A 144,179-nucleotide genomic window follows, 5' to 3' on the forward strand; every position below is an offset into this window, starting at 1 on the left:
TTCCAGGGGTTTACTAACCATATCCTAAGATTATGTGATTTGAATAAAGTTAAACACCAATTTGTTAGCAAAAAAACTACAGCTCCCAGTAAAATTTTCCTGTGTGGCATTGCACATATAATATGTGATTGTTTTTATATCCTTCCTTATCCTTATCTTCACTTCTCTCCATTATTTTGGGATCATCTTTAAAAAAAAAAAGTGCTATTGTTACATACATGTCTGGACGACGTAGGAAGTTTGACTGGCCTCAGTCTGTCAAGTTAGTGACATTAAACTTGTAACTTGCCATCAGGGCCTCGAGGCTCTGGAACGACCTGCCCGAAGAAATTAGGTTGTCTGAGTCAGTGTCTTCTTTTAAGTCTCTTCTCAAAACACATTTTTATTGGAAAGCATATCCTGATCTTATCTGAGCTGTCTCTTTATTTTATTGGTTTTTAATTTATTGTCATTATCTCTTATTTTGTTTTTGTCTTTCATGAATTTCATCATTCAATGTGGTATTTTATTTCTCTCTCTGTGAGTCTTTGTCTGTACTTTGTTTTGATAAGTGGTCTATAAATAAAGTTTATTATTATTATTATTATTATTATTATTATTATTATTATTATTATTAACTGTTCTTGGGCTTGAATCAGGGCTCAATTTGTTATTTACAAATGTAAATTTTCCATACTTCTGGAATAGAACCTGGACGTTCTGGTTTCACTTTGACTCTCACTCGCACTAGATGGAAGGCCAGGGGTCAACAAATACATTAAATTCATCATCTGGAAACCATGACTATTTATAGCAAAACTGATGGAAATCCAGCCATTAGTTTTTAAGTTAGTGTGTGTGGTCAAAGTGCATGTGATTGTAAAGGTAAGTTTTTGACCTGTTGGGAAGGTAGACCAGTTTGTGGCACTATACAAAAGGCCAAATTTGTCATAGGTTTGGGGTTTCCTGTTTTATTTTGTAGTGTTATCCTCTCCTCGTGTGTCTTGTTTTTTTACTTCCTTTTTTACTTCCCTACCTAAGTGTATTTAGTCCGGGTTTTGTCCTTTGTTCAGTGTCAGTTTGTCGTTGTCATTTGCATGTGCATTTTCAGTTGTACATTGTACCCATGTCAAGCATCCCGGCCTTGGATTGGACTTTTCTGCCTGCCTTTAGATTTGTTTGCCCATGCTGGAATGCTTTTCCGGTTTAAACCTTGCCTACCACATTATACCCATAAGCCCGCTGTACAATTTCTCTTCCCATTAAATCATTGAAATTCACCAGCTCTGCCTCTCGTCTGCGTTTGGGTCCTACTCCCTTGTGTTCCCTGTTTCAACAAAAGGGACATCCAAATCATTAGGACATTAGGATCTTCTTAATTCTCAATCTTAATATTTGGACTCTAATGGAATTATGCTGTATTTTGCTTGCTTGGCTGTGATGGAAACATTACATTTTCCATCTACAGTGCCCACCTCCTTTGTTTAAAGTGCATGAAATTAGGTCATGATATGATAGAACAGTGCTGTGGAGTATTATTGATCGCCTTAATGTTGTGTGTTTGCTCATCGCTGAAGAGACCAGAGGAGGGAACGCGAGAGAACACTTGTCATGATGGCAGAGGATACTGGAGAGTTTCTAATAACAGACAGCAGAGGTGGAGCATCGTGTGAAGAATGCAACATATAAATCAAATAATGATGAAGTCATCTGAGCAGGTGTGGCTTTTGACTGCCTGATTAAAAGCTATTAATCACTATGACACTCGACAGTTATGATCATCACTGCTGTGCATGATGGGACTGTGCTTATTGTTGCTGCACAGCATAAAGACAGTCATCACAGTGCAGCAATGTTAAACTTCTCACCATGCAGCTTATATTAAGACTGCTGTCCACACTTAATAATTTGATGTGAAACCTCACGATTCAAAACAACTTTCTTAATTACTTGCAAAAATTTTAGCATCATGAATCACAAAAACGACTCATTATCCAACATATTGTCTTCGCTGAATAATGTGCCAGGAAAAGCTTTCGTTTGTTATGGTGTCATTAGTATGCCAGCTTTATTTCACTAGTCATTGCCACTGAGCATTTAAAGACATGTAGGATTGATTATCTATTAACCGCACTGAAGAGCCCATCAGATGGCTTCAGACAACAGGGCTGCATGTCATTCACGAGTACTTGAGCACTCAGAATTGTGTGCATGATCTAAGCAAGCATCGTGGCCAAGTGTGTAAAGGCCATTGATTTGTCCAAGTGGTAACCATGGAGTAGATTGGTTTTAAAATGGGAAAACATTACAGTAATTGCATTGAAGGTCAGTGAAAATCAACACAATGTCATAGCCCAAGGCTAATGACAGACAAAAGATTAGGTTTCAAGGCCTCAGTTTGCTTCAAATAAAGTGCTTGTTGGATCGTCTATCACAGTCTGGAACCACCTTTCCAACAGCAGAATCGGAGGTGGGGCTGCATCCAACGCATTCTGAAACAGACAATCTGACAATAACGCCCATTTCATGTAGTGGTTGGCCAGGTGTGATAGAAGGTTTTGAACATAACTCTCAAGCTCTCTTTTTTTCATTCATCACACAACTACTTCCATCAGCTTTTGTGTGTACAACCGTATATAACAGCATGAATGCTTTCAAGGAGAACATTTCTGAAAGTATGTGCCATTAAATCTATTTGTACATTTTATGCCATTGCAACTACAATGACATGAAAATATATAATCCGGAATAGTGTAAAAAAGAAAGAGATCAGGGAAAAAGTGGGATGCAGCCTTGAGGAGGCTATGACGGCAGGCTTTTTTAAAAATCTGATATCTTAACTGATAATTGCAATTTAAATAAATAAAAAGAGGACAATAAAACCAAACCTTTTAGATTAAACAATAATTACTTTACTTTCTCATAAATCGGCAAATAATAACAGCAACCTATATATTATGCATCCCTTATCTTAACTCAAACATTTTAGTCGCTTTCATAACATTACATAGTATCCTGTAACATTACATTGTTACAGGATATTTGTTAGTGAACGAATGTTGAAGTAGTAGGCAATCCTCTTAGCAACTTTTAAGGTTGCAACAAAAAAACATGATTAATTCAGAGAAATAAATTGTAAGTCTCTTCCATTAAAGTCAATTCAAATGATGTAAAATCAAAGATGGATTTCTTCTTCACTCACCAACTGGAGTGCTTCTCAGCAACAGTGAGCTCAATGCTGCCACTGGGTGCAGGAAATTAGACCACCTTTTTAATCACTAGCATTTCTGCAGGGAACATTGACCCATCCCCCTTTGTCCAAGACCCAAAAGGTTCTCTCTGTTTGTCAAAAATTTTGTTAACACTATGGGTCACTAGTGGGAAGTTATTTGAAGGCTCAGGAAGTGATAAATTGAAACTCTGAAGCAAAATTCAAAACTGACACAAGACTCACATTGTCACTTAATTCTAATCAAAATAGGTAAGATTTGCAGCCAGCAATTTAATTTGCAATCTTTTTTAAATTAAATGACATTTTCAGGCTTCTCAGCTAATCAACTTTACAGTGATAGTCTAACTTCTACGATCTGATTTATTTTTTTTCAATCTGTGCAGCATCTGCTGCACACACTGCATAACAAGGCTAACGTTAGCTACATAGGTTAGCGTATTTAGCTTTTTCATCCTGGGCAATAGCCTACGAGAAAATTACTATATATGGCTCTCAAGCTGTATGCTGTTTATTTACATAAACACAGAGTCTTCCTCACGATTTGGCACCTCTGCCAAATGTATATTTAGAAGGAAAAAACGATGAGACTCATCGACAACTGTGCACGGCCATGACCGGATGTAATCCTTGAATGTAGGTATGACAATAGGTGAGACAAGAGGCTCCTGCCAGCCAATCAGACATAAGTTGAATTGGGTGCTTAGACCCCACCCTCTCAGGCAGCCTAAGACACCAATAGAAATAAAACCTCTCCGATATTCTATTTTTCAGTTTCCCATTTTTCTATCCAACATTCCACAAATTAGAAAAACAACTCCAAAATCGTAATTATACATTGTTCTGACGGATGAAAAATTCAATTTTAAAAAAATTGAATTCAATTTTTCCCATTTTCTGTTTTTTAATTATTTATATGGAAAATTTAACTGATTAAGCATTACATGGACTGAGATAGAACATTTTCCTTTATCGCTCAGTTAACCACTGGTCACTAAGAGCAGCTTGTAAAGGAAACATTATTTTCATCTCAGCGGTATTGGCTATGGTGCAGAATATCTACCTTCCAATCCTTTCCATTCATCTGACAAGGGACTCAATGGCATGTCAGAGTGTTTAACACGTGGCTTACCTAAAATGGGAAGACGTTAACCACCTTGGTAAGCAGGAAAAATCTCCCTTCTCGCTTGTCTTTGGCTTTATTGATTCCCTTTACTGGGCTGATTTTCTATGTTAAGTGGGAACTCATTGACCTGCCAAACAGATGGGGGTTACCGCCAACAAAAGGTTGATCACAGGCAATCATTAACATGGCTCCTCCATTTATTTCACGTTTCCATTGAGAAAAGTTCTGGATGGTACTAAAAGAACCATTCCATACCATACATTTTTCAGCAGTCTTTTGACTTGATGCCTGCAGCCTTTTCTCAAACAAAGCTTGTCTACCTGTTGTAATAAATAAACACATAGTGTGTGTGTGCAGCAAGTGTGCGGTGGAGCGAAATGCAAAACAGATCTGGGGTTTACGTACATGTAGCTATGGACTAGGTACGGGTTTCAAGTGTACTATACCGAAAGTTTTTGGTGGAAACATGGCTTTAGAGGATGTCCCTAGGCCCACAATTCTGATCTTCAAGCAGCATTATGTCAGCCTTACTACAAGGACAGGGAATAAAGCTTTCGATCAGTCTTTCTTCAAATGATTACATGCACCATACTCACTCTCTTTTGAGCGCTGTTTTAGATTTCGCTAACTCCTGAGAAAAATATCTGGCTCTTTAACTGCTAAATGTGCCACTATGTTCACCAGCTAGCTGCTAATTTTGTCTGTCTAGCATACACTGAGTTCTTCACAGCTGCTTTCTGCGACTGGAAACAAGGTTGATGGGAGTGTAATGTGGGCCGCAAAAGCAAAGGACTGCGCTAAAAAGCCCTGTGGAGCTGTGTAGAGCTACAGAGTTGGTTAATAATGCTCTATGAGTGATGCCTCATTTGAGCTAGTGTTAATATGTAAAACTTTAATTAGTGCGGCTTTAAGGATAGTTTTAATCTTAAAGAGGATAATATCCTCTTCACCATCTACACCACGTACTTCAGCTACCACACAGAATCCTGCCACCTTCAGAAGTTTTCTGATGACTCTGCTGTGGTGGGATGTATCAGCCGTCATGATGAGACGGAGTTCAGGGCTGTGGTGGGTAACTTTGTTTCATGGTGTTAGCAGAACCATCCGCAGCTCAATGCGACAATGTCTAAGGAGCTGATTGTGGATCTACGGAGGACCAAGGCACCGGCGACATTGTGTGGACATTGTGGAGGACTACAAGTACCTGGGAGTACACTTGGATAACAAACTGGACTGGACCAAGAACACTCAGGCTGTTTACAGGAAGGGCCAGAGCCGCCTCTATTTTCTGAGGAGGCTGCCGGACAATGCTGAAGATGTTTTATGAGTCGGTGGTGGCCAGTGCTATCCTGTATGCTGTTGAATGCTGGGGCAGCAGATTGAAGGTAGCGGACGCCAACAGACTCAATAAACTGATCCATAAGGCCAGTGACATTGTGGGGGTGGAGCTGGACTCTCTGGTGGTGGTGTCAGAGAGGAGGATGCTCGCCAAACTTCACGCCATCTTGGACAGTGCCTCCCACCCGCTCCATGACGTGCTGGTCAAGCAAAGGAGCACCTTCAGCGGAAGACTCATCCCTCCAAAAAGCACCCACAACCATTGTTATGAAGTGCTTTAAGCAGCTGGTCCTGGCACACCTAAAAGACGTCCTCCCATCCACACTGGACCCATACCAGTTTGCATACCGCAGCAATAGGAGCACAGAAGATGCAGTATCTATGGCACTGCACTCTGTACTCACACACTTGGACAATAAGAACACTTATGCACGAATGCTGTTTGTTGACTTCAGCTCTGCATTCAACACTGTCATCCCTTCCAAGTTAATCACCAAACTTCGAAACCTGGGAATTAACACCTCCATTTGCAATTGGCAGACCTCAGCTAGGTAGGTCAGGCCACAAGTGCTCCACCACCATCACAATCAACAATAGCATACCACAGGGCTGTGTGCTGAGCCCCTTCCTCTACTCCCTCTTCACACTCAACTGCAGGCCTGCGCATGGATCTAATGCCATCATCAAGTTTGCAGACAATACTACAGTGATTGGTCTCATCAGCAACAATGATGAGACTGCCTACAGGGAGGAGGTCCAGCACCTGGCCACATGGTGCACAGACAGTAACTTACTCCTTAACACCTCCAAGACAAAGGAGCTCATCGTGGACTTCAGGAAGGAGAGAGGAGGCACACATGACCTCATCCACATTAACGGGATGGCTGTTGAGCATGTCTCCAGTTTCAAGTTCCCAGGGACCCATATTTCGGAGAACCTGTCCTGGACCACCAACTCCTCCTGCCTGGTCAAGAAGGCTCACCAGCACCTCTTCTTCCTGAGGACACTGAAGAAGAACTAACTGTCCTCAGCTATCCTGGTGAACTTCTATCGCTGCATAGTAGAGAGCATCCTAACCAACTGTGTCACAGTCTGGTATGGGAACTGCTCTGTTACAGAGTGCAAGGCACTGGAGCGGGTGGTGAAAACTGCCCAGCGCATCACAGGGACTCCACTTCCAGCCATTGAGGACATCCAGAGGAAACGCTGTCTCCAATAACTCATCTACTGCAATGTTAACTATTTCCATAAATTGTTCTGCCCAGTCCAATTCATTATTGTACATATCCATCAGTATACTTCTGTTTATAGTAATGCCATCTGTATATAATGTCCAAAGTACCACTTGTAAAATATTTTCATGATACTACTCTATCCAGCAATTATGCACACACTTTATATCCTGCACTTGCTTATTGCACTTCTGGTTAGACCTAAACTGCATTCTGTTACCTTGTACTTGTGCATGTGTAATGACAAAGTTGAATCCAATCTAATAAACTTACTATCAAGATAAAGGAAGCCAAGATAATCCATGGAAATCCTACATAGTTCTAGGATATTCATGTGCATGTAAAATCAGTAAGTGATTCCCTACTTAACCTTTCTAAATTATTAACCAATTTTAACCAAGACACATTTTGCATTTTCCTCGTTGACATCAGTGATGCCTTTATGCCAATAGTATCAGCCAAGCATTTCCCAAGGTACTTGTTGTAGACCTTGGGAAATCAAAGCACATCTGTGATTAAAAACTCACCCATGTAGTGTATTATAAACAGACTGCTGTTTATAAAACAAATCATCACTGAGACATTTTTACAGACAAATCAAAATTGGTTCCTGTGGCAACGATAAGAGAAAAGAGAGACCTGATGATAAAAATCTGATATATGAACCGGCAATCATCCCATAGGAGCAGCCCATCATCCCACAGGGTACAGCCAGACTTGAACAGCCTTCAGTCCCACTTATCTCCTCATTTATTCCCGAAAGACAGACACCCATTAACTGATGATGACAGAACTATGACAAAGGTAAATTGATCACTTAATCTTAATTTATGAATTGATGGGTCCTGATTAAAAAGCAACACACCCACGGGTATACTTGACAAATCAATTGACACAACATGTAGGAGAGAATAGGGAGTCTATTAGCCAGTGCATTCAACTGTGCACCCCCAGGGCTTTGTGTATATATTTTCTGTAAATGAGCAAACTCTCCTTGTCTCTTTGCCACACTGATACAAAAGTTTTAGTTTTAAAGGTTCAGTATTAATCCGACAATGTAGGTTATACAATGTGTTGTCCAACCACGTCTGAACGCTGAAGTGCTCCTTCTAACTGCATCCCACTGAATCAGAATCAGAAATACTTAATTGATCCCCGAGGGGATCTTTTGCTACAGCAGCTCACTATCACATCAGTGCACACAGGAATAGAAGTACTAAGCAAAAAATATAATACACTATAATACAGGTCAGAAAATAAATTAAGTACCAAGTGGGTATAAGTATAAAATAAAATAAGTGTGAAGTATAAAGTGGGTTTACCGGTTGATGATAATAATACGGTATAACTGCCTCCTGCTTTCTGCATATTTTGCATGAGTGGTTATGAGTTGTACAAATTGAGATAACTTTCAGACACACTTGCACACAATTCATGTGTTCATTCATGTGCACTGAATTTTACACAGTGACAGAAATCGTTTTGAAAAAAGGCCCCATTTACCCTCAAGTGTCTTGGATCCTGATACAGTTCAGATGCCTTTTTAATATACTTTCATTTGCATATAGCCACATATATGGGTCCCCATTAGCTTGATCACAAATCCCATTGCTTCTGTCTTGGTTTTCTCAGCTATATTCAAACTAGGGTCTGCTGTACTCCAGTCCAGGGGATGGTGGTAATGCACTTGAAGCTGTCAAATGCCAATAACTCAAGAGGAGTTTAATTACAACAATTAACAGTTAGCAATGATAGCTAGCTAGCAAACAACTAAACACAAACTAACACGAACACATGGATGAATTGCATTAAGGAACTATGAGCAAGACAAACAGTTTTCTTGTTTTCAGGGGCTCTCACTCACACCGCTCCCTTACCTATACATACCAGTGCTCTCTCTCGCACACATTTCAATCCATGTGTCGAACTGATCAGGAATCAGATAAATGTTACAACAGCTCAGCGTGCCTTCTGTATGACTGTTTGTGTTGCACTTGCTTCTTTCCCTGTCTCAAGCAACAGGGTGAACGATGGCTATAGCTGGCATCATCACAGAGGACAGACCCACTTCCACAGAGCGCTTACTGACATAGTTACACTTTGAAGTAGTAAAACTCACATATGCATCTTGGAGAAATGGAGGCTCACCCCATTTACCCCCATTTCACCAGAGAGCTATTATATCTTCATACATTTAAATTAATGCATTGGAGTTATGAGTTGTGGCTTTTTTTGCACACCTCACTAGGATTGGTGTGCGTTTTCCCTCCATTTTTTATAATATACGTCTCCAACCACCTTCCGAGGTGGTTCAAACAACTGGATTTAAATCTGTCTTGAATGTTTTTTAGATGCATTTATATTTCGCTTTTTTGAGATTGGATAGCTATTTGATCCACCCATGTCACATGAAGTAATTACATGGGGTCATAGAGATCTTCAGTGTGAACAATGAAAACAGAGATCTTGATAGAACTGTCTGTTTTGGAAAGTTACAAAAATTGTCGGATGCAGCTCCCCCCAATGCTGCCATCCAAAAGGGGTTTTATACGCTGTCAGATGATCTGACAAGCACTTTGTTGGAAGCATACTGAGGCATTTATTTTAAAAATTGTCACACTGAGTCCATGGTCATTTGGCCAAAAACTAACTTGAAAATGTACTTTTTAAGCTATGAAGGAAGCTCAAAACAAGGTATCTGATTTAGGATACAAGAATAAAATGTACAAAAATCATCAGAATGCAAGACTAGTCTGTGGGAAGTGGTCCAGCCAAAAAAAAACACAAAAGGATAGTGTCAGGGCTCTGGAGAGTTACTTGAATTTTCTCGAGTTATTGTGAAGCCCAATCTTTGATTCAGGCCCAACCAGCAACAAGATAAGACTGGCTGTCCATGCACCTGTAGACACTTCCAGAGACTATGCACTTCCACAGCTGTCCCAGCAGGCTCAGCCACCCAACTCTCAGACATATAGCAACTTGTAAGTTGTTATTGATTTTGACCCTCTGTGCCCTGCTCATTGAGTCAGGGGCAACAAATTTGGTGCTTTACAGTTCAGAAAGATTGCATTTTAGATAAACACTGTCAGCCACTGTATTGTGAGGTTCCACACCAATAAAAAGGAGGTCTGAGTAAATACCTGGAGACACTGCCGATTGCTATCTTCACAGTGAATTACAGTGGAAACTGTCTTCGCGGCTGAAAATTGTCCCCCAGCTCATCCCCATCCACCCCCCACCCACCCCAATGCCTGGGGGTTAGATAAACATGGGCCTCTTCAGAGCAGAGAAACTGGACTCTCAAGCAGTAATGGAGGCAAGGTCGCTGGAGAGTCTACAGTGATATATAGCTCCACTCTGCCATTTGTCAACACTGCACTAACTAGTCACAGTGGTCAAGAGATGAACAGCAAAATTAATCAAGAGGTAATTTCTTTGATGAAGGGAGGGATTAATCAACCTGTGTGCTATTTCATTAACCATCCATAGATGTCTATTCTGGTCTATGTGCTACACAGTGCAAATGAGTGAATAATGTGGAGGCAGTAATAATGTGAAGTCAGTCAAGGAAAAAGGCTAAGGTGCTTTGAGCCTTTGCTGTTTGCTAGTCTTAGTTAGGTCCTTTTTAGCAGAGGAGTAATGTTACCTGAACATATTCAGTGACATATAATATTAGATATTGTCTGTGACTTTACTTCTGTGCAAAATTGCCTTCCACATTTTGGTGAAGATACTGGTAACAATAACCCCATGCAAATCATATTTCAAGATTCAGAGATTTATTTGTCACATACTCATATTTTCAACATGTGCAGTGAAATAAAGGGGTGGCATACATGGTAATTTATCATTTTACAACACAAGGTTATACAATGAAATGTGTTTGTAGTCCCTTCCTGCTACACGCATACAACATAACAGATAATACATTTTGTATTAGAATTGGGTAACATATAAAATTAATACAACAAAATATACTGTTATTTATATAGATACATACATACACATACCACACCCAGGAAATAATTCTGCAGTGCATTTTTTGAATTTACGTCTGGTGGAATGTAAACAGCCGATAGATAGCGATGATTATATGGTTTTCATCTTCACATAAAAAGCTCGACGTTTGGGAAACACCAAGCATCATCCATGTAAACACAGAGTTGTTCTCATTTTATCTTGCTGGAGTCTTGTACTCTGTCAGCTCAGAACACGGTCCGCCCATCAAGTGCTTGATCCAGGACGTTGATGGAGCAGATCTCTATAAAGATGTGGGCACAACAGTATCTGATTTCCCATTGCTTGGCCAGACTGAGTCCCATTTCATCCAGACCAGACTTTAGCCAGGAGCAACCTTAAGTCCAAGCTGGGCCAGCATGGCACCTATCCCGGCTCTGTGTCCTCTCCTCCTGGGATGATGTATTTCTGTCATAGGTAATACGATGAATAAACTAAAATGTAGCAAAGTTTGACGGAGCTACCAGCCGCTGCATCTACATGTGCAGCTGTTGCCATAGCACCATACTCAAGAGGATATGTAAAAAAGCTAATGTGCAATAATAATGAGAATAAAAGAATAAAAAAGGAATTGAAAAGCAACAAATATACGATAGTATTTCAAAGATTAAAAATTGAATATATGTAATATTAGTAATAAAAAGTTAAAGTGCACATTTTCATATTTGTATAGGCAGACTATCAGAGAGATTGTTGTTGATACTGTGTTTATGGATGTCACTGTATGGAAAAAGTCATGTGGACTGGGAAACAGAAGTGAAATCCACAAACTATTGGACTTTTGCAGACTTTTTCTTCTACTTACCTGAATAAATACGCATATTTGAGAATATGCACCAATTTTGCATGTGGTTCTCTTCTTCTTGACTAGTAATGTCTGTCTACAGCCATGCTAGAGGTTCTGTGAGGCTGTACTTAGGCAAGGCAGGGCTTTGAGCTAAATACTAATGTCAGCATGCTAATATGCTGATGTTTAGCAGGTATAATGTTTACCATGTTCACCATTTTAGTTTAATGTGTTTGCATGCAACATTTTCTAATTAATGTAGGGAGACATTCACCCCCCTGTTCTCACTACACTAACAAACACATAGCAACACCGTTTACGACCTGGTGGAATTCCATGGAAGGAGGTTTGAAAAAACTCTTCTCAGACCTTTGGCTCTGCAAATTGACCCCTCTCAAACTGTAAAGGTATCAATTTGGATACTTGCCAGACAAGACCAGAACTTTCCACTCAGAGGAAAGACATGTCTTGTCATGCTAATGGAGCAACAGAAAAATGTAAAGACAATAATATTGACTCTCTAGATTAGTTTAACTAAAGGAGGAGAAACTAAAAAACATCTTCTCCTCCCTTATCTGTCTCTCTCTCTCTCACACACACACGTCACACACAAACGCAAACCAACACTTTCTTCTCTCACCCCCTCATGTGGACTGAGATAAGGTTTGCCAGACACCTATCATAAAAGTTAAAAGTACATTCCTAAGGGAAGTAACACTGTGATATCCTTGCTTTGTAACCCAAGTTTGAATTAATGTGAATTAGCTAACTGACTCACAGACAGACACGCCAGCACCTTCCACTGCACAGCAGATTCAACCCAGCACAACACGCCAGAAAGCCGGCAAAAACGCCTCATCTTTGCCAGCCCTTCAAAACAGTAGGCTAAACCACGTTTTTTCTGTGATAAAGAATTTATGTCGAATAAGATAAATTAATTCTCCTTTAGATAAGTTAATTTCCCTAGCGTTACCTTAGCTCTTGGTGCAAAGCCTAAGAGTAAATTATTTCCCTGGGGATTAGGAGGATGAGTAACAGGCAGAGCCCAGCGCCCTGAGATTTGTGATGCAACTGGCTGGCCTGCATTTCAATCCAGGCAGTGCGCCTCTTCAACCCCTGTTCTTAGTAGTCTCTTCCTTCCTCTTCCTCTTCCTTTCGCAGCTGTCCACAGCTACATAGCAACAATCCTCCCCAACAACTAAATGTGCAACTGCAGTACACATTTGCTCCACTGTTGCAGGACCCTGGATCTCTGACATGGATAACCTCTCATCTTCACACAGCAGGGTAAGGACTGAGAGTAAATCAGAAAGTAAAAGGCTACAGGGAACGCTAACGACCGGGCCTTAAACTCTGATTGTGGGTGATTTCGCTGTAAATGATGCAAGAAGTGTGTTCAGTAAGAATACCAAAATACTCTGCTTTCCCAAGGATATGGTCTCTGACTTGCCCTAAAGAATCCTGCATATCGTGGCTGCACACCCAAATGTGGAAAATATCATACTGCACATAGGGACCAATGATGTTGTGAAACAACAGTCTGAAGTACTTAAACGGGACTTTATTGATCTGTTGAACACAGTCAGCTCTCTGAATGCTGAGGTGTTTATCAGTGGCCCTCTACCACCAGTCAGAAGAGGAGTTGAGAAATTGTTGGCACTGAACACATGGCTCTCAACTGCATGCACCGTCTATTCAGTGCACTTTAATGACAATTTAAACTTTTTCTGGGACCGCAGACATCTTTTTAAGGCAGATGGACTCTGCCTTAACAAGTCAGGAGTCAAGTTGTTCATCTCTAACCTATTTTACTTGCTGTGTCACCCATCTGTTCCCTCTGCCAAGGACAAGATACAAGAAGAATCAAAGCAGGAGGAAGACATAACACAGCGCGGCAGAAACCTTGAAGGAGAGCTACCCAGCCCCCACCTGAAGAGAGCTTTAATCATCCGAGACATCGGAGCCGAGAGGAAGAGTCTCCACCCCCCTTATCAACAACCACCGGTCAGGATTCACCTTCTTCACCGCCCCAAACCCCATCCAGGTCACCCTCATCTCCAGTGACCCTTTCTCCCTCCTCCCCCCTCTTGAAGTTCACTGACCAGATGAAAGAGCTGGTCACTGCTAGAACCAAACATACCCCCCCGCCCCTTCCATCACCCTACTCCCATTTTCTCTCCCCTAAACCCCCCTCGGCAGCCACTTCCACCATTGACACATTTGTCACAGTTACGGCACCCAGCCCCCTCCATGACGGCCTCAGAATCATCCTCTGTCTCCCCATCCTGATAAAAGTACAGCACGTCCAGTTGCTTGTATACAAAATGCAGCATGCTCAAAGATATCGGCCGGGTCCAGGCTACAAGGCTAATGGCACTCATGACTCTTTCCATCACAAGCCGCAGCCCTCTGTGCCGGCTATCCCTGTCTTGATAAGTAATAGAAAAAGAATGTAGAATATCATAAAAAACAGGAAGCACTCAACTAATTATGCAAATGTATCAAATTTAGCATTCATTCCATGTCAGCCACAGCCTGTTGCAAAAAATTGGCAGATAATGTTTTTTACACACTAAATTTAACGTTATTAAACATCAGGAAAAATGTTTTTAATCAATGATTTTATTGAGCGCAATCTTAATTTAATGTTTTTACCTGAAACTTGGTTAGACCAAGATAACAGTGAAGCTGTTCTTATTGAGTCTACTCCTCCCAACTTCAGTTTTATGAGCTAGAGTGCATAAGAAAAAGGAGGTGGAGTTGACATTTTGTTTAATGATTCCCTCCAATGCAACATGTCTTATGGAAATTTAGCTTCTTTTGAATATGTGGCTCTTCAGTTGAATTCCTCTTCTCAAGCTATATTTGTAAATATCTACAGGCCACCTAAATACTGTGCAAACTTCGTTGATAACTTTACTGAACTGCTGTCTATGATCTGTATTGACTTTGACTGTGTAGTCATTGTTGGTGATTTTAACATCCATGTTGACAACCTCCAGGACAGAGGGACTAAATAATTGTGTTGTGTTTTTGATAACTATGGACTGACTCAGCATGTGACGGAGCCCACACACAACAAGGGGCACACACTGGACTTAATCATCTCCAAGAGTCTGAACATTTCTAAGGTTGTGGTGACTGATGTTGCTCTCTCTGATCATTCATGTGTTTTCTTTGAGAGTGCTATCTCCATGCACAAATATTCAAACAGAGGTAATCACAAAACGGTATATCAGTGAAAACACCAGTGAAATATTTATTCAGGCTTTCTCTTCCACACCCACCCTCTATTGGATCTCAGTCAGTGAGCTTGTAGATAACTTAAATTCTAAAATTACAAATGTTATTGATGCCATTGCACCCACTAAGGTGAAGGCTGTCTTGATGTAGGGAAAACCTCCCTCAGGGCCAGATGGAGTTAGGTCCCCTACCTCAATGTTGAATTACTTCTTAATCAATACAAACAAACTGTAGAGTTTAATATGATATAGGTTTAATGTAACTTCAGACACATGTTTAAACCGAGTTGGGTCCCGGGAACAACTGGGCTCCAATGTGCACCTTCCTTATATTATCTCTTTACTCCGTCCTTGCTCCTCCCGTTGTGGGCCTTCAATTATGCCCACCTCTCTTATGCTTCACCTGTCCACTTTAGACACCATTATTTCTTGTCTCCATGGCAGTTGTTTTTTTAAAAACAGCTGCAGATAGCTGCAACTTCCTTATATACATATATATATATATATATATATATATACATATATATATATATATATATATATATATACATATATATATATATATACATATATATATATATATATATATATATATATATACATATATATATATATATATACACATATATATATATATATATATATATATATATATATATATATATATATATATATATATATATATATATATATATATATATATATATATATATATATATATATATATATATATATATATATATATATACAGAACCCTCAAGCTCCCAGGCCTCGGAGGGTGAAGGACAAAGTTTTTATATATATATATAAATAAAGGAAGGACTCCATATATATATATATATATATATATATATATATATATATATATATAAAAGGAAGTTGCAGCTATCTGCAGCTGTTTTTAAAAAAACAACTGCCATGGAGACAAGAAATAATGGTGTCTAAAGTGTATATATATATAGACCAAACTCAGTTTTACTGTGAACACATTGTTATACATTTGGCAAAACAATACATGGCGACTGTCCTTAGTTGTGCTCCACTGGGTGTTAAGAAACCCCTTCAGATGTTAAGAAATCTGGCATCAGAAGTCCTGGTTTGATAAAAATTCTAAATCTTGGTGTGTAAATGTGGTGCTTCTTCTCGGCTCAGGTACTTTGCGCACCATTGAGAGCCTATCACTGCTGAGAGGTTCCAGAACTTTTGACACGCAGTGATTTCGGTGGCCTTTGGGCTGTGTTGTGTCATGGGATTAGGGAGCCTCATTCTGTCAGGGGTTTGACCGAAGGAGACCAATAGAAGGCTGATGGCAACAATCTGTGCTAATATATGACGTAGGAAGCTGCTCCACCATTGCCTCCAACTGTTGGGATGTGTCTGACCAAATGAGATAATTTCTTACCAGCATCTTGACAATCACTACCTCTGTCCAAATTGTCCTGTCTAATTTATACACGCCGTGGTACCTGTCAGAATGGTAACTATCATTCCATTACATGTAGTCATAGGTCAAACATCGATAGAGTGGGTAGGTTGTCTTTACTATAGTGGTCTCGGGTTGTGTGGGTTATTATGTGGATATTATGTGGCCACGTCTGACTCCATACGAAAAAGGGTCCATTAGCGTCTAGTATGGGTAATGGTCTAAATCTACCTCTGTCCCATTTCCCAAATTCATCATTTAACATAATGTCTTCTATGATTACCGTCATGCTATGTGGGTCGTTGTACCATACATCAATCCAGTGAGGATACAAATATATCATGTCTTTCATGGTTGGTCTGAGTTAGGTAAGAATTTGCCAAGGTACTACAGTGTCCGCATCCTTGCACATTTTCTCATCCATGTGTGTAATGAAGATTTCATCATTCCCTGTGGGCCCATTCTGGGGTCTTTGTGCTCTGGGTCTTTGGCTGACAATATGACATTCTGTCCTGCTATTTGCCTGATCATTGACTGGATCATGAGGATCACACAGCACATAGATAGCATCAGTACCACCAATACAACTCCCACAATAGTTCCTACTTGGTCAACATTGTTCTCCATGACTGCGACATCAACCAATCCCACCAAGACGTTGCTTTTTTAGCTCCTTGAGTGATTTTCACATGTTCGTCTCTTAAGTTTCTTAAGCTTTCTATGGCTTTGGTTATATTGCCATCCTCATCTGTGTGCATTGGAATGACACTGTACAACAATGCACATGCAAACTCCCTGTTCTTCAGCTAATAGTTGGACCAAAACAAATTTATTCTGCATGGTCATGGTGGAGGTGGCACGTAACTACACCTTGATGCCATCTAAGGCTGATAGTGTACTATTCATACATTTTGTGTGTTTGGGTCGATGGAAAAATGGAGCCATAATATGTCAGTTATAGACATGATCTGGTGTTCCTCTGGCCAGCCAGTGACCGTAACCCAAATGTCAGGATTGTTTATCACTGCTCTTTTAGACCTGGTTGATTATTGATTGAGTCTGATTACTGCCAAATTCCCTGTCATCATGACTGTGTACAAATTCCTGTCCACCCGGCTTTAATGTGGCTTGAAGTAACAGATCCTTTTCACAGTACCAAAACACATCTGCTATTGGGAGTGATCTATTGGTGTAATTTGGTAAAGCAGACCCTATGCGAATAACAGTCATGACACTATTTGTTAGCTTTGTGGTCATGGTGCCATTAGTCAGAATTGCAGTTTTGTTCACTTTTGTACGTGTGGGTACAGACGCCCCATTACCAATTACTTCTGCACACCTTTTCCTCATATCATTCTTCGTATCACATCTGAGCCTAGTTACTCCCATATTGCTACATTGTAAGGCTGACTGGTTCTCGTGTCTCCTGATGCACAGTGGTCAGTTGTGGTCTCACTTCTAACCCCCTGGCCACATACCAATTATATTCTGTGCCCTCTGCAATCCCATGATTCTTTCTGACTCCACATTCACACAGTGGTCTTTCAGGCATTTAATCACTAATACAGCATGTCCTCTTTTCTCGCAAAGCTTGTGAAGTGGCAACCCTTGGGTTATTTGTCCAAGTATTCTGATAGTCATGTGGCCATGGCTAGTCAGATTGTCATATGTCAGGGTCAGGGTCTGTCCAAGGGGTAGCTGCCCTCGTGAGGCCATCACTGTTCCTGCAGCTAAAGCACAGTTTTCCATCTGTCTGTCAGTTCTGTTCAGCCCTTGGATAGTCATGGCAGTGCATTCCTGTTTGACTGCCTGTTAGAACGCACTACTCTTGGTCTTGTTACAGTGTGCACAGTCGAGTTTCTGGTGCTGTTTCTACAGTGGTCTATGTCTGTATGGTCAGTTGTTGTTCTTGACCTTGTTAACTGTAGCCCTGTATTTACTTGACTTGAGTATTGGGATGACTATGATAAGGCTTATCAGGAGCAGGACAGTCATAGTTGGCTTTCTGTGCAGATTTTTGCTATCTTAGCCTTCAGGCTGCCATTGGCTCTCAACCATTCCCTGATTCTGTGGATGATTAACACAACCTAGCCTGCACTTAATCCCTTGTGCCCTTGAAATTGTTGCCAATAAGCGGTGTTGAAAAGCTGGACCATTATCAGAACTGATCTTATCTGGAATTCCGAATCTAGTAAACAAAGCAAACTCTGTGCACAAGAACGTGGCTGTTGAGGCAGCATCTGGACCTGCCACTGGTACTGCCTCCACCCATCTGCTATATCTGTCAATCACAGCCAGCATATAGCACTTACCTCTTACTCTTTCTAACATGTCTACATGGTCCAATAGCAGATGTCGAAACGGACCATCCGGTGATGGAATGTGTCCAATTGGCACTGAAAATGCCTTCCTGGTGTTGTAGGCTGCACATACTGTACAATCGTGTAACGCACGATCTACCATTGTTGCCAAATACGGTGACCACCATGCCTTTTGAATCTTCTTAATCACCTATCCCTGGCGCAACGGTCATGACAATGTACATCTTTAATTAAGATGTGTATCAAAGAGGTTTGGGCAACAAAATGACCATGTGGTCCATGCCACAGGTCTTTGTGTGGTCCTTGTTGTGTTTTAACTGCCCCTCTTTTTAGACAGATGCCCTTTTCATAGATACTGGCTGCCTGTTGTGACTGAATGAGAGATGACAAGTCACCCACTGTACCTGGGTCCTCATCTAATACAGGTATCATTACTGCTGGAGCCATTGCTGCCTTTCTGGCCAACTCAAGTGTCAGATTTTTGATGTGCTGGGCATTTAATGATTGCCAGTGCTTCAGGTAAATGCATGGCTGCCAACATTTGTGAAATAGCTGCCCCATGCGTGATGTGAGTTCCATCTGCTCTCTGGAAACTGCGTTGTTTCCATAAATATGGCAGACACCATAAGCGTAAGCTGAATCAGTGTAGATGTTGACACACTTCCCTACAGCCAATTTGCATGCTGCTGTGAGTGCTTTGATCTCTGCCAACTGAGCTGAACATGGCTGATCTACTACCTGGAATTGAACTTGGGAGAATGTCTGATTGTCAGTGTTGAGTTGTGCAATGCCGTATCCTGCATGTTTTCCTTTTTCATCGCTAAAGCATGAACCATCAACAAACAATGTCAAATGTGTGTCAATGGGCTCATTATGCATGTCTAGTCTTGCTTTAAAGAACATGTCTGTTTGTGTTGCACAGTCATGTGGTGTGCTGTCTGAAGGCAGAACCATTTTGGTGGCTGGAATGATGGTGTTGTATCATTCATACTTCAAATACTAAGGTCTGGTGCTGCCAGAATAACCTCATACCCTGTTTTCCTTGCCTAATTGAGTACAAATCTGGGACTTGTTAGTAATGCGTGCAGCTGATGTGATGTGTATAATGTCACTGGGTGGCCCATTGTTACTGTCGAGGCTATTTGGTAGGCAAAGGCTGGCACTGCCAATCCCTAATAGTATGGTGGTAAGCCTTGCTCTACTGCATCCATTTTGGTGCTGTCGTAAGCTTATGGTTGTTTACCTGTAAGTGTATCTTGCATCAGTACCGCACAAGCATATCCTGCATGCTCTGCTACATACAAATGAAATACTTTGTTGTAGTCTGGGGTGCCTGACGCAGGAGCTGACTACAGCGGCCTTTTTGTGGCTTGAAAGACTCCTTCAGCATCTTCTGTCCACTGTAACTGCGCTGATTTACGTGTCTTACCTACCACTTTAATTAGTGCTCTTAGTGGGGCTGTTTTGAGAGCCCGCCATGCCAAGGAATGAAAGCATTTTGTGACACTGTCTGTGGTTTGGGAGCTTTAGTTACCGCCTTCACCTGTGATGGTGCAATAATTCTTGTCACCAGTCAACTGTCTTCCTAGGTATTCTACCTCTTGCTGGCATAGTTGTAGCTTATCTTTACTGACCTTGTGACCTCCCTGTGCCAGTGCCTGTAGCACTGCTACTGAGTCTTTTTCACACTGTTCTTTTGAGGAGCTACAAATTAGCAAATCATCGACATATTGAATCAGAGTGCTGTCTATGTCAAGTTGCTGCAAATCTTGTGACAATACTCAAACAATGAAGGACTGTGGCAGAACCCTTGTGGAATCCCTGTGTACATTGGTCTTGATAGGTAAATGCAAAAAGGTATTGCGATTCAGGGTGCAAGGGAACACAAAATGCAGAGCATAGATCAATTACTGTGTACAACTGGGTACCTGGTGGAATGTTTGACAGTGTGTGGATTGGGCACTACTGGAGTTTCTTCCTTCATCACATCATTTACTATACGTAAGTCATGTACCAATCTGTAATCACTGGAGTGTGGTTTCTTTATTGGAAAGATTGGGGAATTGCATGGACTTTGGGTTTTTATCAACACTCCAGCCTGCAGTAAACCTTCAACTGTGGGCTTTATTCCTGCCACTGCCTGTGGTGAGAGTGGATATTGTCTTGTAGAGTAATCTAGCACCTGGTCTCACTGCAGTGTGTACTGGCTGTGCTGACTTTACCAGTCCTACATCTGTCTTGAGCTTTGACCATACAGTCTGGTATTTGTTCTAAGAGCTTTCCTTGTGCTACAGTGAGGCTCATCTGTGGAAGTGGTCCGTCATCTAGTAGGTCTCTTTCTGTTAATGACTGGTCGATTATCCTCAGAGATATTCTTACAGTCTATCTTGTGACATAACATGTGTATGTTATGGTTATCTGTTGCTGTCTATTGTAGGACTTGTAGTGCTGCCTTGACCATTGGCCCTAAATCATGTTATTCATGGCCTTCAGCAATAGCATGTGATGTGAGGTGAGGAGTCTTTCACTTGAAACCAGGGTTTTAACTGGTATGGGAGTCGGATAGCTGCTGCTGCTCATTGAAGTCCAATGTAGATGTCTTCAGCTATTATTTGGTGCACGTGCTGGTTGATCTGCTCATCCCTACACATTTCATAGTCTGTGTCCATTTGGTCCGCATTAAATTTGAGGGTTCAGTGCAAGGGCAGTTGGCAACTGCTTTTTTCCCCCTAATTGACTTTCAACCCATGGTTTTCATTGTTCCCATTGGTATTTCAACATAGAGTCTGCTGGCGTGAGCCTCGCCCAGTACAGCATTTTTTTTTAGCAGTATTTTTGCTGCAAGATAGTTGACATCATCATGTCAATGTTATCTTCTTCTTGTGAGTCAGGGAAACTCACATGGAGTCCATCGGGGGTGCTGGTTATTTTAGCTTTAAGTGAGCAGAGTATGTCTCTTCAGACTGATTGCAGTATGCACTGAGTATAGTAGTGGTTATACTATGTTTTTTCTGCTGATTGACATGGGTACAGGTTCTGTAAGAGGTATCACTTGGCAATTCCCAGATAAGCTGAGAGTCTTGATCAATTACTTTAAGAGGGGGTGATAAGAGCCTTTCTTTCCAATACAGGAATAGGTTGCACCCGTGTCCACCATGAATGTATGTTTTTGTTGGTGAAGGATTACTGGTATCGTGGGTTCTTGTTTAGGATGTATAGAGATGACAGGTAACATCACTTCCCCCTCTGGCTTCTCCAGGCATCCTTATGGCTGCCAATCGGCTGCTGGACCAGTCCAGGGGTTGGTTTGGCAGTTTCTTTTTGAGTGGCCAGCTTGGTTGTACCCCCAGCACTTATCGCCAGGCTGTTCGGGTTGTCCCTGCTGTGGTTGCCCATTCCATGATCGATCTCTCCATCTTCCCCTCTGAGTTTGGCCTCCTCTCGTTGTTGGTTGTCCACGTCCCTGCTGAGGTCTGTAATTACCTCCTGGTTGATTGACGTGCACGTGGAGGGTGGAATTTGTGGGGCTTGTGGCTGCTGCAGTAACTGGTGGTTGTGGTGGCTGAGTAGCTGGTGGACCTTGTTGTGGTGCCCCTGCTGTTGGCACTGGTTCAGGCACCTGTATTTGAGGCTGGGATGTGACCACTGGTGCTTGAACTTTGTATTTCTGGTCTTTATTCTTATTTATTAGCTCTCCTAGCAGTAACTGGTTGAGCTTGTTTAATGTCTGTTTTTTTCTTCTTCCTCCATTTTGTCTTTGCGGTGCTGCTCGACATGGTGGACGATGTGCTCTGAGAATACAGGGCAAGCCTCATTCCTCCAGTGCTTTCTTCCAGTGCAGCAATCGATTTATTAGCTCCTTCCGTGATCTCAGGGAGTCTGCTTGCCAGCCCAATCATATCCATAAACGACCATGGGACATATGTGGGATTTCCATCTTTTACACAATTGTGGATTTAGCAGTAGTCTATTTTCTCCTTTTATAGCATGGGAGTTAAGAGGGATTGTTGCTATCCCTTCTGGGTCATGGCAGAGTTGCTCTAATACTGGCTGCAACGTTCAACGTTCATTTTAAGAATGGCACCCACAGAACATTAGGAAAATCATTCTGTACCTGTCTTAGATTTACCCACTTAGTTATTTGCCAAAGTTTTAAACTAATTAGTTGTGTGTCTTGATATTGCTCTTCTCCTTCAGAAGTTTAGTATGTTCTTTCTTACAAAAAAATGTGTGCGTATCCATTGTGTCTCTATATCCTTCATCTAAATTGAACCATCCATGTAAGTACGGCAGTCCACAGCACAACAAATTACACTGCAAAAATGCACAAGAATATTTTTACACCACACTACGTTTGTTGTTTTATTCTTTGCCCTTGTTCTCCTTTAGCATCTTTTAAATTCTTAAAATCTTCTTTTATAGGAAGGCTTTTATGAATTTTTAAATATAAGTTACTGGGTTTTGTAATTCTACTCCTGCCATTTAAAATCTTTTTACTTTATTTTATACCCTGATGCTTAATGATTTCTGTGTTGTTTTTATTTGGTTCTTCTTTATCTGTGTTGTGTTTATCTGTGCTGTTTTATCTGCTGATTTTTTTCTTTTTCTGTGAAGCACCTTGTAGCCTTGTTAAGAAAAGTGCTATATGAATTTAGTTTATTTTTATTATAAATATAGAGCCATTCATTCAGAATCTCAACCTTCCAGTATCCCTAGGAATTATGTTCATATTGGACGATTCTGTAGGGCAGACACAGTAAAGCAGTAAACAGCAAAGTTGGGACCGTAACACCAAAAGAATGAGCTGAAAGATGTTAAAAAGCTCCGTAGCACTGAGGTGTACTGCAGAGTTGGTGATAATTCTCTGTAGGTTTATCACTATGACCAACACCTTCCACATTACACATAGTCATTACTGATTAACTGTTCATGTAAAAATATTGGTGCAGCTTTAACCAAACCTTATAAGGTTTAGTTATAACCATACAGTATGGTTATAACCACACTGTAGTGTATTTGTAGAAATAAATGAAAAATATTGGCATTGGGCCTGTTGTAATTTGATTATTATCTGGGGTTTTGCAGAATCAAAACAATATCAATGGTCTGTATAGCAATTGTGTTGGATCCAGCCAATATCTTCCTCTTAAATATCTTCCACAAGGGTTTTTGAGTCTGACGTCAGTTTAAGTCATGCAAATTGAGTTCTTGCCATGTAGCTATTGTATAAATACTGACTGATTTAATTATTTGACATAATGCTTATACATACTGTACATATACATGTAAGAAATCAAAGTGCTGAAACTGTCAGCCACATACTTTTCTGTAACCCACTTCTACTTCAGTGATGTATTGGTTTATTCATTTTCACACCGTTTTACTGATTAGTTGTACTCTATTTTGGGCACATATATTGTCTTGTCCTATTTCTTTTACCACTGCACTGGCCTAATTTACCAGCTTACAAAAAGTTTAGTTTTATTTTCTTAACTGCCAATTACTGCACAATTAAGTGTGTAACTGTTTTAATGATGACAGTAGCAGATGTTACTGCACTATACTGCAATTAATTACATTACCATATTTTACTGCATTTTGGAAGTGCATTTCATTACATTCTGACTCCTAAGTTAAGTTATTTTACAAATAGTGCATTATCAATTGCTATAGGCCTCTCTGTCGCTCTCTGCCTAGATGTACACCATATTGTTGCAAGTTAAAACTAATTCAGGGGATAGTGTTAGACTGTCTTTCCCCTGGTTACAGATTGAAGAAGGGAGATAGGAGAGGTGAAAAAGAGAAGATGGAAATGTTGGATCCTGTTTTTTGTCAAAAACCTACTACAACATGAATATACTCTTTGAAAGTAAAAGTATCACATAAGTGAAAGTACATAACTTTTAATAGCAAAATGTAATTAGAGTATTAAAAGGTCAACATAATGCCCCTGAGAGTGTAACACTATTATATGACATTATTGGATTATTACTGATACATTAATGTAAGCACATTTTACTGTGTTAGTTGGTTGAGGTGGAGCTAATTTTAATTATTTTTAGTTGTATTCTGTATTTTAATCAATAACAGTGTGTCATATTTTATAACCTCATATTTTGTATGTAAAAACTTGATGCAAAGTTACTGCAAAGTAACTAGTAACTAAAGCTGTCAAAAAAATAGTAAAAAGTACAAGATTTCCATCTGAGTTGTAGAGAAGTAGAAGTATTAAGAAGCATGAATAGGGAATACTTATGTAAAGTACAAGTACCTTAAATCTGTACTTAAGTAAATTTACTTGTACTAGTTATTCCACCACTATAATTGTGAGTTGTTTGTGTCCATCTGATGAATTTAAGAAGATATTCACTTTCCTTTTAGCTCTGTTTTGGTCTCCACCAACTCCTGAATGACTCAGGCAGAGAACCATCAGTCCGAAGGTCAGGCAATAGGTAGGCAGGCAGAATCAGGCAGGAAAAAAAAAAAAAAGCTGGAAAGCTAGGTGGATGCAAGCTAGACAATCTGGCAAAGACAGAGAGGAAGTGGACCGATATATATGCTGCCAGTCTGATTAGGGAAATGGGAAGCAGGTGAGTAAGTGGGCAGGTCAGGTGAGGGGAGTTAGTAGATGACAGTGGAAAACAGAGCAGACAACTGAATGAATACTAAGATCTGGATGAGGTTGTGACAGTGGGAAATAGAATCTTATGATAAAACATTATTTGTTTAAATTCGTAGCTAATTTCACTGATTGCATGTATTTTTTTCAGTCTGTACAAGGATATCTCATATACCAATCTAATTTGTATTTATAAACATAATTTTACCTCACCATCCATTTCCGCTGTTTATCTAGGTCCAGGTCACAGTCGTAGCATGCTGAACAAGCTAGCCCAGATGTCCTTCCCCCTAGCCATGTCTCTAGTTCTTCCTGGCAAGATCCCAAGGTGGTCCCAGGCCAGATGAGTTACAGTATGTAATCCCGCCAATGTGTTCTGGGTCTGCCCTGGGGTCTTCTCCAAGCAGGTTGCAAGGCAAGGCAACTTTATTTATATAGTACATATTATATTACAGGTTGATGTGCTTTGCATTAAAGTGCATACAGCAACAAGTGACATGATAATATATTAAATAAAATACAAGAACAAACTACTCTGACAACCACCCACCCTCCAAAAGACATTGACAAACCATACAACCATCCCACAGACCCAAACCACACACACACACACACACACACACTAACTAACTAACAAAAAGAAAACAAATGTTTTCAGTTTACTTTTGAATGTGGACACAGTAATGATAGTTTGTTTTAGAGAACATGACCAAAGTAGCTAAAAACACCTTTACCAGATCTGGATCTTATTCAGTTAAAAAACCACCACCTGAGCGCTCAGACTGGATTGTGGTCAGTGACCAGGTCAGAACTTGGGAGCCAAACCATGAAGTGTTTTAAAGACTTTGTTGGTTTTGTGTGTACGTGCGACGTTCTGAATGAGCTGGAGCCTTCCTAATGTTGGTTTAGTTATTTCAGCAAAGATAGTGCTACAGTACTCTAACCTGGTTGATATTAATACATGAACCAGTTTCTGAGTCAGCTTGACATATTAATCATCTAACTTTGGATATGTTTTTCAAGTTTTCAATTTGGTAAGAAATATTCATAGTATTAGGATAAATTGTAAATCCTAGATGGGAGGTGTTTATTATAAGCTCCTTAGGGTTTCTTACCTCTCCTGCACAATCCCTGCTGCTATTTGTTTTTTACATACTGTTTTTATCACTTCCTTTGTGCTAAAAAAATTGCTAAAAAGCTGTCTTGAATAAGTTACTGATGTGACTTTCAAAATGCCGATAACTCTGAACTCAAATTGTGCTCACTGTACTCCAGATATAGTGATTCTAGGTGTAAATAAATTTCCTGTCTGTTTTTTTTAACTTACAACAAGCATAGCAGTCTTGTCTTTCCCTGCTTCCTTTAATGGACTCTGGTGCGGATAACAATTTCCTGGACATCAACTTGGCATCCCATACGAACTCCTGGAGACTCCACTGGAGGCTAAGGCTGTCAAAGGCAGTCGGTTAGTCCAGGTCACCCACCGCAGCCCATTCAACTCCTTCTCTCTGGCTTCTCATCGTGAGTACATCCAGTTCCACCTTTTCTTCTCACCTCACCTCACTGTGTGTCATCCGCATGTGAATGATAGGATACACTGTTTCTTTATAATGTTGCAAAGTGTGAGCATGTACAAATTAAAAAGCAAATGTCCAAGAATTAATCCTTGTGGAACCCCTGAGAAAATCTTACTTTCAGCAGATTTAAAACCACTGAGCAAAACATAGAATGTCATTGAAGTAGAAGGAAAATCTGTTAAGAAAAGGACCTGTGGGACCACCTGAATGTTGAAGATTGATTAAAATAGCATGATCGACAGTATCAAACAGCAGCAGTGAGATCAAGCAAAACTAAAATAAAAATTGTTTTTTAATCACTGTTAATCTTAAATTCATTGATTACTCTGATAAGTGCTGTTTTGGTGCTGTGGTTGGATCCAAAACCTGACTAGAACACATGATAAACACTGTGGGTGGAAAGGTAATTATGGAATTGTTTATTTGCAACTTTTTCTAGTATTTTTCAGAGGAAATTGATGTTTGAGATTGGTCTGTAATTACTATCAATACTTCTGTATTGATAGTTGATTAAGGGCATGCCTAATTCCATTTATAGCTAACTGTGGGAGTGGATGTGCAGGGGCGCTGAGTTTCACAGTGACGGAGATTCATAGAACAGAACACTTTATAAATCTGACAAACAGAGTCCGTATTTGTTTCTGCCTTTGTGTGCACACAGAGTCTTTATTCTTGAATTTACACAGAGTTTTATGCATCTAGCCCCAGGAGTAGCACAGCAGGGTTTCTGGAGATGATTCTTAAGCTAAGAAAGGAGATAAAGTGGGATTCAATTGAGAAAGAGGGAGGGGCACACACAGAAATTTAGCAGATGAGAAGTAGAGACATAGGGACCCTAGATAAGAAAAAAAGAGTTTGGGAGGTGAAAAGGTGAGAGAGAAACAGGTGTTGTATTTGAGTCAGATCCAGACGCCTCCCCCCATCATGCTACAGGAGGAATAGCTTTTAGAAGATGGAGGTATGTGGGGATACAAGTTCAACTATGAAGTCAACAAGCTTGTTTTTACCTGCTGGAGAAAGGAGAAGTTTGGCCCCCTCACTTCAATAGCAACACTTACATCAATTGACTGATCTGTGCTGAATCTGCTGGTTTCAAACAACTTCAGAGCAACCCTCAAAGCAAATGAAGGAAAGGAACCTGCGACAAAAGACAAACAGACACAAATGCTTGTGCAGGTTAAACAGCAGCATTTGGGAGACGAAAAGCTTGGGTTCCAGCAGGTGGTTCTACCATTCGAGCCGTCAGGTGGTCGAAGGAGATGAACACTCAAATGAATTTGTCTTGGAATATGTTAATACCGAATGCAGAGTGTTCCAGACGTCAATACGGCTGCCCATCAAGGTGTTGATGAAAATGATGATTGAAAAAGCAGAAAAACTGCAACAACAACAACAACAACTACATCAAACAGAAGGATCTCTTCCTAAGGAGTCAGCCATCGAGAGACATTCTGATGATAAAAAAGACTCTGTTTACAGAACCACCCCCAACTCTTCCTCCTCCTCTGACTCCACCCTGTAAATCATTACACTTAAAACAGGTACCCCGGCAACGTCACACTCTGAGGAAAAGCATGTCTCTTCCTCTTCTACCACAACCAGAAAGCACAGAATCGTCTCAGACTCTGAGAAAAGTCATGTCTCTCCCTTATATCCCGCAACCCCAGCCTACCTCCTCTGCGGGCTCCTGAAGCAGCGCTACCCTCAATACGACACCCCCACCTTCACCGCTGGGGACCCCTGACTGGATTCTACATCCTCCTACACTATCTCCCCCCCTCGAATGGCCCTCTTCTTCTTTGGTATCTTCAGCTCCAAGCGCCTCACCACCCCCCTCTCCCAAGAAAGAGGACAAACCTGACGGGGTGCTCTCTGACCTATTTCTGAACATGGTGAGAGCTGAGATGGTGGTTCGCCTGTTGAGCAAGGTTCTGACTGCATACAGATCTGACATCTGTAACGGCTGTCAAATTGATCACCCGAGTCAGCTACAACACGAATGTCTGTTTGAGATGCTGGATTATTTCTTCCAACGGCACTACAATGAGTTGACGAAACGGTTTTGGATGGATCGTTTTATCAGAGCCATTCAACGGGCGCTTCAGGCACACCATATCCACGTGTCTGTATACAGAGTCCACGGCGCTTCTGACGCCTTTCTTCATAACCTCAAAATGACAAGACGCATCAGAGAGAAAATGGAGAAGATGTACGACACACTGAGCGGTCAAGACGAGAAAAAGATTTAGCTGATGAAATATGTTGCAGACTTTTGGGAGGAAATTGAGTGATTAAAAAAATTGGTAATTATTGCAGAAAACTTGTGACTTACATAGAGGAACGTGTAATTGTTAATCAGTTAATCAATGTTTTCACCCATGTTGTGGATAACAATGTTTTTTTCTTTAGAGACAATGTTGCTAGACTAGAAAAGATTTTGGACGTTATTCGAACTGTTGAAAATGGGGATCAGATAGTAAGCGATACATTGCTAGCAGTAAACAAATGCTGTGTCTGATACCTTTTGTAAAATCATAAGAGATGAGTAAAGATTCTTGCATGAAAATGTCTTATTCACGTTGTGAGATATTGTGTACAAAACAACATGTATCCAAATACCTGGAATGAATTGAGAACATTGCAGGATGATATTTTCCATATGGGTGGAATCAACGTGTTGAAGTTAACCTCCAGTACTTTGAGAAATGCTGTGTGTTTATAGTCAATAAAACAATTTAAAAAAGTTGTTGTTTTTCAAAAAACCCTAGAGAGGGCAGCCGGAAACATGGCTGAAAAAAGTGTATTATAATTCATTACATCCCTGTAGTTTTGGGGGAGTGGAATGACTACGCAGAGCAATGCAGGATGAAACGGGGAAAAAAGTCAACGTAGAACGGTCAAAGATTATTTATCGGAACAGGACTCGTATCCTCTGCATAAACCAGCCAGGATACATTTTGTCAGAAATAGAGTGTTTGTACCAGGACCTCTAAATCAGCTCCAGGCAGACCTTGACCGAACACAATAATGGGTACAATTATTTACTAACGGTATCGATAGATTTTCAAAATGGGCTTATGCCAGAGCCTTGAAGACAAAATCAGGGGTTGAGGTCTCCAAGGCCTTCGAATCTATTTTAAAAGAAAGCCAGACCCCTGAAAAGTTACAAATGGATGCGGGCAAAGAGTTCTTTAACAAGAGCTTTGAGGGGTTGATGAAGAAACTAGGAATTAATCATTTTGCATCTGCCAGTGAACTGAAATTGTCTGTTATTGAAAGATTTAACCATACACTGAAAACACGAATGTGGAGGTATTTTACAGCTACAAACAGCCGTAGGTACGTGGACGTCTTATAGGAATTGCTTGACAGCTACAATAACAGTTATCATAAAAGTATAATAATGACGCCTATGCACGTGACGTCAGAAAAAGTCTCTCGAGTGTTTGAAAACCTGTACGGTACATTTCCCATACGCAACAAAATCAAATTAAAGATGAATTTTAAGGAGGGAGATTTGGTGAGAATATCAACAGAGTTATACTGATGAAATGTTTACAGTAACTGAACGCATACCTCACCAACACCCTGTGTACAAACTGAAAGATTATGACGGAGAACCTATCCAAGGCACATTTTTCTGGAGCAGAGTTGCAAAAAGTCAAGGTTGGTAAATACAAAGTGTTTCAAGTGGAAGAAATTTTGGATGAGTGTGTTGTCAGGGGTAAAAAAACAAATGCTGGTACATTGGAAAAACTGGCCTGAGAAATTCAACAGCTGGGTCAAGGCAAGCAACCTGAAAAATGTATAAAAACAATAGGTACGTTGAATCTGAATCATTACAACATGGACCAAATCTCAGGAGAAGGGTTCTACATTATCCTACCCTCCAACGCCAGTCTTGACATATTTACAAATAACAAGAGCTTATTTTTAAATATGTCAAGCTTCAGCTACCACGTTGATTTAGTGCAGCATATTGATTTAGAAGGCCCGTGGGAGGTAGCTTTGACAGAGATTTCATACTCCCACACCTGGTATAACATTTCTAATGAGGAAGCTTATTTTGAATGGAGGAAGAAACCCAAAGTTGAAGCATCAGAGAGCAAGTTGTTCACCAGTCAGAGGTTTAGGGGAGGTTATGGACCAGCTCAAGACAGAGCTGAACGCCTTTCTTAGAAAAATTGATATATTTAGGCACAGGTCCTGTTTGACAAGTAATTTCAAACGGAGCTCGTTCTTCAGAGGTAGAACTTCTCATCGTCCCTGGGTGGGTTTGAACCACCAACCTCTCGGTTAACAGCCGAGTGCGCTGGCCAATTGCGCCACAGAGACGTGCCTATTCGAAATCATTCAAAACATGCTGTGTACTTGTCTTTCAATCTCGGTTCCACGATGCACGAAAACCATGTCCTTTTGATGTCATTAATGTGTCCCCTCCATTGGGACTAATCCTACAGTCCAGTATATTTCTATCAAGACTACATGGAAAAACAAAACACTTTTCAGTGTGCTGCAGAAATGCTTAACAACCCATCGACACATTCTTGCTCGGTTGAGTTTTTCTTGAATCTGCATATACTGCACGTGAGGTTATGCTCGTTTTTAATCCTCAGGAAGTGGCGTAATGCTATTAAAAAGTCTAAGTATACTGAGTGACTATTCAACTCTACGATAACATGTGGTAGGGGAAAAGCCAACACCTTTGAGGCCTCTGGAGCCCCAAGAGGTAAGCTCTGGGACTCTAACGAGGTGAAGGGACAAAGTGGCACTAGTCCTGTTTGACAAGTGAAAGGAGTAAAGGGGTAAGGAAGTGGCGTAATGCTATTAATTATATTAGTTTTTCCCCCCCAAAGGAATTTTAAGGGTTTTAAAAAAGGGGGGCCCCCCTTTTTTTTTTGAAATTTTTGGGATTTTTTTTTTTAAAAAAAAAATTTCCCAAAAAAAAACCCCAAGGGGAAATTTTTTTCCCCTTTTTGGGGGTTTTTTTTTGGGTTCCTTTTTTAAAGGTTTTTTTTTTTGGAAAATGGGGGGAAAAAAAAAAACCCCCCCCCGGGGAAAAAAATTTTTTAAACAAAGGGAAAAATTTTTTGGGAAAAAAAAGGGGGGGCCCCCCCTTTTAAAAAGGAAAAAAGGGAAATTTTTTTTTTGGGAAAAAAAGTTTTTTTTTTAAAGGGGGAAAAAAGGAAAAAAAAAAAAACCCCCCCCTTTTTGGGTTTTTTTTTTTGGGGGAAAAAAAAGGTAACCCTTTTCTTGGAATTTAAAAAACCTATTCCCCCTTTTGGGAAAAAAAAATTTTTAAAAAGTTTTTTTAAAAAAAATTTTTTTTGGGAAAAAATTTTAAAAAAAACCTTTTAATAATTTTTAAACCAAAAATGGCCCAAAATTTTTTTTCCCCCAAAATTTTTAAAAAAAAAAAAATTTTTTTTTTTTTTAAAATTTCCAAAAATTTTTTTTTTTTTTTGCTTTAAAAACCCCCTTTTTTTGGCCTTTTTTAAAAAGGGAAAAAAAAAAGGGGGGTTCCTTTTTTGGGGGGGAAAAAACCCCCCCCTAACCCGGGGGGTAAGGGGGCCCCTTTGGGGGGAAAAAAAAGGGAAAAAGGGAAAGCCAAAATTTGAAATTTAAAAAAAAAAATTTTTTTAAAAGGGGAAAATTTTTTAAAAATTCCCTGTTTAAAAATTTTTTAAATTTCCCCCCCTTTTCCAATTTTCCTTTTAAAAGGGACCGTTTTAAAAAATTTTTTAATTTTTTTTTTTTTAAATCAAAGGGAAAAAAAAAATTTTTAAAAAACCCCTTTTTTCCCAAAACAAATTTAAAAACCCAAAAAAACCCGGGAAATTGAAAAGGGGGGAAAAAATTTAATTCCGGGCCCAAGGGGGAAAAACCCCTTTTTTTTTTTGGGGAGGAGGAAAAAAAACCCCTTTTTTTGGGGGCCCCCCCCCCCTTTTTTTTTTTTTTTTTGGTTTTTCCCAAATGGGGGAAAAAATTTTTAAAAATTTTGGGGGCCCCTAAAAAAAAGAAAAACCCCCCCCGGGGAAAAAAAGGGGGGTTTTTTTAAAAGGGAAAAAAACCCCGGTTTGGGGGGAAAAAAAAAAGGGTTTAAACCAAATTTTTGGGGAAGGGTTTTTAAAATTTAAGGTTTTAAAAAAAAAAAATTTTTTTAAAAAAAATTTTTTTTCCCCTTAAAAAATTTTTTTTAAAAAAAAAAAAAAATTGTTTTTTAAAAAATTTTTTTTTTTTTTTTTTTAAAAAAAACCTTTTTTTGGGGGGCCCTTTAAAATTGGGAAAATTTCCCCAAAAACCAAAAAAAAATTTTTTTTTAAAAAAAAATTTAAGGGGGAAAAAAAAAAAACCCTTGCCGGTTTTTTTTTTTCCCCCCCGGGGGGGGAAAAAACCCAAAGGGGGGAAAAAAATTTAAAAACCCCCCTTTTTTCCCCGGGAAATTTTTTGGTTTTAAAAAAAATTTTTTTTAAAGGGCCCAACCCCAAAAAAAAACCCCGGGGTTTGGGGAAACCCTTTTAAAACCCTTTTGGGCCCCTTTTCCCAAAGGGGGGGAAAAAAAAAAAGGGGGCCGGGAAAAAAAAACAAAAGGGGGGGTTTTTTTTTTAAAAACCAAAAGGGTTTTTCCTTTTTTTCCCCCGGGGGGTATTTTAAAAATTATTTAAAAGGGTTTTTTTTTTTTTTTGGGGAAAAACCCCCTTTTTCCCCTTTGGGGGGGGAAAAAAAAAAAAAGGGGAAAAAACCTTTTGGGGGGAAAAAAAACCCCCCCCTTGGGGGGGAAAAAAAAATTTTAAGGTTAAACCCTTTTTTTGGGGTTTAAAAATTTTTAAAAATTTTTTTAAAAAAGGAAAGGGAAAAAATTTTCCTCTTTGGGAAAAAAATTTTTTTTAAAAGGGAAAAAAAATTTTTTTTTCCCAAAAAAAAAAAAAAAAACCCAATTTTTTTGGGAAAATTTAAAACCCAACCCCAAACCCTTGGGTTTTTTTTTTCCCAAAAACCCCCTTTTTGGGTTTTTTTAAAAAAGTTGGGGGAAAAATTTAAAGGCCCTGGTTTTCCCCTTTTTAAAAATTGGGAAGGGGCCCCCCCGGGCCCCAAAGGAAAAAGGGGGTTTTTCGGGGAAAAGGGGGAAGGGAAAAAGGGGCCCCTTTTTGGTTTAAAAAAATTTTTAAAAAAACCAAAAACCCCTTTTCCCGGGGGGAAAAAAAAATTTAAAAATTTTTTTTTTTTTTTTAAATTTTTTAAACCCTTTTTTTTTCCTAATTAAAAATTAAAAAAAAAGGAAAACCCCTTTTTGGGCCTTTAAAAAACCCAACCCCCCCCCCCCGGGGGGGAAAAAAAGGGGCCGGGGTTTGCCGGGTTTTAAAACCCAAAGGGGGGTTTTTTTTAAAAAAAAGAAAAATAATTTTTCAAAATTTTTTTTTTTTGGGTTAACCCGGGAAAATTTTTTTAAAGGGGGAAAAATTTGGGTTTTTTTTTGGGGTTTTTTTTAAAAAAAAAAAAATTTTTTAAAAAAAAAACCCCCCGGGCCAAATTTGCTTTTTTTAAATTCTTTTTGGTTTTTTAAATTTTTAATCCCGGAAGGTTTGGGGTTTTTTAAAAAAAAAGGGGGGCCCCCAAGGATTTTTTTTTTAAAAACCCCCTTTCCCCCCAAAAAAAAAGGGGGTAGGGAAAGGGGAAAAAAAACCCCCCAAAGGGTTTAAAAGGGACCAAAAGGGGGAAAAAAAAATTTTTTCCTTTTAAAAAAAAAAAAAAAAGGGGGGGCCCCAATTTTTTTTTTTTTCCCCCTTTTCCCCCGCCTTTTTTTTGGTTTTTTAATTGGTTTAAAATTTTTCCCCTTTTAACCTTTTTTTTTTTAAAAATTTTAAAAAGGATTTGGGTTTTCCCCTCCCAAAGGGGTTTTTAAAAAAAAATTTTGGGTTTTTGGAAAAAAAGGGGGAAGCCCCTTTTTAGGAAGGGGAAAGACCAAATCCCGGCCCCCCCGGGGGGTTTAAAAAAACCCTTTAAGGTTTAAAAAAAAAGGGTTTTCCCAAAAAGGGGGGAAAATTTTTGGGAAAAAAAAAAAATTTTTTTTTTCCCCTTTTTTTTGGAAAGTTTAAAACCCTTTTTTAAAAACCCCTAAAACCCCTTTAATTTTTTTAAAATTTTACAAAAAAAAAATTTTAGGGGAAAAGGGGGGGGAAAAAAAAAAAAAAATTTTGGGAAAAAATTTTTTTTTAAAAAAATTTTTTCTAAGGGGGTTTTTTTTGGGGGGTTTAAAAAAGGGAAAAAAAGGGGGTTTCCCAAAACCCCTTTTAAGGGGAAAAAAAAAAAAAACCCCCCTTCTTTTTTTAAAAAAAAAGGGGGGGTTTTTTTTCCTTTAAAAAAAAAAAAAGGAAAAAGGGACCCAAATTTAAAGGGTTTTTTTAAACAAATTTTTGGCCCCCCCCCCCTTCCCCAAAAAAAGGGGGCCCTTGGGACCCCCTTTTTTTCCCAAAAAAGGGGTTTTTAAAAAATTTAAAAAAAAATTTTTTTTTCCCAAATTTTTTTGGAAAAAAAAAAAAAAATTTTAAAAAAAGGGGTTTTAACTCCTTTTAAATTTTAAAAAAAAACCTTTTGGGTTTTTCCCCAAAAAAAAAAAATTTTCCCAAAAAAAAAACCCCCAAATTTTTTTGGGGTTTTTTTAAAATTTTAAAACCCCCTTTTTTTTGGGGAAAAGGGGGAAAAAAATTTTTTTTTTTTTTTTCCCCCAAAAAGGTGGGGGGCCCCTTTTTTCCCCCCCCAACCCAAAAAAAAAAAAAAGGGGGGTTTGAACCCCCCCTTTTTTTAAAAAAAAAAACCCAAAAAAACCCCCCAAACCCGGGGGGTTTTTTTGGGGTTAAGGGGGGGGAAAAAAAATTTTTTTTTGGGGAAAAAAAAAAAAATGGGTTTTTTCCCCCAAAATTTTTTTTTTTCCCCCAAAAAAAGGGGGGGGCCCCCAAAAAAAAGGGAAAAAAGGGGGGGGCCCCCCTTTTTTTTTTAAACAAGGAACAAAAAAAAAAAATTTTTTTTTTTTTAAAAAAATTTTTAAAAAAAATTTTGGGCCTTTTTTTTTTTAAAAAATTTTTTGGGGAATTGGGTTTTAACCCCCAAATTTTTCCAAAAAAAAAAAAATTTTCGGTGGGAAAACCTTAAAACCCGGGAAAAACCCCCTTTTTTTTTGGGGGCCCAAAGGGGGGAAACCTTTTTTAAAAAAAAGGGGGTTTTTTGGGGGAAAAATTTTTTTCCCGGGGGGAAAAAAAATTTTAAAAAGAAAGGCCCCCCTCAACCTTTTGGGTTGGGGGAAAAAACCCTTTAACCCGGAGGGGAAAATTAAGGGGGGTTGGAAAAAAAAAAGGAAAGGTTTTGAAAAGGGCCCTTTTTTTTTTAAAAAAAAAAAAAAGGGGGCCCTTTCTTTCCCAACAGGGGGTTTAAAAGGGGGCCTTTTAAAAAAAATTTTTTTTTTTTTTAAACAAAAAAGAAAAAAATTTTTTTTTTCATTCCCTTTTAAGGAAATTTTGGAAAAAAAAAAAAAAAAAAGGGTTTTCCCTTTTTAAAAAGGGTTTGGGAAAAAAATTTTCCCCCTTGGGCCCAAAAAGCCGTTTTCAAAAAAAAAACCCAAAACCTTTTGGGTTTGGAAAACTTAACCCCTTTTAAAAGGGGGGAAAAATTTTTTAATTTGCCCCTTAAAAAATTTTTTTTTGGGGGGTTTTTAATTTTTGGAGGTAAATTTGGTTTTTTGGGGGGTTTTAAAAAAAAAAAAGGCCCGGGGTTTTCCCAATTTTGGGTTTTGGGGGAAAAACCCCCTTTAAGGCCCCGGGCCCCCAAAGGGAAAAAAAAAAAGGGGGGGGGCCCCCTTTTTTTAAAAAAAAAAAAATTTTTAAAAATTTTTAAAAAAAAAAAATTTTTTTTTTTCCGGGAAAATTTTAATTTTTTGGGGGTTTAATTTTTTTTTTTTAAAAAAAAAAAACCTTTTAAGGGCCCGGCCCTTTTCCAACCCTTTCCAAAATTTTTGGGCCTTTTTTTCCCCAAAATTTTTTTAAGGGTTTTTAAATTTTTTTGGGTTTTCAAAAATTAAAAACCCTTAAAAAAAACCTTTGATTTCCCCCAAAAATTTAAAAACCCAAAAAAAGGGCCCTTTGGGAAAAGGGAAAACCCCCTTTTAAGGGGGGGAAAAAAAATTTTTGTTTTTCCCCAAAAAAAATTTTTTTTAGGGGGAAAAAAAATTTTTTTTTTGGGGGGGTTTTTAAAAAAAAACCCCCGGGGGGGTTTTTTTTTTTAAAAGGATTTCCCTTTAACCCAGGGGGGGAAAAAAAAAAAAAAAAGGGGGGGGGGGGCCCCCGGAAACCCGGAAAAAAAATTTAAAAAACCCGCCCCTTTTTTTTTTAAAAAAAAAAAGGGGTTTTTAAAAAAAAAAATTGGCCCCCCCCCTTTTTTTTTAAAAAAAAAAAAAAAAAATTTTTTTTTCCCCCCAAAAATTTTAAAATTTTTTTTGGGGTTTTTTTTTTTGGGGGGCCTTTTTTTCCTTGGAAAGGGTTTTTTTTGGAAAATTTTTTCCCCCAAAAATTTGGGAAAAAATTTTTTTTAAAAAAAAAAACCCTTTTAAAGGGGGTTTTTCCCCACCCAAAAAACCCGGGGGGGGAAAAAAAAAACCCCTTTTTTTGGGGGTTTAAAACCCCCCAAATTTTTTTAAAGTTTTTTTTGGGGTTTTCCCCGGGGTTTTTTTTGGGGGGAAAAGCCAAAAAAAACCCCCCCCGGGGGGGGGTTTTTTTTCAGGGGGGAAAAAAAACCCCCTTTTTTTGGGGAAAAAAGGGGGGGGGGGGTTTTTTTTGGGGGGAAACCAAAAAAAAAAACTTTTTTTTGGGCCCCAAAAAAAAGGGAAAAATTTTCTTGGGTTTTTTTTTTTCCTTTTTTAAAAGGGTTTTTTTAAAAATTTTTTTCCCCCCCCCAAAAAAAAAAGGAAAAAAATTTTCCCTTTCCCTTTTCCCCGAAACCCTTTTTTTTTTAAAAAAGGGGGCCCCCCTTTTTTGGGGGAAAAAAAAAAAAGGGGAAAGGGGTTTTGGGGGGGCCTTTTTAAAACCTTGGGGGGGCCCAAATTGGGGGAAAAAAATTTTTTTGGAAAAAAAAGGGTTGGGGTTTTTTAAAAAAAGGAAAAAAAGGGGGGGAAAAAAATTTTTTTAAACCTTTTTTTTTTGGGGCTTTTTTTAAATTTCCCTTTTAAAAAAAAAAAAACCCCTTTTCCCTTTTTTAAAGTTTGGGCCCCCAAACCATTTTTTTTTTTTTTTTTTTTTGGGGTTTAAAAAAAACCCAAAGGGGGTTTTGGGGGAAAAAAATTTTAAAACCCCCCAAAAAACCCCAAAAAAGGGAAAAAAGGGGGCCCTGGGCCCCGGAAAGGGGAAAAAACCCGGGTTTGGGAAAAGGGGAAAAAAAATTTTTTTTAAAAAACCCCCAAAATTTTTTTTTTTTTAAAATCTTAACCCTTTTTTTTTCCCGGGGTTTTCTTAACCTTTAAAAAAAAAGGGGGGGTTTCCCAGGAATTTGGGTTTTAAAAAAATTTAAAAACCCGGGGCCCCCCAATTTTTAAAAAAAAAACCCCTTTGGGGAAAAAATTTTTCCCCAACAGGGTTTTTAAAAATTTTTTTTTTGGGGGGAAAAAAAAAAAAATTTTTTGGGAAAAAGGGGTTTAAAACCAAATTTTTTTTTTTTTTCAAGCCAAAAAAAAAAATTTTTTAAAATTTAAAACCCAAATTTTTTTTGGTTTTTTTAAATTTTGGGTTTTTTTAACCCGGGGGGTTTTTTTTAAAAAAATTTTTTTTTTAAAAAATTTTGGGGTTTTTGGGGAAAGGGGGTTTTTTGGGGGGGCCCCCGGGCCAAAAATTTTTTAAAAAGGGGAAAACAAAACAAACCCTTTTTGAAAAGGGCCCCAACCCCCCCGGGTTGGTTTTTTTTTTTAAAGGGGGTTTTTTTTTTAAAGGGGGGGTTTTTAAAAAAAAAAAACCCGGTTTGGGAAAAATTTTTTTTTTTAAAAAAACCAAAACCCCCCCTTTCCCTTTCCCCCCCCCCAAAAAAAAAAAAAAAAAAAGGGGGGGGTTTGGGGGAAAAAAAAAAATTTTTTTAAAAGGAAAAAAAAAAAAAAATTTTTTTTTTTTTTTTAAAAAAAAAATTTTTTTTAAGGGGTTTTTCCTTTTTTTTTTGGGCCCCCTTGGGGCCCCCCTTTTTTTAAAACCCGGAAAAAACCCTTTTTTTTTTTTAAAAAAAAATTTTTTTTTTTTTTTTAAAAAAAACCCGGGGTTTTCCCTTTTTTTTTTAAAAAAAAAAAAAGGGGGAAAATTTTTAAAAAAAAAAAAACCCCCTTTTTTTGGATCAGGGGAAAGGGAAAAAACCCCCTTTGGGCCCGGGAAAAAAAACTTTTAAAGGAAAAGGGGGAAAAAGGGGGGGAAAAAAAAGTTAAAATTTTCCCTTTTAAAAAAAAAAAATTTTTTTCGGGAAAAAAACCCCCCCAAACTTTTCTTTTTTTTAAATTTTTTTAAAATTTTTTTTTTTTTTTTTTAAAAAAAAGGGGGAAAAAAAAAAAAAAAACCCCAAATTTAAAAAAAAAAAAAACCCCCCCCCCTTTTGGGCCCCAAGGGGGGGGAACCTTGGGGTTAAGGGAAAAGGGGGAACAAATTTTTTTTTTCCCCAAACCCTTTTTTCCCGGGGGGGAAAAAAAAAAATTTTTTTTTCCAAAAAAAATTTTTAAATTTTCCTCCTTTATTTTTTAAATTTTAAAAAAGGGTTTTTTTTCCCTTTTAAAAATTTTAAAAAAAAAAAAAACCCCCTTTTTGGGAAAACCCAAAACCCCCCTTTTCCCAAAAGGGGAATTTTTGGGGGGGGAAAAAGGGGCCTTTTAATTTTTAAAAAAAAAAAAGAAAAATTTTTTTTCCCCAAAATTTTGGGGGGAAAAAATTTGAGGTTTTAAAAAACCCCCAAAAAAAAAAGTGGCCCTTTGGGTTTAAAAGGGTTTTTTTTTTGGGAAAAAAAACCCATTTTCCAAAAAAAAAACCCCCCCTTTTTTTTTTTTGGTTTTTTAAACTGCAATTTGGGGGTTTTCCCAAAGGGGAAATTTTAAAAATTTAAAAATTAAAAAAAGGGAACCCCCAAATTAAAAAAAAACCAACCCCCCCTTTCCGGTTTTTGGGGTTTGGGAGGGAAAAAAAAAGGGCCCAAGCCCCCAAAAAAAAGGGGTTTTGGGGTTTTTTTTGGGGAAAAAAAAAAAGGGGAAAAAAAAATTTTTTAAAAACCTTTTTTTTTTTGGAAACCCCCCAAAGGTCCCCTTTTTTTTAAATTTTTCCAAGGCCCCCAAAAAACAAAACAACACACTTTTCATTGTGCTGCAGAAATGCTTAACAACCCATCGACACATTCTTGCTCGGTTGAGTTTTTCTTGAATCTGCATATACTGCACGTGAGGTTATGCTCGTTTTTAATCCTCAGGAAGTGGCGTAACGCTATTAAAAAGTATAAAAAGGCACCGCTGGGATTTGAACCCAGGATCTCCTGTTTACTAGACAGGCACTTTGACCAACTAAGCCACAGCGCCCTTTCGCCCCAGGTTAGCCACACAGAGAAAAAGGGGTAAGCTCTGGGAGTCTAGCGAGGTGAAGAGACAAAGTGGCACTAGTCCTGTAAGGTCCTGTTTGACAAGCAGGACAAATAAGTTTAATGATCAAACATGTTTTTTCTGCACTCTCCTAGAGGATATTTGTTGAGAAATATATTGCATGATGCAGAAATGTTTATTTTAAGGTAGTGCCTCTACTCTATCTTGAATAGTTTGAAACCTATTGCTAATGTGTCCCCTCCATTGGGACTAATCCTACAGTCCAGTATATTTCTATCAAGACTACATGGAAAAACAAAACACTTTTCAGTGTGCTGCAGAAATGCTTAACAACCCATCGACACATTCTTGCTCGGTTGAGTTTTTCTTGAATCTGCATATACTGCACGTGAGGTTATGCTCGTTTTTAATCCTCAGGAAGTGGCGTAATGCTATTAAAAAGTCTAAGTATACTGAGTGACTTTTCAACTCTACGATAACATGTGGTAGGGGAAAAGCCAACACCTTTGAGGCCTCTGGAGCCCCAAGAGGTAAGCTCTGCGACTCTAACGAGGTGAAGGGACAAAGTGGCACTAGTCCTGTTTGACAAGTGAGTTCAAACTGACCTCGTTCTTCAGAGGAGGAGGTCAAAACAACACACTTTTCATTGTGCTGCAGAAATGCTTAACAACCCATCGACACATTCTTGCTCGGTTGAGTTTTTCTTGAATCTGCATATACTGCACGTGAGGTTATGCTCGTTTTTAATCCTCAGGAAGTGGCGTAACGCTATTAAAAAGTATAAAAAGGCACCGCTGGGATTTGAACCCAGGATCTCCTGTTTACTAGACAGGCACTTTGACCAACTAAGCCACAGCGCCCTTTCGCTCCAGGTTTCTGGAGCCACACAGAGAAAAAAAAAGGGGTAAGCCCTGGGAGTCTAGCGAGGTGAAGAGACAAAGTGGCACTAGTCCTGTAAGGTCCTGTTTGACAAGCAGGACAAATAAGTTTAATGATCAAACATGTTTTTTCTGCACTCTCCTAGAGGATATTTGTTGAGAAATATATTGCATGATGCAGAAATGTTTATTTTAAGGTAGTGCCTCTACTCTATCTTGAATAGTTTGAAACCTATTGCTAATGTGTCCCCTCCATTGGGACTAATCCTACAGTCCAGTATATTTCTATCAAGACTACATGGAAAAACAAAACACTTTTCATTGTGCTGCAGAAATGCTTAACAACCCATCGACACATTCTTGCTCGGTTGAGTTTTTCTTGAATCTGCATATACTGCACGTGAGGTTATGCTCGTTTTTAATCCTCAGGAAGTGGCGTAATGCTATTAAAAAGTCTAAGTAGGTAACACTTGGATTTGAAGCCAGGATGTCCTGTTTATTAGATAGGCACTTAGACCAACTAAGCCACGGCACCCTTTCGCTCAACTCTATGATGGCATGTGGTAGGGGAAAAGCCAACACCTTTGAGGCCTCTGGAGCCACAAGGAGAAAAAGGGGTAAGCTCTGGGAGTCTAGTGAGGTGAAGAGACAAAGTGTAAAGGTCAAGTTTGACAAGCAGGACAAATAAGTTGAGATATATATTCCATGATGCAGAACTGTTTATTTTAAGGTAGTGCCTCTACTCTGTCTCTACAGGATCTCCTGTTTACTAGACAGGACCTTTGACCATCTAAGCCACGGCACCCTTTCTCATACTTTTCTTTAAAGAGTTTTGTATCAACGTTTTAATGAAATCAAATCAGCTTGTTAATGTCTTTCATTCCTTTTCAGTGAAATCAAAGACAATGAATGCAAAGTCACATTAAAGAAAAACAGAGTGACTTTTCAACTCTACGATAACATGTGGTAGGGGAAAAGCCAACACCTTTGAGGCCTCTGGAGCCCCAAGAGGTAAGCTCTGCGACTCTAACGAGGTGAAGGGACAAAGTGGCACTAGTCCTGTTTGACAAGTGAGTTCAAACTGACCTCGTTCTTCAGAGGAGGAGGTCAAAACAACACACTTTTCATTGTGCTGCAGAAATGCTTAACAACCCATCGACACATTCTTGCTCGGTTGAGTTTTTCTTGAATCTGCATATACTGCACGTGAGGTTATGCTCGTTTTTAATCCTCAGGAAGTGGCGTAACGCTATTAAAAAGTATAAAAGGCACCGCTGGGATTTGAACCCAGGATCTCCTGTTTACTAGACAGGCACTTTGACCAACTAAGCCACAGCGCCTTTTTCGCTCCAGGTTAGCCACACAGAGAAAAAAGGGGTAAGCTCTGGGAGTCTAGCGAGGTGAAGAGACAAAGTGGCACTAGTCCTGTAAGGTCCTGTTTGACAAGCAGGACAAATAAGTTTAATGATCAAACATGTTTTTTCTGCACTCTCCTAGAGGATATTTGTTGAGAAATATATTGCATGATGCAGAAATGTTTATTTTAAGGTAGTGCCTCTACTCTATCTTGAATAGTTTGAAACCTATTGCTAATGTGTCCCCTCCATTGGGACTAATCCTACAGTCCAGTATATTTCTATCAAGACTACATGGAAAAACAAAACACTTTTCAGTGTGCTGCAGAAATGCTTAACAACCCATCGACACATTCTTGCTCGGTTGAGTTTTTCTTGAATCTGCAATACTGCACGTGATTATGCTGCAATCCTCAGGTTATGCTCGCTTTTAATCCTCAGGAAGTGGCGTAATGCTATTAAAAAGTCTAAGTATACTGAGTGACTTTTCAACTCTACGATAACATGTGGTAGGGGAAAAGCCAACACCTTTGAGGCCTCTGGAGCCCCAAGAGGTAAGCTCTGCGACTCTAACGAGGTGAAGGGACAAAGTGGCACTAGTCCTGTTTGACAAGTGAGTTCAAACTGACCTCGTTCTTCAGAGGAGGAGGTCAAAACAACACACTTTTCATTGTGCTGCAGAAATGCTTAACAACCCATCGACACATTCTTGCTCGGTTGAGTTTTTCTTGAATCTGCATATACTGCACGTGAGGTTATGCTCGTTTTTAATCCTCAGGAAGTGGCGTAACGCTATTAAAAAGTATAAAAAGGCACCGCTGGGATTTGAACCCAGGATCTCCTGTTTACTAGACAGGCACTTTGACCAACTAAGCCACAGCGCCCTTTCGCTCCAGGTTTCTGGAGCCACACAGAGAAAAAGGGGTAAGCTCTGGGAGTCTAGCGAGGTGAAGAGACAAAGTGGCACTAGTCCTGTAAGGTCCTGTTTGACAAGCAGGACAAATAAGTTTAATGATCAAACATGTTTTTTCTGCACTCTCCTAGAGGATATTTGTTGAGAAATATATTGCATGATGCAGAAATGTTTATTTTAAGGTAGTGCCTCTACTCTATCTTGAATAGTTTGAAACCTATTGCTAATGTGTCCCTCCATTGGGACTAATCCTACAGTCCAGTATATTTCTATCAAGACTACATGGAAAAACAAAACACTTTTCAGTGTGCTGCAGAAATGCTTAACAACCCATCGACACATTCTTGCTCGGTTGAGTTTTTCTTGAATCTGCATATACTGCACGTGAGGTTATGCTCGTTTTTAATCCTCAGGAAGTGGCGTAATGCTATTAAAAAGTCTAAGTAGGTAACACTTGGATTTGAAGCCAGGATGTCCTGTTTATTAGATAGGCACTTAGACCAACTAAGCCACGGCACCCTTTCGCTCAACTCTATGATGGCATGTGGTAGGGGAAAAGCCAACACCTTTGAGGCCTCTGGAGCCACAAGGAGAAAAAGGGGTAAGCTCTGGGAGTCTAGTGAGGTGAAGAGACAAAGTGTAAAGGTCAAGTTTGACAAGCAGGACAAATAAGTTGAGATATATATTCCATGATGCAGAACTGTTTATTTTAAGGTAGTGCCTCTACTCTGTCTCTACAGGATCTCCTGTTTACTAGACAGGACCTTTGACCATCTAAGCCACGGCACCCTTTCTCATACTTTTCTTTAAAGAGTTTTGTATCAACGTTTTAATGAAATCAAATCAGCTTGTTAATGTCTTTCATTCCTTTTTCAGTGAAATCAAAGACAATGAATGCAAAGTCACATTAAAGAAAAACAGAGTGACTTTTCAACTCTACGATAACATGTGGTAGGGGAAAAGCCAACACCTTTGAGGCCTCTGGAGCCCCAAGAGGTAAGCTCTGCGACTCTAACGAGGTGAAGGGACAAAGTGGCACTAGTCCTGTTTGACAAGTGAGTTCAAACTGACCTCGTTCTTCAGAGGAGGAGGTCAAAACAACACACTTTTCATTGTGCTGCAGAAATGCTTAACAACCCATCGACACATTCTTGCTCGGTTGAGTTTTTCTTGAATCTGCATATACTGCACGTGAGGTTATGCTCGTTTTTAATCCTCAGGAAGTGGCGTAACGCTATTAAAAAGTATAAAAAGGCACCGCTGGGATTTGAACCCAGGATCTCCTGTTTACTAGACAGGCACTTTGACCAACTAAGCCACAGCGCCCTTTCGCTCCAGGTTTCTGGAGCCACACAGAGAAAAAGGGGTAAGCTCTGGGAGTCTAGCGAGGTGAAGAGACAAAGTGGCACTAGTCCTGTAAGGTCCTGTTTGACAAGCAGGACAAATAAGTTTAATGATCAAACATGTTTTTTCTGCACTCTCCTAGAGGATATTTGTTGAGAAATATATTGCATGATGCAGAAATGTTTATTTTAAGGTAGTGCCTCTACTCTATCTTGAATAGTTTGAAACCTATTGCTAATGTGTCCCCTCCATTGGGACTAATCCTACAGTCCAGTATATTTCTATCAAGACTACATGGAAAAACAAAACACTTTTCAGTGTGCTGCAGAAATGCTTAACAACCCATCGACACATTCTTGCTCGGTTGAGTTTTTCTTGAATCTGCATATACTGCTGCACGTGAGGTTATGCTCGTTTTTAATCCTCAGGAAGTGGCGTAATGCTATTAAAAAGTCTAAGTAGGTAACACTTGGATTTGAAGCCAGGATGTCCTGTTTATTAGATAGGCACTTAGACCAACTAAGCCACGGCACCCTTTCGCTCAACTCTATGATGGCATGTGGTAGGGGAAAAGCCAACACCTTTGAGGCCTCTGGAGCCACAAGGAGAAAAAGGGGTAAGCTCTGGGAGTCTAGTGAGGTGAAGAGACAAAGTGTAAAGGTCAAGTTTGACAAGCAGGACAAATAAGTTGAGATATATATTCCATGATGCAGAACTGTTTGTTTTAAGGTAGTGCCTCTACTCTGTCTCTACAGGATCTCCTGTTTACTAGACAGGACCTTTGACCATCTAAGCCACGGCACCCTTTCTCATACTTTTCTTTAAAGAGTTTTGTATCAACGTTTTAATGAAATCAAATCAGCTTGTTAATGTCTTTCATTCCTTTTTCAGTGAAATCAAAGACAATGAATGCAAAGTCACATTAAAGAAAAACAGAGTGACTTTTCAACTCTACGATAACATGTGGTAGGGGAAAAGCCAACACCTTTGAGGCCTCTGGAGCCCCAAGAGGTAAGCTCTGCGACTCTAACGAGGTGAAGGGACAAAGTGGCACTAGTCCTGTTTGACAAGTGAGTTCAAACTGACCTCGTTCTTCAGAGGAGGAGGTCAAAACAACACACTTTTCATTGTGCTGCAGAAATGCTTAACAACCCATCGACACATTCTTGCTCGGTTGAGTTTTTCTTGAATCTGCATATACTGCACGTGAGGTTATGCTCGTTTTTAATCCTCAGGAAGTGGCGTAACGCTATTAAAAAGTATAAAAAGGCACCGCTGGGATTTGAACCCAGGATCTCCTGTTTACTAGACAGGCACTTTGACCAACTAAGCCACAGCGCCCTTCAACTCTATGATGGCAGGTAGGGGAAGCCACACACAAGAGAAAAAGGGGTAAGCTCTGGGAGTCTAGCGAGGTGAAGAGACAAAGTGGCACTAGTCCTGTAAGGTCCTGTTTGACAAGCAGGACAAATAAGTTTAATGATCAAACATGTTTTTTCTGCACTCTCCTAGAGGATATTTGTTGAGAAATATATTGCATGATGCAGAAATGTTTATTTTAAGGTAGTGCCTCTACTCTATCTTGAATAGTTTGAAACCTATTGCTAATGTGTCCCCTCCATTGGGACTAATCCTACAGTCCAGTATATTTCTATCAAGACTACATGGAAAAACAAAACACTTTTCAGTGTGCTGCAGAAATGCTTAACAACCCATCGACACATTCTTGCTCGGTTGATTTTTCTTGAATCTGCTATACTGCACGGTTGAGTTTTTCTTGAATCTGCATATACTTGCACGTGAGATAGTTATGCTCAGTGTTTAATCCTCAGGAAGTGGCGTAATGCTTTGATTAAAAGTCAGAACTAAGTATACTGAGTGACTTTTCAACTCTACGATAACATGTGGTAGGGGAAAAGCCAACACCTTTGAGGCCTCTGGGCCCCAAGAGGTAAGCTCTGCGACTCTAACGAGGTGAAGGGACAAAGTGGCACTAGTCCTGTTTGACAAGTGAGTTCAAACTGACCTCGTTCTTCAGAGGAGGAGGTCAAAACAACACACTTTTCATTGTGCTGCAGAAATGCTTAACAACCCATCGACACATTCTTGCTCGGTTGAGTTTTTCTTGAATCTGCATATACTGCACGTGAGGTTATGCTCGTTTTTAATCCTCAGGAAGTGGCGTAACGCTATTAAAAAGTATAAAAAGGCACCGCTGGGATTTGAACCCAGGATCTCCTGTTTACTAGACAGGCACTTTGACCAACTAAGCCACAGCGCCCTTTCGCCCCAGGTTAGCCACACAGAGAAAAAGGGGTAAGCTCTGGGAGTCTAGCGAGGTGAAGAGACAAAGTGGCACTAGTCCTGTAAGGTCCTGTTTGACAAGCAGGACAAATAAGTTTAATGATCAAACATGTTTTTTCTGCACTCTCCTAGAGGATATTTGTTGAGAAATATATTGCATGATGCAGAAATGTTTATTTTAAGGTAGTGCCTCTACTCTATCTTGAATAGTTTGAAACCTATTGCTAATGTGTCCCCTCCATTGGGACTAATCCTACAGTCCAGTATATTTCTATCAAGACTACATGGAAAAACAAAACACTTTTCAGTGTGCTGCAGAAATGCTTAACAACCCATCGACACATTCTTGCTCGGTTGAGTTTTTCTTGAATCTGCATATACTGCACGTGAGGTTATGCTCGTTTTTAATCCTCAGGAAGTGGCGTAATGCTATTAAAAAGTCTAAGTAGGTAACACTTGGATTTGAAGCCAGGATGTCCTGTTTATTAGATAGGCACTTAGACCAACTAAGCCACGGCACCCTTTCGCTCAACTCTATGATGGCATGTGGTAGGGGAAAAGCCAACACCTTTGAGGCCTCTGGAGCCACAAGGAGAAAAAGGGGTAAGCTCTGGGAGTCTAGTGAGGTGAAGAGACAAAGTGTAAAGGTCAAGTTTGACAAGCAGGACAAATAAGTTGAGATATATATTCCATGATGCAGCACTGTTTGTTTTAAGGTAGTGCCTCTACTCTGTCTCTACAGGATCTCCTGTTTACTAGACAGGACCTTTGACCATCTAAGCCACGGCACCCTTTCTCATACTTTTCTTTAAAGAGTTTTGTATCAACGTTTTAATGAAATCAAATCAGCTTGTTAATGTCTTTCATTCCTTTTTCAGTGAAATCAAAGACAATGAATGCAAAGTCACATTAAAGAAAAACAGAGTGACTTTTCAACTCTACGATAACATGTGGTAGGGGAAAAGCCAACACCTTTGAGGCCTCTGGAGCCCCAAGAGGTAAGCTCTGCGACTCTAACGAGGTGAAGGGACAAAGTGGCACTAGTCCTGTTTGACAAGTGAGTTCAAACTGACCTCGTTCTTCAGAGGAGGAGGTCAAAACAACACACTTTTCATTGTGCTGCAGAAATGCTTAACAACCCATCGACACATTCTTGCTCGGTTGAGTTTTTCTTGAATCTGCATATACTGCACGTGAGGTTATGCTCGATTTTTAATCCTCAGGAAGTGGCGTAACGCTATTAAAAAGTATAAAAAGGCACCGCTGGGATTTGAACCCAGGATCTCCTGTTTACTAGACAGGCACTTTGACCAACTAAGCCACAGCGCCCTTTCGCTCCAGGTTAGCCACACAGAGAAAAAGGGGTAAGCTCTGGGAGTCTAGCGAGGTGAAGAGACAAAGTGGCACTAGTCCTGTAAGGTCCTGTTTGACAAGCAGGACAAATAAGTTTAATGATCAAACATGTTTTTTCTGCACTCTCCTAGAGGATATTTGTTGAGAAATATATTGCATGATGCAGAAATGTTTATTTTAAGGTAGTGCCTCTACTCTATCTTGAATAGTTTGAAACCTATTGCTAATGTGTCCCCTCCATTGGGACTAATCCTACAGTCCAGTATATTTCTTTCTATCAAGACTACATGGAAAAACAAAACACTTTTCAGTGTGCTGCAGAAATGCTTAACAACCCATCGACACATTCTTGCTCGGTTGAGTTTTTCTTGAATCTGCATATACTGCACGTGAGGTTATGCTCGTTTTTAATCCTCAGGAAGTGGCGTAATGCTATTAAAAAGTCTAAGTAGGTAACACTTGGATTTGAAGCCAGGATGTCCTGTTTATTAGATAGGCACTTAGACCAACTAAGCCACGGCACCCTTTCGCTCAACTCTATGATGGCATGTGGTAGGGGAAAAGCCAACACCTTTGAGGCCTCTGGAGCCACAAGGAGAAAAAGGGGTAAGCTCTGGGAGTCTAGTGAGGTGAAGAGACAAAGTGTAAAGGTCAAGTTTGACAAGCAGGACAAATAAGTTGAGATATATATTCCATGATGCAGAACTGTTTATTTTAAGGTAGTGCCTCTACTCTGTCTCTACAGGATCTCCTGTTTACTAGACAGGACCTTTGACCATCTAAGCCACGGCACCCTTTCTCATACTTTTCTTTAAAGAGTTTTGTATCAACGTTTTAATGAAATCAAATCAGCTTGTTAATGTCTTTCATTCCTTTTTCAGTGAAATCAAAGACAATGAATGCAAAGTCACATTAAAGAAAAACAGAGTGACTTTTCAACTCTACGATAACATGTGGTAGGGGAAAAGCCAACACCTTTGAGGCCTCTGGAGCCCCAAGAGGTAAGCTCTGCGACTCTAACGAGGTGAAGGGACAAAGTGGCACTAGTCCTGTTTGACAAGTGAGTTCAAACTGACCTCGTTCTTCAGAGGAGGAGGTCAAAACAACACACTTTTCATTGTGCTGCAGAAATGCTTAACAACCCATCGACACATTCTTGCTCGCTCGGTTGAGTTTTCTTGAATCTGCATAACCCAGGACTGCAGACAGGCACTTTGAGGTTATGCTCGGTTTCTGGATCCTCAGGAAGTGGCGTGGCGTAATGCTATTAAAAAGTCTAAGTAGGTAACACTTGGATTTGAAGCCAGGATGTCCTGTTTATTAGATAGGCACTTAGACCAACTAAGCCACGGCACCCTTTCGCTCAACTCTATGATAACATGTGGTAGGGGAAAAGCCAACACCTTTGAGGCCTCTGGAGCCACAAGGAGAAAAAGGGTAAAGCTCTGGGAGTCTAGTGAGGTGAAGAGACAAAGTGTAAAGGTCAAGTTTGACAAGCAGGACAAATAAGTTGAGATATATATTCCATGATGCAGAAATGTTTATTTTAAGGTAGTGCCTCTACTCTGTCTCTACAGGATCTTTGACCATCTTTACTAGACAGGACCTTTGACAATCTAAAGACACGGCACCCTTTCTCATGTGCTGGGGAAAAGCATACTTTTCTTTAAAGAGTTTTGTATGAACGTTTTAATGAAATCAAATCAGCTTGTTAACGTCTTTCATTCCTTTTTAGTGAAATCAAAGACAATGCTATTAAAAAGTCTAAGTAGGTAACAGGATTTGAAGCCAGGATGTCCTGTCAACTCTAAGCCACGATAACATGTGGTGGCATGTGGTAGGGGAAAAGCCAACACCTTTGAGGCCTCTGGAGCCACAAGGAGAAAAAGGGGTAAGCTCTGGGAGTCTAGTGAGGTGAAGAGACAAAGTGTAAAGGTCAAGTTTGACAAGCAGGACAAATAAGTTGAGATATATATTCCATGATGCAGAACTGTTTATTTTAAGGTAGTGCCTCTACTCTGTCTCTACAGGATCTCCTGTTTACTAGACAGGACCTTTGACCATCTAAGCCACGGCACCCTTTCTCATACTTTTCTTTAAAGAGTTTTGTATCAACGTTTTAATGAAATCAAATCAGCTTGTTAATGTCTTTCATTCCTTTTTCAGTGAAATCAAAGACATGAATGCAAAGTCACATTAAAGAAAAACAGAGTGACTTTTCAACTCTACGATAACATGTGGTAGAGAAAAGCCAACACCTTTGAGGCCTCTGGAGCCCCAAGAGGTAAGCTCTGGGACTCTAACGAGGTGAAGGGACAAAGTGGCACTAGTCCTGTTTGACAAGTAATTTCAAACGGAGCTCGTTCTTCAGAGGTAGAACTTCTCATCGTCCCTGGGTGGGCTTGCTTAACCACCAACCTCTCGGTTAACAGCCGAGAGTTTTTTGGCCCATGAATCTGCCCATACTGCACGAGAGATGCGCGCCTTTCCTCAGAAGTGGCGTAATCATTCAAAACATGTTGTGTACTTGTCTCCTCAATCTCGGGCACTTCCAACGATGCCACGAAAAACCATGTCCTTTTGATGTCATTAATGTGTCCCCTCCATTGGGACTAATCCTCTGGGAGTCCAGTATATTTCTATCAAGACTACATGGAAAAACAAAACACTTTTCAGTGTGCTGCAGAAATGCTGTTTAACAACCCATCTTAACAACCCACGACACATTTGCTCGGTTGAGTTTTTCTTGAATCTGCATATACTGCACGTGAGGTTATGCTTGTTTTTAATCCTCAGGAAGTGGCGTAATGCTATTAAAAAGTCTAAGTATACTGAGTGACTTTTCAACTCTACGATAACATGTGGTAGGGGAAAAGCCAACACCTTTGAGGCCTCTGGAGCCCCAAGAGGTAAGCTCTGGGACTCTAACGAGGTGAAGGGACAAAGTGGCACTAGTCCTGTTTGACAAGTGAGTTCAAACAGACCTCGTTCTTCAGAGGAGGAGGTCAAAACAACACACTTTTCATTGTGCTGCAGAAATGCTTAACAACCCATCGACACATTCTTGCTCGGTTGAGTTTTTCTTGAATCTGCATATACTGCATGAGAGGTTATGCTCGTTTTTAATCCTCAGGAAGTGGCGTAATGCTATTAAAAAGTCTAAGTAGGTAACACTTGGATTTGAAGCCAGGATGTCCTGTTTATTAGATAGGCACTTAGACCAACTAAGCCACGGCACCCTTTCGCTCAACTCTATGATGGCATGTGGTAGGGGAAAAGCCAACACCTTTGAGGCCTCTGGAGCCACAAGGAGAAAAAGGGGTAAGCTCTGGGAGTCTAGTGAGGTGAAGAGACAAAGTGTAAAGGTCAAGTTTGACAAGCAGGACAAATAAGTTGAGATATATATTCCATGATGCAGAACTGTTTATTTTAAGGTAGTGCCTCTACTCTGTCTCTACAGGATCTCCTGTTTACTAGACAGGACCTTTGACCATCTAAGCCACGGCACCCTTTCTCATACTTTTCTTTAAAGAGTTTTGTATCAACGTTTTAATGAAATCAAATCAGCTTGTTAATGTCTTTCATTCCTTTTTCAGTGAAATCAAAGACAATGAATGCAAAGTCACATTAAAGAAAAACAGAGTGACTTTTCAACTCTACGATAACATGTGGTAGGGGAAAAGCCAACACCTTTGAGGCCTCTGGAGCCCCAAGAGGTAAGCTCTGCGACTCTAACGAGGTGAAGGGACAAAGTGGCACTAGTCCTGTTTGACAAGTGAGTTCAAACTGACCTCGTTCTTCAGAGGAGGAGGTCAAAACAACACACTTTTCATTGTGCTGCAGAAATGCTTAACAACCCATCGACACATTCTTGCTCGGTTGAGTTTTTCTTGAATCTGCATATACTGCACGTGAGGTTATGCTCGTTTTTAATCCTCAGGAAGTGGCGTAACGCTATTAAAAAGTATAAAAGGCACCGCTGGGATTTGAACCCAGGATCTCCTGTTTACTAGACAGGCACTTTGACCAACTAAGCCACAGCGCCCTTTTTCGCTCCAGGTTTCTGGAGCCACACAGAGAAAAAGGGGTAAGCTCTGGGAGTCTAGCGAGGTGAAGAGACAAAGTGGCACTAGTCCTGTAAGGTCCTGTTTGACAAGCAGGACAAATAAGTTTAATGATCAAACATGTTTTTTCTGCACTCTCCTAGAGGATATTTGTTGAGAAATATATTGCATGATGCAGAAATGTTTATTTTAAGGTAGTGCCTCTACTCTATCTTGAATAGTTTGAAACCTATTGCTAATGTGTCCCCTCCATTGGGACTAATCCTACAGTCCAGTATATTTCTATCAAGACTACATGGAAAAACAAAACACTTTTCAGTGTGCTGCAGAAATGCTTAACAACCCATCGACACATTCTTGCTCGGTTGAGTTTTTCTTGAATCTGCATATACTGCACGTGAGGTTATGCTCGTTTTTAATCCTCAGGAAGTGGCGTAATGCTATTAAAAAGTCTAAGTAGGTAACACTTGGATTTGAAGCCAGGATGTCCTGTTTATTAGATAGGCACTTAGACCAACTAAGCCACGGCACCCTTTCGCTCAACTCTATGATGGCATGTGGTAGGGGAAAAGCCAACACCTTTGAGGCCTCTGGAGCCACAAGGAGAAAAAGGGGTAAGCTCTGGGAGTCTAGTGAGGTGAAGAGACAAAGTGTAAAGGTCAAGTTTGACAAGCAGGACAAATAAGTTGAGATATATATTCCATGATGCAGAACTGTTTATTTTAAGGTAGTGCCTCTACTCTGTCTCTACAGGATCTCCTGTTTACTAGACAGGACCTCTGACCATCTAAGCCACGGCACCCTTTCTCATACTTTTCTTTAAAGAGTTTTGTATCAACGTTTTAATGAAATCAAATCAGCTTGTTAATGTCTTTCATTCCTTTTTCAGTGAAATCAAAGACAATGAATGCAAAGTCACATTAAAGAAAAACAGAGTGACTTTTCAACTCTACGATAACATGTGGTAGGGGAAAAGCCAACACCTTTGAGGCCTCTGGAGCCCCAAGAGGTAAGCTCTGCGACTCTAACGAGGTGAAGGGACAAAGTGGCACTAGTCCTGTTTGACAAGTAATTTCAAACTGACCTCGTTCTTCAGAGGAGGAGGTCAAAACAACACACTTTTCATTGTGCTGCAGAAATGCTTAACAACCCATCGACACATTCTTGCTCGGTTGAGTTTTTCTTGAATCTGCATATACTGCACGTGAGGTTATGCTCGTTTTTAATCCTCAGGAAGTGGCGTAACGCTATTAAAAAGTATAAAAAGGCACCGCTGGGATTTGAACCCAGGATCTCCTGTTTACTAGACAGGCACTTTGACCAACTAAGCCACAGCGCCCTTTCGCTCCAGGTTTCTGGAGCCACACAGAGAAAAAGGGGTAAGGAAGTGGCGTAATGCTATTAAAAAGTCTAAGTAGGTAACACTTGGATTTGAAGCCAGGATGTCCTGTTTATTAGATAGGCACTTAGACCAACTAAGCCACGGCACCCTTTCGCTCAACTCTATGATAACATGTGGTAGGGGAAAAGCCAACACCTTTGAGGCCTCTGGAGCCACAAGGAGAAAAAGGGGTAAGCTCTGGGAGTCTAGTGAGGTGAAGAGACAAAGTGTAAAGGTCAAGTTTGACAAGCAGGACAAAAAAGGTGAGATATATATTCCATGATGCAGAAATGTTTATTTTAAGGTAGTGCCTCTACTCTGTCTCTACAGGATCTTCTGTTTACTAGACAGGACCTTTGACCATCTAAGCCACGGCACCCTTTCTCATACTTTTCTTTAAAGAGTTTTGTATGAACGTTTTAATGAAATCAAATCAGCTTGTTAACGTCTTTCATTCCTGTTTAGTGAAATCAAAGACAATGAAAGCAAAGAGTGACTTTTCAACTCTACGATAACATGTGGTAGGGGAAAAGCCAACACCTTTGAGGCCTCTGGAGCCACAAGGAGAAAAAGGGGTAAGCTCTGGGAGTCTAGTGAGGTGAAGAGACAAAGTGTAAAGGTCAAGTTTGACAAGCAGGACAAATAAGTTGAGATATATATTCCATGATGCAGAACTGTTTATTTTAAGGTAGTGCCTCTACTCTGTCTCTACAGGATCTCCTGTTTACTAGACAGGACCTTTGACCATCTAAGCCACGGCACCCTTTCTCATACTTTTCTTTAAAGAGTTTTGTATCAACGTTTTAATGAAATCAAATCAGCTTGTTAATGTCTTTCATTCCTTTTTCAGTGAAATCAAAGACAATGAAAGCAAAGAGTGACTTTTCAACTCTACGATAACATGTGGTAGGGGAAAAGCCAACACCTTTGAGGCCTCTGGAGCCCCAAGAGGTAAGCTCTGGGACTCTAACGAGGTGAAGGGACAAAGCGGCACAGGTCCTGTTTGACAAGTAATTTCAAACGGAGCTCGTTCTTCAGAGGTAGAACTTCTCATCGTCCCTGGGTGGGCTTGAACCACCAACCTCTCGGTTAACAGCCGAGTGCGCTGGCCCAATTGCGCCACAGAGACGCGCCTTTTCGAGATCATTCAAAACATGTTGTGTACTTGTCTCTCAATCTCGGTTCCACGATGCACGAAAACCATGTCCTTTTGATGTCATTAATGTGTCCCCTCCATTGGGACTAATCCTACAGTCCAGTATATTTCTATCAAGACTACATGGAAAAACAAAACACTTTTCAGTGTGCTGCAGAAATGCTTAACAACCCATCGACACATTCTTGCTCGGTTGAGTTTTTCTTGAATCTGCATATACTGCACGTGAGGTTATGCTTGTTTTTAATCCTCAGGAAGTGGCGTAATGCTATTAAAAAGTCTAAGTATACTGAGTGACTTTTCAACTCTACGATAACATGTGGTAGGGGAAAAGCCAACACCTTTGAGGCCTCTGGAGCCCCAAGAGGTAAGCTCTGGGACTCTAACGAGGTGAAGGGACAAAGTGGCACTAGTCCTGTTTGACAAGTGAGTTCAAACAGACCTCGTTCTTCAGAGGAGGAGGTCAAAACTACACACTTTTCATTGTGCTGCAGAAATGCTTAACAACCCATCGACACATTCTTGCTCGGTTGAGTTTTTCTTGAATCTGCATATACTGCATGAGAGGTTATGCTCATTTTTAACCCTCAGGAAGTGGCGTAACGCTATTAAAAAGTATAAAAATACTGCTGGGATTTGAACCCAGGATCTCCTGTTTACTAGACAGGCACTTTGACCAACTAAGCCACAGCGCCTTTGCTCCAGGTTTCTGGAGCCACACAGAGAAAAAGGGGTAAGCTCTGGGAGTCTAGCGAGGTGAAGAGACAAAGTGGCACTAGTCCTGTAAGGTCCTGTTTGACAAGCAGGACAAATAAGTTTAATGATCAAACATGTTTTTTCTGCACTCTCCTAGAGGATATTTGTTGAGAAATATATTGCATGATGCAGAAATGTTTATTTTAAGGTAGTGCCTCTACTCTATCTTGAATAGTTTGAAACCTATTGCTAATGTGTCCCCTCCATTGGGACTAATCCTACAGTCCAGTATATTTCTATCAAGACTACATGGAAAAACAAAACACTTTTCAGTGTGCTGCAGAAATGCTTAACAACCCATCGACACATTCTTGCTCGGTTGAGTTTTTCTTGAATCTGCATATACTGCACGTGAGGTTATGCTCGTTTTTAATCCTCAGGAAGTGGCGTAATGCTATTAAAAAGTCTAAGTAGGTAACACTTGGATTTGAAGCCAGGATGTCCTGTTTATTAGATAGGCACTTAGACCAACTAAGCCACGGCACCCTTTCGCTCAACTCTATGATGGCATGTGGTAGGGGAAAAGCCAACACCTTTGAGGCCTCTGGAGCCACAAGGAGAAAAAGGGGTAAGCTCTGGGAGTCTAGTGAGGTGAAGAGACAAAGTGTAAAGGTCAAGTTTGACAAGCAGGACAAATAAGTTGAGATATATATATTCCATGATGCAGAACTGTTTGTTTTAAGGTAGTGCCTCTACTCTGTCTCTACAGGATCTCCTGTTTACTAGACAGGACCTTTGACCATCTAAGCCACGGCACCCTTTCTCATACTTTTCTTTAAAGAGTTTTGTATCAACGTTTTAATGAAATCAAATCAGCTTGTTAATGTCTTTCATTCCTTTTTCAGTGAAATCAAAGACAATGAATGCAAAGTCACATTAAAGAAAAACAGAGTGACTTTTCAACTCTACGATAACATGTGGTAGGGGAAAAGCCAACACCTTTGAGGCCTCTGGAGCCCCAAGAGGTAAGCTCTGGGACTCTAACGAGGTGAAGGGACAAAGTGGCACTAGTCCTGTTTGACAAGTGAGTTCAAACTGACCTCGTTCTTCAGAGGAGGAGGTCAGAAATGTTTATTTTTCATTGTGCTGCAGAAATGCTTAACAACCCATCGACACATTCTTGACTCGGTTGAGTTTTTCTCTAATCTGCATATACTGCACGTGAGGTTATGCTCGTTTTAATCCTCAGGAAGTGGCGTTAATGCTTTCAAAAGTATAAAATCACCGCTGGGATTTGAACCCAGGATCTCCTGTTTACTAGACAGGCACTTTGACAACTAAGTAGGGCGCCCTTTCTGCCTCCAGGTTTCTGGAGCCACACAGAGAAAAAGGTAAGCTCTGGGAGTCTAGCGAGGTGAAGAGACAAAGTGGCACTAGTCCTGTTTGGTCCTGTTTGACAAGCAGGACAAATAAGTTTAATGATCAAACATGTTTTTGAACACTCTCCTAGAGGATATTTGTTGAGAAATATATTGCATGATGCAGAAATGTTTATTTTAAGGTAGTGCCTCTACTCTATCTTGAATAGTTTGAAACCTATTGCTAATGTGTCCCCTCCATTGGGACTAATCCTACAGTCCAGTATATTTCTATCAAGACTACATGGAAAAACAAAACACTTTTCAGTGTGCTGCAGAAATGCTTAACAACCCATCGACACATTCTTGCTCGGTTGAGTTTTTCTTGAATCTGCATATACTGCACGTGAGGTTATGCTCGTTTTTAATCCTCAGGAAGTGGCGTAATGCTATTAAAAAGTCTAAGTAGGTAACACTTGGATTTGAAGCCAGGATGTCCTGTTTATTAGATAGGCACTTAGACCAACTAAGCCACGGCACCCTTTCGCTCAACTCTATGATGGCATGTGGTAGGGAAAAGCCAACACCTTTGAGGCCTACTTTTCAACTCTATGATAACATGTGGTAGGGGAAAAGCCAACACCTTTGAGGCCTCTGGAGCCACAAGGAGAAAAAGGGGTAAGCTCTGGGAGTCTAGTGAGGTGAAGAGACAAAGTGTAAAGGTCAAGTTTGACAAGCAGGACAAATAAGTTGAGATATATATTCCATGATGCAGAACTGTTTATTTTAAGGTAGTGCCTCTACTCTGTCTCTACAGGATCTCCTGTTTACTAGACAGGACCTCTGACCATCTAAGCCACGGCACCCTTTCTCATACTTTTCTTTAAAGAGTTTTGTATCAACGTTTTAATGAAATCAAATCAGCTTGTTAATGTCTTTCATTCCTTTTTCAGTGAAATCAAAGACAATGAATGCAAAGTCACATTAAAGAAAGAGTGACTTTTCAACTCTACGATAACATGTGGTAGGGGAAAAGCCAACACCTTTGAGGCCTCTGGAGCCCCAAGAGGTAAGCTCTGCGACTCTAACGAGGTGAAGGGACAAAGTGGCACTAGTCCTGTTTGACAAGTGAGTTCAAACAGACCTCGTTCTTCAGAGGAGGAGGTCAAAACAACACACTTTTCATTGTGCTGCAGAAATGCTTAACAACCCATCGACACATTCTTGCTCGGTTGAGTTTTTCTTGAATCTGCATATACTGCATGAGAGGTTATGCTCATTTTTAACCCTCAGGAAGTGGCGTAACGCTATTAAAAAGTATAAAAGGCACCGCTGGGATTTGAACCCAGGATCTCCTGTTTACTAGACAGGCACTTTGACCAACTAAGCCACGGCGCCATTTCGCTCCAGGTTTCTGGAGCCACACAGAGAAAAAGGGGTAAGCTCTGGGAGTCTAGCGAGGTGAAGAGACAAAGTGGCACTAGTACTGTAAGGTCCTGTTTGACAAGCAGGACAAATAAGTTTAATGATCAAACATGTTTTTTCTGCACTCTCCCAGAGGATATTTGTTGAGATATATATTGCATGATGCAGAAATGTTTATTTTAAGGTAGTGCCTCTACTCTATCTTGAATAGTTTGAAACCTATTGCTCAGCTTTTTGTTGTGTTTCAGCAAAGTCACATTAAAGAAAAACAGAGTGACTTTTCAACTCTACGATAACATGTGGTAGGGGAAAAGCCAACACCTTTGAGGCCTCTGGAGTCCCAAGAGGTAAGCTCTGGGAGTCTAGCGAGGTGAAGGGACAAAATGACGTTAGGTTATGCTCATTTTTAGTTCTCAGGAAGTGGCATAACGCTATTAAAAAGTATAAAAAAGGTACCACTGGGAGTTGAACCCAGGATCTCCTATTTACTAGACAGGGACTTTGATCAACTAAGCCCTTGCTGATACTTTTCTTTAAAGAGTTTCATATGAACGTTATAATGAAATCAAATCAGCTAGTGAACGTCATCCATTCCTTTTCCAGTGAAATCAAAGACAATGAAAGCAACGTCGCATTAAAGAAAGAATGTTCAACTCTATGATGGCATGTGGTAGTGGAAAAGCCAACACCTTAACTTGTTAGAAACATGAACAGGTTGTTGGTGGGCTTCTGCTTAGGGCTATGCTTCCTTCCTCCTGGTTTCCCAGGGCTTGGTCCTCCGGCTAACGAGAGCTACCTCAGGTCGGTCCTTACCGGCTACTGGGGGCTGGCTAACTACAGCAGCCAACGATTGAGTTCCCATGGTGCGGAACCGTGTTTCCAATTCATTAAGCCTCGCCACCATAGTTACAAATAATTGTACATGTAATAAATGTAGTTTATCACTAAAGGAGGCAGAGGAATAGCTAAACATTTGACACAATAAGCAAGAGAGAGCAGGAGAGGGAGAGACAGAGATAGAGAGGGAGAGACAGGGAGAGAGAGAGAGAGAGAGAGAGAGAGAGAGAGAGAGAGAGAGAAGCCATTGCTAGCTGCTAAGCTAAAGAACGGTAGCTAGCAAAACTGAATAGTGTGTAAACTGTGGGATTAGCGAGAAAGTCGCTAAAAAAAGGAGAGAGCTATGAGCGTTCAAGCAGAACTAGTGTACATTTAAATGTATAGTAGATAATTAGCTGCTGTAATGAACAATCGACAAAAATTAACTAGGATGAGCTAGAGCAGCAAAAATAGATTACCAGTAACACCGGAGACTGGAAATGAGACAATACGCTTACCGCAGTACATCAGTCTCCTGAGGGAAAAGCTGCTAAATGCTCCAACTTGTCCACTAGCTAGCCTCTAACTGAGTCTGTCTGTTTGGTGCTAAGCAAGTAGTGTTCAGTAGATTTTAAAACTCTTTCACTGAAAAACATCTGCATGCTGTGGTTGAAAATTACACTATGAGAGTGGTGAGCATGAATTAAAACAGTAAAATTGTTGGTCGGACAGCCAACCAATGAGTTGAAACTCACTGCAAAGTTCTGTGAAGCTGTGGGGAGCTGCAGATTCAGGTGATAATTCTCTCTCGGTTCTTCACTACGAGCGACCGCTTTCACATTGTCACATAAATTGTAATTATATAAAATATCGATTACAGCTGCTTTATGTACAGTACTTTAGTAAATGGACACACTGGCTTGACTCTCTAATGGAGGGTGGAGCAGCAGGAGGGTCTGCAGTGTGTTGATGGCAGAACGCTTGATCAGCACACCTCCTACTCTACATCTATCTCACCTGTGTCTCTCAGGCCACGTGCAGCACTGAGAAGCCCCTCAGGGTTTTGCTAAGAGCTGCCCATCAGTCAGTACCAACATCTGAGGCATCCATCCCTACCAGCTGCTGGCAGCAAAGTGTACTAAAGAGAAGCACAGTCAGCCCAAGGCCATAAACAAATAGGTAAACATACGACTGGAGAGGAGCCGGACTGTCAGTGTGAAGGGCAACAGTGGGACATAAAGGTTTATAACAACACGCACACTTTTTGAGGCTGGGAAAGCATGCCAAATCTATTAGGTTTACCTCAGATCAGCACTGGCATGGTAGTTTAGGAAAACATTGGGGTTATGTTTTATTCATTCTGTCATACTAAAGGCTACTGAAATCCAGTTTAGTGAGATAATAAATTCTTTCTCCAGCTTGTTGTAACAAAGTGCTTTCAATTAACATTTTTTTCTTTGTTTAGTCATCTGTCTGACATAGTAAAGCAATGCAGAGAAAGAAGGAGCCTGGGGGAGAGAGGTGTTCTCCTTAGGCAGTGTAATAAATAGTGAACCGAGGCAGACTTCTAGCTGTGAATATGAAAACCATGACAGAGGCTTCTCCAGTCCTGTATCATGAGCAGGGGATGTTTTCTTTCATGGTTTTCTAATAATTGTTCCCTTAGAGGAATAGGAGTGTTCTCAACTGTGCCAACATATTCAGTAATAATGACACATTTTGAATAGAAATGAAAATTTAACAACCCCACTTCCTGTGGCACAAATCTAAGTGGGACTTTCTTTTGTCTCAAGACTTTATTTAAATTTTTAACAGTGTTTTGTGCTCTATTGTATGATTGGCTCTTGTATACATGTATTGACCTGAAAAGGTCACGCTCACTGTGTTCTGAGATTCTTAGGTTATGACAGTTAAAGGGTTAATGTGAGGTTTTCAACCTGTAAAACAGTTATTAAGAGAAGTGTCTGGAGAATGCAGAGTTTTACTCATACACGTGTGAAAATATGTTTGTTTTGTTTGTACTTTTGTAAAAATAAATTAGTTTAGGTGCAGAGCACACATATACTGTAAATGTTTGTACGTAAGAAGTATTACGAGACATTTATAGCAGAACTGTAAGTTTAGTTAAGATACTTTATTGTCAGTATACACAAGGTAATTGAAATTTGTCTTTTCATATATCCCTTCTACTTACACATACATGCAGTCCCCCATACATATGCATTTCATCAGAGAGGTGAGAGCGCAAGATAAGGTGATTAAGCCCAGTTCACATTCAAGTGCAATTGTAGAGCTGATGCAGTGACGCTAGATGATGATATGAACAGTGTTGCTGACTATTGTCAGTAACCGCTATAATTAAATGTGTTACACCATGTTGGGATTTACAGTGGTTAAAGGGCGGCACCCACTTGTGTAGGTACAATCAATTAATTATGGCTACTAGAATTATCAAAGATAATCAAATGAAGTCCTCAGGGGCACCACTCTTCTTAAAGAAGAGACATGATTAAGTTATTGAGTCTCATAAGATACTGTCAGTGGGTACACACAGGACACAGAGGTAAGTGAATATACTATGGGAGGTTTATTGCAAACAGCAGGCAACCAACACAGATGAAGGAGAATGAAGGTACGAGAACAGGATGATGGACAGTCTTTGTTAAAGTCCTATCTGAGTCTTGAAGTCCTTTTCTTTTCTGGGGTTGGCATGGAGCTGAAGAGTCAGGAGAAGATTGCAAGCGAGGGCTGAGGGGAATCCAAGGGACAGGTAAGTCATCGACAGGTAAGTGAGTCACGTGAGTGTAATCAGTAGTTAGGTGATTGGGACCTAATGACTGTGGTGGGCGGAGACGGTGCTGACTGTGTAGACTCCCTGACAGTACCCCCTCCTCCAGGAGCGGCTCCTGACGCCCTCCGACGGCGATGGGGTCAACCACGGCCTCTGGGTGCCGGGTTTAAGGAGTGATACGTGGAATGATGGGTGAATGCGCTACCTTGGGGGAAGTTGGAGATGGTAGGTGACTTCATTAATCTGCCTCTCGATGGGGAAGGGACCTATGTAGCGGGGACTCAGCTTCTGTCAGGGCTGGCGGAGACGCAGGTCCCGTGTAGAGAGCCAGACTTGATCTCCCAGATGATAGACAGGGGTAGAGGATCGATGGGCATCTGCAAAATGTTTATGTCTCCACACAGCATGCTGTAGATGTATATGGGCTGAGTCCCACACTCTCTCGCTCACTCGAAACCAGTGGTCTATAGCTGGAACATCCGAGGGTTCCTCCGTCCAGGGAAATAACGGTGGTTGGTACCCAAGTACACACTGAAATGGGGTGAGGCCTGTAGTGGTCTGTTTGAGTGAATTCTGTGCTATTCTGGTTGTCATGACAGTAGGTCTGGAGATACCTCCCTATCTCTTGTATCTTCCGCTCAGTCTGGCCATTTGTCTGAGGGTGATATCCGGATGAGAGGTTGATGGAGACATTGAGGAGTTTGAAGAAAGCAGTCCCAACCTGGGGAGTGAACTGTGGCCCATGGTCGGAGACGATTTCCTCTGGGACGATTTCCTCTGGAACACCTCGTTCATGAATCCTTGGAAGATGGCCAGGGAGTTGGACAGGCCATGCGGCATGACCAGATATTCATAGTGGCCGGAGGGGGTGATGAATGCCGTCTTCCACTCATCCCCCTCCCTGATATGAACAAGGTTGTAAGCGCTCCGCAGATCCAGTTTCGAGAAGACGCGAGCCCCACGGAGTTCCTCGAGGGCGGCTGGGACCAGGGGAAGAGGATAGGGAAGTTTGACTGTTTGACTGTTGAGGGGCCGGTAATCAATGCAGGGCCGCAAGCCCTGAGTTTCTGGACTCTCCACTCGGATGGAATGTATGTGAACAGTAGATTCACTTAACGGAGGTTTTGGAATTTGGGAAATGCAATTCTAAAGCAGGCTGGACTCCAATGCAGAATTTCACTGGACTACCATCTGATTTCCGGAGAGTGTTGAGTTAGCCAGGGGTGTCCCAGGATGATGTCGACAGTGGGTCCCTCCAGTACCAGAAATGAGATGAGTTCGCTATGCAGACATCCTACTTGTAATGTGATGGGTGGTGACTGGAATCAGACTTTTCAACGTCCTAGCAGTTTTCCCTGGATGGGTTCCACCTTAAATTCCTCATGACGTTGAAACGGTAACTCCAGTCTTTTTAGTAGGTTCGGCGAGATGAAGTTGCCAGAGGAGCCCGAGTCAATAAGGGCATGTACTGCAACAACATAGCGTCGAGTGAGCAATTGGACTTTGAGAAGGGTTCATTTTAAAATTGAAGTATCACATGGGATGGTACTCACTGCAGCATATGGAGGATGTGTGGGACACGCACAAATCTGGTGTCCAGAGGCTCCATAATATAAACACAGTGCATTTGCGATACGGCGTGCACGTTCCTGCTGGGAAAGACGACTGTGTCCATCTGCATGGGTTCTGGTACTGGAGGAAGCGGGTGAGAGCGGAGAATGAGCAGTTAAGTCAGGTAGACAAGCTATAAGTAGCTGAGAGATTTTCACGGCTTTTTGCATAAAGCTCTCCAATCCGATATTGTGATCATAGATAACCATCTTGGCTTGGAGCTGTGGGTTTAGACGTTGTCGGTAGACAGTTAGTACGGCTGTCACGTTCCAACCACTAGAGGCCGCTAGAGTCCGGAACTGCAGCGTGTAATCGCTAGCTGAAGAACTGCCTTGATGAAGGCGGAAGAGCTGGTCTGAGACAGCTAGCACTCCTGTAGCGAGACTGAAAACTTCCTGGAAATGAGGTAAAGTTATCAAATGAATCAACAAGGGCAGAGTGAGAATTCCAGATGGCTTGGGCTCAGAGTAACGCTCTTCCAGAGAGGAGGGAGATGAGGATGAGGAACGCCACTTTAGCTCGTTCACTTGTGAATTTATGAGAATGCATTTCAATAAACAGGGATACTTGCAGTAGAAAACCACTACATTCAACCACCTTACCCGAATAGTTGGAGGGAAGGGCCATGGGACTGGCAGAGGCAGATTGATGGTGTGGATCTGGAGATAAAGCTGCATGAAGAGCGCTGACAAGCCCTTCGAAGGGATTTTCCACAGCGGGAGCCGAGTGCTCCATCTCAAGATTATGTTAGGTCTGGTCTTCTGTCAGCAGGTACACACAGGACACAGAGGTAAGTGAATATACTGTGGCAGGTTTATTGCAAACAGCAGGCAACCAACACAGATGAAGGAGAATGAAGGTACGGGAACGGGATGATGGAAAGTCTTTGTTAAATTCTTATCTGAGTCTTGAAGTCCTTTTCTTTTTCAGGGTTGGCGTGGAGCAGAAGAGTCAGCAGAAGATTGCAAACGAGGGCTGAGGGGAATCCAAGGGATAGGTAAGTCATCGACAGGTAAGTGAGTCAGGGAGATCAACATGGTAGTGTTGAGACCAGACAGTGAGTGAACGGGAGGAGTACTGCTTTATAGTGCTGGTGGGTGATTGCTGACAGGTGAGTGTAATCAGTAGTCGGGTGATTGGGACCTAATGACTGTGGTGGGCGGAGACAGTGGTGACTGCGTAGACTCCCTGACAGATACACTAAACTATCAATTTGAAACTTCTTCTTTTCCTCTTCTTTTCCTTTCGGCTGTTCCCTTTCAGGGGTCGCCACAGCGAATCATGTGCCTTCATCTAACCCTGTCCTCTGCATCCTCTTCACTCACACCAATTAACTTCATGTCCTCTCTCACTACATCCATAAATCTCCTCTTTGGTCTTCCTCTATACCTCCTGCCTGGCAGCTCCAACCTCAGCATCCTTCTACCAATATATTCACAGTCTCTCCTCTGAACATGTCCAAACCACCTCAATATGGCCTCTCTGACTTTATCTCCGAAACATCTAACATGAGCTGTCCCTCTGATGTACTCATTCCTGATCCTGTCCATCCTCGTCACTCCCAAAGAGAACCTCAACATCTTAAGCTCTGCTACCTCCAGCTCTGCCTCTTGTCTTTTCTTCATAGCCACTGTCTCTAAGCTGTACAACATCGCTGGTCTCACCACCGTCTTGAACACCTTTCCTTTCATTCTTGCTGATATTCTTTTATCACACAACACACCTGACACTTTTCTGCACCTTCTTCACCTCTGCTCCCTGTAACCTCACCGTTCCACCTGCGTCCCTCTCATTGACACACATGTATTCTATCTTACTGCGGCTAAGCTTCATTCCTCTGTTTTCCAGAGCAGACCTCCATCTCTCTAGATTTTCCTCCACCTGCTCACTGCTCTCACTACAAATCACAATGTCATCCACAAGCATCATAGTCCATGGAGATTCCTGTCTAACCTCATCTGTCAGCCTGTCCATCACCAGAGCAAACAAGAAAGGGCTCAGAGCCGATCCTTGATGCAGACCCACCTCCACCTTGAACTCCTCTGTCACACCTACAGCACACCTCACCACGGTCTTACAGCTCTCATACATGCCCTGCACCACTCTAACATATTTCTCTGCCACTCCAGACTTCCTCATACAATACCACAGCTCCTCTCTCTGCACCCTGTCATACGCTTTCTCTAAATCTACGAAGACACAATGCAACTCCCTGTGACCTTCTCTGTACTTCTCCATCAGCATCCTCAAAGCAAATACTGCATCTGTTGTACTCTTTCTAGGCATGAAACCATATTGCTGCTCACAAATGCTCACCTCTGCCCTTAGCCTAGCTTCCACTACTCTTTCCCACAACTTCATTGTATGGCTCATCAGCTTTATTCCTCTGTAGTTGCCACAGCTCTGCACATCTCCCTTGTTCTTAAAAATTGGCACCAGTACACTACTTCTCCATTCCTTGGGCATCCTCTCACTCTCCAAGATCTTGTTAAACAAACTAGTCAGAAACTCTACTGCCACCTTTCCTAGACACTTCCATACCTCCACAGGTATGTCATCAGGACCAACTGCCTTTCCACTCTTCATCCGCTTCAACGTCCTACTCACTTCACTCTTGCTAATCTTTGCTACTTCCTGCTCCACACCAGTCACCTCTTCTACTCTTCGTTCCCTTTCATTCTCCTCAGTCAAAGTACTTCCCATCACACTCCTGGCACCTGTCAAAACATTTCCATCCTTATCTTTAAACCCCCTAATCTGCTGCACATCCTTCCCATCTCTATCTCTTTGTCTGGCCAACCTGTACAAATCCACCTCTCCCTCTTTAGTGTCCAACCTAGCATACAAGTCCTCATATGCTCTTTGTTTGGCCTTTGCCACCTCTACCTTCACCTTACACTGCATCTCCCTGTACTCCTGTCTACTCTCTTCAGTCCTCTCAGTGTCCCATTTCTTCTTAGCTAACCTCTTTCTCTGTATACACTCCTGCACTTTTTCGTTCCACCACCAAGTCTCCTTGTCCGCTTTCCTCTTTCCAGATGACACACCGAGTACCCTCCTACCTGTCTCCCTGATCACATTAGCTGTAGTGGTCCAGTCATCTGGGAGCACTTCCTGACCACCCAGAGTCTGTCTCAGCTCCTCCCTGAAAACTACACAACATTCTTCCTTTTTCAACTTCCACCACTTCGTCCTCTGCTCTGCCTTTGTCCTCTTCATCTTCCTCACCACCAGAGTCATTTTACACACTACCATCCAGTGGTGGCTGGCTACACTCTCCCTTACCACTACTTTACAGTCACTGGTCTCTTTCAGGTTACAACGTCTACACAAGATGTAGTCCACCTGAGTGCTTCTACCTCCGCTCTTATATGTCACCCTATGTTCCTGCCTCTTCTGGAAGAAAGTGTTCACTACAGCCATTTCCATCCTCTTTGCAAAGTCTACCACCATCTGTCCTTCTGCGTTCCTGTCCTGAAGACCAAACCTGCCCATCACATTCTCATCACCTCTGTTCCCTTCACCTACATGCCCATTGAAATCTGCACCAATGACCACTCTCTCACCTCTGGGGATGCTCTGCATCACTTCATCTAACTCACTCCAGAATCGCTCCTTCTCTTCTAACTCACACCCTACCTCTGGGGCATAACCACTCACAACATTGAACATCACCCCTTCAATTTCCAGCTTCATACTCATCAACCTGCCTGATACTCTTTTCACCTCTAGAACATTCCTCACAAACTCCTCTTTCAGGATAACTCCTACCCCATTTCTCTTCCTATCTGACCCATGGTAGAACAACTTGAACCCTGCTCCTAAGCTTCTAGCCTTGCTACCTTTCCACCTGGTCTCCTGGACACACAGTATGTCCACCTTCCTTCTCTGCATCATGTCAATCAACTCTCTAGCCTTCCCTGTCATTGTCCCAACATTCAAAGTCCCTACTGTCAGTCCTACATTCTTAGCTTTCCTCTTCTCTCTCTGCCTACGAACACACCTTCCTCCTCTCCTTCTTCGTCTTTGACCAACAGTAGTCCAATTTCCACCGGTACCCTGTAGGTCAACAGCACCGGTGGCAGTCGTTGTTAACCCAGGCCCCGACCGATCCGGTATGGAAGTCATTGTCACAATTCACATTTTTAATTTGGCATGTGTTTTACGTCGGATGCCCTTCCTGACACAACCCTCTGAATTTATCCAGACTTGGGACTGGCACAAGAAGACACTGGCTTGTGCCCCCTTGCGGTTGCATTATCAATTTGGAACTCAGATTAATAATTAAATTAATAACTATAACCAGAATTACCACCAATAGCTAGTCGGTTGAAGGATTTGGAGTTCAACATAGAAGAGGTTGGCAAATTATGCACTCTTATGCAACATGAAAGAATCCAGCATAAAAATACATAAGCATTTATTAAAGATAATAAAGCAAAAATACACAATATGAAGACCAACTATAAATACACTAGACTACAGAACAAAGGGTGTGTGTGTGTGTATATATATATGTATGTATGTGTGTAGGTCTGGGTGTGCGCCAAAAGGAATGTGTGTTTCTTTGTTCTGCCTCCGTATGTCTCACGTGCACAAGCATGAACCCACGTGGGCGGAAACAAAGGAACATGTGAAGCGTGAGCTTTAAAGTTACTCCCCGCCGTGTGTGTGGTTGTGTTTAAATCAAATTAGAGGTGTACTGTATGTGTGTGGTCCGTTTAGGATAACGGTGCCAAGTTAAAAGGAGTTAGTTAGCATGTAAAGACTGTCTGTGTGGAGGATAACATAACTAACATCAACTTAGCAAGTGGCTACCAAATTAACCTAACAGATAAACATGTCACAACAATAAAACCTCAATGAAAACATATCAGTAACGTCACATGTACAAAAGTTAAACAGTCCTTTGCTTAGCTATATACACTGTTTCTCTATGCCATGCCCAATTGTTATATTACCGTCCGAGGAAGAGAAAGAGGTGGCTTTGGTGCTGCTGTTCGCTGGTGGTCAGTCTGTTGTAGATGAGCCAAGCTGGGAAGAATTGTGGTTCCGCTGTGGAAACGTCTTTTGCTGTGTCCGCTTGTAGAGATCGGAGGAAGCCGGTCGCTCTGCCTCTGGTTGTCCTTACAGAGTTAACAGCTCGGTGTTAACTTGCTTTGTGCTCCTGTTAGCATTTGAAGTTAGCTGGCAGGCTTTGTGTGTGGCAGCCATTGACGCTCAACTTTGTTGCAGAGATCTAACAGGCTCTTGCATCGCTGCAGTAAGATCAAGGACTTTGGTTCTGCTGCATGTTTCTGCTCCAAGCAGATTACACAGCGTTGGTAGCAGACAACTGCTGGAGGCGAAGCCAGGAAGAAAGAGTTCAGGTGGGTGTCTGCTGGTGAGCAAGCCACACTGAGAGGGAGACAGCCACAGCTGTCTGCTGCAGTGATGGATTCCAGGAGAAAGAGACAGAACAAATGATCGCTGACCTTTTTATTGACCTGGTGACATCCGTGTCAGAGGCAAATCACCTTTCTGCCCATGTTCCATCAACCACTCAAGATATTTGATGCTGATTTTCATATTTTGTTATCTTGTCATTCTGTCTAAGGACCTACTATTACGCAACCCAAAACTTTCAGGATGTTCCTGGAGATTCAATTTAGAGGGTGCACTGGATGCTTCACCTGCTGGCTTTACTCCATTACCACTGGGTTTAGGTTGCGGGGATCTTGTCCTACCTCATATTTTCATGGGCATGCATGTTACTAAAATGCTTCATGTCAAAGTCTTTCTCTGTTGCTATTTCAATGAAATTGTTATACATTTCCATTTGATATCACCTCACTAAAGTTTGCTTTACTGTTGAAGTTCATATAGGAGCACACATTGAATATTCAAGCTCATGAATAAAATGTACTTCTAATACCTCCTTTTACACAATCTTAACCTCTCAGAATTTATGTCCATGCACTCACATCAGCATTTAAGCAATTCAGTTTGTCTTGCTGTCCTTTTAATGCCACCCTCCCACTCTGGAGATTAATGCAGCCATTTTTTGACTATGTCATTAAAGGTGGGACAACTTCCTGACATATTGCCAAGCGGAGGCTGAAATTTTTTTTAAAAACTGAGTGATTAGGGTAACAGATAGACATAAAAAAATATAAGAAAAGACAAATATTGTACTGAACTGCTATACAGCATGCTTCACTTGGCACACGTGACACATCGGTGGGAGGTCAGTGGCAATTAGTTTTACTTTTTTGCCACATAATCTTGCATCTGACTAAGTTGCGTTTCTTTTCTGCACAGAGCCAGCTGCTGGCATAGGCAGTATAAGCAAATGCTAGGGGTGCATGATGGAGAGAGGGAAAAAACAATGTAATGATTCATGGCAGAAGTGCCCACCCTGCTGTCCATACTGTAGATCATCTTTACTTGTGTTTCTGTGGGTTCAGACAATCGAGCAAAGCTATTTGCACTTTGTTGGCCAAAACTGTTGCTCACTCCTGTCGTAAGAATATATTTTACGCACATATATATATATTTTTTTAACAGCCTCCAGTTTTAGATGCACAGCAAGTAATTTTAAACACAGCTCAGTCAACAGGTACCTTCATCAATTATTTCATTCGCTTGAACTGTTCCACACAGATTCCAGGTGTGTACAATGACATAATTTGTATGTTAGCTGACGTTCTTACATTTAAAGGAAAAGTTCGACACTTTGGAAAATACGTTCCTTGGCTTTCTTGCCAAGAGTTAGATGAGAAGAACACCTCTCATATCTGTATAATAAATAAGCTACAGCCAGCAGCCAGGTAGCTTAGCTTAGCATAGAGACTGGAGACAGGGGGAAATACTTTGCTTGTAAGGCAACAAAATCTACCTAGTAGCACCTCTAAAGCTCACCAATTAATATGTTCTATATTGTTTGTTTAATCTGTACAACAATAAAACTAAACACTTCCTGATGGTTTCTTACATCAAAAGCCTACTAATAAATGGAAGGCTTCAAGACTTTTGTATTTCATTCATAGCAGTTTAACATTGTTCGGGCAAAAAGGTGAAGTGGAACACTGTACTGATGGAATTAGTGCTCTGGAAATAGACATTAATCTACTAATTCAAGACAACAAGTAAACATAGTTAAGTTTTGAGTTTGCATTAACTGGGGAAGAAGGGAAATTAGAAATTAGGGCCTGGTTCTCTCTTTTGCTGAGGTAAATACATGATATGTTGTAGCCTGGACAGAAACCACCTCCAGTGTTCTCATGGAGCATTATAGTTCAAAAGTTCTGTGTACAAGACAGCATGGAATTCTTGCAAAACAGCTGCTTAATCATTCCAGAAAATAAACAACTTAAAATCACAAATCACATGGCCCTGAAAACTGCCAATTATCTTCTTTGGAATGCATGGTTAAGCCAAGGTACAGTACCACGGATGGTCTTGGCGGCAGTGAGCAAGGGTTTTGTGATTGAACCAATCTTCAAAAAATGTCTAAGCTTTTCAGAATCAGAATCAGAAATACTTTATTGATCCCCGAGGGGAAAGTCTTTTGTTACAGGAGCTCACTATCACGTCAGTGCACACAGGAATAGAAGTACTAAGCAAAAAATATAATACACTATAATACAGGTCAGATAAATTAAGTACCAAGTGGGTATAAGTATAAAATTTAAATAAGTGTAAAGTACTGTTAGGGAGCCGACACAGACACCAACGGCTCCACCCACCACAGTCATCAGATCCCAATCACCTGAATACTGATTTCACACACCTGTCACCAATCACCCTACTGCACTATAAAACACCACTCCCCCGGTTCACTCACTGTCTGGTCTCAACCCTACCATGAGGTTCTACCCGGCTCTCCTGATCTCCTGATCCAGACGGTGGATATTGCACAGTAATAATAGAAGTATGAATAAATATCAATAAATTAAACTGAAAACAGTATATTCCACCGGAGTATTAAACACAGAATATTGCACAATTATTAATTATTATTATTATTAATTAAGTATTGCAGTGCTTTTAATGATCAATGTCCAGTTTAAGGACTTAGGGTCATAGAGATTAACACCTCTTTAGGGAGGAGTTAAAGAGTTTGATGGCCACAGGCAGGAATGACTTCCTGTGGCTCTCTGTGGTGCTTTTGGGGGGATGAGTCTTTCGCTGAAGGTACTCCTTTCTTTGACCAGCACATCATGGAGTGGGTGGGAGACACTGTCCAAGATGGCATGTAGTTTGGCCAGCATCCTCCTCTCTGACACCACCGACAAAAAGTCCAGCTCCAACCCCACAATGTCACTGGCCTTACGGATCAGTTTGTTGAGCCTCTTAGACTGCTGCCCTAGACACACCACAGACTAATAAAACATCTTCAGTATTGTCCTGCAGATGTTGAAGTACCTCAGCCTCCTCAGAAAATAGAGGCGGCTCTGGCCCTTCCTGTAATGAGCCTGAGTGTTCTTAGCCCAGTACAGTTTATTGTCCATATGTACTCCCAGGTACTTGTAATCCTCTACAATGTCCACACTGACCCCCTGGTTGGAAACCGGGGTCACTGGTGCCTTGGCCCTTCGTAGGTCTACAACCAGCTCCTTAGACTTTGTCGCATTGAGCTGCAGATGGTTCTCCTCACACCATGAGACAAAGTTCCCCACCACAGCCCTGTACTCAGTCTCATCACCACCACTGATACATCCCACCACAGCAGAGTCATCAGAAAACTTCTGAAGGTGGCAAGACTCTGTGTGGTGGCTGAAGTCTGTGGTGTAGATGGTGAAGAGGAAGGGAGAGAGAACGGTCCCCTGAGGGGCCCCAGTTGCTGACCATACTATCTGACACACAGTGCTACAGACGCACATGCTGTGGTCTGCCAGTCAGGTAGTCAACAATACAGGACACGAGGGGGGCATCCACCTGCATCGCTGTCAACTTCTCACCCAGCAGTGCTGGCCGTATGGTGTTGAAAGCACTGGAGAAGTCAAAAAACATGATCCTCACCGTGCTTGCCGGCTTGTCCAGGTGGGTGTGGATGCGGTTCAGCAGGAAGATGATGGCATCCTCAACTCCCAGCTGGGGCTGGTAGGCAAACTGAAGGGGGTCCAGGAGGGGTCTGACCATGGGCCACAGCTGTTCCAGCACCAGTCTCTCCAGGGTCTTCATTATGTGGGAGGTCAGTGCCACCGGTCTGTAATCCTTGGAGCCACTGGGTCGCGGCATCTTCGGCACAGGAACGAGGCAAGATGTTTTCCAAATTGCCATGCAACAACAGCTACAGGCTGAAATATGGAACTGGGACATAATGAGATGTTGTTTTTGAAAAAAAATACGGTAAGCTGGAGATTTTAGAATGATTTGAAGCATGTGGTGATCTCTAGAAAATGTGGGTGGAGAACATCAGGCAAGTAAATAAGCACTGATCAGTGGCTTGACATCAATGATGTCATCTGCATCTGAAAAATATAGTAATAAAGTATGAGTGAAAAGAGGTACACACAAAAAAGAGTACTAAAAAAGTTGTCCATCATGCTAAATTCCAACTTGTTGTTCAATATGAGTGCAGTTGATCCCTGATGTATGGTCTGAGTTAAATCCAACAGAAGATGAAGAAAAGTAGAAGATGCCAAATCCTTGACATTACCCTTTAAATGATAACTGGCAGAAAATAATTTCATTTTATGGAAAACAGCAGGAAGGGCTGCTGAACCTGCTGCTTCGGGGGAAACATCTTGTTCTCCTTTCGGAGGCCTTGATGTGTTTTAATTGTACCTCTGTATCACATGATAAGCAATTAAAACAGAATATCTTGTGTCATCAAGACCTTTATCACATCTGAATGCACTATTACTTATTGTATTAGTGTATTATACTGTATATATACTGTATTATTACTGTATTATAGTGTATTATAATTTTTTGGCAAAATTTCGACTTCTCATACTCAGCATACAAACTGAATTCTTAAAAGACATCTAAAAAGACTATTATGACTTGAGACTATTTACATCTGAATAATTTCTACAGAATTACAAAGGAGCAGCAGCCAGAAAATGGATTTACTGTAGCAAAGGAAGCACAATGAAGAGGATAAATCATGCAATTACAGATATTTTAAACTCTCTTCTTGTTTTGATTTGCTAAATAAATTAACTATTTTAAGCACACTCAACTGTGCTTTATTATTCAAGAGTCTAATTGGACTCTTGAATAATAAGGAGATTAATATACTGCCTAAATACAAATGATCATTTCTATAAAAGTGAGTTTAGTTTATTCAGTTGACTTTGATGGTCGCGCTGATGGTCCCAGTTTGTGTTCGGGAGGCAGACACCTTCTCCACATTTAAGAGTAGACTTAAGAATAATGTGGCATACCCCTGAAACTAGGGCTTGTAAATCCTACTGGAATACTGGGGCAATGAAGGTCTTTTTCAACTGGCCTGGGGGTTGCAAAGGTAGCTATGTTTGCTCTACAGTAAGTTAGCTAAAATTCAAGCATGCCTTAAGGACATAAACATCTGGATGACCTGCAATTTTCTGATGTTAAACTCTGACAAAACTTTAGAAGTTATTGTACTTGGCCCCAAACACCTCTGAGACATATTATCTAAAGATATGGTTACTCTAGATGGCATTGCCCTGGACTCCAGCACCACCGTAATGAACCTCAGAGTTATCTTTGATCAGGATTTGTCCTTTAACTCCCACATGAAACAAACTTCAAGGACTGCCTTTTTTCACCTACGTAACATTGAAAAAAATCAGGCACATCCTGTCTCAAAATGATGCAGAAAAACTAGTTGATGCATTTGTTACTTCTAGGCTGCATTATTGCAATTCCTTATTATCAGGCTGCCCAAAAAAGTGCCTTAAGACTCTCCAGTTGATCCAGATTGCTGCGGCACGTGTACTGACAAGAACTAGGAAAAGAGATCATATTTCTCCAATATTAGCTTCTCTGCACTGGCTCCCTGTAAAATCCAGAATACAATTTAAAATCCTTCTCCTCACCTACAAAGCTCTTAATGGTCAGGTAGCATTATATCCTAAAGAGCTCATAGTACTTTATTGCCCCACTAGAACACTGCGCTCCCAGAATGCATGATTACTTGTGGTACCAGAGTCTCCAAAAGTAGAATGGGAGCCAGAGCCTTCAGCTATCAAGCTCCTCTCCTGTGGAATCAGATCCCAGTTTGGGTTTGGGAGGCAGACACCATCTCCACATTTATGAGTAGGCTTAAGACTTTCCTCTTTGATAAAGCTTATAGTTAGGGCTGGCTCAGTTGAGTCCTGAACCATCCCTTAGTTATGCTGCTATAGGCCTAGACAGCTGGGAGACTTCCCATGATACACCTCTCTTCTCCTCTCCATCTCCATCTGTATGAATGTATTTCTGTCTCCAGAGCTGCAGAGTCTGGATCTATGATCTGGATCTATCAGACTTATCAAAGATAATTATAAATATATATATATATATATATAACCTTAATAAATATTAAAGTTCCTCGGGGCACCCCTCTTAAAGAAGGAAAAATCATAAAATATACTCATAAAATATTAAACATTAATTTGGAACTCTGATAATTAATTGAATTAACTACAACCAAAATTGTCATCAAAAACTAGTAGGTTCAAGTGTTTTGGAGTACTAAAAAGTAATATTAAAAAGATAATTAAAGTAAAATGCATAATAAATTTAACAAAAATTTACATTAATGTAAATTACATATAATGTAAATTTTACCAAAATTTACATTATATCCATGGAAGGAAAAGAGTTTGCCTCGGTGCTGCTGTGTTAGCTGCGATTCTGTTGTGAAGGGGAAGAATTGTGGTTCTAATTCAGTCTTTGCTGTGCAGTGTCCGCTTGTGCCAATTTGAGTAAACGATCACTCCGTCTTTTGCTCTCTGTTAGACTGCCAGGAGACTTCCCATGATGCACCTCTTTCCTCTGTCCTCCTCTCCCTCTCCATCTGTATGCATTTTTATCCCATTACTGCATGTTAGTAACTCAACATTTCTCTCTTCCGCAGTTTTGTGCTTTCTCATTTCTCTCTTCTCTCCTTCTGTCGCTTTCAGCAGGTATTTCTGCCTCCAGAGCTGCAAATCTGTGGTTGTGGGCCACCTGCTGCCCCCGTGTTCCTGCTCACGAACTGCTACTACAGTTGTTGTTATTGGCTGTGTTACGATTATTGTCATTATTATTCCTATGACTGGCATTCCTATTATTATTAATTTATTTATATTAACATTACATTATTACTATTTTAAAATTTTAGGTGGTATTTGCATTGTGCTTACATCAAATCCGCCACAACAAGAAAGAAAACAAAACATTCCACGATCAATCATCTGATCCACTTCATTGTCATACATGGTTGTTATTGCTGTGCGATGCGTTACTCTACCCACAAAGACCCATTCCCAACCCCCTTTCCCATGCACACATTACAAAATCCAGTCAGTTCATCTTACAAGTTAACGGCACAATTTTTAAGAAAATGAGCTTACTCATATTTTCCAAGGAAAAGAAAAGCAGACAAGGTAGGTAAACAGGACAGGCATTTATTTAGCTAGACTATATGCCTATGTGCATAATATCTAGACAAATAAAATTATGTATCCTAAATTAATGTAATTGCAGGTGCAGTTAGGCTGTGGATGTGCTAACGTAGCTTGTTAAAAAAACATAGTTATTACTGTCAATAGAAACTAACTAGATTACCGTAAAAATAGTGCCTGGGGCTTTTATTTACCTCAACTGCAGAGGGAACCAGGCCTTTATCTGAAGCAGGGTTATATTAGTGACAGTCCTTTATTTCTTATTCACTATGTTTGATAAGTATATTAGGTCATATTTTAGTATGAAGCTTCCTTCTTTTCTGAATTGCTCCAGTTTGCATTTTGCAGTGTCTTGTTGAATTTATTAAAAGAAAGAGATGGAAAAGTACATTATTTGAGCCCATCTTATATATTTGACTACCAGCCTTTATTTGAGAAAATACAGTCATTCATATAATTATTAAGTGTTTGTTTACCTTGATAGACATAGGGATGGAAGAGGACAGGAGATCTCAGGGAGGGACAGATAAGGAGAGAGGAGAGGAGGCAAGGAGAGGTAAATGTACAGACTTCTTACAAACACAAGAAGTCTGGATGGGAGCCAAATTTGCTAACTAGTATTAGTAAATTGTGCTGTGTCTGGTAACTATCAGTTAGTCTATTGTTATATTCTTGGTATATACAGTTTGTGCAAGCTAGGGTTACCTGCACTTAGGGTTGTGGTGAACAAATCTGACACAAGTGTAGGGTTAAGAAACCTTCTTCTTAAAACAGTTTAGGATTTTTAGAAACCATACCTCTTCCCTGATCTGTATATCTACTATTGTCTGTTTGTTGAGCTGTCAGTGGAAACAAGTTTCTTTTGGTAGACCAATATAGGTTAAGTATCTTTTTCACTTTGTCTACATACTTACTTTTTTTTTATCTTATATGTATATACTTTCCATTCCTGTACCCCGCTCTTCTCGTAGATACTATAGACTAAGCACCTGCTCACAACATCACTGTAACCTCTCTAATCTTATCCACCCACCCGCTCCACACACACCCAACACAGGGGGCCTGTGGAACTGCCAGTCAGCTTTGTACAAGACTGAGTTCATCTCTGGCTACGCCTCCTTGCTCTCACCCCTATCCACAGCCTCCTCCTTCACCCATACACCCAGACCCGGCAGCAGAGGGTGGCACTGGTTTGCTAAACTCCTCCAAATGGGGATTTTCTCTCTACCTGCTTCCGCACTTCACTCCGTCTTATTTCAAATTTCTTGCTACTTATCTGGTGAAATTAAACATTGTTGTACTGTACTGCCCATCAGGTCCTCTCTGGGAATTCTTGGAGGAATTAAACGACTATCTATCGAACATGCCTGAAGATGGCCCCCCACTTATACTTCTCGGGGACTTCAACATCCAGACAGAGAAGTTAACATCTGACTTATTACCTTTACTATCTTCTTTTGCTCTCTCTCTAAAAGTTCTTTCTTTCAATCCAAATTCTTCTTTCCCCCACCCCAAAAACACTTTTCTATCTTCTCTACCCTCCTTGATCCCCCACTTCACCACCTCCCTCTTCCCTTCTATCTAAGAAGATAGTAAAGGTAATATGTCATCCTGCTGAACCTTTCAGCAGCATTTCACAAGGTGAACCACCAGATCCTCCTCTCCACCCTCCAAGAACTGGGAGTCTCAAGCTCTGCACTCTCTCTGTTCACATCCTACCTCAAGAACAGCACTTACAGGGTAACTTGGAGAGAATCTGTCTGAACCTTGTAGTCTCACTACACTCAACTAATTCTTTTCCCCGGTCTGAAACCCAGATGGCAGCATGGATCTCTGCGTGTCTGGCTGACATCTCTCAATGGATGTCTGCACACCACCTGAAGCTCAACATCGACAAGACTGAGCTGCTCCCCATTGATATCAGGGCAACAGAAACTCGACACATCTTCTGCCGCAGACTAAAAACTCATCTGTTCAGACTGCACTTTGGCCCATAAAATAAAAAAATATAAATAACATTTGTCTTATTTAGAGGAGAAAGAGGATGACATGCAGCAAAGGGCTGCAGGTTGGATTTGAGCTCAAGAGCTCAGCCTATGGGGCATGTGGTCCACTAGGTGAGCTACCAGGGTACCTCTATTGCTTGTTGTTTCTAAATGTAGCACTTGAAGCAGTTCAGCATATTTGATGAAGTTGATGTACTTGCATGATTCTTGCAATTACTGGGTTGTATCCACATGGTTGAATGCACTTATGTAAGTCGCTTTGGATAAAGTAAAATTTAATAAAATCAAAATACATTCATCAGTTAAAAACAGTGTGAGGAATAAAATTATTAATTGGCAAATTTTGGTCTCATTATGACTCTTTTTTCAATTGCATAATGTAAATTAATATATAATTAATAATTTTGTTACAGCAATTTAAATAATTAGTTAAATTCCATATTCTGGTTTCACATTCCAGGAACAACATTATTATTATTATTATTATTATTTTAGCCATATATTCACTGTGTGATTAAGGCTGAAACTATGAATTCCAAATTTCCAAGTTGTGTCAGGGTGTAGCACAGTTAATGGATGCAAAACCAGTGGCTCAATAGTGTCAAGTATCTCTAACTTCTTTAAATATGTGAATTACTTGTGATTGCTTTAGATATATTAAGGACACAGAGGATCAATTGATTCAGAAACTGATTACAAATGAATAACAGTAGCTGTAATTTAGAACTGGCTATAAACTTGTTCATGTTGTGGAATCAATGCTGATCATTTACGCTTATCTCACTCTCTTTTTTAGGCTATGAATGTGGAGGTGCAATCGCTTTGCGGAAATGGTGTCTACGAGGTATTAATTACTGAAGCATTTTAACGGCCATTTTTGTCCATTTCTATGCACATACTATGACAGTCCTTGCTCATTCAAAACTTGGAAAGCCCCTAAAACTCATTTATGTAGATGTCATGTTGATGTACATACATTTCCACATAGATTTACCCACCACCTAAAGACGGATCTTTGTGTATTTAATATTTGAAATTGGTGTGAGATCATGTTTATCACTTTATAGGAAGATTCACATGGGTCAGTTTGAGTGATTTTGTATCATTCAATGTGTTGCAGGTAAATGCAGAATTCACCTGCATCACCACGTCCCCCGATGAGAGGATGAGAGTGAAGCAGAATTATTCTTCTGGTCACAAAAAGAGAAAAAAAAGAGAGTGAATTGCAGGAATTCAGCAATCAGGTAAGCTTGTGTTCTCTCCTCTCCAAGTCTGATGTCAGCAAATAACAGTAACATTAAGTTGATGTAGCTGCATCTCTCTCTAGTCTGTCTGTCTTGCTAACCAACTGGGCAGTGCATTTCTTTGTCTGTCTGTGTCTTGCTGGCTTGCCAGCCACTTCCAGGGCTGTGTTCTGTGACTTTGTGCCTGACAAAAGTGAGAGTGAAATACAATTATTTTATTTAATTAATTATGTTTGATAAACACCAATGGGCAAAGGGGTTTAGAAACTGCAGCTCGGAAAAGTCTGCGCTTAGTGGGATGAAGGTAACGGATAGGGTTAGGGTTCTCACTCAAGGTTTAGTTACAACTCTGGACTAATGCAAGATGGATTGACATTGACTATTGATTAAATATTGCATTTAAAATGTTGGGCAATATGGATGCACATCTCTCAGTAAATAATATTGGCCAAGCCATAGTATAAATACAATTTTATATTTGAAATTATATAAAAAGGAAATCTGAGGTACACCTGAAGTTCATCATCCAATCGGTCTCCACAGTATATCTACCTGGCTCTACCTCACAACCAGTGCCAGATAGTCTCAGTACTCCAGTACGACACCTTTGCTACAGCTTTATTCTGGACCTTCTTCTCGACCCAGTTAAGTTTATTGTCACCTGTTGTTGTTATATCTCCTGTAACCCTGTCTGTTTCTGCCACAGAGTCATTCCCTGCCGGTGATCACAGCCACCTCTCTGATCTCTGCAACACCGCTTTCCTGTTCTGCCTGCCACGCTACACGAGCCAGCTGTTTCCTGCTCTACCGGCCATCCTACCCAAGTCATATCCAGAAGCCCCGCTCAACGCCTACGCACTTGGAACCCAGCCGGTGCTCCACACACTGTGTCAGTGGACTGCATTCCTGTCCCTAGCGAACTACACCTGTTCTGCCCGCTCTGGAAGAGCGCTCAGCGACCAGTACTTGTGTACAAATAAAAACTTTTAAAACCTACTATCCGGTTCTCCACCTTGCTGTGTTCTGCTCTTGGGTCCTTAGATCATGACACATAACAAAATATTGTTTGTTTATACCTCATTTAGTTATTTTTGTTTTGATCTACTTATTCACCAACAGATGGAGCAAACTGTTTTAAAAGGAGGGAGGATTGAAACGGGAGCACTGGCGTGTCAGGTGTGACTGTGTGGCAATGGCCAATGGTTTACATGGCTCACAGGTCAGGTAGGAGGGCCAGAAAGTATACCAGAAACTGATTGGTTTAATAACAGAAGGTAAATTGTACACTTTTCAAATTTTGTTTAAGAAATCTGATAACAAAATCAGCCGAGATATACATATATGATTTTTTTTTTACATAAAGCACAGCATAACCAAACAAAAAAATTATCATTACATATATTTATTCATGTTAATTATATCCAATTGTGACCAATATATGTACTAAATGGGACATTTTATGATGTAAAAATTAACTTGTCAGTATACTCTAGTTGACAATCTATGTAATGGTGTTTCTAGCACAAACATTTTCTGGGACTTTGGTAAAATCTTACACAGGAGCCTGTATGCCAGTTCCCCCTCCCCAATTGAGCACAAAACATACATCCCATGTCCCTGATGGTCATGAACGCACCCCCGCACAGTCCCTCACTAACCTTGGAGGGCCTTCAACCTGAACCTGAATCAACCTGTCCGGCCCACACCTCCAGCATTCCTGCGCCAGCGTTCAAGGAGCCCCCTGTGGGTCATGGGGAAGCGCCTGTAGCAGCGGGAGCCTGGGAGGGAGAGAGAGGAGAGAGGGTAAGAGCGTGGCAAGGGGCTGGGACGTGCAGGTGGCAATACCATACTCATACCGACCACTCTGCCCATCCACATGCCACCACCGTCGCCTCAAACATTTCGAGGAATCATTGAGGAATGATCGCCGCCAACATCTTGTGGAGGGTGATGCCGGAGAGAGAGGGTGGTGGGAATGATGGCGATGTGGCTCCCAGCCGGGACAACAAGCTCGCTAGCAGCTGGGTTTGCTTTTCTGCCTGTTCTTGCATTATGTCCAGTTGCCGCCTATTCACAGCTGCCTGCTCCTGGTGCATCGCCGCTATTTCGCCCAGCATCTGGGCCAGTACTGCCACCGGCTGTACCTGCGGATCTGTTATGTCTTATCTTGGACGGCAAGTCACGTTGGGGGCCAGTTGTAGAGTGTTTGTGTTATTGTGAGTTCTCCTGGCTCGAAGTACACGCTGAGACACGGCTTACAGGTAATGTTTCTTTATGACCATCTTTGTTACACATACAAGGTTACACTCTGTAATTGCTGTTCCTCCGGACTGCACCTCGCTTGCCCGGCTCCGAAGCTGGTTCTGAGGCTTCTCTGTCTGCACGCCTGCACAATGGCCAGGTCCAGGATGCTACTTTGTATTTAGGGAGAGCATAATAAGTCAATCACTTTCAGCAGTGACAATTACCTCTCCCAGACGCTGCTCATCTGAGCCACTCCCCCACCTCTCCCTCTGCAGCTGACAGCTAACCATGCCCACCTCCACAGATGCATTGTTTAATTAAGACAGTTTGGTGCGATTTGCTTAACAGCATGTAGTAATGATCATTTTCTAGTCTTTTTCCCATTTATTCATCCCAGTTTTGTGGGACCGGCTGACATAACTAAATTAAGTAAATGTAACATTTAATTTTTTAGAGTGTGGTCTGGTGTTTCCTCTCTCAAACCTCCTCTGGGAAGCCTGCTCAGTCTTGGATCCTTGCTCCTCTGAGCAGAAATAAGAGCACTTGATCGTCCTTAATGATAGCAGACCAGATCAATCTCCAGGTCATCTGAGGATCGAGCAGCAAGGAGTGAGAGTTGATAAAATAAGGAAACTGCTATGTAGAGTGGTGTGGGGCGTGAAGACCTTCCCAGCATTCACTGTGTTGATTGACACTGCAATTTTGAATTCCCCTGGTCCAGGAGGGGCATACCACATTCCGGTAAGAAACCAATGGGGTATATGCCGGGCAATGCTTAATTTCTCCTGCTGTATGGTGACAGTGCTAACCAGACTACTATTTTTTTTCTAACTGAGCCTTCTCCATTGTCATGGGACCTTCATGACTATTCACACTCTCCGCCGTCACCCTCCACAAGATGTTAGTGGTCGGTACGAGTGCTGCTGTTGCTCTCAGGGGAAGCGCAGACAGTAGCGCTTAGGCTCCCGGCCGCCGCGCGGCATAGCCTCGCCGACATCAAGAGGGCTGTGCTGGATCAGTTGGGATTCTCTGTTGAAGATCACCGCCGCCGTTTCCGGGGCCTGAGGCTGGGGCCTGCTGACCTTTTGTCTACGCACAGCAGTTAAGGTATGTGGTAATGAGTTGACTGCAGCTGGGGAAAGCCACTGGAGAGGAGCGGCTGCTGGATAAAATAATATTGGAGCAGTTCGAGGAGGGGCTCCCTACCGGGGTAGGCGGCAGCCGCAATCACACTGGTGGAGGACTACCTCACAGTGCACCCACGAGGCCAGACACTGGAGGACCAGCCCCGGGAGGCCACCCGACCAACACCAGCACCGTGGAGGAGGGGCATCGGTCTGCTGCCATTGCGACCTGCACGTCGCAGCCCCTTGCCATGCTCTTGCCCTCTCTCTTCTCTCTCTCCCTCCCAGGCTCCAGTTGCTACACGCGCTGCTCATGACCCACAGGGGGCTCCTCAAAGGCTGGTGCAGGAATGCTGGAGGTGTGGGCCAGACAGGATGATTCGAGTTCGGGTTGACGACCCTCCAACACCCTCCCCCGGTCCAGAAGGGGCATACCACATTCTGGTAAGAAACCAATGGGGTATATGCCGGGCAATGCTTAATTTCTCCTGCTGTATGGTGACAGTGCTAACCAGACTACTATTTTTTTTCTAACTGAGCCTTCTCCATTGTCATGGGACCTTCATGACTGTTCACACATAGCTGTTTCAGAGGGTATTTTAGTCTAGTTGATTATGATGAAACCATTAGTGGTGATGGAGGCTGAGATGGGAAAGGAGAAAGGAGGGGAGTTAAATGAACATAGATGTAAATTAATCATAAGCCCTGAAGCTACTGTCTGCCTTGGCTCCCATAGCTCAGCCACCATCTGATTGGCCTTGACAAGTTGGCATGACGACTGCCATGCAGGTGTTGCCAATTGTGAGATGAAACAACCTGGAAGAAGTCTTTATTAGCTGACGTTCTCTCCCCTGTAGGAGCACTATATAAAGATCCAATTATGATGATGGACTAATGCAGCCACTCACAGTGTGTCCTAATTGAAGATTAAGGCCCTTATGCATAAGCTTTTTAAGAGAGAGTGCCGATCTGAGATAAGTTCAGTCATGTGACCTGATCAGTGATTGCTGAACAGATATTTTATAGATTTTCATACTGACAGGAGAATGACTTAACTGCTCAATTATTTAATTGCCCCATGGCACAGACTGCAGCTTTTATCGGCAGGCAGGTCAACAACATGTAGTTATACAGCATACTGACTACTTACTTTTGAGGGATTGTTAGGAAATAGGCTTATATTAACATCATTTCCATACTTAAACAATTCAGTGAGTCCTTGTTCTCTGTATGGCAGCATCTACACTAAGTTATTCAGTAAAACTAAATACACCATATTTATACAGTATATATGTATATTTAGAGTTGATAAAATAGATAAAGGTATCGTATCTCTCATCTTCTCAGCTATCAGCTTTGTCATGACAATTTTGGCAGCTTCATAGAGTTAGCATTCACACAACAGAAAGGAAATGAAAGAAGTTACTTGGAATGTGAAGTAAAACCTTGTGTTGTGTCTTGTATGGAGAGGTAGGATATTCGTTACACGTGAGTCCAAAAACTCAGCTATGAAGCCCCAAGTCAAGTTCTCAATTTTGTGTTTTTAGTCCCATTATGCTCCCTTCACCATATTTAATGAAATTTTGTATTTTAAAGACAGTGAAATGAAAAATACATTTTCCAAGTTCAAATCATGTGTCACTGTGTTAATTGTTTCTCTTGTTTCATGCTAAATATGTATCAAACAAATCATTCTTGAGTCAAAATCCCTCTCATTTCTCTTGCAAAACCTAAAAATATTTTTGATGACTCATCTTGAACTCGGGGGTGGTTATATAAATATAGATGTATCCAATCGAATGTGATTTGGGGTGACTGGCTAACCCCGCCCATCATATAAAAGCACACTTGACCGTTAGCTAGCAGAGCAATGTCATAATAAAAGGTGTGTGATTGGATTTCAGCTGGCAAAAATGTTATCATTTCCAAAGAATGTGGTTAAGATCTAATTTATTCATTTAACCCATATCCTTTTCCTCCTTATCTAACAATGCGGGTGAGGGAGGTGTGGGAAGGATTTGATTTAAATCCCTGTCATAACTTAACCTCCGTTTCATTCGGAAATACATCACATTACTGAAGCTAAAGATGTTCCAACTTCTGTATACACTGTCACTTAAGCAAACGATTAGTTTAGTATTTTTTACAGATATAATGAATGTTATATTTATTACTTTCCAATAAACTTTACAACATTTGACAGCAAAATGATGAGGTGCACCTTGTTGTGTTATTCCTGTAATTTCTCAGCCGAAAGTTTGACATGTTAATTTTTTGTTGACCACATCAGAATTGTTTACATCTGAATGCAATAATGCATCTATTCTCTGTCCATTGGTCCGCACTGCCAAATGCAGTTATGAAAAAAAAAGTTATCTTTGGACTGGGGGTTTAGATATATCAAGTCATTTCATGTTCATTCAAAAAGCTGAAGTCCAAGTAAAGTCACGAGTGGTTTTAATGTCAAAGTTGAGTCTTTTTTGATTTTGTCAAATCAAGCCTTAAGTCATCTGATTCATGACTCGAGTCTGACTCAAGTCCACACCTATGAATCACGTTTGAGGTGTGACATTCATGAGGCTGAACTATGGCATCTAGGATTTTGCTATCAGTGGCAGCAGTGTCTCTCTATGAATGCTAAGCATGAACACTTTGGAAGACTTTGCAGTAAAAAGTGAGCTTGCTGTATCTTAAAAATGAAAGAAACAAAGCACCTGCCACAGGTCGTTGTGGTGGCTCTCAGCAGCAAGCATAAGAAGATGATAGTGATATGTATTTTTAAAGAAGAGTACAAAGAGAGAGAAACAAATGGGAGGAGGGCAGGAGGACAGGGACAAGGCAAAACCCTGGCGATGTGTATTCACACATGGACCATGAGGCTTTACTCTGCAATGGACAGCAAGGAGCCTCAGGGTCTCTCTGTGGGCAAAGTTACACTTATTGATTGAGATGAGAGAACAAAAGGAGAAGATTCAGGATGGAGAAAAGAGACAGAGTGCAGTGGGGGGGAAAGATTACACACTCATTGCGTGACTTGGGTATCAAGGGAAGAAATTGAGTGTTCCAGTTTTACAGCAGCAGTGATTCTGAAGAAGATAACTGAATCCTGCTACATTATCCTGCTATAGTCTAACAGGGAATCTGAGGGACTGTACTGAAATTATTAGAAAAGAACAAATAGGTACATCAAAACAATGAATTTTGTGTGCACCAAGAGTAGTAACAGTAACACATTTTTCTGTAAAATTACAGTAAACTACTTGCAGCTGTAGTTTCCAGCATATGCTGTTATTTTAGTGTCCCTACCGTAATTTACTTCAACTGTATATGACCATAAAAATTATTACAGTATTGTACAGTAGAATGAGGTTTACAGTGTAATACTGTCATGCAGTAATATATTAAATTTAGTGATGCTGATGTAATCTACATTACGTTTCTAACTGTATTACAATAAACTACTGAAAAGTTTTCTTCATAGTTGTATTAATAAAAACAACTGTAAATTGCACACATATGCTGTAAAGAACAATGTGTCTTTAATCGCAATGGTCCAGTATTTAGATCTAAAAATTAGCTCAGTTTTACATTAAAAATGCATAACCCCTAAAACACCTAGCACAAAAGAGGATGAGTGTGTATGACAAATTAACAGCACTGACATCAAACATTTAATTTTAACTCTAAATATCTTAGCAACCAAGCAAAATATGACAGTTTGTTTTTAAAAAGTACATTCTTAAAGTGCATGCCCAGTCTCAGGGCGTCAATGGAAAGCTATTAATGATAATATCCTAAGCTGCCTCCCACATTTTATCATGAGTCTAAACATACATAACTGCTTTGCAAACTACTGCAAAAAAACAAAAAAAAAAAACATTGTTCAATGAAACAAAAACAATATAAAAGCATTATTAAACAGATTGCAGGTTGACATGATTTGCAATGCCTTCAAATGTCCTTTTAAATCGGCAGAGGGTTGGTATCAAGCTGTCCAGGCTCACAGCTCACTGAGTGAGAGACACTACTTTCGCCTGGCTGGTCTTTTTTCCCATCTCTGGGTTAATCCCAGTGAAGCACCTTAAAACAGCATGTAACACCTGTATGAGTCAACAAATGATATTGCCTGGAAATCACCTATTTTGTCCCAGCTTTTAGTACACCTTGGCAACAAACTGCAAATATCCTTTCAGCAACCTACCTACAGTTTAGAAACATGCTGAGGTTGAGCTAAGATATCTTACAAACCAAATAATCTTGCAATGCAATATAACCATTGGGTATTTTGTGGCTCAGTAACTAAAACATCTGCCATCTTGGTTATTTTCCTTAGTTTCCATTGTTTTGTGCTCAAGATAATACGAAATGCAAGTGGGGTAAATGGGGTTTATTTATCAGGCCAGTCTAACATTAGTGTTCATTGACTAAAGTGTAGATGTACTCAAGAGAAAGCAAATATTCAAACTTCTAACTGCTAAAGACACGCTACCTAGATGCTCTCTTGTGCCTGCCATGTGCTTGGTAGGATTATACCAATTTATTGCTAATGTAACCCCAATAGTCTGCTTAGTGGTCCCAGGGCAGGGAACCAGTGTCTAGGCTCGTAGAAAGGGGTTGAGGATGAGTGAAGGACAAAAATCAGTAGGAGCCAGAGGGTAGGTTCAATATGTAACTGTATTGAAAAATATTACAACTGTTGTTGTCATTCCCTCTCTCTCTCTCCCCCTTAGTGTCCTGCCACCTCTCAACTCTCCACTATCAAACAAAGGCAAAAATGGCATATAAAAACAGTAGCACCACTTTGTTATGTTTGCCATAATTTTGGCAATTGCTAATTTGACTTCTAATGTGAACATTATCATTAATGGCAAAATGCATTGTACCAATTGAATATGGTTATATTATTCGGCGATACTAGGAGGAGTGGGTGAGAAAAATATGAATAACTCTTGCTTTTTTATAAAATAAAACAATGTTCACACCCCCCAGTAATTTTCATACACCACAGTCTGAGAGAAGCTACCAGCTCTTACTGTCACTGGAATACAGCTGTGCTCCACTACCTGAGCCGCTCAGTTGTGTTCTCTGTTCTTTGTCAATGAGGTGACACCGCGGATGAGGCAGTGTGTGCTGGAACTAAAATCACCCCCTAGAGACTGGATGCTCTTCCCTGGTATTTTAGGTGAAAACTGCAAAGAGCACTGCAGCGACAGGTGTGGAATTTTAATGAAGCAGAGATATAGAGACAGCCAGAGAGATGAATTTCCAGGGTTTCGCACAGATGGTGAAGGTTGAAAATGATATTTAGGTCAATAGTCAGATTGGATTAAGTATCCAAAACTCATTCAATCATTGACCAGATAACAGAATGGCACCCAGTTAATAAATAACAAGCAGTCTGAGTGTGAAATGTACCAAATATATCTCCTGGTATCCTGAAGGCAATAAAGCAGAGCTTGTTGTATTGACAGCAAAGGGCCAATATCCTCACTAACACTGTATGAACAATATAATCTCCACCTCTCATTTGAATTTTCATTTCAAACTCAGGCTTTTGCATTGAAGAATATTGAATTATTCACAGTCAATAACCTCATCAAATGCAGCATTATTGTATTCATTATTGGAGTTTGACGCTCACCCCTGCATAATGTTCTGCCAGTCAAACTGCAATCAAACTATTGTTTGAATTGTTAATGAATCAGACAGCAACAAGCCAACATATTACACTATGTTTATCACATTTCACTTTTTGTGGCTCTGAAAAGACAACAACCCATGTAGAGCCATACAGAAAATGTATTTATGTCCTCTGCAGTTTTTGCACCTTTAGTGTTAAATAGTTAGATCTAGCACCGCCCACTGCATTGTCTTTTCAGTTCAATATGTTTAAACAGAATAATTAAGTTTCATTCCCCTTCTATTTACCTTTAGGGAGTAAGTGTAGACAATGAACCAGCGATACACTGCAGCCCTCCCAGCTTGTTTGCAGCACTAAATGTCTTGAGGATGTCTAATGTTCTGCACTCTGTTATATTCATATATTTATTCTGCACTACTCTACTAGCCCTAATCTTTTTGCAAGCAAATTGTTGTCCTATCTTGGAGATTCAGTATTATTATGAATTAATATTGGATGTTACTGAAGAAACTCCAACTGCTTTGATAGTTCTAATGAAAGTAATTGGTGTTGAGCTAGGAAATAAGTAACTTTAAGAAAGGTTTTTATTAAAGTTTGAGGAAGGAAAACATGTTTTCAGACATCCAGCTTGGCTGTTTTTCTTGCCTTCTGATCATGGTTCCCATATAGCTATTGAAATGCACAGGTACTAATAGCTGTCTTTGATGTGGCCTTCTGGTATACCGCCGCTACTTCAGTCTTCTAATGTCGCACTAATTCTTGAGATACAGGCTTATGACATCCATGTGGAGGAAGTTGCTGATGGTAGCTCCACTGTTGAACCTGCACTTATTTCCACTCTGTGAATATTTCTGAGTGAGCAGGATTGTGGTGCAGCTCTAAAGTCTCTCTCTCTCTTTCTCTCATATATATATATATATATCTCCCCGCATACACAATTAATATTTCTAGCTCCACTGGATTGAAATGGATGTGCATTTTATTTACCGGTTGCCATGGTGAATCATAGTATTGGAGCTCCATTGATGATGGCTTTTTTTCATAAACTCAGAGAACATACTCAGAGTTGTTTGAACTTTTTGATCAGCTGTTCTGGAACTGAAAACTCAGTGGCCATATTTGTAATTTGTTAACCTCACGTCCCACTGACTGCATTCTAAAAGCCCTGCAAAGACTTTATAGCAAATAATGTATTTTGAAAGCATTAAACCTTGCCTAACAACTCCTCTTTAAATTAAAATCTTAATGAAACATTGTTATTATCACTGCCAAGACACAGCAATTAATTTTTTTCTGCGATAAAAGAAAATAACATGAAATAACAGACTAACACATCCTTCCGGGTGGTCCCTTCCAGCTGTTCTGGCAGAAAGATGTAACCAATGACATGTAACGCATGTAGTGGTTACATATCATCGCTGCCATGCAGCATGGCGATGGTCAAGAAACAAAAATACATGCAGAATGTCACGCTTTTCAGGACAAATGGACAAACTTTTTTTTTGTGGAAGTAAAAGGCAAGTCAGTGTGCCTAGTTTGTGGGGACTCGCTCGCAGTGAAGAAAAAGGCCAATCTCAAGCGTCATTACAACTTGAAAAATGCTAAACTGGATGAGTTGCAAGGACAAATGCACTTGGATAAAGTTAACGCTCTTCGGCGGAGTTTGGGTGCCCCACAAGCAGTTTTCACAAGACCGCATTCTAACAGAGACAGTGTTATGCAAGCAAGTTTTGTGGTGAGGGAGCTAATAGCTAAGAAGCTGAAAACTCATTCGGAAGGAGAATTTGTGAAGGAGTGCCTTGTTGCCACTGTGGAGCTGCCTACAAAGTAAAATTATTCCAAAGTGTCAGTTTGTCTTGAAGAACCATCGCAGACCGGATTACTGATATGGCCTGCGATGAAACAACAGACATAACTAACACTGCCCAACTAGCCATTTTTGTGCACGAGATTAATCCTAGGTTTGATATGAGGGAGGAATTGCTGTTGTACTTAAGTTTCCATCTCTGTTTGGGACAACCTACTGCTGTGAGCAATTTTTTTCAAAACTGACTCTTGCAAAGACTCGGTTCCGCTCAAGACTGACTGACCCAAACCAGGAAAACCAGCTGCAAGTAACATCATCACTGATAGGAAAAAAGGTTCCCCACTCCTGATCTAGAGTGAAGTAGGGGGCTTTCCTTTTCACTTTAGTAGAGTCAGTTTTCTTGGAGACAGCATCTACTGTAGCAGCCCTCAGAGAAACTGTAGCCTGAAGGGGCAATCACACCGAGATGCATTGCTAGAAACGCATTGCCAGAAAAAACATTGTTTTCCTAAGGTACGACGTACCTGGCGTGCGCTTCTCTCTTCTCTCATTGCGTTTTTCTAGCATTTTTTATATGCGCATAAAAGTTAATATATTCTCAACTTAAGCAATTTCAACATCAGCTTCAACAATCGTGGTTACTACTTGATTCATTCCAAACAAACAAGAAAACTTATATCAATGTATTACTGTATGCTAGAGGGTTTTTCCAAGTCAAACTGCAAATGAAAAAAAGCGTTCACAAGCAGACTATAGGTTGAATCATGATTTTGTTATATCATAATGTATTCACAATGACAATATTAACAATGCTGATATTTAACAATTAATGTTTACCATTTTCATCATGTGAGTTTAGCATGCTAGCATGCTAACATTTCCTAAATAGCTCTAAACACAAAGTACAGCTGAGGCTGATGGAAATGTCATGGCTTTCTCAGGTATTTGGTCATAAACCAAATAAAGGGACAAATGAAATTTTGACCTGACTGGGGTGCTGATGAAACCCCAATCTTCAAAGTTATTACAGTTCACCCTCTGGGGACCTTGAATATCTCTGAAAATAGCAATTCATCGGATAGTTGGCAAGACATTTCAGTAAAAACCACTACTATCAACCAAAATCAGGGGATCACCAAAGTGATTAGAATTCATCTTCTGGGGACCATGAATTATACATATATACACACACACACACACACACACACACACATATATACATAATATACATATACACACACATATATATATATATATGTGTGTATATATGTATATGTATATGTGTGTGTATATATATACACATATATACATATACACATACATATATACACATATACACATATATACACATATATATGTGTTTGTGTGTGTGTGTATATATATATATATATATATATATATATATACAGTGGTGTGAAAAAGTGTTTGCCCCCTTCCTGATTTCTTATTTTTTTTGCATGTTTGTCACACTTAAATGTTTCAGATCATCAAATTTAAATATTAGTCAAAGATAACACAAGTAAACACAAAATGCAGTTTTTAAATGAAGGTTGTTATTATTAAGGGAAAACAAAATCCAAACCTACATGGCCCTGTGTGAAATAGTGATTGCCCCCTAAACCTAATAACTGGTTGGGCCACTCTTAGCAGCAACAAGTGCAATCAAGCGTTTGCGATAACTTGCAATGAGTCTTTTACAGCGCTGTGGAGGAATTTTGGCCCACTCATCTTTGCAGAATTGTTGTAATTCAGCCACATTGGAGGGTTTTCGAGCATGAACTGCCTTTTTCAGGTCATGCCACAGCATCTCAATAGGATTCAGGTCAGGACTTGAAATCAGGAAGGGGGCAAACACTTTTGCAGACCACTGTGTATATATATATATATATATATATATATATATATATATATATATATATTTGGGGGTAAAAAAAGTTAGGGGGGTAAAAAAATAGAAATAAAGAAAGATGTTGAATTGCCACTTGTCTATCTAATTTTACTGTTCAATTTCCCTTTTTCTTCCTGTCTTCATCTCTGGAATACATATTATGTTGAGAGCTATTTTGGGGACCAGGAGAATTGATTTGACCTAGATGTTGCAACATTCCATTTTTCACTGAGAAATTGGTGCACACTGTCTAATATACAGAGCTGGTCTCTTGGCTCCTTTTTCTTTGTTTTAGTGTTTGCCACAGGTATACCTTGTCTCATGGAAATTGGCACTTATTGTGGGTGTGGTTGTTCTCTACAGCGAGATTTTACTAAAAGTCAACAACTGCGAACTTCAGGTCATAACACATAAGAGGTAATGGTTGGTTTGAAGGTTAAATAAACAGAGTGAAGCCTTATTTCATCAGGAAAGAGGTAAACAGTAGGTGTTTTTGTGTCAGCTTAAACTGATGGAATCGGGTGGATCCACAGTCTTCAAAATATATACATTAATGAAGTGAATGTAAGAGTAAAATCATTGTGACACTAATTAATGTACATAGTAAGCAAAATTCATGACAAACTTTAAGTTAAAAGAGTACTCCACCGATTTAGCATTGCAACATTGTCAGACTCACGATGTACAGTTTGTTTGTTTTTTTAAAAAGGATCAAAATCATTGCATCAGAACCAGAGATATTAAGTGTGTTCCCATTCACCTGTTTTTATGCGCATTTTCATTTTGCTTATAAAAAAAAACTGAAATTCACAAAAACAGTTTTTATGCTCGGCTGAGGTGCAAAAATTACTGTATTGACAAAAAAATGCAATGGAAACAGAATAAATCACCACATGAAGCATGTGACTTAATAAGTCAGCTCCACTGAAGGGACAAAAAATTGCACCAGATGAAAACATCATATCTGTTTGGAGTCATAAGGAGACTGTAATCTTCCTCAAATGAATACATGAAACAAACACTTCATATTTCCATCATGTTTTCAACATTGTTTCCATCAAGGTTTGATTGGTGCTCTTTTAAATACGTCATCTTGTTGCAACCTCTTCTTCTGCAATGGTTTAATGGCACCTGACATCTTATTTATCATTCTTTGTTGTGTATTCATATGTATCTGTTCTGCTGCTCATTTTTGGCATTGAACTTGGAATTGAGATCTGCATTTTTGATTGTATGAACTTGAGAGTTCAATAAAAGGGATAGGGAAATAATAACGGCGCATGACTGGCGAATTAGCGCCAACAACAGTTTATCTTGATGCGCTTAACTCCTAATATTCACATAACAGTTGTAGTGGCAATTTCTGTGGAATAAAGAAACACTCAAGGCAATCACTTGCCTTTCTGTAGGTTTACTTCAAGTGTCTGCAGACGGACTAACAGCAGCAAAACATACATCAGTATAATCTGCTCTGAATGAGTACCGAGGGAAAGGAGCATCAGTTATTTATCCAGTCTTCAGGGTCAGGCTCCTCAACCTGGGGGGGGGGGGAGCGTGTCCCTGAAATCTGGACATAACAGTCACTAGGATGTTTTGTAGTTCCATGTCATCATTATCAGTGTACTGTTCTCATCACACAGTCCAAACAATCATACACAGATCATGTATTGACGTCAACAATTATGTATAGCATCTGTATGTTATTATATCAGAGTGTATTGGGGGTGATGTGGTTTACAGGCAGGTAGACCGGTAGGCAGACAGGTAACAGTAAAAGGTAGATATAGGTCCAGGTACATGGAACTGGGTTACCAGCTGGCAGTGGAGGAAACAGGGAAGTGAGTCCAAATGAGGCTAACCAAGTCCAATAGGGAGCAGGCAGCAGCAAGTTCAAAATCCAGAATCCAGCCACGGTCCAAGGGAGACAAAGAATCCAAAAAAGAGCTACTGAGACAGTGCATTTTTTATCATTCCAGTACAACCAGGTCAGCTTTAGTGTGTTTCTTTCTTTGTCTTGCCTGAACCATGTGTCCTCAAAATGTTTATCAACCCCAAGATGTACATGTGATGTGCAGTGTAGCTCTTGTGGTTCATCCCACTTTGGATGAAGTAGCTCTCATATCCAGAAATCTGGCCGAGTTTATTAGTGGACCCTAAACTATGACAACTCAGAGTTGAGACCAGGAGGCAGAGTTGCAGTCCTACATGTTTCTCTGTGCTTCCAGAGCAGTTACCCACCCAAAGCTCCTTGACGGTGACGGTGTCTGCCCCCCGACCACTTAAATTAATGAAATCTAAAGTTAACAGAAGAGGAGCTATGAATAAAAACCTAAACAAAAACGCTGAAATAGCACAACAAAATAGGAGAATTAAATGTGGACTCTTAAACATCAGATCTCTGTCATCTAAAATTGTACTAGTGAACGAATTAATATCAGAGTATCATACTGACTTATTTTGTCTTACCTGGCTGGGTCATGAAGAATATGTTAGCCTAAATGAATCTGGACAGCTGGAGAAAAATTACAGAGGACATTTACATCCAGTGCTGAAGGCCGTCCGTGAACAGAGAAAGGGGTAACCCCCCTATATATGAGCACTTCTTATCATGTATCACCTACGAAAGTTCCATTTGCTGAAGAAAAACTCTATACTCAAGTTCACTCAAGAACTTGAGTATAATGCGCAGTCTCACAGAAGCGCTTGAATTTAGGACACATTTTATTTATATATTCCTGGTGTGATTTCTTGTGTTGGTTATGGTACTACAGTGTCACTGAATTGGCTGTCATTTAGTGCCACAGGTGGAGGCCGCTGGGAAGAGGCCTGATGGATGTTTTCCTGAGCCTGTGACTGATGTGAGCTCCTCAGATCATCAGGGCAAAGCAACAACAGGCCGGAATTATATTGTGTTCTCTGCCTTGCCCTGAAGAAGAAAGAAAAAAGTACAGTGGCAGCCACTAAGAATTGCCGCTCCCAACCGAAGGCCTCTTGGCTGCCAGCAACTCCCAGCCATTGGGAGTCTCCCCTCTTCCTCCTGTTTCCTGACAGGGCGCGTCTAGATTCCACTGTAAACGCTCCCATTTATTCAATTGCAGGGTGTCACCATGAGATGGCGCTTCCTTCACGAAAAAACATTCACACATATACACATATATGAGGGGAATTTAATTTACTTGGCTGAAATTAACCAATTTACTTGGCCCTAACATAGCCCAACCGGCAATTCTAAGTGGCTGGATCTGTATAGGTCTAGTAATGTCCCTCTGTATAATCCTTTATACTGTATTATCATCATCAACCAGTAAACCCACTTGGTACTTCACACTTATTTTATTTTATACTTATACCCACCTGTTACGGTTACAGACAGGCAGGGGACACCGAGGTGGAGAGGAATGTTCTTTATTAGATGATAGCCAAGAGTGGAGAGTGTGGAGATAGGGAAAGTCTGTAGGAGGGAGATCACTGGATGTAGGGAGGTCACTGGAGGGCCACTGTAGAGCCACAGGAGACTGGAGAAAGCACAGAGGACTGGAGAAACCACGGGAGACTGGAGAAACCACGGGAGACTGAAATGAAGCGATCTAGCAATGGGTGGAGGAGTCCTATGTCTGAACAAGGTCGGACACTGACTGAGGTGAGTAGTGTGTTTTTGTACCAGCTGTGATTGGGACTGATGGGGAGCAGGAGTGTGATTGTTGTCCTGCAGACTGCTGACTACAGGGAAAAGTCGATTAGCTGTTGCAAACAGGCTTACATTTATACAAAGAAACAGGGATATCAGAAAGAACATCATGTACTGAGGACAGTATGTATTGTCCATGACCATAAGAGGAAAAGTATCAGTTTTGGGGAACGAAGCAGAGACTTTAGCAACTTACAAACAGAGGGAGTGTAGGATTCCTCCACTAGGGCTCTGTGTGTGTGTATGTGTGTACAAAAGTTTCAACATGGTATTAATATAATAGGCAAGCAACCTTCAGTTAAATTATTAATTCTCACAATACATAAAAGGATGCCTAGGTTAGGTAGGATGCTTTATAATTGTCCTGTAAAAGCTTATTACTTTTACATATCAACCTGACATTTGGTACACTTGTGGACAGTGGACAGAGTATAGAAACCAGATAATCTAAAATTTAAATAGTTTTATAATTCATATTTTAGTAGGTTCGCTGTAAAACAAAAAAAAATAATAAAGTGCGTATTTGCACCAATGCAATTAAGCATTATGTAGAGGTATGTAAAAGCAGGTGAAAATAGGCTCTGCTACTGAAGAAAGGGCTTAAACCAACTGCAGATTGATTTCCCTTGCAGGTCCATGTACTGCTGATGATACAGGATGACATCACCAAAACTGTCCAATGTATAAGTTATTTGTCAGTCCATATGACTTTATGTTTACTCCTCTTGGTTTGTTTGTAATAAGTCAGTGTGAATAGAAAGCAGACAATAACTAAAAGGCAACAATTTCTGTCTTTTTTGCATTGGTACAATGCACTGAATTGAAAGTATAGAATTCTTTTTGCTACTGATGCAATGATAGAAACTGATAAGAATAAATGCCTTCTGCATCTTTAGCAGATGTGGTGTCAGCATACCACATTGTGAAAACATTGTGGTCATTTGAGTTTACTTTGAACCTGTGCATGATGCAAAGTTAAGCTAACTCTCACCTCCTGCAGAGAGAGAGACAAGGGATGAAGAGTGAAGAGGGGAGTGAAGAGGGGATTTAGAGCAGGACATGGGACCCTGTCAAGAGCATCAGTGATCTTCGGTCTCGGATCAGAGAAACGGGGGGCTCTTTGAAGTGGGGGAATCACGCTGAGGAGGATTTGGATGCCAACAATTGAAGAGGATATGTGTTCCCATCAAGTGCTGTGTCTGTAACTGCTGTTAAACCTCTTTGCTTTTCAGGCACTCGTGTCTGGGCAGCATGACTGGTTTAGACACTTTTGAATGCAGGGGTCAGACTGGGGCACAATTTTAAAGAGGTGGGGGACCAGGCATCCACAGAGTTTTCTAGAGATAGCTGTGGATGATATGATGAGGTGGAGATTAAATGTAAGATGCCTTAGAGTAAAACTAATTGTTTAGGTTGTTTGCCAGTTATTACTTTTGCAGTCTACAGTGTTCTGTATAACGTCAATCAAAGGCTCATTTATAAACATAATTTAAAATTGATTATGAGTGATGAATTTTATCATGTCTGTTTAAATTGTAGCCATAATTGTATTAATAATTAATCATTTTCCTGTAAATGATCTTGTCATTTTATCCTACATTGTGAAGCAACCGCGAAGTCTGTTTCAATGGGTGACATTAATGAATCATTGATAATTCTTCTCTTTAGTCATTTTGCATCTCGTTTAAGTCGTTTTGGGACTCGTTTGGAGTTTTTCTATTTGTTCAGCATCTCTTTGTGGTCGTTTTTTGTCTCCTTTTAGTAATTTTGCATCTCATTTTAGTGATTTTGCATTTCGTTTTGCATCTTTCTGTAGTCATTTTAGGGCAGTTTGTGGTCACTTTGTATCTCTTTATAGTTTTGCATCTCATTTTAGTCATTTAGTTTCACCATTCGGCAAAATTCACATTTCTGAATGAAAAATATGGCACCTGTGTGGTTTGTGTGGAATCGAAGAGTTGTTTTTATTTTGGGGCGGCTGGGGGTCCATGCTCTGCCTGGGCAAATCACAGACACACATGCACTTAATGCAGGACCGTGCTTTACCACGTGTTTGTGATGCAAACTGTTTTTGGATGCTGTTACTTGAAATTAACTGAAAAATTAAATTTGCTACTGTTTAACTGAACTACAGAATGTTAGCTTGTCCAAACCCTAACCCTAGCCCTAACCCAGAGCAGTGAACTAGCACTCATCTGGCTTTCTGAAAGGCTGAATTTGAAAGGGTACAAACATAAGAATATTGTGGCTTGCAACTTACTATTATCCAATTGAACACATCCTTTTGAAGCTCAATAACAGATATCAGCAACCCATTGGGGTATCAATAGATGTCACCAAGCTAACAAGGTGAGGGCAAATCTTTCTAGAGGAAGGAAAGCACCTAATTAAATGTCCACAACAGCGCATTATGTCCAAATAAAACAACCTGGAAATTAACATACTTCAATTTATACATTTTAGTTCACCCATGCACTTGAATGAGTTTTCTATCTTACATTCATTTCTACAGCCAGGCCCTAGGCCATATTAGTTTTTTTTTTCAAACTATTTCATTTTCAAAGTGACCCATCCAGTGTCTGTGCACACACATGCACACACACACACACAGCCTTCCTCTGTAGACTACACTGAATAGAAATAGCCTTTAGCACCTTAATGTATGTTCTTCTCACATTTGGAATTCACAGCTTGCATCATCCCAACAGCAAACTGCCAGGCCTATCCTTTTAACAAAGCCAGACTTTCTAAGGAACACATGTTTGCAGCCAAGTGGCTATAGTCCAGTAAATAAAACATGGATCCTACGGAAGCGCCTCCTGTCTATGGCTGCATGCAGTCTTGTGCAGCCAAATGTGAAAGCAGCCATAATGCATAGTATGGTCAACTTAAAATAAATGTACAGAAAGATTTTAAACACATTTGTTCTGTTAAAAAATGTTTAGTATTTGTTTGTTTTGGTATATTGACTTTTATTTCATAAAATGCACCAAAGAGGCCAAAACGATTTATAGTCCAAGACAAGATTTAGCATTTTGCCCAGATTTATGGATTTTTGCTTATAAATTAGTATGTATATCCTTGGTATTTGTTGTTAATGATGTACTTATGTACTTTTTCACCCCAAATTGTAGTTACTAATACAATGTTGCAGAGTAAATATATAAAATATTATTTATTCCTCTGCATTGACAGTGCCCCGTGTTCTTCACTGGTTGTGAACTTTTGGTCAGATGTTGGTAGTGTAATTTTATTGGTAATATTTGTGTCAATGGATTAAAAATACTTCAATTCCAACAACAGGCTGTTTTAAGCACACTACTGTACAGGTTTGTCGGGCCAAGTCATGATGACATGCGTAGCCACTACAGCCTCACAGTAGGGGATAGCCCCTGTGCTGTGGTCCTACTTGGCAGCGCCGACCGCGACCAACATGTGATGGTCTCCCCCTAACTTTCGCAGCTGTGTGGCTGCACTGGTGACTTCTAAAAGTCTCTCTGTGTTCTCAGTACTTTTATAGCTTCTACCTGAATTGGCGCTATATAAATAAAATTTAATTGAATTGAATTAAATGCTGCGCCATTTGGTCAGCAGATACGTTTTAAATATTGCATTGGGGGAGTACAAGCAGAAACAGTCACAGTGAGCTGTTAGATGAAGAGCTGCAGGCAACAGGCTCTCCAACACCTCATCAAGGTAAACAGCGTTACCTTGCTGTGCGGTTCAATGGAAAAACACTTGCTCCGTTCCAGCACAGCTCGACTGCTCATGGCCATTCACGCCATGGCTCTGCGCGACCACACCCCACTAAAACAGAGCTAATGCTAGCTAGACCCCCTCCTTTTTATAATGAGCGTGCAGGAGCTGCTGATGACTCAGCTGTGTAGCTGAATAACATGAACAAAATGTAACATCTAGTGGGAATCAGTGTTAACATTAGCAAACAAGGCTAACTAGCTTCCTCCTTCTGAGTGAAATACAAACTTGATGGTGGGTCCTCCCAAATGTTGAATGTTGTAAAGGGACATACACTGTAAAATCACTAATAGCAGAGCTAATGCTATTTGGGCTTGTAGACTACAGTTTCCTGAGGATTAGCCAAATACCCGTGTGGCCTGGCGAGTCTCACAAAAGCAGAAAATTGTGCCAATCAACCAATTTAAGGTTAGGACAGTGCTTTGGTGCAGGGTCAAGTCAATTTTACTTATATCACAAATCACAATTTGCTTCAAGGGGCTTGGCAGAGTGATGGCAGGAGCTTTATGAACAAATAGGAAAGTTGACCCTGGTGGGAATCGAACCATGGACTTTCTCAGGTTCAGGCACATTTGCAAAAGATTTGAAAAAACTATTCTGAGGAGAGGTCTAATTAGCCAAACACCATACACTTGTGTGGAACATGGAAAATGACAGCTCTGATTAAGGCAATAATTACCCAAACAGTAGATTTTTGCAGCAGTGAGTGGCAGCAGGAATAGCTGAAAAAGTTCATGTGCGCAATGTTTAAAGGGCGAATCTTTTCAAAAAAAAGAAAAAGTAAAAGTAAAGAGGGATACAGCCTACAGTTTCAGTGATAGGATACAAGAGTTTGACAGTGTTCTCCACATCAATTTAGGGGTTAATATATTAACTCGAGTACAAATTTGAGGTACATGTACTTTACTTGAGTCATTTCATGCCACTTCCTACTTCTAATCCATTACATTGCAGAGGGAAATATTGTACTTCTTACTTCACTACAATTATCTGACAGCTTTAGTTATTAGTTACTTTACAAATTAAGATTTTTGCACAAAAAATACAAAGAGCTTATGAAAACCAAAAGCCCCCCACTCCATTTATGACTTGCGCCTGGCCAACCAACTGAATGAGTTCTACTGTCACTTTGAGAGACAATGGGACAGCCCTGACACTATCCCCGAGACTCCATCCACCAGCTCCACCTCCCCCACCTCAGCAGAGGCCTGGGCCTCTCCACAACTGCCCACCCCAGAGGCTCCCCCCTCCCCTACTGCAACAACGACTCTCTCCATCATGGAGAGGGATGTCGACAGACTGTTCAGGAGGCAGAACCTCTGTAAAGTAGCTGGCCCAGACTCTGTTTCTCCATCCACCCTGAAGTCAGAAATACTTTATTGATCCCCGAAGGGAAACTCTTTAAGACGGAGCTACGGCAACGGGCAGCATGCGGGCTGGCGCATGCGGGCTGGCGCATGCGCACACACTTTAGAAGTATTGCACTGATCAGCTATCTCCGGTGTTCACGGACATCTTTAGCACCTCACACTTGCCATGTGCCAGCCTGCTTCAAATCTTCCACCATCATCCCCGTCCCCAAAAAACCAAGGACCACAGGACTTAGTGACTACAGACCCGTCGCCCTGACCTCTATGGTAATGAAGACTTTTGAGCAACTTGTGTTGTCTCACCTCAAATCCATCACAGACTCACTCCTAGACCCCCCTGCAGTTCACCTACAGAGCCAACAGGTCTGTAGACGATGCAGTAAACATGGCCCTTCACTTCACCCTCTAGCACCATTTCTCACTATTTTCAGAATTTTTCCATCGATTAATCTAGAAAATAATCAGCAGATTGATAAAAATAATCATTAGTTGCAATACTATACAAAATAGTTAAGATGAGCTCCACCTCAACCAACTACACTATTAATACTTACAGTACATACTTTTACTTAAGTAACATTTTCAATGCAGGACTTTTACTTGTAACAGAGTATTTTTACAGTGTGTTATTAGTACTTTTACTTAGGTAAAGGATCTGAATACCACTGTCCAAAAGTGTAGCTCTTGTGGGTAAGATTTTTACATTTAAGACAGGGAGCATTTTGATGTATGATGTGTGCCGAATTGAGGCTGTAGATTGACTGAAGCTCATTTTCAGATATTGAAAAAGGCAGTGGGGTGAATTAAGAAATCCTGATCTTCCACGTGATTCATTTCAGTCAGTCATTTGAGTATAGCTTTAGACACCTTTTGGGGTACTCCAAATACATCATGTAGCACGTTTAAATTTGTAGAAGTGATTGTGAAAAAAAATTGGGGGACTCAAATGAAACAAAAATTGAATAGACTTCTTTCACAGTATTTCGACTTGTCAAACACAGGGGTAGCTAATAATATAGTTAATTGTGCCATTGCAATAATGGAACTAGGTCATTGTTAACGTCATTGGTTCCAAAGCATATGAATCTGATTTATTTGAGAGCGATGAAAAAATAAATTCTCTTATTATATCAAGGCTAGCAAGATTCAGGTCAGCAAGATTATTTCAGAGAGCAAAACTGCATGTAAAGTACAAGATGGACAGACTTTCCACAGAGAATAAGAGAAAAAACTAGTGATGCTTGTCAAGCAAACTCGAATTCAGAATATGAAGAAGCCCATCTTGCTCTTGGGCTCTTTTTCAATATAGCAGGAATGTCTTGTGTTGGTATGTTCTATCAGTTAGGGCAAAGTCTAACTTGCATCTTTCATTTGCATAACAAAACTGATGAGAAATTCATGTTCTTGATAATTTTATTTCAGCAGCACTTTATTCCTCCCATTTAGCATTCAATTATAAGCAGTATATAAACACTTAATAAATGGTTTATATATTACACTGTAATACAATATATAGTGGTAAGCAGATAGAGAAATTATTATTATTACATATTCAGCCGTTTTTGTCAATGCAGCCGTAAGTGTTGTATAAACAGTTAATAAATGATGATGCACGTAATATAATGATTTTACATTTTTAATATTTTATATACATATAAATTATATAATGTGTGTTTATTATGTTTATTAATTAAGTATTTATGTATAACGTACAATCTCCATGACAACTGAACAAAATATCTGCTGATAAAGGCCATGAGATGTGGGTCAAAGCACTGGGTAGAAATCTAAGTCGACCTTGAGTTTAAAAAATGTTGTGAAACTATTTCCAAGGTAACAAACAGTTAACAGTAAACAGTTAATAAAAGTTTTATAACTCACTATGAGGGTTAATTAATGTGTGTAATCATATCATTGAATATGATATGAAAGTTTTTCAGCTTCCAAAGGGGTGCAGGATAGAAAAATATTGGTAACTACTGCTATATGGACAATTAGCTGTTAGACATAGAAAAAATATAATTTAGCTTTTTCTTCTAAGCCACACAGTTCAGGAGTTATGAGCGAGCAAACTATCTGTTGATGAAGGCTATTGGTTGCGGATGAAAGCCCTGGGAGAAACCTAGTAAGTGGACCTTGAGTTCAACATTTTGTGAAACGACTATTTACAAGGTTAAGATTAAGGTCCTTTGTAAATGGACACATGGTGCTACTATCCACATAATCTAAATGAATCATACTGTCATTGGCCAATGATCTTACTTTCAAATAAATTTCATCAGTATCTTCAGAATCAGAATTGGGTTTATTGCCAAGTAGGTTTTCACGTACAAGGAATTTGCTTTGGTATTTTGGTGCATAACAATGAACATAGTAAGAGAAAATAAAAAAGATTTTGAATAATTTTTGCGATATCCTGTTAAGTAACAAGTGAACACACAAATATACATCTATACATAATCATTTTTCAAATGTGGTAACCTCGAGAAAGTGTCTGTATTTTGAGTCATGAGATAACATTTGAGATGTTTCAGTTGTAAACTTCAATACAGCCACCAAGTGGCTGCAGCTCGGCTCTGACTGCAAACAGTCTGAGTTATGAGCAAACAAGAAAACTGTCTCCCAATTTGCCTGCAGTAGTTTCTGCAGCAACAACAAAACCTCTATCACAAACATCTACATGCAACATTCTCGAAACAAATAGTCTAAACAACCACTTCAGGAACATAGAAGACTGTCTGTTGATGCCGCTTCAAGTCTTTTAGCTGAAAGCCTTCACAGCTAAATGCAGCCAATCTGACAAGTGCCATGAGTTGACAGGCTGTGCAATGGATATGGTGTGTTGGAAGGAAATGCTTGTTTTGCTGTAGAGCAGTTCCTATGTCAGTCTGATGAAGCCTGTGTGTTTACGCATTCAGACTCACGCTGAGTACCAACCTGCTACTCAGACTGCGTCTCTCTGTCTCCATCTTCAGTCATTGGTGCTGTCACTCTTCCTCCTCGCTACCATTGTCATTTTGTTTTTCTTTTTTTTTCTTGTTGTTGTTCGTCTTCCCTTTCCTGTCCCTTCTCCTTCACCCGCTTCCTCTCTCCTTGCCATGCATTGCTCTTCTTCTCTCACTCTATCTCTGTGTTTTCCGTCAGGGTGATACCAGCGCTCAGCACTTCAGCCCCACTCATCACTGTGACAGCCACAACTGCCTGACAAGAGAAAACAAATTCCACAGCCAAGAAGTGGATATTAATGGACTGAGCTGTTTTTTTCATGTCATGCCTTTTTGTTATATTTTCTTTTTGGGTTGGTCCTCTTACACAAGCATTCATGCACACATTGTGCAATCTACAAAATCAAGTTGTGGTAACACTTAACAATAAAATACACAAAATCCTGAGTATATACCAAAGGAATAAATAAATAACAAATTAGGAAGTAACTAATTAATAATTAGCTAACAAGTACTTACTAAATAACTCAAATTAAAGGGCTGTATAGTAGATAGTAAGTTACTTGAGAACAGATGTGTCTTTAAATAAAAGTGCAATTAAAGGGATTGGAAATGAAAGAATGACTTGAGATTTAAGATTTGACCAAACAATCCCAATATTCTCTACCAAGGTCAATTTACTAGCTTTTTCCTGAGCTTCCAACCCTGTCACACAGTCTTCATCAGCAGACAGATCATGGCTCATATCTCTTTATATGCAAGCTCAGTAGTTATGATTTTATCCATGGCACTTTTAGGACTTCTTGTTCATGTTGGCTTAAAAGTTAAGCACTAAAGTTCATTTGTTACATTTGAAAGCTGGAAAGAGCTGGTGGGTGGACCTTGAGTTGGGATTATTTATAATTAATTAAATACTATTTGCAAGGTCAAGAATTAACTTTGATGCTTAAGATCTATGAGGTTAAAGTGCTGAGTTTTAGCTTTAATATGAGAATGTTTACATTCAGAGCAAATGAACAGAAACTTCCACTTTTAGGAGACACAAAATAATTGAAAAATGTATAGTAATGTAACTTAAGTCATCTTATGTTTGCGTTTGGAGATCTTTTGCACTTAGTGACTGTCTGAAGTCTCTGAGCCACAGAGATCAACAGACACCTGGCATCTTCCCTGGTGATGCTCTGCCAGCCCTGTACCATGGCCTTTTTCACTTGTTTAAATGTATCAATTCAGAAGATATTCATGCTCTCAGTTTTGGAACTATAGTTACTACGATTTGAGGGCTTTGGTGTCCTTTTTCTAGGATTTGTAAGCTGATTTATGGATGTTATTGCGATGGACATCTGAGAAAACATACAAACCCGATTCCAAAAAAGTTGGGACACTGTACAAATTGTGAATAAAAACAGAATGCAATGATGTGGAAGTTTCAAATTTCAATATTTTATTCAGAATACAACATAGATGACACATCAAATGTTTAAACTGAGAAAATGTATCATTTTAAGGGAAAAATAAGTTGATTTTAAATTTCATGGCATCAACACATCTCAAAAAAGTTGGGACAAGGCCATGTTTACCACTGTGTGGCATCTCCTCTTCTTTTTATAACAGTCTGCAAACGTCTGGGGACTGAGGAGACAAGTTGCTCAAGTTTAGGAATAGGAATGTTGTCCCATTCTTGTCTAATACAGGCTTCTAGTTGCTCAACTGTCTTAGGTCTTCTTTGTCGCATCTTCCTCTTTATGATGCGCCAAATGTTTTCTAAGGGTGAAAGATCTGGACTGCAGGCTGGCCATTTAAGTACCCGGATCCTTCTTCTACGCAGCCATGATATTGTAATTGATGCAGTATGTGGCCTGGCATTGTCATGTTGGAAAATGCAAGGTCTTCCCTGAAAGAGACGACGTCTGGGTGGGAGCATATGTTGTTCTAGAACTTGGATATACCTTTCAGCATTGATGGTGCCTTTCCAGATGTGTAAGCTGCCCATTCCACACGCACTCATGCAACCCCATACCATCAGAGATGCAGGCTTCTGAACTGAGCGCTGCTAACAACTTGGGTTGTCCTTGTACTCTTTAGTCCGGATGACATGGCGTCCCAGTTTTCCAAAAAGAACTTCAAATTTTGGTTTGTTTGACCACAGAACAGTTTTCCACTTTGCCACAGTCCATTTTAAATGAGCCTTGGCCCAGAGAAAACGCCTGCGCTTCTGGATCATGTTTAGATATGGCTTCTTTTTTGACCTATAGAGTTTTAGCCGGCAACGGCGAATGGCACGGTGGATTGTGTTTACCGACAATGTTTTCTGGAAGTATTCCTGAGCCCATGTTGTGATTTCCATTACAGTAGCATTCCTGTATGTGATGCAGTGCCGTCTAAGGACCCGAAGATCACGGGCATCCAGTATGGTTTTCCGGCCTTGACCCTTACGCACAGAGATTGTTCCAGATTCTCTGAATCTTTGGATGATATTATGCACTGTAGATGATGATAACTTCAAACTCTTTGCAATTTTTCTCTGAGAAACTCCTTTCTGATATTGCTCCACTATGTTTCGCCGCAGCATTAGGGGAATTGGTGATCCTCTGCCCATCTTGACTTCTGAGAGACACTGCCACTCTGAGAGGCTCTTTTTGTACCCAATCATGTTGCCATTTGACCTAATAAGTTGCAAATTGGTCCTCCAACTGTTCCTTATATGTACATTTAACTTTTCCGGCCTCTTATTGCTACCTGTCCCAACTTTTTTGGAATGTGTAGCTCTCATGAAATCCAAAATGAGCCAATATTTGGCATGACATTTCAAAATGTCTCACTTTCAACATTTGATACGTTATCTATATTCTACTGTGAATAAAATATAAGTTTATGAGATTTGTAAATTATTGCATTCCTTTTTTATTCACAATTTGTAGTGTCCCAACTTTTTTGGAATCGGGTTTGTATTATTATGATATGAAAGTCAAATCAAAAAATATTCGTATCATGTCTGTGTGTTCAGATTTGACTGAGTCATGACTCCGAGAATGAGTGTGATGTTGATGCAAATTGCGGCAATAAAGTGCTAAGGGCTTTTATGTACCTTCATTGCCTCCATGAGCTGTAACTGCTGACTTTGTTAATAAGCGGGCCAAATCGGTGGGCCAAAAGTGCTACGATCCATTGTTCCAAAAGTATGGATGTGATCACCCTTGAACACCCTTAAAGCTGAAAGTCTGGCTCATAGTATCTGCTTCACTTCAAATCCAATGTGCTGGAATACAGAGCAAAAACTATTATGAACATTATACTCATTAGTAAACTGTTTTGTAATGAATTGTTCCTAATTAATGCAGAATTAACTGCAGTTAGCCAATAACTCAGATTTCTTCCTTATTACAAACATACAGTATTACTTACTAAATGTATAACCCCTCAAGTAAAGGAGTGCACCAACCAATAGTTACATAGCTGCAGAGTTAAAGGTGACAATGTATCATTTTAAACATCACGTTTGGCACATTTACATCATATTTTTACACAATATTCACATTCATATGTCACATTCTGAGCTACGCAGTCACACTAGGTCAACCCAGTCTCATCAGTCTGCATACAAATAACACAGCTTTACACTTTCAAATTGCGTGCATATGATACGCCAATCCTTCCCATTGATTTCTGTAGATATGGGGTGTTTTTTGTACCAGGGATGATATCAATGAACTAACAGAGAGGATGACTTAGCTGTCAAATGCACAGTATGTGCGTGTTGAATAATCCATTTGATCCATCATTGTATTTGATGGAGACAGTACCTGTGACATCATGACATATCGGCAGCAACGTACCATAGGTCATCACTATGCACACGTTGGGTCTGGCAGCGACGTGTCTGCTAATTTGTATTTTTTTACTTTGCTCATGGATAGTGTACGTGAGGATAAGTGTATGGATAACATATGTGAGGATAAGTGCGTGCATCCAAGAAAACAATCCAAAACACAAGGAACAGACATGGTGAAAATGGCTGGACCTTTTTATGTGTTTACCATTACCTAACATTGGACAGTTTAACCAGCGGACATTTATAGTTTACCCACCTTTTATTTTACCACTACATCCCCTCTGTGATGACTAACCTAGAATAGTGTTGTTTTCCATCCAACTGTGCTTCACCACAACTGGCTCAAATGGGATTTTATGAGCCATGCAGTTACATTCAACAGCCATGCAGTTACATTCAACAAAATGAGGAACACAAAATCTCATAATGTGTCATTATTATTCATTTAACTGTAAGATTGAGTAGGGCCTATACAAAATTTGGATTATTTTATGTTTTGGAAATTATACTCTTTTGTTACCATAAGTCAGGTTAGGTGGTGTAGAAATGCAAAAAACTTTTTTTTGGGGGGGACGCCCAGACCCCCGTGCCAATTATATATCTTTTCAAGTTTGCACCCCCACTTTAAAACATAACCTGGAGCCCATGGGTACAGATAACACAACCCAAGTGCAAACCAGTGTTTTGAACAGATTGTCTCTGTATAAATGTACTTAAAAAAGAGATGCAGACTCTAAAGTTTTCTGTGCATCTTTTTTTTCTCAGGCACAATGAACAATATGAAGAACAGATGGTCCACATTAGGGGAAGATGAGAAACAGAAATACTTTCAAGAGGCAGCAGCACTGAGGGCACAAATGTAAGGATGGTTGACAGCAATTGTGATGTGAGCAGAACATTGTGACAGACAGTTGGAGTGTTTATATTTAGATTCTTTCATCATTTCAATTGAATTTATCCCAAATAAATATTCCAGCTGATGTTTTAACATGTAGGGTATACAAAATAAAGTCATCCGATGATTTGCATACTCAAAGCATGTAATCCAAATGTATGTAATGAGCAATTATTAAACATGGGAAAGCAGAGGCACTTATTGGAGAATATGCACAGTAAGAGCATGTGTAGGCTGTAAAAAAAAGTAGTTGTGTCAAATGTTTACAAGGCTATCTGCATCAAATATTCTCACATCGAAGAGACTGTCAAAGGCTTATACCACCCCTCTCAAACTAAATTCCTACTGGTTGGGCTAGACTATTCAGATCAAGGTGGTCAGTTGATGCATTAGTAGTCAGATATGGCTATAAGTCCAATTATTGGTCGGATATTACAATCCACGTAAACACAGCTGTAGAGCACTGGTTCCCTGTAAAATCCAGAATAGAATTTAAAATCCTTCTCCTCACCTACAAAGCTCTTAATGGTCTGGCACCATCGTATGTTAAAGATCTCATAATACCTTATTATCCGACTAGAACACTGCGCTCCCGGAATGCAGGGTTACTTGTGGTTCCTAGGGTCTCCAAAAGTAGAATGGGAGCCTGAGCCTTCAGTTATCAAGGTCCTCTCCTGTGGAATCAGATCCCAGTTTGAGAGTTGAGAGTTTCAGAGGTGTTTGGGGCCAAGTACAATAACTTCTGTTTTGTCAGAGTTTAATATCAGAAAATTGCATGTCATCCAGGTTTTTATTTCCTTAAGGCATTCCTGAAGTTTAGCTAACTGATTAGTTTAATCTGGCTTGATGAAAAGATATAATTGGGTATCATACGCATAACAATTAAAGTTTATGGAGTGTTTCCTAATAATATTCATAAAAAAAAGAGTAATCATTAAAATTATATTGCAAATTAACTACTACTGCAGTTGTTGTTATTGGCTCTGTTACTGATGCTGACATAATTTTCCTTTAACTGTCATTCCTATTATTATTAATTTATTAATATTAACACTACAATTACTATTCTACTTTTTTTAAATAAATAAATAATTCTACGTAGTCTTTGCATTGTGCCTCCCTCTCCCCCCATGCCCCCTCCCCTAAACCCCTCCCCTCTCTCCCTCAAAACATCTCTCTCTTTCTCTCCCTCTCTCTCTCAAAACCTAACACAGTAGCGGCGGATGGCCACCCACCATTGAGTCTGGTTCTGTCCAAGGTTTCTGCCCTCTTAAAAGAAGTTTTTCCTTGCCACTGTCGCCAAATGCTTGCTCATGGTGGGATTTGTTGGGTCTCTGTAATTAATATTATAAAGAGTACGGTCTAGACCTGCTCTATAGGAAAAGTGCAATGAGATAACTTATGTTATGAATTGGCGCTATATAAATAAAATTGAATTGAATTAAAAAAAAAATCAGGAAGCAGCAAACCAGCCCCGTCATGAGTGCTTACAGTCCAGTAGGTTATTAGTAGAGTGATAAGAGGTAGATACTGCTTACTTACTGTTTCATCGTCCATATACAACTCACAAGTACCACCTCATACTATCTATCACAGAAATTGCAGCACAAGAATTCAGTAGTTACAAACCTGAAAGCAGTGTTGGGCAGTAGCGGTGCTACAAATAGCAGCGTTACTACTTTAACTATATTTCTCAGTAGCGTGGTGATAGTGTCGCTGTCAAATAGCTTTTCAGTAGATTAGTAGTGCAGTAGCGTCAACACAAGCTAGTGTTACACCTCCCCAAGCATTTTGAGTAAACTTTAGCATTTCTGAAGCTCTAGTGCAACAGAGCTTTCTGCTGTGGTCTGAACTAAAACTGCTGAAGATCAGTAGGTGATGCCACCATCATATTTGTATGTGTGGCCAACAGAAGCACTTGCATGTGATTAACATCATGTACCAAACCTTGGGCTGATGCCCACAATGTCTCTGCTGCAGTGGAATATAGACGCAAGCTTGAATACACATTCAGGTCATTTCCGAATAAGCTAACGCCCATCACAATTCAGTGCAGTCTGCAACCACCAGCCAGCAAATTGTCAACAGCTAACCACTAGCTAGCTGCAATTGTTTTCACTTTCTTTTGGCAAAAAGTTAAGCGTGGTTGGTTTTGGTCTCATCACCTTTATCTTATTACTGATTTTCCCATATCTAAAATCAAAATATGTGGCAATTACTAGATAAAGCGTTGTTCAACATAGACATAGTGCATGGTAATTAATAAAGCGGACTTACCACAGAAGTCCTGGGACTGATAGGGACACAGCTGGGAATTGGAGCTGTAAAGGAAGACGAAAAAAGTCAGGTACTATATAGACACACACACACAGATCGACAGACAGACAGACAGACCTGCACCTTTGGGTTTTATTTTTCAAGTTCAATGACAGCGATGAATATTTATGTTAGCCTACGCCATTGCTCACTTACAAAAATACTTGAGAGCCACAGCAGCCCTGATATCACCATATAGCTAAGGTATTTCTAATAATTTGACTGTTGTTATCTTTTGCATTAATATAAATGTAATTGTAAGCTTATAGCTTACACTCACAGGTGACAGGTGTGCTAGTAGAGGAGCAGCCCAGTTAAACTTCTAACATTTCTCATGCAGGATCAAACTCAGCCAGGCTTTGTTCAAACCCACGGAACTTGATTTTACATTCTAGTCAAGATCCAAGGTTTCCAAAGATACCAAACATGTCAGGCTGAATAAGTCATAGTCCAGCCACATCTCTCCCAATATCCTGTTGTGCTGTTGTGTTCCTCCCCTCCCTGTGTTCCTTGTCGGCCTCCTGTCTTTCTCTTCGTGTGCGTGTACTGGCCTGGGCGAGGCACTCTGATCTCCCTCCTGCTGCTGATCACCGACACACATGATGCTCATCATCCAGTCAAGCCTCACAGTATATCTACCCAGCTCTACCCTTCAATCATTGCCAGATCGACTCAGTGCACCGCTGTGGTACTTTTGCTATGGCCAAATCCTGACCCAGTCTAGTTTTCTAGTTTGCTCATTTTTCCTGTCTGACCTTGTCTGTCTCTGCCTCAGATCCATTTCCTGCCGGTGCTCCCAGCCAGCATGATCAACCAGAGACTCTTCGGTCCCCAGTCAAGCTACCTTCACCTCTCTGTCTGCCACACTACTCGAGCCACCTCCAGCACACTCTACCCACTGCCTTCACCCTCTGAGTCCTGCCAGTAAGCCACAAGCCTGTATCGCCCGCTCTGGAGCTCTCACCTACAAGTGATCCACTGTATCATTTGCAATATTGACTGACTGAACTAACATCCAGTTCTGTCTCTCTGCATCCTGCGACCCTGTAGACACATACCCGGAAACGGCTTCTTTCCACCAAGCTCTCACCAGCCAGGGGATTCTTTTGGGCCAACATGAGGGGTATAAGTATAAAATAAAATAAGTGTACCAAGTGGGTTTACCAGTTGATGATGATAATAATACGGTATAAGGTAATAGTGCATGAACTGTCAAGTTAAGTGTAGCTTATTAAGGTTATAATGAGACGGAGGACATTGCATCAACTCTGCATTTGAACCCCTCCAGGGAGCCAGGGTCTTCTCCTAGCTCAATCTCAGGAATGCCTACCAGCTGGTCCGAATCAGAGAAGGAGACAAGTGGAAAACTGCGTTCAACACACTCTTGGGACACTTTGAGTACCTGGTAATGTTGACTAATGCACCAGCTGTTCTCCAGGCGCTGTTGAATGACGTGCTAAGGGACTCTCTCAACCGTTTTGTCTTTGTGTACCTTGTTAACATTCTTATTTTCTCCAATGACATGTCCAGTCATGTGTCCCATGTCTGCCAGGTTCTCCAGGAGGACAAACTATTCATCAAGGCTGAGAAGTGTGAATTTCATGCCAGCTGAGTTTCCTGGGGTACATCATTGAGAGCGGGAGGGTGAAGACGGATCTAGAGAAAATTAAAGCCAACCCCTCACATCAGTTCATGGTTGAAGTGGATGCCTCTGACATAGGGGTAGGGGCTGTGCTCTCCCAGTACTCGCCCACTGACCAGAAACTCTATCCCTGTGCCTTCTTCTACTGTCACCTCCCCCGGCTGAACAGAATTATAATGTAGGTAACAGGGAACTCCTGGCGGTCAAGTTAGCACTGGAGGAGTTTAGGCACTGGTTGGAGGGAGCAGAGCAACCTTTTGTAGTGTGGACAGATCACACTGAATACTTAGCCTACATCCAGACAGCTAAGAGACTCAACTCCCCTCAAGCACGTTGGGCTTTGTTTTTTGGACGTTTTAACTTTACCCTATAAATATTAATAATAATATAATATATAATAATAAAATATTAAGCCTGATGCCCTCTCCCGTCAATACCTCTCCCAAGACAACACCTCCGGACCTGACACCATCCTCCCTCCTACCTGTGTTTTGGTGGCCGTCACCTGAGAGATCGAGTCTGTAATAAGAGAGGCCCAGCTGAGCCAGCCAGATCCCGGTAACGGTCCACCAAGTCGTCTGTTTGTCCCTGACTCTGCTTGTTCCCAGGTTCGCCAGTGGGCGCACAATTCCCGCTTTACCTGTCACCATGGGATGACCTGTACAACAACAAAAGCCAAAAACTTCACCGCCTCCTCAGCGCCTGAGACCCTGCTTTCCATAATCCAAAAGCTTTCCACGAAGCGAGTGAGTCCAGAAACCCCCCTACACAGTCTCTTCCTTGCCCACCTCTCTCAGCAGAAAAGAGAGGAAGAGGCAATTCAAAGACAGTCCATTGCCACCACTGCAGTTCTCCAACTCATCGCCCAACAGGACAACTCCAGTCCCTGCCATCATCTCGACCACTACGGGCTCACAACACATAGCCAGTTGCAGCATCACCACGCTGCAGCGAGATCCAGTGAAGACCAGCCTTCATTAATAAAATTCCAACCAGACTGCCACTCTACAAAAACGCTAAAAGTAAAAGGAATTGTTTTTCACAGAATGGACAACAAAGCAAAACTTTACAATGCTCTCAAGTCAGCCTGTCATGCCCACAGTTCCTTTAACACAGTGCTCACGCACCCCCCAACAACATGCTGTGACAGCGAGCCCAGTTCACCTCAGGCGGTTCGCAATATCCTTCAGCTTAAGACAGAAGAAAGATCAGCAACAATGAATAATGGGAGTCACCAGAAACAACCTCTCATCATATCTTACACAATCACACACAATAATTTAGGGACACTCCACCTCTCATCAGGTTTTTCTACACCAGCAACAGCAGCCTACATCATCCAGGGCAATTTACACCGGGTTGCCAGCACCTCCTGTCATCCAGCTCCAGCAAGCACATCAGCCAACCTTAGCAGGGGAACCCAGCACTGGGATGCCAGCGTCCCCTGCTGCCCAATCCCAGCAACTGCAGCAACTCCCTCGAGCTAGGGCACCTGGCACCGGGATGCCAGAACTGTCTGGGAAATCGTCATTGGAATCATCACCATGTATAACGGGGGAACTCCAACTAATCAGATCAACGAACCATAACGTAGACAAACTCTTACCGAAGCCAGCTGGGAGAAGAGCAAAAACAGCTTTCCATCAAGAAAAGCTTCAGTCCCGTTGCTCTTCCTTCAAAGAAGAAATACTCTCCACCTCTGATATAACTGATGATAGCAGCATATATGCTAACCTCTTTAGCATTGTGGTTTTCAACAATCACTCCTCACACACATTGTCAAACTCACCTAGCATTAGGGCACGCCCGTAGGTTATGCCGTAGCGGCCAGTATTTCCTCATAGGACACTGATCGGTGCAAACGAACCTTGGCGCAGCCACAAGTGCACAGCTTGAAGCCCGGCTAGAGGGACTATCGTGATTTCATGATTTCGCAAGTCCAGCTGCCTAGCAAGGTTAAGCAACCATGCCAACAGATCAGACGTACACAGACCTTGCTCTCCTCATCATGCCTTCTCTTCGTCAACCAACTACCGACACAAAGGGAACCTCTACTCGACAGGGAGAACACCCACAGAGTTTGCTTACACTTTCTATCTTTTCAGAGACGTAGTTCACAATTTCCCAGCTGCCAACAAGAAATTGACAATTACATTGCCATCGTCCTTAATCTGGCCCTCCATTTTGGAGGCAATGGTTTCTACCATATCACATCCACTCTGCCTTCGAAGCTGCAGCCCGTCTTCAGCAGGCCAATGAGGACACATGCCAGGGCACACTTGACAATTTAATTACTGCTGCATCCTCACCACCCGTGCAGCCCTACCATGCTCCACATGTGGTGCCCCTTCTCACCCAGCCTCATCCTGCTCTATTCCTGCCCACACTAAGCCAATTTCCTCCTCGACCCATGCTGCACCTTATGCCAACTTCTCTCCCCCCTAGGTCACCTCAACTTCGCCTATGTATCATTCTCCAAGGGCAAGCCTGATTGCTGACTATCAATTCCATCGTCAGTGAATAAACAAACCATTCCATCTCCCTGGACATTCCAAGCCATGCCGAACACAGAGTTCGGCATGACTCCGCGTCAAACTTCTTGCCAAATGGAATGGGATCACCTTCTTCTATGGCGTACAACTGACTCACCCACATGATATCCATCTGTACACTGACCTTGCTGCTTCTGTCGGGTTTGGGGGTTTCTACAATGGATGATGGTTTGCAGTAAAATGGCCCTGGAGCTCGCAAGCGAAGCCGCTTCCTCCACTGTCTTTGAAATCTACTCCATAATAGCTGCAGCTATTCTTTGGGGGCCACAAACATTCCTGCAAAGCCCATTCTCGTTTACTTCGACAACCTTGCAGACGTAGACATAATCAACAAGTTTCCCCATTTGTGCATGCCTAACATGGCATTCCATTAACACACCCATATTTCTTCCGTGCAGCTCATGTTCCCGATTCTAATGCCATCGCTGACTCTTTCCTGTTTCCCATTTCAGAAGTTCAGAGGCTCGGCCCCTCCGGGGGATATCTTCAACAGCGTCATCACCCTCAATTGTCTCATATTACTTGAAAGCTTGGAAGAGTTTCTGCTCATAGTTTTTATCTAACCCTATACAGAAGCAAACATTCCAAGAATTCCTTAAATTTGGTTATTAAAGGATTGTGACTAGGGCTGGGTATCGTTAAAAAAATGATACCAGTATCAATACTAGTACCCTTAAAGTGAAACCAATACCAATAGAGAGCACTTCAATCGATAGCTTTTTTTTTCAACTTCATTCACTACCCATCATGTGAATAGAATCATTCAGATGTGTAAAATGCCACCACTCCTCCCCATCCAAAGGATTTTTGCATGAATACAAGTGTTCTTTAGTTTGTGCACACGAGATAAGTGTAGCCTATACAGAGAGCCAGCACAACAGACCAGCCTTGTTTATCAGACTGTTGAGTAATGGTAAACGTTAATTCTGAAGGACTATGAGTTAACAGTTTGAGTCAAGCATAGAGACTGTATAGATGTTTATTGTCATTGTGTTTAATTGTCATTATGTGTAGCTCTGGTTGTCTGTGTTGTTCTTGCAGTTGGTGTGTAAAACAAACACAGCAGCGGTGTTGCTGATACAGCGGATTCTACTCTCTGGGTCACTCCTCCTCCGGAGCCATAATGGGAAACATCAGTTCTGAAGGTCCGTGGTGGTGCTGATATAGCGGATTGTGAGCTGTAGTTTCTCTGATAAACACACCAATCTCTTTGGCTGTCGCAGTCCCTCCTTCCCGGTCTGCCTGCTGTTCCTCTTGTGTCACTTCTCCACTGGAGCCTACCAAAGTGGCCGCTAGAGGACCAGCAGGCTGCACTGCCAATTGTGTCAAATACACTGTGCTCGACTTCACCACCACAGATTGGCTGCGAGCAAAACCATGCAAATAGTAATTTTTCTATATCTGAGTACAAAAAGGATCAAATGCAGGTATCGTTTGACTTGTTATTTTGATACTACTTGGTTCTGGGTTATTTCGGTCGAAAGGTATCGACTACCGAAACCCAGCTCTATTTGTGACCAAGATACTGTAACACTAAGTATTTACAGATACCTAGGACCAGAGTCCAGCTTTAAAGGACAAGGGGTAAATTTGAAATGCCGGCTTATTTATATGGACAATTAGTAGTAGACACACACATAAATTGATACCAACTCACACATTTCACACACACAGAGGAATTGTGCATTTAAATCCCTTGAAACCATCCAAAAATAAACTCCAAATCTCAGAAAAAAAGCATTTCTTCCTATTTTATCTCAATTTGGTTTGATTTATTTAGCTAAAGGGAACTTTGTGTCATTTAGTTTGAAAAAATATAAACATTCAACAGTGGCTTATTGGCCATAATTCTTATTGTAACAGATAAGGCGCTCAAATACTGGGATATTGTTAATAAGAAAAAATAAATAACAAATAAGTCATGCTCCATCGTCAAGACTCTGACCTGTTGATAATTCCCGAACTTGTGCTCCTTTATAAAGAGCAGCACAACGGACTGATTAACATGCACACGTGAAGGCATGCTGTAGCAGAGCTCAAGCATTTTGACCATATGCTTAAATCCTGTATTCTCTAGACGTAGAGTATGTTCACATACAAGTATCTGCAGCGATAAACTCCTATAGCATTAGTTATTTATATGGCACAGTCTGAATCTGCAGTGAGAGGCTGCTTGAACGCTGTGGGGGGAAGGACTCGTCTTCCAGTCAGATTTTGTCTCTTACGCTCTTTGACACATTCGGGTGATGCCGTTGTAAATTACATGTTTGAAGACAAACCCGACTTTAGTTGAACAATGTCGGCATACAGTTTGACACTAATCTGTGTCCATGTTCATTGTAACTAGCTGGGAAATCGTAATGCTCCCATACAGTTGAGCAGTGATACTACATGAGCCTGACTAACCGCGCTACGTTGACTAGCATGCTACAGCTGATACACAACAACTGGTGTACTGCCAATACGTTCAGGGTATAACTCGTGTTCTCAAAGCGAGGTTTCTTTCCTGTTTATTGCTATGATTTCAACATGGATTTCATGTTCACAATGTAGCATTATCAGGGGAAAAAAATTGTGTGCGTCCCCTGGACGCATCAATAGTGAGTTTACTGCGTCCTTTCCGATTTTAATGCGTTAGAGACACAGGACGCGTATCTAGCAACGTCACTGTCAATAAAGTCAAATTTCACAACTCATTGTCAGTCCTTTTAAGTCCTTTACAAGTCCAAATGAGTTCCATTGCGTGTTGCAGCAAAATATTGAAGGTTTAGTTCAACGATTCAGGTGTCTGAATCAGTGACGTCATCCTTGGAGTGTAGGTTGGTCTTGCATGGGTGGCTCCCCAGCTTCATTCCCCAGTTTTGAGTGTGCAAACACCAAGCAATCCTCACAACCAAAACCTTGGGAAATTCTTGTTCAAAACTCAAACAAAACCCAGAATCCAGCAACGGAGACAGAAGGTGAACATTAGCTGTATGGTCATTTCTGAGGCCATTGTTGTTGGTATTTTTAATGGGATTGTATTACACTGTAAGTTGTTATTTTGTCCACAAGCACATACTTGTATTAAAATTCAGTCCAATACAACAACAAAAACTGCAAGTGCATTACCTATTGGAAAGATGTTACTTTCTGTCCTCTCAACTGACGATACATGTTTGCAGACACACACAAGCCCATGACAACATAACTAAGTCAAAAGACACTTGTGCAACACTTCAAAGGTGACTCTGCGACAATGTACCTGGCTGCGTTTGGCTGTAACGGCTTGGCTGGGCTTTCACTTATAAGCACAAACATGCATTGTATGCGCGAGATAGAGCTTTTGTTTGTGGGTTTTTTTTCCCGAGAATGACGTCATGAGGGGGAAGCTGGAAAAGTTTACTGTGTGTTTTAAAAAATTCTAAATAGACTACGTGTGTTCATTTAATGTGTTCAGATGTTACTCTAAAGAAGCTACGATGATACATCGGAATGAATGTGGATTATGTAAACAATTTCAATGTTAATTTTGTAACCTGGTATCCCCCATCCTCTCTGATATTTCTTTGCTGTGCTTGAGATTTTTTATTTAAGTCCCAGTAGGATCGCAAAGTAGAGTTCAATCAGCAATGACCAGGAACTAACTGATGAGGTCAATTATGACCAGGAACTAACTTGATGAGGTCAGCAATGACCAGAAACTAACTTGATGAGACTAGTAATAACCAGGAACTTGCTTGAAAGAGGTCAGCAATAACCTTGAATAACTGACTTGATGAGGTCAGCAATGACCAGGAACTTGCTTGAATGAGTTACCAATTAGCAGGATGCAATGAAAATGTAGTAATTAGCAGAATGCAACAAACATGAAAGCACCTACCAGAAAGATAGTTCAGAGGCGATGCAACATTTATTGGTGTGGAGAGATGTTTTCTCAGAATGACTTCGAACCACGGCAGTTCTCTTGCCACACTCTGGCATGGTAGGATGAGGTTAATGAGATTAATATTTTACCTTGACGAGTGGATATAGTGCTGCATGAGGGATGTATGCCTACCTCGTGAGAGGCTGAAACAGCAGGCCAGAGATTGTTGAGCGGCTTGGTTGGAATGGATGTGACGTGCTGATTTAACACAGAGGCAGGCTGCAACATGGAGGCCTGGTTGGCGGTGAGGGACGCTGATGATGAGGCAGATAATGAAGCATTTTCTACTGAAGGCAGGCGAAGGTAGCTTGGCTGGAATAGCCAGAGACAGCATGATGGCTTGTGAATATCCCCACAAGAGAACAGAACACCCTGGATCATGTATACAGCATGTAGCGTGATCAACCCCGATTCGGATGAACATTTTGTGTCCTTATTGATAAAAAATAATTGAGCATTTCTGAAAGTTCAGAGAACTTTATAAGCTTTCCCCCAGTAACTTTCTCTGTCCCATGACCTTTACCAAACTCAAGGCCATTAATGGAAAGTTCAATGACAATCTCTCGATTTACAGCAGGTCTGCTTGTCAAACTAATCCTATGTCCTGTTGAGATACAAGTCACACTATGGTGCAAGACTCACAAAGGAATGTTGATTGACAGTTGAGAGTAAAGCTAAGTTTTTAAGTTTATGACCCTCATTGGCTTGGTACACTGAAACTCAAAACCTCAATGGACCATGTTCCAACATTTAAGACTTTAAATGGTCATATAATGCTCATTTTCAGTTTCATAATTTTATTTTGGGGTTGTACCAGAATAGGTTAGTTTAATTGGTTTAATTTTCAAAAAACACCATATTTTTGCTCATACCGCACATTGCTGCAGCACCTCTTTTCACCCGGTGTCTCGAATGCTCCCTTTTAGCTACTGAGTGAGGCATCCACTTCTATTTGATCTTTGTTGGGAGTTGCACATGCACAGTACCTTGGTAAGGACTACTAGCCAATCAGAAGCAGAGTAGGGCGAGTCCTGATGAGCAAGGTAGTGTGACAAAACAAAGCCGCTTCAGCCAGTAACTATGACTTCGGTTCAGCTGTTATGGTTCAGCTATACATGTTCCAACAACCCAAACCAGCTTCACAACCAAGACTGGAGCAAGACATTTCAGAGTGGTTAACTTATTAATTTGTAACTAATTTATCTTTCATAGGTAACGTTTTAACTGTGCACTGTCTCTACATCACAGTAACAACTTCATGTCCATTGACTGCCTGGAGGGTATCTAACTTTATTTTAATTTCATATTTAGGTGTACTTGTGGAAACTGCTCAATTTGTGCATTATGATGCATGTTACATAGTGACATAGATACGTTACAGAAGTAAAGGCTGGAGTACAATCAAGCTGTTTTCAGCTGTTTCTGTTTCACTTTGCAAACCTATTACATGCACAAAAAAGATATGTAACACAATAAAGGAAAGGTAAAAACCTAAAAGCATAATATGACCACTTTCAGAGAACAGAAAAATGACTTTGCCATACAGAATCAAAATGTAACAACTAATATGTTATGTTTGACAGTATAAGAAGAATGTGAAGCTAGATGTTGTCATACTGATGCAGACAAAGAAGAATGCACTCTGAAATAACAAGGACTGTTTCTTTATATGAACAATGAAGTGTGTATGGTATTGTTTACAAAGTATGGCTCACTATTTTGTGTAATGACACAAATCTATTTTTCAGTGAGGTGTGATAATGTGGGATACAATTTCATTATTGTAAGTTCTTCCTTGCAACCCTAATGACATATGTCAAAGAATATTTTAACTGATTTCTTGTTGTCTTAACCTTAATATTAATCAATTAAACATGCCTAAGGTTCCTTGATGTTACATATTAGCCTACTATGATGTGTTATGTTAGCCTCATTCTTCCCTCACTCCACTCCTTGCAGCCTCAATGGTGTTTAAACTCTTTTCAACAGCTAAAGAAACAGGAAATGTAAATATGCATTTACACCACAAATTAATTTATCATAGAAAATGTAAGTGGAATGCTGAATCTCACAGGCCCTCAGAGTGCGTGTGTGTGTCTGCTGACCCCCCTTCTCCACTCAACCCTTTGAGAGAAGAGACAAGCAGGCAGACAAAAGACATCCTGAGATTCAAAGATGGTTTAAATATATGGACATTTAACTTGTGTGATTTTATTTTACTATTTCATTTACTCTTACAGATATATGTGTATAACCTATATATGGTGTGTTGTCATAATAGTATATGTTGTAACATATTACCATGTAATGACATTTAATTAACACTGTCGGTTAATTACTTATAAGTGGATAATATTCCAGCAGGCCTCAACTGACCCGCGGAGGGACCAAAGTCACACAGAACATGTTGGGAAAATGCCGATATCCAACAACTCTGAAAGAAAGAAGCCACCAGCCATGTTGTGCAGAGAAGGAGAAACAGAGATATAGAGGGATGAAGCAAAAGTGAGTCAAAGACTTAACTCTTAAACAAAGAAACTTTATTGGCGCTCCTAAACTGCTACTACCATGTTAAAGAAGCCTGCTCCACTCTGCTGCAGCACCTAATCCTAACAAGGACTGTAACAAACTCACTCAGCATCTGGCAGACGGTCACACCGCATTGCCATCACAACCATACATCAGAGTGATAATGGAAGAAGAGTCCCGACTCGAGCCAAAGTCGCCCCGCAGGACTGACAGCGTGTCCGGAAACTCGGAACTCTGGGGAGTTTCATCCGGAACCGATTGCCCACCAAGTGCCCCAGAGAAATGGCACTGCTTCTCCTCTCCTCTCCCCTCCAGGGCAACGCCTGCCCTGCTCAGCCAAAACTCAGGTGAAACAACAGATACTTTTCCTGCGATATTGGGATTGATGTTTTAGCTTAATTAGAGAAGTAAGAAACATTAGATCAAAATTAGGATCTCCCATCAACATAGGTATGTTGGGCCTCACCACACGTGGAGAACAAAGAACAGAAGCCTGCATGGGAAACAATATGCCTGAACTCATAGAAACAGCACCAAATCTCCTCAAACCATAAATTCACACCTGGGCATGAGATCCCGGCGCTCCGGACACACACACTTTACATGCTTGCTGATTGTTGTATGTTTATTATGTATGAGTAAATGATAGTGGTTTGTCGGCTGAAGTTACTGTTTATTAATCAGTGCTAAAGTTAAAAATATTCTATTGTACCTTTAAAGAGCAGTTGCCTGTGGTTATTTTGTGTAAGTGTAATAACAGCTGATTGTGACGGTCAGTACTCGGATTCACTCTCCACTGTCCACCATTATTAATGTAAGATTGTATTTTAAATATCAGTATTTCTATGTGGACAGCCACCTTTTGAGACTGTTTTTCACATTTGGTTATTGGTTTCTGATCCTAGGGTGGTGCCCCATAATTATTAATCCATATTCATAATTTTGATAATATTAATTTTATTAATATTTATAAATATATAGTATATAGTTATTTTGCTAATAACCAAACCTGCCCTACCTGAATTCCAACAGGTATGATAGCTAAATTACTTCATATGATCAATAATTCCTAATAATAATCTCCCTTGGTTTTCCAAAACTTCGCAGTTGCTAAACGGTGCCTAGTTTATTTTACTGGTAACTATTAAAGTTTGTCCACATGGTGGTCTCCTGTGTTACACAAGGTAATACAGCCAGCCAAAATAATCATTCACTGGCTCATCTGGTGTCAAATGGTCATTCATTCACTTATTAATTACTCATCACTGTGTTCATATCATTCATTCATGGTTGCATTTATCTGTTCATTTGTGTGTCTAGTAGTTATTAGTTGTGTTTGTGTGTGTGTAGTTAGTAGTTAAATAAACATTCATAAAACTTTGGTGTTTTGTGTTTATTTGTATGAAATATTCCGGTCACTGTCCCAAGACAAGAACTCTGTGGCAACTTCAGATTGAGACAAAATAGATTTTTAATTAGTTTATTAATTATTATGAATGACTATCAAGGTTTTCTCCTGGTAAAGGAGTGGTGCCCCATCTTAAAATGAATTTAAGGTAAGTTAGATTTTGTTATTTAATGTGACCGCTGATTTCATTCTGATAGCCGGAAGTGAGTGTAAATCTGCTTCTTCCTCTTACCAAAATTAAGGTAATTTGATATAATGAGTTAAATGCATTTAAACCTTTAATTTGCTACAAGCAACATCGGGGATGCTTACAAAGCTACCCATTTACACAACCCATTTACACAAATGACAGCAATTGAATAGCTCTTTGTAGAAGCAGAAAGAGAATAAAAATATAAAAAATTAAGACAATCCTTTCAGCTCATGCATGGCTCTGTGGCACTGAGGCATTGTGATTTGAAAATTAATTTGCATGCGCTTGCAGCAGGGAGTCGTTCTCATATTAAGATGTTCACAACCTGCTAACGTTCTCGTCTATGGCTATTTGCTGTAACCGTGTCAGGCTCCGGTTGCTATTAATCTTTGAATCTTCATCTGGATAAACAGTAGATGCAGAGTCCCAGGCCTGGGTTAACCGGTCAGACGGAGACTTGGAAAATCCAAGACTGTATTATTTAAAAGGGACACTTCACCCCAAACTATTAGGAACTATTTTCTTTTAACCAATAATTCCTATATGAAACTGCTCACAACAAGGTCTGTGGATTATCTCGAGTAACCGGGTCATGATTTCTGGAAAGAGACATTGCTCTTGAGTTTTTCAAATTATTTTTTGGCACATTGAGCAACAAGCCGAGTGCCATCCTGTTCCATTATATTCCAAAAATGACATCTCTATGACCGATATCTCCAAAACTCTGCGACTCACATCAAAACAATCTAGATGGATAAATAGCACTACAGGTAAGAGGAAAATATGTATTTCTGATTTTGGGGGGAACTGTCCCTTTAAGCTTCTCAGCTCTGAGATCCAGCTTGCACACACAGCAACAGACTTTCAGATGCATCTGAATGATTAATTTGTTGTTTGAAGGCTGTAGTCGCACAGTTGTTTTTGCAAGAAAAAAGAATGTACAGTACAGCAGCCTCTACATGTGTGCAGATGCTCTACAGTAAGTGAAAAGACTACTGTAGGGGTATCAGCCAGTAATCTAATTCTGCATGCACACACAGAACTGCTGATACCACCTTTAAGTCACACCAGCAAATCACTGAATTCGGTAACAGCCCTTTGACATTTCAAAACAAACATGTAACATTTTAAATCCCTTTGTGTTAACAAGCTGATTACTGGTGTCATTTGTGCCCCGTATAATTACCTCCCTGTCAAACACCCTGCTCTTTCCCTCACATTTATCTTTTACTATGTTGTTTTTTTGTCTATTCCTCTCACACGAGCTTGGCATGGCCTTATGAAAGATTAAGGCCAAAATGATTCCTCGGTCTACTGACTTTGCAAATTGGTCATGTCACTGAGCACTTCAGATGGTACTGAGTCAGCAGAAGGTTATGTGGCAATAGGCGCCTTATAACCTGAGTAACCCAGTTTTCCAATTATGACTCACACAAACAGCCTTGGAGGGATGCAATTACATTGCTCAATATCGGCTCAGCTGACTTAATGTATTGGAAGATTAACTGGAGGAAATGCAGTTGTTTCGAGGAAGGCTCTTTCCCCATCAGAACTTCAATATTAATTATAGCTGCTGCGCAGCAGTGAGTCAGGGCTGGACATTTTGAGGAGGAAGAGGAAAAAGGAAGTGGAGGAAGACAAATGACAAATACATGAGGGTCGGTCAGCAGAACTGCCCGGACCATAATTATTTAAAACTTGTTAAATTAAAAAATACCTTTGAAATCATGTGTCTTTAACCCACACAGCATAATGCCTGAGTAGGCATTAGCATCTTTATTCTGCCTGGGCTTGAACTCACAACCTTAAACACCAAGGGCAAGTTGTTGAGCTACCTGCCAAGTGAGAAACCATAGATGGCTTCACACTATGACTATGGCAATCAGCAGGCTTACATGTAAAGACAGATTTCAAACTAGTATCATCAATTCAGTTATCAAGACAAAATTCTTCATCCAAACAACATAGCGATGTTTGTAATTCATTTTTACAAAGATTGATTGCTCCATAAGTGACAAACTGATGTTTAAAGAAACTCTATTTGCATTGAGTACAATAGTTTACAAGAGGATAGAATTCAAAATACACTACATCTACCATGACATCATAATTTTGTGTTTTTCTTTCATGAACATTTGAGATTTTTTTAGCGAGAATTTGCAGAAACTGTTTACAGAAAATATTCTGATGCACTGTGAGTTCAATTTTTGATAATTCAACGTGGTAGCACGTACGACTGATTTGTTGTGAATTTTCAAAGTTTTAAACTTTAGACTGCTGCTGTAGCCCCACCATCAGAACTATTAGCCCACAATGCCAATTGAGTTAGTTTGTCATACGTAGGACTGGACCTAAGTGCAAAGTTGAGTTTCAGAAGGATAAGAATTAAAGCCGCAAGCAGCATTGATGGGGTCCATGCAGATTGCCAGCATTTGAATGCTTGTTTCTTATTTAACTGGCAAGAAGCTTTTCAAAATACACAACATGCACAAATTGCCACATTTGTTAGGACTTTGTCATGTGAGGATTCGACCCCCAGAACTTTGCATCCCCAGAGTCGTTACTTAATGACTGCACCACTGGGGAGATGTGCTTTCTACACACCTTTTCACAAGTTGAGGCAATGACATCACATGTGCAAAACTGGAGTATTTTTGTCTATTAAAACTTAAAACGGTTACAACAGTCAAAATGTTAAAATTCTGGGAAAAAAAAACACAATTCATTCTGTCAAATAATTTAATCAAATATTTGACGAAATAGAAAATGTAGTGCATACAGTACTAATTACAGTAAGACACTGAACATCACTGTGGACTCATCGTTTGACATATCTGAACACCATTCAAATAATTTATCCATCTAGTATCCAAAGAATGTCTGTGTCGATTTTGGTAGCATTTGAATGAAGACTGGAGCTATAGATGTTAATTGATTTTGTATATGTATATACATATGTATATATATATGTATTTGTATATAGAGTGACAGACGTCTGAATTGACCATAGGTTGCAGTGAGGCCAAGTTTTGTCACACATCAGTGGATGTGCTGAAAAATGTTCAGCTCTCTAGGACCTATGGTGAAATTTAAATGATTTGTGGATGTTTTGACTGCACTATAGATGAAGATATGAGTTTATAAACGACTCTCCTTTATAATAATAAAAAATGGATTCCACATTCCAGGATATAAATTTCGACGCACACAACCAGCTGAGTGGAAAACTCGCAGACTGGATGAGTTTGTTGATGAAATGCACAGCACCGCTTTAGCCAGCATGGAGAGGAAGAGAAGGTGGACTATTGCACGCAATGTTTCTGCAAGTTATTAATAACTTACTCTGAATGCTGCTGTGTCACTTTTTGACCCGCCCGCCCGAACGTGTGATATTTTCTAGTAAGCTTACCCGAACCTGTGGATGGGTCGACCAGCGAATCACTACCACCTGCATAGGCTACTGATCAGTCAATTCTCTTGGAAAATGGCATCACCATTCATACAAGATTCTGTGGACCTTGGTGCGCAAAATAAAACAATTAAAAAATAAAAGCTTGGTGTGCGGATCGTGAGAGGGTCTCTTATAAGGGCAAGAATGTTCAGAGACCGACATAACTCTTGTGATTTTGTATACCGATATCATCCTACAACAGAGACTGATTGAAGCAATAAAGCCTTGTACTTGTTGTACTTATAAGATATGAAAGAAAGCCTACCTACCGCTTTGAATAATGTTTTTATTAGGGGTCCAAGCCCAAGTGGTCTGGGAACAATCAATGCAACACATTGTGGTGCACAGTACCAGTGGTGCTGGGAACCCAATTGAAATTGCTCAGATTTTTATTAGAGGTCCAAGCCTGAGTGGGCTGGAAACCCACGAATGCAAGGCATTGTGGTGCCCAATACCAGCAGTGCTGGCAACCTTACTGAAATTGCTCAATTGAGATTGTTTGTTATTTTAATTTATTTTTCCGTTGGTAAAAGTGGTACTACAGTCTACAGTGAAAGAGTTATGGAAGTGAAATTCACAGGAGTGGTGTAGGCTCTGTGCAAAATTTGCCGCCAATCGGCCAATCGTACGAAATTCGATTTGCATGATCTGTGCGAGCCTTCGGACCAACACTTGGCAATCTATCCAAATATGTTTTTTTTTTTAATCATAGGAATGTAAGCTGTTCTTGAGCTTGACAATACAATACAATTTTTAAAACAATTGCTACAAGAGAACCAACAATCCCAACACCCATGGCTGGATATTGAACAATATGAATGCCAGGAATTATCAGTATCAGAGCTCCCATTTCTTACACCAAATCACCGGATATCCACTGATTAAAAATAAATTCACACCAATATGGCACAATCTAGCTTTTAAATTAAAAATAAACCTCTGACATTCAACTCGTGGAAAAAAATCAAGTATTACACATCTGGAACATTTATTTGAAGATCACTCAGTGATACCATATGAAGCACTAAGACAAGGTATGATATCGGTAGTAACAGCTTCCTGCAATAATCAAAACTGAAATACTGTTAAAAGCTGGTTTAAATCCTATCAGATCAATCTCAGTTTGTACATGTTAACGCCGAGTCCTCCGTGCACGCCAAAGTTAGTCACGGAGTTCCACAAGGTTCTGTGCTTGGACTGATTCTATTCACCTTATATATGCTTCTTTTAGGCAGTATTATTAAGAAACACTCAATAAACTTTCATTGTTATGTGGATGATACCCAATTGTATCTATCAATCAAGCCAGATGAAACTAACCAGTTAGCTAAACTTTAAGCCTGCCTTATGGACATAAAAACCTGGATGACCTGTGTTATTGTACTTGGCCCCAAACACCGCCGGAACACGTTATCTAAAGATATAGTTGCTCTAGATGGCATTGCCCTGGTCTCCAGCACCACTGTAATGAACCTTGGAGTTATCTTTGATCAGGATTTATCCTTTAACTCCCACATGAAATAAACTTCAAGGACTGCCTTCTTTCACCCCGGAGCGAAGCCTGGGGACCCTCTAGAGACGGTCGGCGGCGGCTGGGCCTCGGAACTGGAGGCAGGCGGCGGCGGCTGGGCCTCAGAACTGGAAGCAGGTGAGCAAACGGGTTGGGGATGGGCTGACGACCACATGTTTGGCGGCCAAACTCCTGGCTGAACAGCGCCAAGAACTGGCCCAGAGAGTGGAGGACCGCCTCTTCCCGTGCCGCCAGGGATCCCGCCCAGTACAGCGCCAGGGCGGCCAGCCAGAGCACCACGAACGCCACCCGAGACTGCTCAGTCTGCAACTGAGATGGGTGTAGAAGTAAAACCAGGTAACATTAGGCTAGAAACTCCTCGCAGTCACCCACAGAGCCCGAGAAGATCCCAGGCTGTACCAACTCGCCAGCTGCTAGAGGAGGTGAAGGGAGGCTGAGGAGGTAACGCTTGGCCAGACCACTCAGGTGGAGGAAAGGGTCGTCGGAAACACTGGCTGCCATCTTCGCGGTTTTAGGTCCAACCTTCTGTCACGGACTAACAGGCAGGGGACACCGAGATAGAAGGGAATGTCTTTATTCAGACGACAGCCAGAAGTGGAGAGTGTGGAGATAGGTAGAGTGGATCTGGGGAAGTCACCGGAGGGAAGCCACAGGAGACTGGAGAGACAATGGAGGAATGGAGAAGCCACGGAGGACCGGCGACAACATGGAGGACTGGAGAACACACGGGGAACTGGAGAGACCACGGGGAACTGGAGAGACACTGGAATAGTCTGGTGCGTGAGTCCTAAACACAAACGAGGTCCGACACTGACTGGGGAGAGTGGAGTGGCTTTATACTGAATGTGATTGGGGCTGATTGAAGGTAGGAGTGTAATTTGGAGCAGGTGTAGGTGATTATGGGCTGGTGAGGACATGACAGGCTGTGACAGACGGCTTGTGTTGTTTACAAATCTTTGTCAATTTGTGAAGCTCAACGAGAGCATGGCAACATGTTGGCAGCTTTTCTGGCAGCTGAAATGGCTCTGACAGGAATTTGGATTGGATGAGTCACACAATCAAGATTTATAAATCTTTTGGAGCATCTTTCAGTTTTCAGCAGTGGTGGACATAATTAGTCAAAGTATAGACCCATCTTTTAAATGTTATTAAACTACAATTGAAAGCTGTTCATTCCAAAACTGAGTATGTGCTTTTAAAAGTCGCAATCTTAAGCCAGACATTGAAACTTTGGTGAACCTTGAACGCAGCTGTTTCATGTTCATGGTAGTTGGTTGACACATATGCCATATGACATATAGGACATTGTTTGTCACTGCCTTCCAAAAATGTTACAAGTGAACATTACAAAAATGATTCACATGACTGTTTGCTGATTTGCAACTGCTATGGATAAGGCTTGATTAGGTTTAGGCACATACAACTACTTGGTACTTGGGTGAGAAAAAGGTTGCAGTCATGGTTCAGAAAATCTAATGATGACTGTCAGAAAGAAGCAGGAAGCAAATAGCGCTCGTGTACAAGTAATTTGCTTGACCCATTCATCCTCCCTAAGAGGTTTTGTGGTCCTAATTACAATATCAAGCTACTTCTGCTTTTGTCCTGACAGACAGTCATAACTCATGTGGCCAGAAAGAGGTCAGAAAAACGATGTTGTTTTGGGCACTTGAACAAATGACAAATATTTTTACAGTGAGGACAGTCTCCTTGGAAGGGATCTGATGACAGGGACATATTTCCCTATTTCACTGGTGATGTTTTGAAATCAATGAAAGCGATGACTTGAAAATACAACTCATTATAAAGCTGCACTAACCAATATTTTCAAATTTTATTTTCAAATGACTGTGTAATGTGAAAATGTTCGCTTGTAACAAACCCAGAGATAGGACGGTGTAGTCCCTCATTCGTCTAGGAGTGTTCTATCGTATCTTCTCTCTCTTCTTTCACTCCACTAACCCACACACCTTTACACATACATTTACATGCTTACACACATCTCAAACAGCCCAGATAACGTGGTAGCTAAGCCAGCTAAGCTGTACATTATTTTGAGGACAATATAGAGCATCCTCCTGTTTTAGCTCTATTCTTTTGTTTAAGATTTGCAGGTCTGCCTGCCATTTGGTTTTGTGCATGACGACCACCCACGTGGCCGCCACCTTCCTTGCACGCCCCCTCTCTGCTGTCCCACAGACACACACACACAAACACAAACACACACAGACACATACATCTTATATGCTTGCTCATTGTTGTATGCTTATTGTGTTTAGACTAGACGATGGTGGTTGTTGATCGAAGCTATTGATTGCTAATCAGTGCTAAGGTTAAATAAATATTCCAGAAAAAGTTTAGAGTGGTGTATAACAAGAGATGTTTGCTGACCCAAGGTCAAACCTTGCCTTTTGGATATTGAATAAAATGTTTTATCCATCCCAATTGACTTTGATCCTAGACTGCGCGTGCCTTCTTCATGTCAGATTTTTTTTTGTGAAAAATGTTTTGGAAAACTGTGAACATGTGATGGATATACTGCCTGATAACATTGTATGGATCTACACTCCCTTTCAACCCATGTATGGTGAACTTCAAAATAAAAATAAAAAGATTAAATTTGTTGAAGGATCTGAAAACCTGTTTCCCCCCGGATCAAAATCATTTGATTATTATGGACAATGTCATTTTTCAGGCCTCTGGCCGTCCAGAAGTAGTCAGGATTTTTACACAATACAGACACCACAGGAACATGAGCATCATGATGCTGACGCAAAATGTTTTTGATCAAGGTAAACACAGTCATACCATTTGCCTGTAACCCTCGAGACAGATTACAGATATTAGCTCAACAAACTTTCCCTGGACGAAAAGCCTTTTTCTTGGACAGTTTTGAAGACCTGTCGTCTATCTACCTAAAACGAAACCCTTACCCAACATGTCGGCGTGCTAAAAAAGGAACGCGCCTTTACTGCAAGCTATGTGTCACGCCACGCCTCGGAAACGTAAAGGTATTCTCAACCATTGCTCCTCAGACTTTCTTCAGTCTCTGTGCGAGCTTTCTTTAAATCTTTTAAAAGGAAACATTCCCCTGACCTCCACTCAATATTAAAAACTCAAAAGGCAAAAGAACCAGCCTAAAAAGCAAACATTGGGCTCTGAGGAAACAATCCACAGGGTTTCTTTTTCCTCTGCTTTCAGCGGTTGTTCCTATCTTTGGACAGCTTCTAGAGGGACTCATTAAAACCTAAAGTCATGTGTCAAAAGATGTTTTTGGTGTCACCACATCAGTTAAACCGTCAGAGTCAGACTGTAGCCTCTGCTCCCAGCGGCAGGGAAATGATGAGACGCATGGCAGAAAGTGGAGGAATGTCTTATTACTTGACTCTACCTAAAGATGAGCAAGAAGAAAAAGAAGAAGAAAAAATCTAGTCATGCTGGATGATACGGCGAAGGTACTACAAACCTTCCGGCGCACTACCATAACAACAGCAAATACATCATGAAGAAATTAGCCAAGAGCCAGGGCGGATGGACTCCCAAGGGTGAATTTGTGTATAAGGGAGAGATTGTGAAAGGTTCGCACCTCTCTTATTAAAAAAATCCCCACCACCCAAGGGTTGGATGAGTTTTTTTAAATAATCTGACGGAACTCAACATCCCTTTATCCTTGGTGAGTAACCCTCGAGCTTGTAAGCAATATCGACGACTCTGAACGGGAGGACCGTGGGACAATAAGGAAGAGGAGGAGGACGGGTTGACCACACCACAAGCCACATTGCCAAAGATGGGGAAAAAAAGAAGAAAATGCCCCTCGCCCGAGATGGTTTGAGAAAGAGGAGGTGTTAAGCATGCTGCTGTCGGCCACTTTAGCAAAGATGGGAAGAGGAAAGAACCAAACCCCCCTTGACCCACAATGGATTAATTTTTCTCCTCAATAAAGAGTCATTCAAACAAAGTCAAATGTCTCAGGACCTCAGAATCTTTATTTCTCTCACAAGTTGAAACAATCTTTGAAGATTTGTAAAGAACAGAAACCTGCTCTTTGATGCCACATACAATGTTGATTTTTTCACAAAATTTGATATAGTCGCATTGTTTTTCATTACATCATCTTGATACAAAGATTCACGCTTTCAAAAGATAGCCCGCAGGATCTATGGCATAAATAATAAACACAATGCTGACTACACGCCAGGACGTGTTGAAGCTGTAATACAAAATGGATTTGCACCGGTTTTCTAAAAATTGTAAGATGCTCTTAGGGTAATGTGAAATATCAGGGGGGAATCCAAAAGAGTCAAAAAAGGTGGCTTTCCTGTCTTTTTCCAGAGTGAGCGCCAACCAGTTGTCTCCGGGCTCGTGTCCAGGGTGGGTGTTGACAATCATGTAGGCAGGAAGTCTAAAGGAACGCCACAGTAAAGGTAACTGATCTGAGTCCCACACGCTGCAAAAGACATCTCCCAGTAAATGAAACCTTCCAGTTGATGATTGTTCATCTTTTCTCAGTAATAGTCCACCAACACCAGTTTGGAATTTATCTCCAAAATAGATTCATAACAAGTGTAAATGATAAGCATGGTTGTAAGCACTAAGGGCTCTCTGCATCGCATTACCGTCGTAAACGGGGGATAATGTGTCGCTTTCTTCACCAGCGTTGAGATTAAAAACAAAGAGTATCCCCGTTCAAATTCCTCCCTGTTGATACTCAGAGGTAAATCTTTCAGGTGTCTCCCCGTAGCCATAAACATGTTGTAAAACTCTCTGCAGCAGCCCCTGGTGAAACTGAGGCTGGAAAGGTTTGGCATGCACCTGCCTGCCGTCCTGACACAGAGCCAAATATTCAAGGTTGTTGTGGATAAAATTGAAGGGTGACAGGTCTCTTTTACCCGTGAAGGCTTCGTGGTTTACCATGGCTAAAACGATATATTTTGGCATCATTCCCAAAAAGAGATGGAGTAAGTTTTCACATTCACGCGGGATAAGCGTAGAGAGTGTTGCCCCTCATTAAGGCTGATGCATTACCTAAACACACGGCAGGGGAAACGGTCACTTTCTTGACAAACAGAGAGGCTTCCAGTATTTTTAATCAGTGCTGAAACGAGTTCTCTGAACTAACTCTCTGTTTGGAACGTTATTAGTCACTACAGAGTCCATAGAACTGGCCGTCACTTTATAAACTGAATAGTTGAGCAAAGTCTCTATCATCTCTCTGTAGAGGTGAGTAGCGCCAAATCCCCCACAATAACGCATTGGCTGAAAATTGTATTCAGCGGGTAATTGATGAGACCCACAGGGGCGTCGTCGGCCAGGTTCGACCCGTCTGCATTGGTAATTGTAACATGGATGTATAACAAGGTGTCGTTCAGGTCAAAATATTTTTTACCGTCTCCATGAATAAAGAATTCGATGGGGCCTTGTCTGTAATAGCCAACAGAGGCAGGACAACTGTGTCATGGGAGACGAAAATAAGTCCAGCTCTGCAATGCTGTATTCAGCTGATTTGTGATGTAAAGGATGCATCTTTTTTTTTTTTTCTAAAATATATCTCCTGGCCTCCCAAGAGCATTCTTTCCTCTGGGCTCACTTCTACCCAGTAAAGCTTTTTGAAGTTCTAAAATGGAGCTTCACGATAGTCTTCCTGAAGGTAAAGTTCACAGGCGTGTTTTGATCCATTTTTAATTCAACAGCTCCTATGCATTTTGGGTAAAAAAAAGAAAGGACAAAAAAAAGAGTAATTTTAGTTTACAGGGATGGAAAGAGTACTACAATATTATACTCAAGTAAAAGTACTGTTACATTAAACACATTTTACTCAAGTAAAAGTAAACGTACTTGTGTAAAAATGTACTTGGATAAAAGTAAAAAGCAGGTCAGTTAAAAGGGGGGGGGGGGGTCAAATGATGATACTGTATATGATACTACTGTTAAATCAAAGAACATCTTTAGGCTGCAAAATACATTAAATGTCAATGTATACACTAGTGGAACAACATCACGTCACCAAGCCCTAATGTTGCAACCAATAATAAATTCCATTTCTATTGAATGCACTTTTCAGACACACCAGCAACTAATTCTTCTCTGCTGCAGCTGCTGATATGTCATCTTTCTTCTGTTAAATTCTCACACAGTTTATCATGACTTTTTCATGTGACTTTTGTTTTTACTCTGTAACAGATGTGACTTGAAATTAAGTCAAGTACAATACTTGATACATGATAAAACATACTTGAATAATCAAAAATGTACAAGTACACAAAAAAACTACTTTGTTACAGTAACAAGAGTAAATGTAATTCATTACTTCCACCCCTGGCTGTTTATTTACAGATAATTCTCCTAAAAATATGCTAGAATTGATCATCAAAGTTAACGCAGTATAAAAGAGCTCTTTGTAGTAATGATGAAAACATGATAACCAATGTAAATGATAATTTATTATTTGCTATATGTTATACATTTATATAAATTAAGAAAATAACATTTCTATTACTTTTATGTACTTGTTTTGTTTTATTTTAACCTATGCTCTTGATCAGCTATAGAGCATAAACACAAAGGTTGGGGTAGGGGGGATTGGATTTCTGTGGACTTTCTGAATATATGAATGCAGCGTTTTCAAGCTAAAAGTGGTGTTAAGTTGCTCTTTAAAAGAAATTACTCGAGAATCTTGTGAAATAAATTATTCAACAGACACCATGTTCAGCAAAAGTTACAAAGTTTTGCTTCAAGATAGTGGTTCCTTAAATGAAATGTCAACATCTAACCTCTCACAACTTTGGCCTTAGTGTGGACATATATTTTGGATACAGATTTTTTAAAATATATTTCTTATCCCTTTATCCCATGTTGTGACACCACAGATTTATCTTTGGATCTCTCAGGGGGGCCTGAGCGCAAGGTTGGGAACCACTGTCTTAAAGTAATAGTTTATATTCATGCCTCTAACCAGAATAAACATTCAATAAAAAATCATTTTAGATCCAAAGCCAGACGTTAAATGAACATGATAAGAACCGTGACATGACTGATAAAGTATGTATGTGTATTGTCCTGTTGAGTCAAGTCAAATTAATTCCCCCTGCCCTTGAACTGGTTGCCTGCAGTTACTGAGGAGACATTTTAAAGATAATGAAATATGGACCAACCCAAGATCAGGAGAAAATCAAAGTGTCTCTCCTGCATCTCTGTTTCCATGGCACCAAGTGGCTTTGAACATGCCATCAGGACACATTGATAAACATGCCATGTGCCATGGTTTCCCTTAGCTTAGATAAATATACTCCAAATATTGAAAATTGTCCATGATGCATGGTTTGTTGAGAATCAAAATAAAAACCCTCTGGCACTCCGTTCTGATAAAGAAGCTTAATAATATAGGAGTGGGGAAGCATAGATATGGAATGGGTACGTTACATTGATGCTTTGGCAGTTTTACATCAACTCAAGTCTGACCTGAAGGCTTAATGAGGTTTAAGTTATCGCAAACACTTGATTGCAGTTGTTGCTGCTAAGGGTGGCCCAACCAGTTATTAGGTTTAGGGGGCAATCACTATTTCACACAGGGCCATGTAGGTTTGGATTTTGTTTTCCCTTAATAATAACAACTTTCATTTAAAATCTAAATTTTGTGTTTACTTGTGTTATCTTTGACAAATATATAAATTAGTTTGATGATCTGAAACATTTAAGTGTGACAAACATGCAAAAAAATAAGAAATCAGGAAGGGGGCAAACACTTTTTCACACCACTTTATATGCTTCCTCTAGGCAATATTATTAGGGAACACTCCATAAACTTTCATTGTTATGCGGATGGAACGTAAGGAATCTCTGAGTCATCTTTTCTGATTTGTCCTTTAACTCCCACATGAAACAAACTTCAAGGACTGCCTTTTTCACCTACGTAATATTGCAAAAATCAGGCACATCCTGTCTCAGAATGATGCAGAAAAACTAGTCCATGCATTTGTTACTTCTAGGCTGGATTATTGCAATTCCTTATTATCAGGCTGCCAATAGAGCTGCTAATAGAGCTGCTGAAGTCCTGAACCATCCCTTAATTATGCTGCTATAGGCCTAGACTGCTGAGAGACTTCCCATGATGCACCTTTCTCCTCCTCTCCCTCTCCATCTGTATGCATTCTTATCCCATTAATGCATGTTACTAACTTGACATCTCTCTCCTGTAGTTTTGTGCTTTCTCGTCTCTCTCCTCTCTTCTGTCGCTTTCAGCAGTTTTCTGCCTCCTGCTGCCCCCATTTTCCTGCTCGATAACTGCTACTACAATTATTAATATTAGTCTTATTATTATCATTATTATGCTTATCATTATTATTACTATTATTATGTTATTAATATTAATATTACCACTACCATTACATAATCATTTTAAAATTCTATATGGAATTTGCATTGTGCTACTGTATTCTCTTATCTCGTGCTCTCTCTCTCTCTCGCTCAACCCAACCGGCAGCAGCAGATGGCTGCCCACCCCGAGTCTGGTTCTGCTCGAGGTTTCGGCCTCTTAAAAGGAAGTTTTTCCTTGCCACTGTTGCCAAGTGCTTGCTCATGGTAGGAATTGTTGGGTCTCTGTAAATAATATCAATCAGTTAAAACCTGCTCTATAAGACAAGTGCAATGAGATAACGTCTGTTGTGAATTGGCGCTATATAAATAAAATGGAATTGAATTAAACTGAACTTGGTTCAGCTCGTCTGGCTGGGTGGTCAAGATGCCATGGGCAGTGATTGTCACGGTGTCCACTGCATTTAATCCAATCCCCATACTTCTTTTTCCAGTGCAGATGAGTGTATTTCTGTCATAGGTGATACATGCTTCAGCAATAAAGATGAAAAAACATCAATGTAGCAAAGATGACATCTTAGGCCAGTTTTTTCAACCACACTTAACAGAGTGTAATGCCATATACACCTCAGGAGTAGCCAAGAATTCGAAAATAAAAGTTCATGCAGTCACTGAGCATTATCCTGACTATTTCCACACCCAATTTCCATAGGCCTCATTTACACCTGGTATTAACATGCAATCTGTATCTGGATATAATAATAACAATAATAAACTTTATTTATATAGCACCTTTCAAAACACAGTTACAGAGTGCTTTACAATAAACAACTGAACAACAACTGAATAAAGCAAACTAAAAGCCATAAACACAGTGTAAAAAAACAAAGAGTAAAATGAAATAAAATGTCATAAAACACAAAAAAGTGGGTTTTTAAAAGTGATTTTAAAGATGAGACAGTTTGCAGCCCTAACTGCAAAGGCTCTGTCACTTTTGATTACAAATCTGGACCTAGGAACAACCAGGAATGATGCATCTGAGGGATCAAAGGGAGCGGGAAGGGACATAGGGCACTAACAGATATCTTATGTTCATAAGGAAAAACTCCATTCAGCAAGTTCAAAGGTCACCAAACACCCCCTGTTCCTGCTAGTTTAAGTTGACTGGTGTGGTGTAAATTTATAGTTAATAGTTAATACTTATGTTATATGTTCATAATAATATCATTGTAATATCACCTATACAGCATCTGATGATCGTGCACCTTGAAACAGAACGTTGTGCCCTAGAGACGTGTTTGATGAAGATACACAAGCTTTAAGGCTGGCATTCCAAAAGTTTAGACTCATCAAGCAAGCCTTGGGGATGACATTCTGAAGTCTAGACAAAAAAACAGTGTTTGTGCTCTTAGTTTGAACGTGACACACAGAACAAGGCTGGCCACGCCTTGACATCAAAAAAGATAATCAGAAGATCAAGAGGCGTTCAGGATCTGCTGTATATGGTGTGTGAGGTTACAACCCTCAATGACGAGATGTACAAATACTGAACTGTATGCTTGTGGGATTCAGTCGCTTTCCAAACCGATTCAGGTCTTTATTGATTTCAATAAAGGTCTTTAAAAAACTCTGATGACTTTGCCTCCGAACTATTGATTTCAACCACAAAATTGTAGTTGCGATTGGACAAGAGCAAGCTACTACAGTTGGGTCTTCAGAGCTTTTCTTCACATAGAGAGTGGCTCTACTAAAGGGTAAGCATCCATCCATCCATCCATTTTCTACCGCTTGGTCCCCGTTAGGGGGTCGCGGGTGACTGGAGCCTATCCCAGTGACTTCGGGCCTTAGGCAGGGCACACCCTGGACAGTGGCCAACTCGTCGCAGGGCGAACACAGACACAGACAGACAACCATTCACTCACACATTCATTCAATACGGGCAATTTAGAGTTATCAATTAACCTACACATGCATGTCTTTGGACGGTGGGAGGAAGCCGGAGAACCCGGAGAGAACCCACGGTAACACGGGGAGGACATGCAGACTCCACCCAGAGAGATTGTGTGATGTTGGTCCGGTCCGGGAATCGAACCCACGAACTCCTTATTGGGAGGCAGGAGCTGTAGCCGCTCTGCCACCGTGCAAAGGGTAAGCATGTTTTGGCTTATTATTAGTAACATTCTGTGTGTAGATGAGAAAATGAGGAATGTCTTCGACCATCCGGACGCCAGTGGGAACGCAGGAGGGCGGCTATTACAGATTAGCCAGGGGACCCGAAGTGTGGCGGATTATTCTGTGGAGTTCCGCACACTAACAGTGGACTCGGGGTGGAACGAGAAGGCTCTAGACAAAGTCTAGACTTTACATCCATGCATTGATTACAGAGGGATCAACCAAATCACCGTCAAAAATAAATACCCACTTCCACTCATTAACTCCGCCTTTGAACCCCTTCACGGTGCCACTATCTTCACTAAGCTAGATCTCCGGAACGCCTATCTCTTGGTCCGGATACGGGAAGGAGACGAATGGAAAACTGCCTTTAACACCCCTCTGGACCACTTTGAATATCTAGTTATGCCTTTCGGACTCACTAACGCCCCAGATGTTTTCCAGGCCCTGGTCAATGACGTACTGAGAGACTTTCTGAACCGCTTTGTTTTCATCTACTTAGACAATATCCTTATCTTCTCACAAGACCAAGCCAGCCACGTTGCCCATGTCCGTCAGCTTCTTCAACGACTCCTGGAGAACAAACTATTTGTTAAGACCAAAAAGTGCAAGTTCCATGCCAGATCAGATGTTTGGGAGAGACAGAAAGTAAAAAGGTCCTAATTCAACCTGATACTCTTGCTGATGTTATTGCAAAACAAATAGGAGAGTGTTTCATTGTGCCTCTCACTGTGCAGAGTAGAATGTCAACAACTATTGCATTGCCTAGAAAAGTAGTGGTGTGTGTGTGCACTAAGAGGTGTAAAAAAAAATAAATGTTTTTTTAAACTGTGCAGATTTTTCTCCTCTCATATGCGTTTCTTGGTTGTAGCTGCAGTGGTGTTATGTTGTTTATACTTCTCTGTCTCATTCTGATGGTAATTTGATAAGAATTAAACCACTTGCTGGTTTAATTTCTGTACCCTAATTCAATTTATTTATATAGCGCCAATTCATAAAAGAAGTTATCTCATTGCACTTTTCCTATAGAGCAGGTCAAGACCGTACTCTTTATAATATTATTTACAGAGACCCAACAAATCCCACCATGAGCAAGCATTTGGCGACAGTGGCAACATTGCTTATTGCACACACCGCACTGTCCATAGGTGTTTTATGTATTTATTGTTGCTCATTTTGTGTAACTGTCTGAGTTTGTCCTGTTTTCTGGTCAATTGTAGTAAGGTTTTACTGAGAAAGGCAGTTCTATGTTTATAGATCATAATCACTTGTATGTCACTTGCACTGACTGCAAAGTTTGGTCTATAGAAAAGGAATTTATTGTTGTTATTGTTGACTTGGACATCATGTCTTGAAGCGTGATGTTATTTCACCAGATACATTGATATGTTGATGGATTTTATTTTATTGCCTAAATGTGTCTTCATTTAAAAAAAATAAAAATAAAATAAATATAAATGAAGTGTAATGCAGTAATATTTTCTCAGAGTACATTTTAATTGACCTACTTCTAGCCTTTATCTGAGTGCAATTTTGGACTGGTAATTTTACTGTTGTTTGATTAAAATATTCTATTACTCTTTCCATGATGGACACAGGTTAAAAGTCAAAAGCACAAAGAAGCTTAGTGATCATAAATTGAGGAAATAAGTACCAATGTTAGTGCTAAAACTCGCTACTGCCCTTTTTGATTACAAGACAGAGCAGATGAAGACAAAACAAGGCTCAGCTATGTGTCATGCTTTTGTTGACTAACATCTTCATCCCAGCAAAGAGACCCTGGACTCCAGGAGAGCCTTTAACATGATAGAAAATGCACCAAAAGATTAGATTAAACCAAAATAATTTCATGATTGGCTACACATCAAAGGCATAACCTATAATTTGCTCTCCAAGGTTACTAGTGTTACTAGTGTACTAAGGTTAAACATTACTTCTTAATGCTTGTAGCTACTATTAAAAGGTGTCTGGTCTACAGAAACAGCCAGAGACACTTAGGTAAAGACATGTAAAGTTGTCATGAATATCAGTAGACAAACAGCTGTTTGGGTGTTGTCAATGCGTATTTTCAAAGACCAAAATAATCTACAACAGAGTTTATCAAATACTTTCAGAGGGTGTAGGAATCTAATGTAGGCATAAAAATGGAACAATGAATTACTTATTGCCTAATGTAGTTATTATCTTTAAAATCAATTGTTTTAATTTGACAGGCAAAGACATTTTCAGAGATAAAACAGATATATTGTCAGGAAAGATTTTCATACACTGAGGTACATATGAAAAGCAAATGGTCTAAAATGTTGAAGATAGGCCACAATACCCAGTTTCTCTCACACCATGTTTAATCCATACAGAAATTGTAACAATGATTAGCAATGAGAGGCAGAAATCAGTATTACTCTGTGTTGCAAGCAAAAATAATATTGTCTAATTCACCTGAGTTGCAATTCTGGTTGGCAGTATGGTTATAGTATTCTTTCTACAATGGTAAATGTGTAAAATATGTGTACTTGGAATTGACTTGATAGAGCCTGTATCAAAGACTGTATCAGGCAGATCTCATTCCACTGAGCTAAAGTTTTTTATTTTAAATTCTTCAGTGAGATTTTGGAAGAGATTCTTTGTGTAATTTGATAGCTGTGAGCTACTCTATTTTTGATGGTATATTTGGCTCTTCCTGATAACATATTGTTTCAAACCACTTGATTGTTGTTGCAAAATTTAAGATGTACTTTTGACCAGTTTAATCTTATCTGTAGTTATTTTTGTTCCCTTTGGGTGACATTCAAATTTTGGCTAAAAAAGCACCAGCTCTGGCTGCGTCTGGCACTGCTCCTTACTGCTATGCAGTAGCACTTTTTTTTGTTGTGTCAGTCCCACACATTTTAACCTTGTGGTCTGTAACTTCCTGGCTGTCGATAACACACACAGGAACACACATCCCTTAGTGCTTCTTTTGGATTGTTTACATTCCATTTCTGACACTGAGTGTGTATAGTTCTGCATGTATCAGAGCAAATTCACACTTCATTTGAACATTTTACACCTTTTCTAAATTACAATTGTTGCTTCCCTTAGAGTTTTAGGGGCTACTACACTTTAAGCAATATCATATACCTAAAGAAAAGGCAAGTAAAGGCATTAAATCTGTTATTGGTTCTCTTCTAAAACAAAGTGTTCTGACACCTGCTTCAAGCCAGTAATACATTTATATCTCTAAAGCTAACAAACCTGGAGAATGGTGCTTTGTTCAAGATATGGAAGCTGTGTTCAATTCAAGTTTTGGCTGGTGTTAATTCTAATTTGGCCTCATTACTTCATGACTCTAAATTTTACACAGTGGTGCATTTCTGTTCAGCATTTTCTAGTTAATAGTCAGTATTATTCTACTACAACATAGGCCTTGTAGGTGAACGCATTAGCATACACTGCTAGTAAACAAGCCACGCTTAACTCATTCCTAACTCCAGTTCTTCCTCTATGCGTTAACATAGGTGGCACATGGTTTCACACATGTAGGAGAAGCGGGGGGAGGATAAATGGGATTAAATGAGGTAATCTGTTTGCATTCACACAAATCCCATAAACAACAGTGGACAGATGCATAACATGTCAACAAACCAGAGGAAAAGATAGCCTTGTGAAGCACTGAAGCATGACCGGTCCCTTTGTAATAAGTCCCAAAACAATGATGACAACAGGTCTAAAATAGCCCGTGATGCTCTGAAAGTAAAATGTAACAATATTATAAAAGAGATCTTTATCTCGTTCCTCTCTGTTAGCATGGTATTGGAAAATTGCTACAACAATCTGGGTTTGTTTCTCTGATCCTAACTTATACTGTCCTCCATTCACCTTCTACACAAATGAATCTGCATGCAGCTGGGGAGGGTTCAAAAGCACCCAAAGATCCAGAAAGCTCCTATAAAGGGTGAGAAGAGACTGCTTGTGGGATTGTGGAAGGAGACTTTGTGATACAGCATTCCCATCCAAAGAGGAGACAATATTGGAGATCACAAGGAAAGTAAGGCAAAGATAAATATAAACAAAGAAAAAACTTTTTTAACAACTTGATAAAAATAATGAATAAAATGAAAGTCATGTCTAAGAGACTGAAGAGTCTTACAGTGACTGCAGAATAACTGAATCATAGTAAACCGTGAACTGACATGTTTGATCTAATGTAATGTACAAAACCACTCTACTTTGGACTGATGATTATAGTACAAAGTATGTAAAAGGACTAACTAAGGAGAAACCTTGAGAAAGTTTCATTTGCAGGTATCACACAGACACCCAAAACCAACAGAGGAGCCTATTCATCCTTTTCAAGTTGGTGATTTTGTACTAATCAAATCTCTGGACAAGGTATCTTTATCTCTTAGGTGGAAAGGTCCATTCCAGGTGCTGCTGACAACCAGGACAGCCCTTAAGGTCGAAGGTAGCGCAGAATGGATCCATGCCTCAAGGTGCAGGCCAGCTCCCCCAATCGCTCCAGAGGAGGTGGAAAGCCTTGGCGATGGAAGGAGTGGTTCCACCTGTTCTCCCTCTTGCTGAGCGGACTCAAGCAAGGAAACAGGAACGAGACAAAGCAGGGCAATCCAGACAGCCCGCTAAAGTAGTGCGAGGGCTCTCGTGCTCACATCAACGGAAGTGTCACTAATCGAGTGCCACAGGTGGAAAACAGTTCACCAAGGAGAAAGGTCAGATGCCTTAGGCTTTGAGGTCTGAATCACTCATTCTGGCTCAAACTAATTGCTCAACTCCTAGAGACCATGTATGAATTCCCTACACTCCTAATGTGTCAGCTGAAGCAATGGTTTATATCTAGCCGTGCATTGGTACCTGGTCTGTAGGGTCAGTTAAAGTAAAAGGTTTGGGAATATTTCAGGCATGTCTGGATCATGGGGATCTGGTTTGATTAAATTCCTGACTACTCTTGCAGTGACAACAATCCTCCTACTTGTGCTATGTTCATGTATTATCTTTGTGGTTAAATTCATCCTCTGCAGGGTCACAAAGGTTGCTACTCAGACACCCCTGAGGTTGGCAGGAAATGGAATGAGATGGGAATGAGATGGAAGGTGAGGTATTATGATTTCCAAGATGTTGAAGTTTGGGTTCCACCAGGTTTTCCAACTGATGAGAAAATGCCTGAGGCTGAATGTGTTTAAGTATGTGGATTTTGATAATCAAGGTGCTGATTAAAAATCATAATGCCTGGATAGAGATTCAA

At 40.5% G+C, this 144,179-nt stretch overlaps 13 non-coding genes across 13 annotated transcripts; all 13 read right to left on the reverse strand.

The window, feature by feature from the left end:
- Positions 1-31,151: 31,151 nt before the first annotated feature.
- On the reverse strand, positions 31,152-31,225 carry trnan-guu. The gene has a single exon. It is a non-coding gene; the product is annotated as a tRNA-Asn (tRNA).
- A 9,164-nt stretch (positions 31,226-40,389) lies between these two features.
- Positions 40,390-40,463, reverse strand: trnat-agu. Its single transcript has one exon. It is a non-coding gene; the product is annotated as a tRNA-Thr (tRNA).
- An 807-nt stretch (positions 40,464-41,270) lies between these two features.
- On the reverse strand, positions 41,271-41,344 carry trnat-agu. Its single transcript has one exon. It is a non-coding gene; the product is annotated as a tRNA-Thr (tRNA).
- A 1,284-nt stretch (positions 41,345-42,628) lies between these two features.
- trnat-agu lies at positions 42,629-42,702 on the reverse strand. The gene has a single exon. It is a non-coding gene; the product is annotated as a tRNA-Thr (tRNA).
- An 825-nt stretch (positions 42,703-43,527) lies between these two features.
- trnat-agu lies at positions 43,528-43,601 on the reverse strand. Its single transcript has one exon. It is a non-coding gene; the product is annotated as a tRNA-Thr (tRNA).
- Positions 43,602-44,882: 1,281 nt separating this feature from the next.
- Positions 44,883-44,956, reverse strand: trnat-agu. The gene has a single exon. It is a non-coding gene; the product is annotated as a tRNA-Thr (tRNA).
- Positions 44,957-46,241: 1,285 nt separating this feature from the next.
- On the reverse strand, positions 46,242-46,315 carry trnat-agu. The gene has a single exon. It is a non-coding gene; the product is annotated as a tRNA-Thr (tRNA).
- Positions 46,316-47,181: 866 nt separating this feature from the next.
- Positions 47,182-47,255, reverse strand: trnat-agu. Its single transcript has one exon. It is a non-coding gene; the product is annotated as a tRNA-Thr (tRNA).
- A 1,278-nt stretch (positions 47,256-48,533) lies between these two features.
- On the reverse strand, positions 48,534-48,607 carry trnat-agu. The gene has a single exon. It is a non-coding gene; the product is annotated as a tRNA-Thr (tRNA).
- A 3,995-nt stretch (positions 48,608-52,602) lies between these two features.
- Positions 52,603-52,676, reverse strand: trnat-agu. The gene has a single exon. It is a non-coding gene; the product is annotated as a tRNA-Thr (tRNA).
- A 1,284-nt stretch (positions 52,677-53,960) lies between these two features.
- On the reverse strand, positions 53,961-54,034 carry trnat-agu. The gene has a single exon. It is a non-coding gene; the product is annotated as a tRNA-Thr (tRNA).
- A 1,096-nt stretch (positions 54,035-55,130) lies between these two features.
- trnan-guu lies at positions 55,131-55,205 on the reverse strand. The gene has a single exon. It is a non-coding gene; the product is annotated as a tRNA-Asn (tRNA).
- A 3,405-nt stretch (positions 55,206-58,610) lies between these two features.
- trnat-agu lies at positions 58,611-58,684 on the reverse strand. Its single transcript has one exon. It is a non-coding gene; the product is annotated as a tRNA-Thr (tRNA).
- Between the last annotated feature and the right edge of the window lie 85,495 nt (positions 58,685-144,179).

This window comes from Siniperca chuatsi, linkage group LG20 (genome assembly GCF_020085105.1).
Source record: "Siniperca chuatsi isolate FFG_IHB_CAS linkage group LG20, ASM2008510v1, whole genome shotgun sequence".
NCBI classification, from domain to species: Eukaryota; Metazoa; Chordata; class Actinopteri; order Centrarchiformes; family Sinipercidae; genus Siniperca; species Siniperca chuatsi.